At 42.6% G+C, this 144,179-nt stretch overlaps 2 pseudogenes; both read right to left on the bottom strand.

The window, feature by feature from the left end:
• Positions 1-10,812: 10,812 nt before the first annotated feature.
• Positions 10,813-11,580, bottom strand: LOC138087754 (large ribosomal subunit protein eL18 pseudogene; annotated as a pseudogene).
• Positions 11,581-67,557: 55,977 nt separating this feature from the next.
• LOC138087752 (small ribosomal subunit protein uS2-like) lies at positions 67,558-134,314 on the bottom strand (annotated as a pseudogene).
• Between the last annotated feature and the right edge of the window lie 9,865 nt (positions 134,315-144,179).

The raw sequence follows: 144,179 nt of genomic DNA, 5'->3' as shown, positions 1-144,179 counted from the left end.
ACCCTGAGGGGATGGAATAGGGAGGGAGGTTGCAGGGGGGTTCAGGATGGGGGACAGATATACACCTATGGCTCATTCATGTCAATGTATGGCAAAAACCACTACAACAGTGTAAAATAATCAGCCTCCAATTAAAATAACTAAATTAACTTTTTTTTAAAAATCAAAGTACCTTAAACCCTCCAAATTAGGAACCCTCTCTTCACTGAACACTCCTATGCACCACACTCAGGAGTAATTAAATAAGGAAAAAAATGGTATGAGTGTAAATCATGAAAACCATTTCCACACCTGTTAAAGAAGTTGTGGTACATATACATAATGGAATACTACACAGCTATGAAAAAGAATGAAATAATGTCATTTGGAGAAACATGGATGGGCCTGGAGATGATCATACTAAATGAAAGACAGACATCATATGATCTAACTTACACGTGGAATCTAAAAATTGATACAAATGAACCTACCTATAAAACAGAAATGGATTCATGAACACAAAGATCAGATTTGTGGCTGATTAAGAGTTTATATACACATTTTCTTTTATATTCTTTTCCATTATGGTTTATTACAGGATACTGAATATAGTTGCCTGTGTTATATGCAGTAGGATCTTGTTGTTTATCCATCCTATATATAATAGTTTGCATCAGGTAATCCCAAACTCCTAATCTACCCCTCCCCTCAGCCCCAATTTGGCAGCCATAAATCTGATCTCTGTGTTCATATTCTATTTCTATTTCATAGGTGGGTTCATTTGTATCCATCTATATATAGACAGGGAGAAGGCAGTGGCACCCTACTCCAGTACTCTTGCCTGGAGAATCCCATGGCCGGAGGAGCCTGGTGGGCTGCAGTCCATGGGGTCGCTGGGAGTCGGACACGACTGAAGTGACTTAGCAGCAGCAGCATATATAGACAGAGAGAGAGAGAGGCTTCCCCGGTTGCTCAGACAGTAAAGAATCTGCCTGCAATGTGAGAGACGTGGGTTCAATTCCTGGGTTGGGAAGATCCCCTGGAGTAGGGCATGGCAATCCACTCCCGTATTCTTGCCTGGAGAATCCCCAGGGACAGAGGAGCCTGGCAGGCTACAGTCCATGGGGTCGGAAAGAGTAAGACATGACTGGGCAACTAAGCACAGCACAGCATATATATTACTGAATCACTCTGCTATACAGTAGAAATTAACACAACATTGTAAATCAACTATTGCTATTGTTCAGTCACTCAGTTGTGCCCGCTCTTTGTGACCCCGTGGACTGCAGCACGCCAGGCTTCCCTGTTTCACCATCTCTCAGAGTTTGCTCAAACTCATGTCCATTGAGTCGCTGATGCCATCCAACCACCTCATCCTCTGTCGTCCCCTCCTCCTCCTGCCTTCAATCTTTCCCAGCATCAGAGTCTTTTCCAATGAGTTGGTTCTTCTCATCAGGTGGCCAAAATATTGGACCTTCAGCTTCAGCATCAGTCCTTCCAATGAATATTTAGGGTTCATTTCCTAAAGGATTTTCCTAAAGGATTGACTGGTTTGATCTTGCTGTCCAAGGGACCTCTAGAGTCTTCTCCAGCACATTTTGAAGGCATCAGTTTTCTGGCACTCAGCTCACACATCCATACATGACTACAGGAAAAACCATAACTTTGACTATATTTCAATCCAAAAAAAACACATAAAACTATTTTCACATTCTTGACTTTGAAATTGTGTCTCCCTTGCCATGGCTTGAATCTAGTAACATATTCCTGATTCAGTTCATGAGTAGTGCATCACTGGAATTTAGTTTTATCTCTTAGATCCATGTTAGCAAAACATAGGCCATAGGCCCAATCTGACTCACTTTTGTTTTTGTAAGTAAAGTTTTATTGAAACTCCACCATGATTATTTACTTTCATATTATCTATGGCTTCTTCCTTGCTACAACAGCTGAGCTGAGTAGTTGTGACAGTTGTGACAGAGACTATATGGCTCACAGTATTGAAGACATTTTTACTGCATGGCCTTTTACAGAAAGAGTTTGCCAACCCCTGACTCAGGTTAAGTATGGGTCCTTCCCTCTCCCATTGCCACCATGGTTATGCTTCAGTCTCTCAGACTCGTAAGGACAATTTAAAGAGCCTGGTAGATGCATCCAACAGTAACAGCTCATGAATGTACACAGAAATACCTGACTGATTTTTTTGATGATAGTTTTGATTTACCCAATGATTTAGTTCAAAGAAACTCAATATTCTTTGAACATTATCTCATTTTTTCTGACAGTTTTTATCAGCAAAAAATAATGGGGATAACCAATACATTAAAAACATGATTTTAATCATGTAAGATATTATCAGTTCCCTAGTGCTTTCTCCCACTGTCAGTGTTTTGAAAATTAATTGCTCATTTGTGCATAACACTGTACAATGCAATCTAAAAAGACATGCATTTGTCTTCTGAGAGCTTACACAATCTAAGGCAGACAAGGATGGCAGAAAAACAGTGCTCCTCAGGTAAGATGCCAAACAATCGGTAGACAAACAAATAATCCGTAGTGTGATGCACTCACAAAACTTGAGTTCAGATTTAATGGAAAGCCAATAAACAAATGTTCATAAAGTGACCCAACTCTCCTAACTAACTCTTCAGTTATTTGAAGGAAGGTTTCTTGGAGATGAAGTTGCAGATGGAGCGATCAAGGTGACCTCAGAAATAATTCTAGTAATATGGCTTGAAAGAAAGTGAAAGTGAAAATGTTAATTGCTCAGTCATGTCTGACTCTTTGTGACCCCATGGACTGTAGCCCACAAGAGCTCCAGGCCTGCCTCCCTCTTAGGCCCCCAAATGTTTACAGGACACACCTATGCAGTCTTGACCCCACCAAAGTGAAAGTCGCTCAGTCATGTCCAACTCTTTACAACTCCACGGATGTAGCCCACCAGGCTCCTCTGTCCATCGGATTCTCCAGGCAAGAATACTGAAGTGGGTTGCCATTCTCTTCTTCAGGGGATCTTCCCAACCCAGGTATCAAACCTGGGTCTCCTGCATTGCAGGCAGACTCTTTACCATCTGACTACCAGGGAAGCCTAGTAATATGGCTTAATTACACTTAAAAGGGATAATCTGATGTAAGCATGGGCAGAGAAATTCACCCAGGAAGAGTGAGAGTCAAAAGCATGCTAACACCCACCACTGGAAAAAAAGACCAGGCTCTACACATGGGATGGAAAACACGGTTCCTGAGGGTGCCTCCCCAACCCCCGACCCCGCCAAGTGTCTAATCTCACATGGCAACTGTCTCCAACTGACCACAGCCTCTTCCAGGCCAGGCACAGATACAGTCTTAAATTCTTTTCATCTCAGAACTCTAAGGAGACTTCATACTGACAAATGATCAGAAGCAGTCTTTAAATTTAAAAAGGAAAGATATCATCTCTACTTTAAGTCTTTGTTCACTGGACAATAAGAGACAAATAATCAGTTGCCCTGTTCTCTCTCCCCCAACCCAAGAAAGAAAGAAAAGAAAGAAAGTGAAGTCACTCAGTCATGTCCGACTCTTTGCAACCCCATGGACTGTAGCCTATCAGGCTTCTCCATCCAAGGGATTCTCCAGGCAGGAATACTGGAGTGGGTCGCCATTTCCTTCTCCAGGAGATCTTCCAAACCCAGGTTTTGAACCCGGGTCTCCTACACTGTAGGCAGACACTTTACCATCTGAGCCACCAGGGAAAGGGTTGACCAATAATAAATGGTAACTATACAGAGTCCTTAGACACCAACTCAGAAGGCACATCATAGGGATTATGGGTCCCCAGAGGATAAAGGGGCTGCTAATCAGAGTGAAACCCAGTGCTGTTGAGAGAGTCATTTCCTAGGCAGGTTGATAAGAAGTCTAGGGGTCCCCAAGGAGAGAGGGGTCTGGAATTCTCAAGCAGGAATAAAGGACAAACTTTTTTTCACTCTACATTCCTTAGGATTATATAACAATAATATATCCTGCCTGAAGACAGTCTCTGGATTAAACCTTCCACTAATCCTGTTATCTTAAAATGTAAATTATGGGAGTAGGTCTGGTGAGGTCTTTACAACCTCCAGACATTCTTTTGATTCATTGGAGAGTACTCATTTTGCAGATGAGTACAAAAGAAACTCAGAAAAGCTAAGTGATTGTCCCTGGTCACAGACCTAACTGAAGAATTCAGTATTAATGGAACATTACTCAGCCATAAAAAAGAATGAAATCATGCCACTGGCAGCAACATGAATGGACTCAGAAATGAGCATACTTAGTGAAGTCAGTCAGGCAGAGAAAGAGAAATATCACAAGATATCACTTATATGTGGAATCTATCCAGAGAGATGATATGGGGTGGGAGGTGAGAGGGGGGTTCAGGATTGGGAACTCATGTACACCCGTGGCTGATTCATGTCAATGTATAGCAAAACCAATACAGTATTGTAAAGCAAAATAAAGTAAAAATAAAAATTAAAAAAAAAATAAAAAGTGATACAAATGAACTTATTTAAAAAATGAACTAGACATAGAAAATAAAGTTATGGTTACCAAGGAAAAGTGGGGAGGAATTTTTTAAAGTCAGTGTTAAAACCCAGGTCCGTCTCAGTGTCCAGCCCATCATGTTTCTCCAACCCCAGAAAAAGTTAGTTCTAGTGGAATTCTATGGATCTCATATTTATAATAGCATATTTATAATGTATTTTGAACACTTATAAACCAGTTATTTTCTGCCTCTTAAATCTTTGCAAAATTTTTAGGAGATAGATACCATTATTATTATTTTAATTTTACAAAAGACAAAGAGAGACATGGAAAGACAGAAAAAAAACGTCCCCAAAGTTGCACAGCTAGTAAGAGAAAAAGCAGAATTTAAATCTGGCCATCTGACTCCAGTGTCCTTGGGTCACCCACCAGAAGCTGGGGTAAAGGAATGGGGGTTACATACAGCCCCTTCAAATAAATAATGAATCAAAATTGCTCTTGAGTTTGTAACTTGAAATCTCAGAGGTACAGATGGTGCCATCCACTGGGGTGAAGAAACTGGAATTATGGAAGAATTGTGGATGGAGATGAAATAAGTACTTTTGCCCAGGTAATTTTGAGTAGATGATAAAAATAGTGTTACGTTTCATATTAAGGTGGTGTTTAATATTTTCAAAGGATTTCTCCTATGTTACAGAATTTCTGTTTTATATGATCATATACATGATTCATACCTGACTGGGTTAAGCCAGTCATTTAGGATTGGCCAGGAGACGGGCAAAAGAAGAAGACGGTGACAGAGAATGAGACGGTTAGACGGCATCACTGACTCCACGGACATGAATCTGAGAAAACTCCAGGCGGTGATGAAGGACAGAAGAGCATATATGCTGTAGCCCAAGTGGTCGCAGAGAGTCAGACACGACTTCGCGACTGAATAACAACCAGGAGATACGGGCATCACAGAAGCACGATCAATAGGCAAACCCAGAGGAGCAGATATGGGGAGTGATGGATGTCCCTCCAACCACGGGACAGCAGATGGGACAGAGGAGCCCCCCTCCGGCTGGTGGGGGAGGCAGCTGCTAGAAGACATTTCGCCTGCACCTGGAATATCCACTGATAAACAACATTCTCCATAAATATTCAGAAGCAGTTCTCACTTATTCCTTCAAAGGCTTTCTTCCAAGACAAGTCTGGGGTTGTTCCCCTCCCAAGCCTGTACCTTCATCACCACAAAGGAATACCAGTTGGGAGCTGCAACTGAACTTGCCCTAGGCCGCCCTTCAAGCTGCTCTGGGACCTGCTTTCTTTGTCGCAGAGACTCTGAGCAGGTGGCCCTCTGTCTGGCCTCTGACACTTCAGTGGAAACAAAAGCGGGGACACCCCATGAGAAGCTGCGTTGTCACTGGCTCCCTCGGTTCAGCATCAGTGCGTTCTCCTTCTCTCTCAGAGATTCTTTACTCTGGGGCTACAAACTGTCTCCTCTTCTTGCCCTCCTCGGGGTGGGGGCCTCAAGCCCAGGACTCTCCCCCTAACAACTGCTGCTCTTCCTCTGCACTGGGACTGGTCTTCTCACCCTCACTTTATGGCCCTTCAGCACTAGCCCTTCCCTTAGACTCACAGGCCCCAGCTTAACCCATCCTTTGGTCCAGAAAGATAACAGACACCTCAGCTTCACCCAGATCCTACCATCCTGAGAGCTGGAGAAAAACCTCCGTCACGTTTACCGTGAGACCTGACTCGGAGGAGTCCAGTGACTCGCTGCCCTATCACCAGTGCTGCAATGGCCCAGACAGCCCGGCTCCTGCTCCATCAGCCGCTGGACCAAGGCCCACTTCCCCTTAAGGGTGGCAGTAAATACGTTCTCATCTTTATTCAGGACATCCTCTCTAGGAGCAAACAGCTTTACCTGCTTAAGCAGTGGCATTTGGTAAGATCTCTCTATGTGCACATCCACAGCACAAATCCATTATCAAGCACTGCTGGCAAAGAAGCACCAGTGCCTTCTGTGCCCTGTTTCTGCTGAGTCACCCATGACGAAGGAGACAGGCTTCTTGGGTCTGGTTTTGAAGATGAAGTCACCAAGTGGTTAGAGGCATCTCTGGCTCTGGTTGTCTCTGGTCTCTGTGCCATACCAAGTTCAGGCACTTACTCAAACTGCATAGGAGCAGCTGCCTGCTCACTGGGCGGTCCATCCGCCCAGTCCCAGTCCTTCACAGCTGTTCAGATGAAGACGGACTATAATGGGAGACAGGCTGGTCCCAAGGTCCCTGCTGATGGGAAGAATAGGGATCAACCTGGGGTCACCTTTCAGAACTAGTGTTTCAGAGGAAATTGCCAAATAATGAGCTTCCTATTAGATTAGAAAAGGGATATGTGTATGCATGCTCAGTTGCTAAGCCATGTTCAATTCTTTGTGAAACCATGGACTATAGCCCTCCAGAGACAGACTATAGCCTGTCCATGAGATTTCCCAGCAAGAATAATGGAGTGGGTTGCCATTTCCTTCTCCAAGGGATCTTCCCGATCCAGAAATCAAACTCACATCTCCTGCACTGGCAGGTGGATTCTTTACCCCTGAGCCACCTGCGAAGTCCATAGGAAAGGGATGGGAAGTCTCAAAATATGGAAGTTGAGGGTTAGGGGAATCTTCAAAGAGAAAATTATAATAAGACAAAAATCATTGTCTTTGAGGTGAGTGACCACGACTTGGTTTGGCCACTGATTTACTCTGAAAACTAGGTAAAGTAGTCACAAAGTGTACCTTCTGCTGAAAGGCCTAGAGGCTAACTTACAAAAAAAAAAAAATTTACCATTCTACTGTAAATTATATTGAAGAGAAAATAGACCCTAGCCTTAACCACTCTCTTTCCACACTCCCAGGGACCCCACCACTCACACACACTCCCACCACATGTCCAGAAAAGCCCCTGGATCCTCAGCTGAAGTGTGGAGGAGAGCAAACAGCAGAATGGATGAGCAGGTACCCAAAGGAATCAGGACAAAACCAGTATCTGGGAACCAAATCAAACAGGTCCAGCACCTCCTGCATCTTAAATCACCCCAGCATTTAGGTTAACATCAGCCAGCACACTGGGGCCTTGTTGAGTTGAAACAAAAATCAATGTGTTTTGCAGAACATTTTCCAGAAAACAGTGAATCTGTAACAACAATCACTCATGGGAGAGATGATGAGGGGACGTGAGAAGTCTTTGGCTCTGCAGAGAGAAACCAAACGAACATGGAATTAGTCTCACGTTTAATATTTACGAGAAGCTGAAGAAACTAAACTTGCTTATTCTTTATAAAACAGTGCTCCAGTATATGGGGCATGATAGATAGCCCCATATAAATCCCGGAAAGTAAACAATGCTGAAGAAAGAAAAGACTCCCTCTACCAATACTGGCTTTAAGACAAGAAAACGGCTGAGGCAGACAAAAGATTCTCCCTGCAGAACCACTCATATTCCTGCTCCTTCCACGAAAACCAAACAAGGCTGTCGGTCATAGGGGTAGGCGTGTGGCTCCCCATCCAGGAAATCAGGAGGCCTCGGAGGTCTCAGATCTGCTTTACCCCCCGCCCCCGACAAGGCTGATGTTCAGGTAATCGACAATCACCCCGACCCAGTAGACACCAGAATGTGAAAGTGAAAGTGTTAGCCATTCAGTCATGTCCGACTCTTTGTGACCCTATGAATAGCAGCCCACCAGACTCCACTGTTCATGGGGTTCTCCTGGCAAGAAAACTGAAGTGAACTGCCACGCCCTTCTAGACGCTAACAGCAGGACTTCCCTGGTGGCTCAGTGGCTGAGAATCCGCTGCCAGGGCAGGGGGCACGGGTTCGATCCCCAGGTCAGAAAGAGTCCACGTGCCCCAGCACAGCTGAGTCCATGTGCCCCAGCTAGTGAGCCCGTGCTCTACAGTCAGAGAGACCAGCCTGTGTGCCGCAGCGAGAGAGCAGCCCTGACGCGCTGCAACTGCAGATACATGCAGCAGTGAAGACCCAGCACAGGCAAGAAAAATAAATTAAAAATTAAAAACAGTGAAAAAAATAATAAACAATAATAATTGCTAACAGCAGCCACATCTGCGCCCTCCAAGAGCCTGCTTCAGGCTTAAGGCCAGGATGGTTAGGGCAAGTGGTCCCCATGCCTTACCACTTAGTGAATATTAGCATCTCTCCAATCTCTTTCCTCTCCTTGTGGTTCTCAAGCAAGAGGGTTTACTTCAGGGTTACTTCTTCCCAGGCAAAACCATCAGTGCCCATCCCCATATCAGCCCTGCAAAGAGATAGTTTCCAAAGCACCCTTTGAAGCAGCGCCTTTCCTTTCTCCCTGAGAAGGCAATACATAGCACTTCAAGAGTGCAGAAAGCTTGGACTTGGCCTCAGAGAAAGCTGGGTTTAAACAAAGCTCTTCCTCTAGTTCCATGGCCATTGTGCAGCCAAGCTCCCGAGCCTCAGTTTTTCCACCTATAACACTAAAGTTCGACCACGGACTCTGCGGGGATTGGGGGGATTGAGGGTAATGTGCACACAGTGCCAGGCATAGCACTGGGCATCTGCTAGGAACTTAATGAAATGTTCTAAGGCAATGCTCACCCTAGGACAGGCAGCAGGTAGGACCCCTGGAGTGAATATTCGTGTCTGTCTCTGCACTCAAGATATGCTCCTTTCAATTCCTGAAATTTCTGTCTACTTTCTATTTTATGCAATAATGATCACCATCCTGCTCTCAGAGCCCACTTGGGTCCAGTCCAGGGGTCGCCAGTGCACCCATATCTCGTCTCCATGACAGGACAACCCCAGGACCTCAACAACTACGGACCATCCATAACTACCTTCTCACATGTGAAAAAGGACTAAAGTAACACCCAGGACACACTCAGCTGACTTTGGCTTTAGAATTCCTGATCCCGGGACTCCACTGAATTAACATCTTGCCCCGAGAATGGGCAGCCACGAAACACCAAGGTCGAGCAAGACCCCCACCCCTGAAGCAGAGGGCCTGGGGCTCACTGGGTCCTGCTGGCAAGGCCAGCCTCGTGGCTCTGGCTCCCAGGCCCTCCACAATGCCGCCGTCAGGGCCAACGCCCTGAAATGTCTCTAAGAGGCCAGGGTATGATGAAGTGCTGACAGCTTCCCCTTGTCTAGACAAGCTCAAGGCCAGGCCAACACATACTGAATTTTGAAATACAGTTAAGTTTGAGAGTCAGGATATGCACTGATATAAAAACGTCCTCAATGAGAGCAGCTACTGCGCACTAAGCGCGTTTGGGGCACCATGCACTGTGCTCAAGATTCTCCACGCCATCTACAACCATCCCGAAACAAAGGCACTCCCTCAGTTATATATCTGGGGCCACTCAGGCCCAGAGAAGTAAAATCATTTGCCCTGAGTCACACAGCTAAGAGAAAAGCAGGACGCAAACAGGTCTGCTTTTCCTCCAAAGCCCCGGTATCCTTCAGGGTGCCATGCCTCCTATGCATATTTAATTCTGACAGTAAGGTGGAAATCATCACCTCCATTTTGCAAGTGAGGAACCGGAAATGCAGAAAGATCTACACTAGGGTAGAGACAGTATAAAAATCCAGTCACACTGTTTCCCTTCGTCTAAAATGCACACAAGTGTCCAGACACTAAAAGTAGAAGTCAGCATTTATTTCTTTAAAAAAAAAAAAAAAAAAGCAATTGGGGGGACTTTCCTGGTGGTCCAGTGGTTAAGACTTTGCCTTCCAATGCAGGGGATGCGGGTTCAATCCTTGCAGGGAAATAAGATCCCACATGTTTTGTGGTCAGAAAACCAAAACATAAAACAGAAACAATATTGTAACAAATTCAAAAAAGACTTTAAAAATGGTCCACATCAAAAAGTCAAAAATAAAAACAAAAAAATGTGAGGCAGTCTTGGGGATGGGTGGAGAGAGAAAATGAGTGAAGACCATTCAGGATTGAAGATGAGCCAGGCCGCCTGCATGAGGTCTATCAGCTCCATCTTCCCTGGAGACTGTCTCCATCTCCAGGGAAATAGTAACCTGGACCTGTGTGCTAAGTCCCTTCAGTCATGTCCGACTCTGGGGGACCCCATGGACTGTAGCCTGCCAGGCTCCTCTTCCTGGAGAATTCCATGGGATTCTCCAGGCAAGAATACAGGAGTGGGTTGCCATTCCCTTTTCCAGGGAATCTTCCCAACTCAGGGATCGAACCCATGTCTTTTACATCTCCATCTTGTGCATTGGCAGGAGGGTTCTTTACCACAAGTGCCACCTGGGAAGCTCAAGTAACCCATGGGTTTCCCCAAAATCAAGTTTGCCCTGTCTTTTTTTTTTTTTAAGCATCCAAAATCTTTTTCATAGCAAGGTAGAACCTAGGGTTAGTTTTGTAGCCCCAGCTGGCTCCTAGGCATCTGGTGAACTTGAACTGCTGGCCCTTGGAGCTTACACAGTATTTGGTGTGGCTCTTCGGGGTTCATGTACAAAATGCCTATACACCTCTCAGCCTTCAAGAGGACCAGAAAGGACAGTGCCAAAGTCCTTGGGGAAGTCCGGAGACAGCTGGTCGAAGGTGAGGACCTTGCCCCCAGCCTTGAGGATGCAGCTCTGGGTGCAGCTGCTCACTCACAGGGCGCACACCTTCAATTTGGGTTCCTCCTGGACACACACTTGGCCTCCCTGGTGGCCCAGATGATAAAGAATCTGCTTTCAATGCAGGAGACTCAGGTTCAATACCTGATTGGGGAGATTTCCTGGAGAAGGAAATGGCAACCCACTCCAGTATGCTTACCTGGAAAATTCCATAGACAGAGAAGCCTGGTGGGCTACTCTGGGGTCGCAAAGAGTCAGACAGGACTGAGCAACTAACACTTTCATTTTCTGGACACATGCGCATCATTGGTTACCATCCCCACAACTGCAGCTGTTTTGCCTTCCCCTGCAGGAATCTTCATCTTCAGCATCATCCGGGAAAGGGTGGAGGCAGCCAGTTGGTGCCACTCCTGAACAATCTCTTCAGAACAACTTGACTGAAGGTGTAGTTGGTTTGTCTGACCAGAAACCTGCACAGCTTGACCAACAGCCTTAGGCAGACGTCAACTCCCATGACGGTGCCTCCTTCTTAGCCAGGTCCAGAAACAGCTTGCCCTCAGTCTTTTTTTTTTTAAGCAGGCCTCACATTCCCAGCTCAACAGTGTGGTGGAATAAGTGTATCTGTCACCTCCCAGCAGGGCTGCCCAACTTCAGATCATCTCCTGTTCTCCTGCCTTCAGGGACTTGAACCCAGATCTTGTGATTTATTTTAATCATGCTAAGTGCTCTCTTCCCTTGCTTTCTCGTCTGATGAGTTCAACGAGTTTCCTCTGGTCAGCCCAAAAGGTGATCTGTCTCATCTGATAGGAACTGTTGATATTTGGCAAAAGGCGAACATGTGACCTGAACAGTCAAGGAGAAGCTGAAACTGCAGTTAGCAAGTGCTGCCTGCTACAGGTGCCCCGCAGAGAGCTCACCGGGGCTCGAGTTCAATGCCTTTGTTTCAAGCAAGCAGCACAAGCGCCACTGCTGGAGAATATTAAGAGAGTAAATGATGACACCTTTACAAACTTGGCAGGCTCTTGCACCAAGGGGCTTTAGCATAACCACTGTGAAACCATCCCAGGCAGAGCGAAAGGAAACAAAACCCCTGCTCTGACCAGCAAAACACATCTGCAGGCAGTCCTCCCAGGGCATTTCAGCAGAAGCTAATATGATGTAAAATTTAAAAAAGGGAAAAAAGCACAAGACAAAACTTCCTTCAAGTTTAAAAATTTCACCTACAGAGAAGGTGCTGGAGCAGCTCCGCTGGTTCACATGGTTGAGGACTTCTCTGTCTGGGCTGAGATGGGAGACACAGGCTCTGGGCCCACATGACCTTGGCATTCCAGCTCTCACCCACAAGGGCAAGTGTACAGAACACAGCTCAGAGCTTTGCCACCCCTTAGATGTTGTAGCCCTTCTGAGCCCCTCTTAAGAGTGGCTGCCTTAACTAAATGGGGCTCTGAGAGCAATTTCTAGAAAAAGTGTATAATCTTATACCTTCAGAGATGATCAAGTTCATCTGACTCTGTGCTTCAAATAGAAAAACAGGTAGGCACGTGTGGGGAACAACTTGCAAAGGTGCTCTTGGAAAGTTTTAAAAGATCAGTTTAATAACTATGAGGGAGCTCAGAGTGAACCAGAGTGTTCAGAGAAAAAACCAATTAGATTTTCCCCCATCTTCTTAATGAAAGAAGCCTTCCTCAATTAGGGAGATCTTTAATAGGCCTTGATAAATATTAAAATGAACTTCTGCCTAATTAGAAAGTGAAAGTATTAGTTGCTCAGTTGTGTTTGACTCTCTTGTGACCCCAGGGACCACAGCTGGCCAGGCTCCTCTGTCCACAGGATCCCCCAGGCAAGACTGGAGTGGGTTGCCATTTCCTCCTCCAGGGGATCTTCCCAACCCAGAGGCTGAATCCAGGTCACCTGCATTACAGGCAGATATTTTACCATCTGAGCACCAGGGAAGCCCATCCACCTAACTAGGGACTTGATGGTTTTCAAATTGCACCGCAATACCCACTTTCACCAATATTCATCTCAAAAAGCACAGACCCCTACTGGGCCCCTACACTCTCCCGTTTCGAGGGACTGGAGACATGGGAGACACTGTCTTTCCCGTTCCTTCAATGGAAGTGCATGACCAGGGCCTTCCCAACCATCCCGTGTGGCTGACTGGTGGTCTCTGGGCCAGGCGCCGTCCTCCTCCCCGCAGTCTATCCGGCCTTCACTCGGCCTTCCTTGTCACAGAAGGGGCCCACCATCATCCCAGCTGTTCAGTCAGGAACAGCAGCAACACGTCCACTCCCCATCCTTCCAGTAACATGCTTCCAATTACCTCCGACCCAAAAAAACAGATCAAAAATCTGTTAGTACCAGTTGCAGCCTGTGTATATATGCTTTGAATGAAGACTGACATAAGTAGCTTGTGTTTTGGGCTATAATTTTATGCTCATTTAGTTGCTCTGGACACTGTACCCGCTCCCATCATACTTATAAGTGTGCTGTATGGAGCTTGCTAAAAGGAAAACCACCTCTGGAAAAGAAGTCTAGTGGTAGTAGTGGTACTAATAAATTTAATAATAATTCATAATCATATCAATTCATATTTATTGAGCTCACTAATTGCAAAGTACTTTCCTAATTGCTTTATATATTTTAATTCACTCAGTCTTAACAATGATCTTATGAGGAAAGCACTACTCTTACTGTGCTAATTATGCAGATGCATAAACTGAGGCACAGAGAGGTTAAAACAGTAAACTGTCAGAGTGAAACAGTTAATTAAAAATTAAATTAAATGCTGTTAAAAACAATGATGCCTTAAAATAATTTATGACCAACGACATATAAGTCCATCAATTACACTCTGTGACTTGTAGAAATATTTAGAATGACAGCAAAAAAAAAAAAGAATAAAAGGACAGATTTTAAAAAAGTGAAAAAGCCAATGGCAGAAGCAAGAAGAAGGTTGAAATAGCATTTGTACACATACAGTCATGAGCTAGAAGAAGCATGACTTAGAAGAAATACTTTTGTTGTTCAAGATGGAAAAATATCACCACAATACTATTTTTTGAAAAAATCTTCACCTCATATAATTAATGGCAAAATTAATTTAAATGTTAAAACTGTTGGTGGCCTGCATACCATGTGTCCTTGATGTGCATGGGTGCACAGGGAAGGGTTGCTATGTGGATGACTCAGAACAGAGCCTCCTGGGGGTCTAGGAGATGGGTGCTCCCTTTAGCACATTCTTGGGGACACCCTGAAGGGAGATGACAGTGGAGCCTGTTTTTGCCTGAATTTCCAGGAATTTGCATGGTTCAGAGAGACCTGGGAGTGAGAGCCCCAGGGAACGTGGCAGGAAGGAGGCAGGGCCAGCACAGCAGCCACCAGGTGCCACCAAATCAATACCACTCAGACTGCGCCCGGGCATGGAGCAAAAACACATCTCCAGGCTTCAGTCTCCCTCTGCGCAAAGCTATTCCCACAGGGCAGGGCGCGCCCACGATCCCAGGCTGAACATGTGGTCCTCAGGGCAGCCCCTGCCTCTGTGTCAACAAGGAGGTCTTGGGACAGGCCAGGCACAGTCGGGGGGCCACCTGGGTAGAGCCAGGAGAGTCCACACCAAGGAGGTCACAGCAGCAGTAGCTGGAGGAAAAGCTGAAGCCCAGAGGGTGTGACACACATGCGGGGTTCTGGGGAAGGCGTGGCAGGGTGTGCGTGTCGTTGGCTGAATCCTGGGGCCCAGAGGGGACTGAGGAGCAGGCCCCCTGCAGCCTGGAGGCATGCATGCTCCAGGAGGCTTCCCACGGCTTGCCTGTATCACCTACTCAGATGAAACACGGAAAGTGAGCTCGGGGCCATTCAGACATCACAAAACTGGGAAAGATAACTCACAGACTGAATGAGTGAGCCAAAGTTCTAAAGATCTGGACAGGCTAGAATGATGGCTGACAATGAGTCAGATGAAATTTAATAAAGGAAGGAGATGGCTTGATGGGGCTCCTTGGCCAGATGAATCACCAGGAGGAACGAACATTTATCCGAAGGAAAAAAATCATGACAAGAGAATTTTCTAATTCTTTCTCCTGAGGGGCTGGGCAGAGGCACCAGAGCACACACAGCACAGCATCATCAACCAATGTCCACAAGCCAGGCTGTTCCTCCTCCAGACACCAATTCCCTGGTCTCTGCACTCCATCCAGGACGTGAACAGGAATGGCTTGTTGGGCTTGCTTTCCATGTTTTTATTTTGAAAGTGTTCAAACATAGAAACGAGGGCTTCCCTGGTGGCTCAGCAATAAAGAACCTGCCTGCAACGCAGAAGATGGGGGTTCGATCCCTGGGCTGAGAAGATCCCCTGGAGGAGAGCATGGCAACCCACTCCAATGTTCTTGCCTAGAGAATCCCACGGACAGAGGAGCTTGGCAGGATCTAGTCCAAGGGGTTGCAAACAGTCGGACATGACTGAAGCAGAAAAATTAAAAGAAGACTACAATGAACTCCCACAGCCCTGTCACCTAGATTTGAATTATTAACCTATTGCCATGTTTTATGTATGTGTTTGTGTGTGTGCTTATCCCAAGCATTTGAAAGTAATTCAAAACACATTAGCATACATCATGTGACCATATGTCATGATCACATTGCCAACTAGCAACAATTCTCTCATAATACCCAATGTCCAGCCTAGATTCAAACTGTCCCAACCTGCTCCTAACATCTTTTATAGGTTTCCTTGTTCACACCAAACTCAGTCAAGGTTCCCAGGTTAAATACGGTTGTCCTAATAATCCAGAAGAATCTCGCCATGTTGCTGGTTTTTACATTCATCTGGTTGCTTATTCTTTGTGTCATTCTTGTTCCTGTATTCTCAGTATTTCCTGTAAACTGGAAGTCACATCTATGTCATAATTAATTTCACTTGTGCATCTCCAACAAGAAGGTTTCATAGATGGTGGTTTTCCAAAGCCTTGCACCATCTTATGAGGCACCCCGCACCCACCTGTCTCACTTTTACTGATAAATCTGACTACACGGATAAGCAGTTATCACAGTATCTCTCCCTTATGAACACTGTATGTTTCTTTTTACAATTAGTAAGTAATTTGTGGCATCATGTTTTCACGATGCATGAGTATACTCTTCCCCACCAACACTTTCCATAAACACTTTAATATCCATTCATGATCCTTGTCTGGGTTGGTAGTTTCACAGGAACTGTCAAAATGGGGATTTTCTAATTCTGTCATTACTTCTTTATTAGCTGCCATTCTTCATGAAAGAATTCATCCCTCAACAACTGCACATAAACTACAGTTCCTCCTAAAACTTCACGCTGGATGTGTACATCCTCCTCGTATATGAGAATTCCAACCAAGCAGTGCATGCTCTGTAACAAGGACTGGCAAACTTTCCTGGAAAGAGTTCGCAATTTTATGCTTTATAGGCCATGTGGTCTTTGTGGCAAACAGTCAGCTCTGCCATCACATGGAAGCAGCCATGGATCCGCAGGGGGCACTGGCGACCCCACTCCAGCACTCTAGCCGGGAGAATCCCGGGGATGGGGAAGCCTGGGGGGCTGCAGGCCATGGGCTCGCACAGAGTCGGACACGACTGAGCGACTTCACTTTCACTTTGCACTTTCATGCATTGGAGAAGGCAATGGCATCCCACACCAGTGTTCTTGCCGGGAGAATCCCAGGGACGGGGGAGCCTGGTGGGCTGCCGTCTATAGGGTCGCACAGAGTCGGACACGACTGACGTGACTCAGCAGCAGCAGCCGCAGCCGTGGACCATCCATAAATAACTGAATGCAGCTGTCATCTGACAAAACTTTATTTACAAAAGCAAGTAGAGAGCTGGTTTACCCTTAGGCCATCAATTGCTTACCCTGAGCTACACAGTATCATCTACTTTTGCTGCCTTTTCTTTGCTCCACTGAGTGGCTTTCAAGGACTTCCCAGGAGGTGCTAGCAGTAAAGAACCGCCTGCCAATGCAGGAGACATAAGAGGCATGGCTTTGATTCCTGATTCTGGAAGATCCCCTGGAAAAGGGAATGGCAACCCACTCCAGTGTTCATGTCTAGAGAACCCCATGGACAGAGGAGCATAGTGGGCTATAGTCCATAAGGTTGCAAAGAGTCGGACGTGACTGATGCAAATTAGCACACACGTGCACAGTTGGCTTTTATAGCCCTTCTGCATCTGTTACGCAGTATGTCCCTCACAGCAACCCTGGAGCCTGGAAGAACCACACACACAATTGCTACAGGCAGAGGACGGGAGGCTCAGGAAGATTCCCATGGGGCTTGAGTCTAGTGTCCCAGCTCCACGCCTGATGTTCTCATCTCTACTGTCTTTCATTCGGTGATGGAAGTGAAAGTGAGTCACTCAGTCGTGTCTGACTTTTTGCAATCCCATGGACTATATAGTCCATGGAATTCTCCAGGCCAGAATACTGGAGTGGGTAGCCTTTCCCTTCTCCAAGGGCTTTTCCCAACCCAGGCATCAAACCCAGGTCTCCCGAACTGCAGGTGGATTCTTTACCACCTGAGCCACAGGGGAAGTCCAAGAATACTGGAGGGGGTAGCCTATCCCTTCTGCAGTGAATCTTCCTGACCCAGGAATCAAACTGGGTCTCCTGCATTGTGGGCAGATTCTTTACCAACTGCACTATCAGGGAAGCTCCCTGTGGATGGACACAGACCCCAAACCCACCATCAGGAACAACAAATGCAATGCCCCAAAGACTTCTAAAAAATGACAGGTCAAACATGCTAATCACCAAAGTATGCCTTCCCCAGGAAGTCAGCCACTTATTTGCTAGGATGAAAAATAAACCATTACAGCATAAATATACTCTGAAGACTAACAGTTATATTTTCATTTCCATGGAAAGAAAACAAAATTTTAAATGTTCTGAAATGCATAACCCAGATGTAAATTAATATCTGGGCTTATGTTTGTTAATAGAATATCAAAGTACACAGAAGTGAGAAGCCTTCATCTTGCAACTAAATCTATGAAAATATCAGAAGCCACAGTAGTGAAATACGCACAAGCACATGTGCACACACACACACACACTGAAAATTATAAGGTTAATATACCCCCTAGTAAGCTAATACCATTGTTGTCACTGCTACTGTTACAGACAGAAATGATCCTTTAATGATTAGGTAAATGCCTATTTTTGCCTAACCATGTAGCTTGCATCTAAGCTGGGAAAAGAAGATGAGTTAAATTCACAGGAACAATCTCCAAATCTGTCAGCACACAATCTCACCAGCACACAATCTTAGTGAAAACAGAACACCGAAGGAATCAAATTCCTTTTTTTCTTTAATGCAGAACATGCCTTGAACTCCATGGGGAAAGACCAGATGCTTAAAGCTGGAAAAATCGTAGCCATCATTTTTCAGTCCCTCCTTCGTAGAAAGCTGACAAAGTTTCAGAGACACAGCTGTCCTTTCACCGTGAAAGACAAACAGGTCAAGGAAGAGGAAGGAAGCTGGGTTTTAACAGGCAGCTTGTACAACCCGAGAGTTACATTAAAGGTCTAACCCTAACATTTTCAGGGAGAGGAATATATGCCCTAGGTTTAATATCTTAAAGTGAGATATAAAGCTAATACATAGTTAAGTATAATATACTCTGTTCTCTGACCTTGAAGACTACTTCATAAAGTTTTCAAATGTGTGTAAAGTCATGGTTTTTATATAACTGAAAGTCAGCAAACTACCGAAGACAAGTGAATTTGCTGTTGTGCACACCTGGCGTCCTGCGGATGAGCAGTGATGAGCTACCACCAGGAGCCCACTGAGCCCCCAACTACGAAGAGAAGCAAGACAATGGATGCTCAGCGCTACTCAAAGTAACACCTTCCTATATAAACTGTTGCACCCTTGCTGAGAGGAGGGCTTTACAATTCAATTAGTCTCTTGTTTTCCCTAAGTGCTTCTGCTGCTCAATCCTCCCTACTCCAGAGAGGCACCTGATCCTCGGGGCCCAGCCCACAAACCCTCCCGGCATCGGATGCAGGCATCTCATCCTTTGTTGGTGACACTGGGCAGGAGACAGGAGACAACCTGTTCCTGGGGGCCGAGCAGTACTGGCAGTCGGGATGGTGGGTGTTCAACTGCTCTGTAGAGTGCTGAATGTTGAGAAGGAGGAAGGATGGGTGAGATGAATAAATACAACTTAAATAGGACATTGACATTTCAAGACCTGTAAAAACTTTAAGTGGGATTGTTTCATTAGAAAAAAGAAAGTGGGTTTTGAGAGAGCAAATTGGTGGCAGTTGTTGAACAAAACAAAGGCACTTCAGGCTGATGCTCAAGCATTCCAACAACAGAAATTTTTAAACACGTTCCTCAAGCCACAATTGGTGGAAAGGTGCTAAGACTACATCATCACACACAGAGCAGTCAGGTGCGCCCCTAGAGGGTCCCCTTATAGTCAGCCCAGGGACGGCAGGCCTGTTTGCCCCCTCCCCCAGCTGCCTGGATTACAACAGGTAGCAATGCTGTCTGATGGGCAAAAGGCATTTATGGTCAGCAGAAAGTCTGATGGATTGTTTGCAAATTATCCTCATTGGCAGCTGGGATCTCCTTCCCCCCAGACTGCAGAGAACAGACGACTGCAGTCTGAACTTTTCTCTTTGAACCTTCTTCTTGCTTCTCAACCTCGTGGCTGCCCATTAACAGTGATCACCTTTGGAAGGGAGATCAGAAATCTTGCAGGAGGGGTCTGTTCTTCCAAATGAGACCGTAAAGATGGGGGTGTTTTTTCATAAAGCTGTTTTTCTTCTGATCTCTTCATTTTGCAGCTAAAATCTTTCAACCTCCTTGGGATGAAAGAAGGACTGCAGAATATTGATTTTTTTTTCCTTGCCCCTATAAATTAATGACAAATGGGGAACAAAAGCTTACCTGGAAGTGTGGATGTCTAATTAAAATTTTATTCTCAAGTGAAAACTTCTCTAGAAAAGGCGGGGGAGGAATGCTCCACTTCCACAGTCCTCCTGCATCTCCATCCTCCTGGAGACATGTCCCAGGGGGCTCAAGAAACTAATCATGAAAATAACTTAAGTGTGTGTGTACGTGCAAATGCACGAGTGCTAAAAGTGAGACTCTGTTCCTATGGGTCAAACAGGAAATAATGTGGCACCTGCTGGGAGGATGGTGGGGTTGTGCCGATTTGGTAGTGATGGGGGTCCAGTCCTGTGGAGGGCCAGGTGAGGCCTAGAAAGGTGTGAGCTCTGCATGAATGAAAGAAGTCAGAAAACACCTGGAGAATGAATTGGAGCCACCCTCAACTAGGCCCATTTCATAAAGGTCTAGTGTTTATTGTTTTCTTTATGTGGACCATTTTTAAGGTTTTTATTGAATTTGTTACAATATTGCTTCTGTTTTTTGTCTGGTTTTTTGGCTGCAAGGCATGTGGAATCTTAGCTCCCCAACCAGGGATCAAACCCACAACCCCTGCACTGGAAACAAAGTCTTAACCACTAGACCTCCAAGCAAGTCCCAAGGCTTAGTGTTTAAATTAGTTCTTTGCTCACTTTTTGGTCCTTGCCTCCGATTCTCTCTTCCAGTCTCATAGCATCCCTGCCCACAACTGTGCTGGATGAGTTTTCTCCACTACTCTCTCTGCGCCCCTTCTCCAGTCACCACTTGAAACTATTGCTGGAAAGGTTTTTAAAAAATCAGTAATAATAAACACTGCTAATTATGGAAACTGGTAATGAAATATTGGCATGATGAGTGATGCTGCACCCCAAAACAGAAAGATAACCACCTAGATACACACAGATATATAGACATTCACACTCATGTACCTGTGTGCACAGCACCTATACATACACATGCTTGAGGCTCTCACGCACGTGCATGTGTGCACACACAGGTGCACACACCTAGGTGTGTACACGTGCATACACATGGTTCTAAAAGAGCCTGCCATCCTGCACCTCCCAGGGCTCACTGTGTTGCCCTAAACCCTACCGCACTGTTCCACTGAATAACTGCAGCAGCACTCTAAAGATCGTCCAGCGTTAACCTGGTCACCCTTTGTTGGGAGAGCCAAAGAATGCCTTGGAGTGATGATTTGGAGGCATAAACATAAAGCCAAATCCTAACTTCCTCATCCAGGTTCAGCTCCGGAAGACCCACAGGCTTCTCAGGTTCCATGCTTCCTGTCTTCCCCACATGTCATGCTAAACGAAAAGGAAGGCATCTAACATCCCACAAAATTATCTCTAAAGGGATCCTGGTATTTTGAGCCAAATACATGATTCTCAAAACTCTGGCTTTACTGTGAATGTGTGCTAAGTTGCTTCAGTCATGTCCGAGTCTTTGCAACCCTGTGGACCATAGCCTGCCAGACTCCTTGGTCCATGAGATTCTAGAGGCAAGAATACTGGAGTTCATTGCCATGCCCTCCTCCAGGGGATTTTCCTGACCCAGGGACTGAACCCTTGTCTCATGTCTCCTGCACTGGCAGGTGGGTTCTTCACCACTAGCGTCAGCTGGGAAGCCTTTTACTGTGGATGAAGACCTATAACACAAGGATGTATAGCTCAGCTCCCCATGTCACAGACATGGTTTTATTAATTCCAGAATCAAAATGCCTGAGAAGGGAGTTTTAATAGACACATATTTTGAACTTATCTGACCAAGCAGATAAAGTGGGTGGGGGTGCTGATTGGCTCCTCAGCACAAATTTCAAAAATGGACTTTGAATATGTTCACTGACAGGTAAATCAGTTTACAAGGCCTTAGAAAAATGCTACATGGGAGGTACTCTTTTTCCTGCTCTCCTAAGCTTTCCCAGCAAGCCCCAAGCATTCTAAAACCTCCTTCACTCATTCATCCCTCCACTGATCCATCTAACAAATGTTTACCAAGTGACTATCCTGTGCCAGGCACTGCTGTGTATCAGGGACTCAGCATATACCAAAACAGATAGAGCCCCTTACTTCATGGACTTTACACACCAAGAGAAGGTAACATTCTGTCATGAAATTATCCTTCAATTAAAATAGAAATTTAAAATAAAACAAAAAGAGAAGATAACAGTTATTCAAAAAGGAGAAACACAAATGAATATCACAAAATATTCTGCTAAAGACTATAAAGGGAAAAAAAAAATCTCTGCAAGAGAATAAGCAAGAACACAACCCCTGTGCAGTCAGGCAGGGCTTCTCTGAAGAAGTGACAATGTTGTTGAAAACAAAAGGATGTACAGGTACTAACTGGTGAGGATAGAAGAGAAAGAGGAAGGGTCCCAGGAGAGTGAGCAGAGACCGTGTGAGCCGGAGGCAAGAGAGAGTAGGAAGTGTGGTCAGGTACCGAAGGAGGCAGGTGAGACGGCAGGATGGTGAGGGACGCATGGATGGGGCTGGGACGGCCAGGCTCCCACATCCGGCAGCCTTGTGAGCCCGAATGTGCAGGGCCCCCAGTCTGGGGAGAACTTGGGGTACCAAGAGGGGAGTGACACCATCTAACTCAGTTTTTAAGAGACCACTCCAGCATCCTCCCGGATATGGTAAAGAGACTGTTTAGGATACAGGTTCCCAACGTGAGGTCTGAGGACCAGTGCCACCAGCATCACCTGGGAGCTTAGCACATTCAGGCTTACTAAGCCAGGAACTCTGCGATGGGGCCCAGCAATCTGTGTTTTAACAAGCCCTCCATCAAAGCCTGCAACCACTAGTTTAGGAGGTTACCATATGGTCCTGGCAAGAAACTGCAGTGACTTATAACAGACTAGTGGTGGTAGAGATGAAGACTAGTAGTGGTAGAGATGAAGACTAGTTAGTATCCAGGAAAAATTCTTAGGTGTTAAAGAGTGTTCCTTACCAAATTGGCAGAGGTGAATAAACAGAACTTCTGTGCAGCTGAGATCAGCCAAGCACACCAACAGCCTGCATTCAAAAAGAAGCACCAATCGTATGCATGTGCTTTCTTCTTTAATGATAAGTTTAGAAGGGAAACTGAACTGTTAAGAGAGAGAATTTTGTGAAAGGAGGTCCCAGATGCCTGGATGCAGAATGTTACACTGTGGCGAGGACACTTGTGGCCGCCAAACGTAACCTGTGCTGAGGATGCCCGGGCTCCTCTGAGGTCCACCAGCCACAGCACCCGACACTGGGGGCCCGGCCAACTCTCCTAGGTCTCTGCTCCCCCAACACCCCTTCCAAAGACTCATTATGCTGGGTGCTGCTCATTTATACAAAAATGTAACATAAATTTCATTTAATGACTGTGAAATAGCATGTAGTAGAATCTCCCAGCTAAGAGTCAGTCTGTTCAAATAGCTCTCAAATGTTCCAGCTAAGACTCTATTCCATGTCCTCAGCCAGAATCCTCCTATCAGTGCAGATGTGCTCACAGGCTGTGAACAAAATCATTAGAGGGATTAGAGACACTTCCAAGCGCAGGAGAGGGGCAGAGTGACCAGGAGAGGTCCCCTCCTTAGCAACATCAATCAGGCACGCCAAACTGCCCAGTAAAGCAACGTCTTGCTCCAGATAGAATGGAGATGGAACAAACACACGGCAAACATCAGGAAAGAAGCAGTAGCTCCAGTAATATCTTCATCCGAAAACAAACCCCAAACCTTACCATCAGTCAATGTTCTTTTCTTTTATTATTTTCTCAAATAAACCTGAGAGAGTGGGAGTTTTGCTGGGGACAAATGATTTCTTTGATTTTGTTCTTTAAAGTTTATTTGTTCTGGTCATTTTCTCTCATTTGTTCTTAACAGATCAATAGCTGCCTTCACTTCCTCCCCCACAATTTAGCAATCTGGAAGGGAATGAGTTTCTGCAGAAAAACAGTGACTCAGTGAAGGGTTTGGATTAGGGCATCCACACAGATTTCAGTTTGGGGAAACCTTTCTGTTCAGAATTGATGTCAGCACCTCAGCTGGGTTTAAGATCAAATATTTAGTTAGGGGAAAATATAATTACTTTTTAATTAAGGAACCTTAGACATGAATAAAATAACAATTAAAAAATGATGCTTTCTATTCAGTCCCTAAAATAATCTATGACGGGAAACAACTTTCCATGAAGATGGGGAGCTCACAGTCACTCACCTCGGTCACTCCAGGAGTGGCAGGTGACCCAGATGGGCTATGCTACGGCTCTGAGGGGGCTGAGGGAATGTGGCTGCAGGGGAACCTCTTTAACACACAGGCTTTCGGTAACAGCTTTGCCCAGAGACACAAAGAGACACAGTGAGAGATCATGTAAAGAAACGGACATACAGAGTTAGAACAGAGAGAGGTGCGCAAAGATGCAGTGAACACACACCCGCTTCAGCTCCGTGGTCTCCGCGCCCCAACCTTGGAATTCTCATAATCCACTTGTGTCCTTAAAGTCAGGCCTCCCACAGCCAGGGCACACTGGAGGAGAATAACCCCTCGTTCCGGTGACTTTGGAGGCACAGACTTCCTCTGTTAATCAGTCAACAACTACGCTAACCTACATGAAGCGTGCATACATGCTAAGTCACTTCAGTCGTGTCCAACTCTTTACGACTCCACGGACTGTAGCCCACCAGGATCCTCTGTCCGTGGGATTCTCCAGGCAAGAATACTGGAGAGGGTTGCCATGCCCTCCTCCAGGGGATCTTCCCGACCCAGGGATCAGACCTGCATCTCTCATGTCTCCTGCATTGGCAGGCAGGTCCTTTACCACTAGCGCCACCTGGGAAGCCCAATCTACATGATAAGTACTCATCATTCAATTTACAGATATTCAACCCACAAAGTGAGCAAATGCAGTCACATGACTCTCTCCCTAAAGCCCACTGGTGCCCTCCACTTCTCTGAGGGCACAGGTCAGTTTCTCCAACCTGCTTCACCTTCCTGGCACTTGCTCTCACCTCACCCGCCTCACAGCCTGTGCTCAAGTCAGAACCAGAGACATTTACACAAACCCACCAGGGCCCCCTCTCTTCTCCAAGCCCCTTCTTGAGACCTCTACCTTCCCTGCAAGTTCCCACACTGCCTTTTACGATGGTTCCTTTACAAGTCTAAGCCCTGGGTCTCAGCATTCACAGGGCTGCTGCTGCTGCCGCTGCTGCTAAGTCGCTTCAGTCGTGTCCGACTTTGTGCGACCCCATAGACGGCAGCCCACCAGGCTCTGCCATCCCTGGGATTCTCCAGGCAAGAACACTGGAGTGGGTTGCCATTTCCTTCTCCAGACATCTCTAAAGCCTCTCCTCTCTGTGTGTCCCCACAGGACAGTGCAGCCACCCCACGCACAGCGTGTCTGGACTCTTCCTCTGCCTTCAGGACCTGGTTGTACTTTGCATGCTCACTGATATATCCCCACCTCCCAACACAGAGGACAGTGTTTCAAGACTGCCAATTTAGGGTCTCTGTGGGCCAAAACAGTCTTCATTTTCTTTGAGCATAACAAAAAGGAATTTTCACTAAGAGCTATCAGTGAAAGAACCGCATCCTGCCAGGACTCCTTATGCAGGTCCAGGCTAAGCAAACCTGCAGTCATGAGCACAGCCTCAACTCACTGCCAGATGTGGGATTTTAAGATTCAGCACAGCCCTGGGCCAGTATGGCTTGTTGGTAATGCAGATGAGTGCTGAGGAATTTTGCCTCAATTTTCAGCCAGCCCACTGCACAGATGAGCAGACTATTTGTCTGAGGTTGGGTTCCCTGGGAAGCAGACTCTGAAATGTCTGTGCAGGCTTACCGTGGGTGCTCTCGGGATCCAGCCTGGAGGGACGGGAATGAACAAGATGAGACAGAGGGAGGGGCTGACCCCTGATGTACCTCTGATATCCAGGGGAGGTGGAGGCCTGAATGCCTCTTAGAGACTGTCCTGAATTGAGGCAAGGGGGCCAAGCACTTGAGCTCTAGAGGGTAAGTCACTGGATGCTGGGATGGATCACGACCCTGGGCAGCAAGCAGTTGGCATAGAGAATGAGATCTGGGAGCTCTCCACACTCGCTGCAGCTGGAGAACAGGGCCTGAGTTCAAGCCACACTAGATCTTAGACGGGGGGTAAAGAGGTTCTGATGTTTCATCACTTTCCATTGGTCAGAACCCATGGGCCCAGGACAGCTGAAACTACAACTTGACTTCAATCAATTGAAAATATGACAGGACAGATTTCTCCCCAACATTCTTACAAGAATATAGCTAAAGAACTAGAAAGTGCTTTTCATATGAAAACACAGCTCTCTCAAGAGACTTGTGGTAGTACAGGTGTGCAGCTTTGGGTGAAGAGGGGAAACACGGAAATCTTGAGGGGACCTCAACTGAGAACAAGAAGCAGTAGCTACACTTTATTCCTTCCACAGGCTTCCCATGAGATGGGCACGGAATCAGAATCAATCTAGATCAATCATGAAGGTCCGGACCCTCAATGGGAATTTTCCTGAGGACCTACGAGAGCATAGATAGAAACTGGATGCCTATTTGTTTAACTGAACTGAAGGAAATCTTACACAAAATCATAGCACTCAGACTTTTATTCTGAAACAGAGAAGGTTTTAGTTCTAAAATATGCTAAGTCAGTCTTTCAAAGGTAAATTAATAAAGATGTCCCAGGGCTTGGGGATGATAATAGGAAGCAAAAGGAATAACAAAAAAGGAAAGGGGTTCTTATAGGAAGAGAGAGGGAAGTAAAATGGAACCTTCTACTGAATTCTGGCCATGTCTGAACAAAGGAAGAAATCACAAAGGTGTCTACGGGGGCTGACAGATGTGGGCCCCAGAAAGGCAGAAATCAGTAATTCTGAGTCACAAACCAAAAAGGCACTGAACATTTAGATGGTGAAACACATACAGGAGAAAACAAATCTTGGGTTATGAACAATATCTGCAAAAATAAACAAGCTACTTGTCACAACTATTGAGAACAGAGGCTTGACCTGGCTACCCACTAAAAATATGTAAACGCTCACTAATATTACCCAAGTGTACTGAACATAAAATTTTATAAGCTTTCATAAACTCATTTGGATTTGCTATTGCCTACCCTTATTTCAAGTGTGATGTCCTGGGATGTGAATTTTAATGCCTAATCTCTGTGGTTAGACAGAAATTACTTTATCTACACACACATTTTATTAATTGACACATGTGTCTAGTTGCAGTTTACCGAATGTCCACAAACTCAAGGAACTTAACAAGGAGGATGTGGTCCCAGTAGCCTCAAGATCTTGGAAATCCTCTTAAGACATGGCTTTCTCATCTCTTAAATAATGTAAGGATGAATATGAACCAGGCCCTATGGATCTTGCAAGAATATCTGATTCAAATGAGATTTTACATTAAAATAACTTGTAAACTTTAAGATACAAAACAAACATAAGAAATCATATGACACATCAGGAGTATAGGAGTCTATTACAGAAACAGCACGGAAAATATCTAGTAAGATTGGTAGAAAAGATACTTTAGATATGTTCATTTATATTTAGCCATTTTTCACCTTAGTGATAAAAGCTACCACAGCATGAAACAGAGAAGTTAATTTCTTCATAGTTACTGTAGCAATGCATTACAAAATAGCTACATCCAGTATGATTTTTAAAAAATGTCAATATTTACCAAGCACACTTAATATGGGCTGCCACTGTTCTAAGGCTTTTATATGTATGAACTCATTTATACCCCATCACAACCATCAGAGGAAGGTACTTTTATTACATCCACTTTCAGTTCAGTTCAGCTCAGTCTCTCAGTCGTGTCCGACTCTTTGCAACCCCAAGAATCGCAGCACGCCAGGCCTCCCTGTCCATCACCAACTCCCGGAGTTCACTCAGACTCACTCCCATCAAGTCAGTGATGCCATCCAGCCATCTCATCCTCGGTCGTCCCCTTCTTCTCCTGCCCCCAATCCCTCCCAGCATCAGAGTCTTTTCCAATGAGTCAACTCTTCGCATGAGGTGGCCAAAGTACTGGAATTTCAGCTTTAGCATCATTCCTTCCAAAGAACACCCAAGACTGATCTCCTTCAGAATGGACTGGTTGGATCTCCTTGCAGTCCTAGGGACTCTCAAGAGTCTTCTCCAACACCACAGTTCAAAAGCATCAATTCTTCGGTGCTCAGCCTTCTTCACAGTCCAACTCTCACATCCATACATGACCACTGGAAAAGCCATAGCCTTGACTAGATGGACCTTAGTCAGCAAAGTAATCTCTCTACTTTTGAATATGCTTTCTAGGTTGGTCATAACTTTTCTTCCAAGGAGTAAGCATCTTTTAATTTCATGGCTGCAATCACCATCTGCAGTGATTTTGGAGGTCAAAAAAATAAAGTCTGACACTGTTTCCACTGTTTCTCCATCTATTTCCCATGGAGTGATGGGACCAGATGCCATGATCTTTGTTTTCTGAATGTTGAGCTTTAAGCCAACTTTTTCACTCTCCTCTTTCACTTGCATCAAGAGGCTTTTTAGTTCCTCTTCACTTTCTGCCATAAGGGTGGTGTCATCTGCATATCTGAGGTTACTGATATTTCTCCTGGCAATCTTGATTCCAGCTTGTGTTTCTTCCAGTCCAGCGTTTCTCATGATGTACTCTGCATGTAAGTTAAATAATCAGGGTGACAATATACAGCCTTGATGGACTCCTTTTCCTATTTGGAACCAGTCTGTTGTTCCATGTCCAGTTCTAACTGTTGCTTCCTGACCTGCATACAGATTTCTCAAGAGCCAGGCTAGGTGGTCTGGTATTCCCATCTCTTTCAGAATTTTCCACAGTTTATTGTGATCCACACAGTCAAAGGCTTTGGCATAGTCAATAAAGCAGAAATAGATGTTGAGAAATCTGAGGCTCTGAGTAGTTAAGTTACTAACCTCAACCCCAAATCCCAGATATAGGAAGTGGGAATCCTGAGAGGCAGTCCACCAGTCTGGCTCCTAAGCAAAACCAGTGACCCACCAGGTGACAGAGAATATCAACATTAACCTTGAAAAGTCATAACCATATGGAAGGAGGAAGACCAGATCAGGGGAAATGGCATTTTTTAAATGTTATTATATTTAATGTTTTTACTTCTAAGTATATAAAATGATGTGATTAAAATCAAAACCCTAGCCCACAACAATCTATTTCTCATTGTCCACAATATTTCACATTGTCCACGTTGTCTCTGGCCTGATCTCATGCTGACCTACCCCATTCCCAATCTTTAATGATCAACAATCAACAATTCAACTTGAACCAGGGTAAACTGACATGCCTTCAGTCATGCCTTCAGTCTGCTACCAAAACTTCTGTGGTAACTACGCTAGAAAAAGGAAGTGACCTTGTAGCTTGGATCATCTCCTATCGTACAGAAAAAGAGTGCTAGAAAGCACCAACGGGCCACACTTTGGGCCAGAGATCTGTAAGACTAGCCCTGTTCTCCCACAGGTGAGGGCACAATGCCCCACCATTCAGAGCAGACTGGGCAGATCAGAGGTCCTTTGAGCTGATGTGACCACAGGAAAGCATGGTCATTTTGAATTGCATGGTTTCTGCCAGGAAAGCTCCATTCACTTCTCAAACACAAGCACATTTCTAATTTAGGGGAGTTTGGGGGAGAATGGATACATGTATATGTATGGCTGAGTCCCTTTGCTATCCACATGAAACTATCATAATATTATGAATCAGCTATACTCAAATATAACATAAAAGTTTTAAAATATATATTTACTTATTAATCATTTATTCACATCTATCTTAATATAGGTTTTACTACAATCTTTAACACAGACTTGGTAATAGACCTCAATAAAATACTACATTTCAATCTTACCTTTGTAGCTCAACTGGCTCAAAGACTAACCCCCTACAATACGCATTACCATCTATCCTTACTTCCTTGTTTAATATCATCTAATACTTCCAAACAAACAAACTGAAAAACCAGAAGCACCTTCTCAGGGCCAGGTACTGAGTCAGACTCCAGGACACAGAGTAAAAATGACCCAGTCCCAGCCCTGAGGAGTTCAGAACACTGGAGGGCAAGGTAGATACATAAATCACCACCAGTGATTAGAGATTAGGCTACAAGAGAGACGGGAAGAGAGGATAACAAGAACACAGAGGAAGGTGAGAACAGAAGGGGATGCGTATATGGGAATCATTTTTGAATAGGATGGACGGGGTCACGGGGTGTCCAACCAGGTGAGGTGGAAGAGAAAGATGGCGAGCTCCCAGACCAGCTCAGATCAGCATAAAGGGATTCGTTCTAAACAGCTGCCACGTCTGCTCAGTTGCGTCTGACTTTGTGACCCCGTGGACTGTAGCCCGCCAGGCTCCTCTGTCCATAGAATTCTCCAGGCAAGAATACTGGAGTGGGTAGCCAGGCCCTTCTCCAGGGGATCTTGCCCACCCAGGGACTGAACCCGGGTCTCCTGCATGGCGGGCACATTCTGCACTGTCTGAGCCACTGGGGAAGCCCAGGAAGCTGTACGCAAGTCATTTTTTAAAAAGCCCACAGTCTTAACCTTGCTATTAGTGCTGCCCGTCGGCCAGAGCAGAAGCTGGCATGAAGTGGGCAGGCATTAAGCTTTACCTAATAAACTCTGAAAGTTTCAAAGTGGAATACCATCTGAATATGATGACATCCTTAACCTTGAAGAGCAGAAAGGACAATGGTTAAAAGGATCCAAGCTCTGCACAGACACAGAGAACAGATTCATGGTGGCCAGAGGGAAATAGGGGCAGGGAGGGAAGGACTGGGAGTTCGGGGTTAGCAGATGAAAATTATTACACATAGGATAGATTAAACAGAAAGGTCTTACTGTATAGCACAGGGAACTACCGTCAGTACTCTGTGGTAAAACATAATGGAAAAGAATATTAAAAAGAATGTACATGTGTGTACATATATATTTATAACTGAATCACTTTACTGTACTCTGAAACTAACACAGTATTGTAAATCAACTAATGTTGTAGTTCAGCCGCTAAGTCATATCTGACTCTTTGCGACCCCAAGGATTGTAACCCACCAGGCTCTTCTGTCCATGGGATTTCCCAGGCAAGAATACTGGAGTGGGTTGCCATTTCCTTCCCCAGGGGATCTTCCCAACCCAGATCAAACCCACATCTCCTGCACTGGCAGACGGTCTCTTTACCACTGAGCTACTATACTTCAATAAAATAAGCTAATCCAGTAACAATGTATGAGTTCAGCAATTAGGCTGTAAAAAGAAATACAAGGCATACAAATTGGAAAGGAAGAAGTAAATCTGTCACTGTTTGTAAATAACATAATTTTATCAATTTTATGAATATAAAACACTAAAGACCCACAAAAAACTACTAGAAATGATAAACGAATATAATCAACTTACAGGATACTAAATCAACATACAAAATTCTGTTGCATTTCTATAGGCTAACAATGAGCTAACAGAAAGAGAAATTAAGAGAACAATCCCATTTATAATCACACACACACAAAATCTAAGAATAAATGTAACCAAGGGGGTAAGAGACCTGTACACGGAAAATGAAAAGATGCTGAAACAAGTGAAGAAAACACAAATAAGCGGAAAGATACTCTGTGCTCATGGACTGGAAGAATTAACATTGTTAGAAGGTCCATGTTGCCTAAAAGAATCTACAGATTCAATGCAATCCCTATCAAAGTATAAAGGATCTTTTCCACAGAATTAGAACAAAAAATTCTAAAATTTATATGGAACCCAAAAAGACCGTGAATAGCCAAAGCAATCTTGACAAAGAATAACAAAGCTGAAGGTTTCACCTCCCCTGATATCAAAATACATTACAAAACTATGAAGTAACCAAAACAGCATGGAATTGGTAGAAAGACACGTGGATCAATGGAACACAACTAGAACCCAGAAATAAACCCACACATATATGGACAATTAATTTACAACAAAAGAGCAAAGAACACATAATGGAGAAATGATAGTTTCTTTAATAAATGGTGTTCAGAACACTGGACACCCACACGCAAAAAATGAGACCAGACCACTGGCTCACACCATACAGCAAAAACCAACTCAAAGTGGATTAAAGGCTTGAACGTAAAGTCTTACGTTCAAGATCTGAAACCATAAAATTCCTGAAAGAAAACATAGGCAGTACATTCTTTGACATCGATCTCAGCAATACCTTTCTGGACCTCCCCAGGCAAGGGAAACAAGAGCAGAAATAAATGAGCTGGACTATATCAAACTAAAATACTTCTGCAAAGCAAAGAAAGTCAACCAAACAAAAAGACAACCTACTGAGTGGGAGACTATATTTTCAAATCATATACTTGATAAAAGGATAATATTCAAAATACATAAAGAACTCATACAACACAATGATGACAATAACCCAATTTAAAAAATAAGCACAGAAACCAAACAGATGTTTTCCCAAAGAAGACATACAATGGCCAACAGTCACATGAAAAGATGCTCAGTATCACTAATCATCAAGAAAATGCAAATCAAAACCAAAATAAGATACCACCATGCCTGTTAGAATGGCTATTATCATTAAGGCAAGAAATACTTATTAGAGAGGATGTGGAGCAAAGGGCACCCTTGTGCACTGTTGGTGGTAATGTAAGTTGGTGCAGCCACCTTCGAAAAGGATGTGAAGATTTCTCAATAAATTAAAAGTAGAAATGCTGTACGTTCCAGCTATTCCACTTCTGGTTATTTATCTGAAGAATCCTACAATAATGGTTGAAAAAGATATGCATACCCCTATGTTCATAGCAACATTATTCACAAGAGCCAGTTGGACTTCCTATATGGCACTAGTGGTAAAGAATCCACCTGCTAATGCAGGAAATACTAGAGTCACAGGTTCAATCCCTGGGTCAGGAAGATCCCCTTGAGTAGGAAATGGCAACCTGCTCCAGTATTCTTGCCTAGAAAATTTCATGGACAGAGGAACCTGGTTGGCTACAGCCCATGGGGTCACAAAGAGTTGGACACAAATAAGCCTGAGTGTGCATGCACACACACACACACGATGTGGAAGCAACCTAAGTGCCCACCAGCAGAAATGGACAGGAAAGATGTGGTATACACACACACACACCCAATGGAATACTACACAGCCATAGCAAACATGAAACCTTGCTGTCTGCAACACCATGGATGGGATGGGAGGGTGTCATCTAGATGAAACGTCAGACAAAGACAAGCATTGCGTGATTTCAGTCACACATGGAATCCAGAAAACAAACAAAAGCACCAGAAATGAACTAACCAAGTCAAATAAAAGCAAACATGTAAATATCAAGAACAGAGTAGCGGTTATGACGGGAAGGAGTTTGGGGGCAGAGTATGGTTGGAAACAAAATTTTTGGTGATGAGGACTCTACACTGTATACAGAATTAGAAATATAAAGTTGTACACACGAAACTTATATAATGTTATAAACCAATGTCCACCACAATAAAGAAGACAATAAAAACAAAACAAAACAAAATTTAATAAGTATATGAGTTCTAAGGCCAGACTGCCTTGGGAGTAAATCAGTGGTACATGATCTTTGTCAGGTCGTTTATCTTATCTAACACTCAGATTTATTCAAATCTAAACTAAAAATAAAATGGTAACTGTGTCAGAGAGCTGTTTTGTGGATTATAATGTGTACAGCATGAACAAGAGCTCCAATACATTGCGTGTGGAATACAAACTGACAGCACCATTTTTGAAAATTGACTGTCAGCATCTGTTAGTGCTGAACACACATACGTTTTACGCTGCAGCAGCCTCACTCTCAGGAATTCATCCAACAGAAGTGTGTACACGTGGGCTCTGAATGATGCATTGGAGAGCTGCATAGTTTTTCTACGTGTAATAACAAAAAACTGAAAATATTCAATAATACAGATTTCCAGCCACAGGAAAATGGATACATAAATTGTGGTGTTCATATGATGAAAAACTATACAGTAATAAGCACAAGTAATAACAACAACATACAAAGAGATGAATGAATCTCACAAACATAATACTGAGAAAAGACGCCAGACGCCAAACAGTACATATTATATGACTCCACTTAAATTACCTAGAGAAATAGGCTAAACTAACAAATGTTGTTTAGTTAAAATAATGACCGTCCTTGGGCAGAGGGTTAGTCATTGGAAGGAGCACTAAGAAAGTACAAAAGATGCTGCTGATTTGGTTTGGGTGCTGCTAACCCTGAATGTATTCATTTTATAAAAATTTACAAGGCTATACAGTATCACTTGAGCATTTTTCTATATTTATACTATGCGTCACTAAAAATTTACTTAAAATACAATTTTAAGAGTGATACTATCCCTGTAAAACTCTCACACGTCACCCAGTTTCAAGGTTTACTACAAAGCTATAGTAATGGAGACAGCGTGGGAGCAAAGTATAGACACAGTTCCGCGGAAGAGCCCAGAAGGTCCAGAAAGACCCACACAAATACGGTCACTGAGCTTTTGCAAATGGCCAGAGGTGATTACATGGAGAAACAGTGGTCTTTTCAACAAACAACTCTGCAATAACTGGATATCCATGTGAGAAAAAACAAAAAGGCCTAGGCACACAGACACATACCTACACCTTTCCAAAAATAAAGTCAAAATGGATCCTAGACCTATGTGTAAAATGCAAAATTATAAAACTTTTAGAAGAAAGCTTAAAAGCATGATCCAAGAAAGATAAACATGCTAAGTTTAACTTTATTAAAACTAAAAATTTATCTGCCAAAGATGCTGCTAGTAGAATGAAAAGACAAGCTATATACTGAAAGATTATTTATAAAATACATATTAAAGAAAAGGTCTTTTATGTAAAATATGTGAAGAACTCTTAAAATTCAACAATTAAAAATGAACAACTCACTTTAACAAGTGGGCAAAGGTTTAAACAGACACCTCACCTAAGAACACATACAGTTGGCAAATGTGTTGCTCCACATCACACATCCTTAAGGAATCACAGGTTTAAAAAAACTGAGATACAACTGCATATCTACCAGAATCACTAAAACCCATAAATCTGTTACTAGTAATCCTTGTGAGGATGCTGAGCAACAGGAACTCTTCTCATTGCTGATGGGGTGCAAAATGGTACAACCACTCTGGAAGACAGTTTGTCAGTAATTTTTTTTTTCATATTCAGCACTCCCATTTCATTTAGTTTATGTTCTCCAATTTCTCCATCTCTTTTAAAAATTAATTTATTTTTCAATTGAAGAGTAATTGCTTTACAGAATTTTGTTGTTTTCTGTCAAACCTCAGTTTGACAATTTATCAGTTCTTTACAAATGTATTGCTGTTGATCAGTTGTTCAGTCACGTCTGACTCTGCAGCCCCATGGACTGCAGCATGCCAGGTCTCCCTGTTGCTTACTCTCCCTGTTGGGGTTTGCCAAATGAAGTTCTTTTCTATTGAGTCAGTGATGCTATCCAACCATCTCACCCTCTGCTGCCTACTTCTCCTTTTGCCTTCAATCTTTGCCAGCATCAGGGTCTTTGCCAATGAGTCAGCTCTTCGAATCAGGCAGCCAAAGTACTGGAGCTTCAGCTTCAGCCTCAGTCCTTTCAATAGGTATTCAGGGTTGATTTCCCTTAGGGTTGACTGGCTTGACCTCTTTGCTGTCCAAGCGACTCTCAAGAGTCTTCTCCAGCATCACAACTTGAAAGCATCAATTCTCTGACACTCGGCCTTTCCTTGATACTCCGCTGACATCCGTACATGACTACTGGAAAAGCTATAGCTTTGACTACATGGACCTTTGTTGGCAAAGTGATTTCTTTCCTTTTTAACACCCTGTCTTGGTTTGTCCTAGCTTTCCTTCCAAGAAGCAAGCGTCTTCTAATTTCACAGCTACAGTTACCATCCGCAGTGATTCTGGAGCCCAAGATGAGAATATCTGCCACTGCTTCCATTTTTCCCCCTCTATTTGCCAGGAAGTAATGGGAACGAATGGCATGATCTTGGTTTTGGGGATGTTGAGCTTTAAGTCAGCTTTTCCACTCTCTTCCTTTACCCTCATCAATAGGCTCTTTAGTTCCTCTTCATTTTCTGTCTTTAGAGTGGTATCATCTGCCTGTATGAGGTTGTTGATATTTTGCCCAGCAATCTTGATTGCACCCTGTAACTCATCCAAGCTGGCATTTCACATGATGTACTCTGCATTTAAGTTAAATAAGCAGAGTGACAATATACAGCCTTGTACTCCTTTCGCAGTTTTGAACCAGTCATTTTTTCCATGTAAGGTTCTAACTGTTGCTTCTTGACCTGCACACAGGTTTCTCAGAAGGCAAGTAAGGTGGCCTGGTACTCCCATCTCTTTAAAAATTTTCCACAGTTTGTTGTGATCCACACAGTTAAAGACTTTCACATAGTCAATGAGGCAGAAATAGATGTTTTACTGGAATTCACTTGCTTTCTCTATGATCCAACAAATGTCAAAAGTTGGCAAATTGATCTCTGGTTCCTCTGCCATTTCTAAACCCAAGTTATTCATCTGGAAATTCTCAATTCAAGGACTGCTGAAGCCTAGCTTGAAGGATTTTGAGCATAGCCTTACTAGCATGGGAAATCAGCAAAATTGCCCAGTAGTTTGAACATTCTTTGGCATGGCCCTTCTTTGAGATTAGGATGAAAACTGACCTTTTCCAGTCTGTGGCCACTGCTGGGTTTTCCAAATTTGCTGACATACTGAGCGCAGCACTTCAACAGCATCGTATTTTAGGATCTGAAATAGCTCAGCTGGAATTCCATCACCTCCACTAGCTTTGTTGGTAGTAATGTTTTCTAAAGCCCATTTGACTTCACACTCCAGGATGTCTGGCTGTAGGTGAATGACCACATCATTGTGGTTACCCTGGTCATTAAGACCTTTTTTATTATAGTTCTTCTGTGAATTCTTACCACCTCTTCTAAATCACTTCTGCCTCTGTTAGGTCCATAGCATTTCTGTCTTTTAGCATGCCTGTCCTTGCATGAGTTATTCCTTTGATATCTCCAATTTTCTTGAAGAGATCTTTAGTCTTTCCCTAGACAATTCTATTGTTTTCCTCTATTTCTTTGCATGGTTCATTGAAGAAGGCCTTCTTATCTCTCCTTGCTATTCTCTGGAATTCTGCATTCAGTCAGGTATATACATCATTTCCTTTCTCCTGTGCTTATCACATCTCTTCTTCCCTCAGCTATTTGCACAGCCTCCTCAGACAACCACTTTGCCTTCTTGCATTTCTTTTTCTTTGTGGTGGTTTTGGTCACTGCCTCTTGTACAATGTAACAAACCTCTGTCCATAGTTCTTCAGACACTCTGTCTACCAGATCTAATCCCTTGAATCTATTCATCACCTCCACTGCATAATGATAAGAGATTTGACTTAGGTCATACAGATGGCCTAGTGGTTTTCCCCACTTTCTTTAGTTTAAGCCTGAATTTTGCAATAAGGAGCTGATGATCTGAGTCACAGTCAGCTTCAGGTCTTGTTTTTGTTAACTGTATAGAGCTTCTCCATCTTTGGCTGCAGAGAATGTAATTAATCTGATTTCAGTATCAAACATTAGGTGATGTCCATGTGTAGAATCATCTCTTGTGTTGTTGGAAAAGGGTGTTTGCTATGACCAGTGTGTTCTCTTGGCAAAACTTTGCTAGCCTTTGCCCTGCTTCATTTCATTACAAAGTTAAATATAGCCTTATTATATGATTCACCAATTGTGCCCCTAGGTATTCACCTGATTTCAAAATTATATCCATAAGTACAAACACCTGCACAAGAATGTTTGTAGCATCTTTATTCAGAATTGGAGAGAACTACAAGCAACCAAAATGTCCTTTATTAGGTGAATGAATAAACTGTGGTATATCCACACAGTGACATATTATAAAACAATAAAAAAATAAACTCTCAAGGCATAGATGGAAATATACATAGATCTATATGTGAATATATATAGATATAGAATGATATATATCAAGGCATAGATAAATGTGTATTATTAATGAAAAAACAAAAGCCAACCTGAGAAGGCTACATACTAAGACTCAAGTTATATGACATTCTTGAAAAGTCAAAAGTATGGCAACAGTAAAAAGATATGTGGTTACCAGGGTGATGGAAAGGGCATATTGAGTAGAAAAAGCACAAAGGAATTTTTATCCTAGTAAATCTACTCTGTACAGGAATGTAGTAGTAGATACATGTCACTATGCCTTTGTCAAAACCCATACAACTTTACAGAACATAGTATTCCTTTAACGCATAGAAATCGTTAACAGACTATTTAGGGGGTTGGGAGATCCCAAGATGGCCTGCTAAAAGTGATAAAGCAATCCACCTGTCTTACAAATGTTCGAAACAGTCTCACTGCAGGTGGGGAAAGGCAGTGCTAATCTAAGTCTTCTTGGAAAGAGCTAGGAACTGTAAGACTAAAGACTCAACTGTACATACACACTATACTCGAGTTGACAACGAGGGTCCCATAGGGTACAGATTAACAACTTTGATAGCACTATAAATCTTCACTGACACTGAAAAATTAAGAAAATGAAGGGCAGAGGGTGGGACCAGGTTTCTAACTGTTGAAGTAGGAGGTTAGTTAGCAAGAGAAGCAAAAATGACCCACATATGAAGGAATTGCAGTCGGAGACATCAGTGTGAACTTCTGTTTAATTTATATACAAACAGTTACACACAGAGATATTTAGGTATACTCGGGTTTGTATACAAACATACATCCCTGCTCTGTCAGCTGGGATATATGCATACATACAACTGATTCACTTCACTGTTCAGCAGAAACTAAGGCAACATTGTAAAGTAATTATACCCCAACAAAAAAAGAAATGAGACCCCAGTAGCAAAGACCACATCCAGCCCCCGACACTGGTTTCTAACACCATCCTCCACTAAAAGGAACCTCTGCTTCTCAGAGAAATGGCTGGTTTTAAGACTGTGGTTCAGTTCACTTCAGTTCAGTCGCTCAGTTGTGTCCGACTCTTTGCGACCCCATGAACCGCAGCGAGACAGGCCTCCATGTCCATCACCAACTCCTGGAGTTCACTCAAAGTCATGTCCATCGAGTCGGTGATGCCATCCAGCCAATCTCATCCTCTGTCGTCCCCTTCTCCTCCTGCCCTTAATCTTTCCCAGCATCAGAGTCTTTTCAAATGAGTTAGCTCTTCACATCAGGTGGCCAAAGTACTGGAGTTTCAGCCTCAGCATCAGTCCTTCCAATGAATACCCAGGACTGATCTCCTTTAGGATAGACTGGTTGGATCTTCTTGCAGTCCAAGGGACTCTCAAGAGCCTTGTCCAATACCACAGTTCAAAAGCATCAATTCTTCAGCACTCAGCTTTCTTCACAGTCCAACTCTCACATCCATACATGACCACTGGAAAAACCATAGCCTTGATTAGATGGACCTTTGTTGGCAAAGTGATGTTTCTCCTTTTTAATATGCTGTCTAGGTTGGTCATAATTTTCCTTCCAAAGAGTAAGTGTCTTTTAATTTCATGGTTGCAATCACCATCTGCAGTGATTTTGGAGGCTCCAAAAAATAAAGTCAGCCACTGTTCCCACTGTTTCCGCATCTATTTGCCATGAAAGACTGTGGTAGGAAATATATATGAGCATGGAGCATTTTGTACTACTAGAAACTAAGGAGGTGCTCCAAAAAGAGTTTTTAAAAACATAGAGTCATGGGAGTGTCAAAGGGCAACAGGAGCCAACTGCAAGCTGGAACAATCTGAGCACAAAATAAAGTAGCATTGGATTATAACCAGGGGCTTCCCTGGTAGCTCAAATGGTAAAGCCTGCCTACAATGCAGGAGACCTGGATTCAATCCCTGGGTTGGGAAGATCCCCTGGAGAAGAGAATGGCAACCCACTCCGGTATTTTTGCCTGGAGAATCTCATGGACAGAGTAGTCTGGTGGGCTATAGTCCATGGGGTCGCAAAGATAAGATAAGTAACCATGAGTCCATACTGATGTAACTAAATGGTTGGATAATAAAATAGGAGAGAAAAGCTGTATCTCCTTTGTGAAAGATTGCAAATAATTTATGTAGATACTTCATGCTCCAGAAGATGGAGCATAACACCCCACTCATGAAGAAGTGACTTCCTTCCAAAGGGCACAGTATGGAAAGAGGGAAAAGGGTGACTTTACAGTGGAGAATCCTGACAAACACCCCCTCAGCCAGGTGGCCAAAGTTAACATCAACAACGCATCATGCTAATAATACGCACCTTCAATACGAGGTGAGGAATGGGATTTGCTTCTGTGGTCTTCCTCTCCAAAACCCAAAATGAGGAAAATATCATACAAGCCCCACCTGAGGGGCTCTCTACAGAATACCTGACCAGCATTCCTCAAGGGTGTCCAAACCAAGCAAGGGCTAAAAAACCGCCACAGCTCTGAGGAGCCTAAGGAGACATGACTAACAAATGTAATGTGGTATCCCAGGTGAAACCTTGAAACAGGAAAAGGTAAAAACTAAGGAAATGAATCTTTTAAAAAATGATATCCTGCTTTTACAGCTCTCAGCACAGAACCTGGTTTGTAACAAGTGAACTGAAAGTGTTAGTCGTTCAGTCGTGTTCGACTCTTTGCAGCCCCACAGATTGTAGCTCGTCAGGCTCCTCTGTCCATGAGATTCTCCAGCCAAGAAGACTGGAGTGGGTTGCCATTCTCTTCTCCGGATCTTCCTGACTCAGGGATTGAACCCAGGCCTCCTGCATTGCAGGCAGACTCTTTACCGTCTGAGCCACCAGGGAGGATACCCCTGTAGCAAGTATCCTCTGTATAGGAATTAGAACATCACATGCATGGAGAAGAGGAGGAAGAACTGAGTAGAAGAGCAGCTGTGGGAGAGGGCTGGGGTTGTAAACTGTGCTTCACTCAGAGAGTTATCAGGCCAACAGACAGTTACTGAGGTCATAGTGCGGTATACAATTACTAAAGACAGCTCCTAAGTACAGAAACTGGGAAACAAAGAAGGCAGACACAAGGCAGACAGGGAGGGAATAATTTGGAAAAGAGACTTATTGGGAGAGGGGATGAGAAGCAAAACTAGGAGCATGGTTCAAAAGTGAAGGAAATAGAGTCTCCCGGGAAGGATAATGTCAAGAGTTTTAAGGCTACGTAAGATTGGGACAGATTAAAAATGTACAGAGATTTGTCTGTGACCCCAGCTAGGAGTTTTGGAAGATTTGAACTGAGAATAGAACTTGAAGGTGTAAAAACAGTGAAACAAGAACCCGTGGGGCATTGAAGGTACGGAAAGAAATGTGACACTGTGTCAAGATGCAGTAGATAATGGCAGTGTCATTATTACAGTATTTAAGATGAGTACTTTGGAAGGAAAACAATAGAAGATACAGGAAAGATGGGGTAACTGGCAGAGCAAAGTCTGCGAGGGGGCATGAGAGGAAATGATCCAGTTCCCAACTGAGGCAGTGAGCCTTAGAGAAAAGAGTGACCTATCTCCCTCTAAGAAAGAAACAAGGATGAGTACGAATGTAGCCTGCTGATGACTACTTTGACGATGGCAACGACAATGGCGATGGTGGTAGTGATAGCGATGGCAGGGGTGATAACGGCAATGATGATTTTGATAATGGTAAGAATGGTGATGGTAATGATGATGATGGTGGTGGTGACGACGATGCCAGTGGTGACAGTAACTGTGGCTCCATTTATTGATCTATTCTTGTGTGCTTTGTACTGGATGTCTCACTCATAACATCACCCCAGGAGGCATGTACTATTGTTACTTTCACTGGATTTAGCTAAATTAAATAACTTGCCAAAACTGGTAAGTGGCAGAACTTTGTGACTCCTTCAAACAACTCTCCTCAAAATATTTCAGATCTTGTCCCCCTCTTGATGGCAAGCAACGTTTTACATTCTCTCCCAGCACGCAAACTTGGGTATGGGAAGTAAAGGGCACTCTGGACCACCTCTATAGAGCTGTGGAGTCTGCTTTAGGCACATGTTGTCTCTGAGACTCGGTCTCTCATCTGTAGAATGAATGACTGGAACGAGATGAATTGGTTCCGACTGTTTCTACCTCTAACATTCTTTGATCCCTTTTAGAGACCTCGAAAGACTGAAAGAGTGAATGTATCACCTAGATAGAAAATTGTTCATAGTTTTTAAAGTGAAGAATGTGGCTCATTCAACTCAGGGGTCAGGAAACTTTTTATTTGAAGAGCCGGAGAGTGAATATCTTAGCTCTCTCTGGCCAAGTAGTATCTGCCATCTCAACTCAGTCCTGCAATCAGGGGAGTGAAAGAAGTCACAGACGATACACAAATAAATGAATGTGCTGTGTTCCAATAAAGTTTTATTTACAAAAACAGGCTGTGAGCTAGATTTGGGCCATGAGCTGCAGTTTGCCAATTTCTACAATTTGGGGGCCACCTTAATACCATGAATACCCCCCCTCCTGTTACTCAGAGTGTAACTTCAGATAAGTCAGTCAAACTTGCCTCAAATGTGTAAGCTACAGACCGCAGACAGAAAAACAAAACAAGCGCATTTACCTCTCAGTGACGTCAGACAGCAAAGTTGCTCAAAGTGTCAGTAAAATGATGGGAAAGACTTAGGGATGTCACACAGGATGGCAAGGCCAACCATTCTTCCCTTCCAGTGACTATCAAATAAGTGGAATGAAACTGCAACAAGAGTTATTGAAGAAAGAATGAAAACAATGAACAATTTTGCCTATGAAACACCATGCTGTCCTCTGAAGTGGAAGATTTGACTTCCCTGTGTATCTTCAAGAATTGAATAGATAATGATGTGTTGACAATCAGTAGAAACAAGTCCAAACAGGAACCGATGGAAGGAAGCAAATGTGGAGCCCTCTTTCCTCAGCCTATGAAGCTGACGTGGCCCTTCACTGCAGCGCATCTGCAACACATCCAGAGTGTCCATTCAGCCCCTCTGACACCCCTCCTTACATAGGGGGACGTTGATTTGGGGTTTGCTAGGTGGTTCAGTGGGTAAAGAATCCGCCTGCAATGCAGGAGGTCCAGGGGACATGAGTTTGACCCCTGGGTCAAGAAGATCTCCTGGAGGAAGAAATGGCAAGCCACTCCAGTTTTCTTGCCTGGAGAATTCTATGGACAGAGGAAACTGGTGGGTACAGTCCATAGGGTCGCAGACCCCGACATGACTGAAGGGACTGAGCAAAACCAAGCAAAGCTGATTTTATTCTTACTGCTGGGGAAACTGTGATCTGGTCTAAGCTAGTCAAACAAGATGATCAGAATGAATCTTGGGCTGATCCGGGAATGAAGCTGATCCAGGAATGAAGAAACACGGGCACAGGTGCCCTCTCTGGACAGGGCCAGGAGCGGACAGGGTGCCTGGAGCCACTGCAACCATTTGAGAGAGGCCAGGCCAAAGGGCATGGAAGCACCAGGGTGGGTGTGCGGCCCAGGATAGTCATATGCAGCAAAATCAAGGTCCCCGTGACACCATGGCTTCCAGATCAAGTAAGCCCGCTCTACCTTTGGCCTGGGAGAGTTACATGGCTGGTATCCCCTCTGTTGTCTGAGCCAGTCCGAGCTGATTTCACTGTTATTTTCCAAGATTCCATTCTGTTACATATTCTCTCCCTGATTCGTATTTACAATATGCCTAAGGCAAGGAGATGAAATGAATGTTTAAAATGGTCCTAACACTTTTATCTGCTTCTAAAGTACTTTCCCAAACTTTAAATTGTTTTGTAAGCACAACAGCCAAATGATCACCTTCTTGTCACTGTGGTTCCAACTTGTCAGCAACTCATTTCTTCCAGTTTCCAAAAGCAAAACACAGACTAGCTTGAAGTCCCCTACCCTTTCATCTGATCAGAAAAGAATGATCATAATTCAGAGTCCTGTCCTCATGAGAGAATTGCCTCTTGCAAATCAGTCCTGTCTTCCAGTCTCTAAGCTCCCACTTCAGAGAGCCTCTGAGCGGAAACATGGTGTCTAGTCCCCAGAGAACCCCATCCATCAGGAAGAAACAGGACACTAGGAATCCTTATGTCTTAGGGTATCAAAAAAAGACCTGTGATGTAGAATGAGAGGAAAAAGCTAGAAAATGCCTGGTTGTGCTATATTTTGTTTATTCCCTGCCTTCTATTTTTAGTTTCCCCCAGGAACTGAAAGACCACAGGCAACAATTAGTGTTCTGCATACTGGCTACTTTACATGAACCTAAAAACAAGCACAGGACAGCCTACTGGCCATCATAACATTTCTCCCTTGCTGGCCAGAAGCAAAACAAAGCTACTGTATGAACCAGCCTCTTCAATCCATTCATCTTCTCGAGATACGCCAGATTTTCAACCTGGAAAGATGCACGATGGTAAACATCCGTCTTTTAAATGTCACTGAAACAAGTCGCCTACTTGAAACACAAAGTCATTTTTCCCTTTGCTATTACTAAGAAAAACTTTTTCCAAATGGCATGCCCTCCTGAAAACTCAAATATAGACAGAACAGGCCCACTACAAAAATACACATGTCTGTACATGCCCAGAATATAAAGGGAATCAAGTGGGCCGAGCGGAAAGCACACAGGAAGCCAATGGAAGCAGACACGGGGACCTCAAAGATGAACCCGGCTTCTTCAGTTCTGTTTCACATGAGCTTTCTCAAGACTCTGTGCTAGTGAGAGAATGTAAGACACTGGAAAAGGGGGTCAAATAGTCTCGAAGCATAAAATGGTCCCCAGTAGGTCTCTCAGACTCTGACTGTAGCTTCTGCTTCTACCTGTTCTGATTGATCCATCTTCCTCCCATCATACTACCTTTCCTTCACCTCCGCCAGGCTCATCTGCAAACAGCCCCGTCCTCTGGTGCCCGTGGGGCCTGAAACTTCCTTAACACTATGTTTTTAGGGAATTTTTACTGGAGTATAGTTATTTTACACTATACACACTGAAACCATACTCACAGAAAACTAGTCAATCTAATCACACTAGGACCACAGCCTTGTCTAACTCAATGAAACCAAGCCATGCCTACGGGGCAACCCAAGATGGGCGGGTCATGGTAGAGAGGCCTGACAGAATGTGGTCCACTGGAGAAGGGAATGGCAAGCCACTTCAGTATTCTTGCCGTGAGAACCCCATGAACAATGTGAAAAGGCAAAATGATAGGATACCAAAAGAGGAACTCCCCAGGTCATTAGGTGCCCAATATGCTACTGGAGATCAGTGGAGAAATAACTCCAGAAAGAATGAAGGGATGGAGCCAAAACAAAAACAATACCCAGCTGTGCATGTGACTGGTGATAGAAGCAAGATCCGATGCTGTAAACAGCAATATTGCATAGGAACCTGGAATGTCAGGTCCATGAATCAAGGCAAATTGGAAGCGGTCAAATAAGAGATGGCAAGGGTGAATGTCGACATTCTAGGAATCAGCGAACTAAAATGGACTGGAATGGGTGAATTTAACTCAGATGACCATTATATCTACCACTGCGGGCAGGAATCCCTCAGAAGAAATGGAGTAGCCATCATGGTCAACAAAAGAGTCTGAAATGCAGTACGTGGATGCAATCTAAAAAACGACAGAATGATCTCTGTTTGTCTCCAAGGCAAACCATTCAATATCACAGTTATCCTAGTCTATGCCCCAACCAGTAATGCTGAAGAAGCTGAAGTTGAACGGTTTTATGAAGACCGACAAGTGCTTTTAGAACTAACACCCAAAAAAGATGTCCTTTTCATTCTAGGGGACTGGAATGCAAAAGTAGGAAGTCAAGAAACACCTGGAGTAACGGCAAATTTGGCCTTGGAATACGGAATGAAGCAGGGCAAAGACTAATAGAGTTTTGCCAAGAGAATGCACTGGTCATAGCAAATATCCTCTTCCAACAACACAAGAGAAGACTCTACACATGGACATCACCAGATGGTCAACACCAAAATCAGATGGATTATATTCTCTGCAGCCAAAGATGGAGAAGCTCTATACAGTCAACAAAAACAAGACCAGGAGCTGACTGTGGCTCAGATCGTGAACTCCTTATTACCAAATTCAGACTCAAACTGAAGAAAGTAGGGAAAACGGCTAGACCATTCAGGTATGACCTAAACCAAATTCCTTACGATTATACAGTGGAAGTGAGAAATAGATTTAAGGGCCTAGATCTGATAGATAGAGTGCCTGATGAACTATGGAATGAGGTTCATGACATTGTACAGGAGACAGGGATCAAGACCATCTCCATGGAAAAGAAATGCAAAAAAGCAAAATGGCTGTCTGGGGAGGCCTTACAAATAGCTGTGAAAAGGAGAGAGGCAAAAAGCAAAGGAGAAAAGGAAAGATATAGGCATCTGAATGCAGAGTTCCAAAGAATAGCAAGAAGAGATAAGAAAGCCTTCTTCAGCGATCAATGCAAAGAAATAGAGGAAAACAACAGAATGGGAAAGACTAGAGATCTCTTCAAGAAAATCAGAGACACCAAGGGAACATTTCATGCAAAGATGGATAAAGGACAGAAATGGTATGGACCTAACAGAAGCAGAAGATATTAAGAAGAGGTGGCAAGAATACACAGCAGAACTGTACAAAAAAGATCTTCACGACCCAGATAATCATGATCATGTGATCACTCATCTGGAGTCAGACATCCTGGAATGTGAAGTCAAGTGGGCCTTAGAAAGCATCACTACGAACAAAGCTAGTGGAGGTGATGGAATTCCAGTAGAGCTATTTCAAATCCTGAAAGCTGATGCTGTGAAAGTGCTGCACTCAATATGCCAACAAATTTGGAAAACTCAGCAGTGGCCACAGGACTGGAAAAGGTCAGTTTTCATTCCAATCCCAAAGAAAGGCAACGCCAAAGAATGCTCTAACTACCGCACAATTGCACTCATCTCACATGCTAGTAAAGTGATGCTCAAAATTCTCCAAGCCAGGCTTCAGCAATACGTGAACCGTGAACTTCCTGATGTTCAAGCTGGTTTTAGAAAAGGCAGAGGAACCGGAGATCAAATTGCCAACATCTGCTGGATCATGGAAAAAGCAAGAGAGTTCCAGAAAAACACTATTTATGCTTTATTGACTATGCCAAAGCCTTTGACTGTGTGGATCACAATCAACTGTGGACAATTCTTAAAGAGATGGGAATACCAGACCACCTAACTTGCCTCTTGAGAAATCTGTATGCAGGTCAGGAAGCAACAGTTAGAACTGGACATGGAACAACAGACTAGTTCCAAATAGGAAAAGGAGTACGTCAATTTTGTATATAGTCACCCTGCTTATTTAACTTATATGCAGAGTACATCATGAGAAATGCTGGACTGGAAGAAACACAAGCTGGAATCAAGATTGCTGGGAGAAATATCAATAACCTCAGATATGCAGATGACACCACCCTTATGGCAGAAAGTGAAGAGGAGGTAAAAAGCCTCTTGATGAAAGTGAAAGAGGAAAGTGAAAAAGTTGGCTTAAAGCTCAACATTCAGAAAGCGAAGATCATGGCATCTGGTCCCATCACTTCATGGGAAAGAGACGGGGAAACAGTGGAAACAGTGTCAGACTTTATTTTTTTGGGCTCCAAAATCACAGCAGATGGTGACTGTAGCCATGAAATTAAAAGATGCTTACTCCTTGGAAGAAAAGTTATGACCAACCTAGATAGCATATTCAAAAGCAGGGACATTACTTTGCCGACTAAGGTCCGTCTAGTCAAGGCTATGGTTTTTCCAGTGGTCATGTATAGATGTGAGAGTTGGACTGTAAAGAAAACTGAGCACCGAAGAATTGATGCTTTTGAACTGTGGTGCTGGAGAAGACTCTTGAGAGTCCCTTGGACTGCAAGGAGATCCAACCAGTCCATTCTGAAGGAGATCAACCCTGGGATTTCTTTGGAGGGAATGATGCTGAAGCTGAAATTCCGAAGAATTGACTCATTGGCAAAGACTCTGATGCTGGGAGGGATTGGGGGCAGGAGGAGAAGGGGACGACAGAGGATGAGATGGCTGGATGGCATCACTGACTCGATGGACATGAGTCTGAGTGAACTCCGGAGTTGGTGATGGACAGGGAGGCCTGGCGTGCTGCGATTCATGGGGTCGCAAAGAGTCGGACACGACTGAGCGACTGAACTGAACTGAATAGTTATTTTATAATGTTGCTTTCTGCTCTACAGTAAAGTGAATACGTATATACATAGCCACTTTTTTTTAGATTTACTTTCCATTTAGGTCACCACAAATTATTGAGTAGAGTTCCCTGTGCTAAACAGTAGGTTCTCATTAGTTATCTGCTTTATACATGGTGATGTATATATGTCAACCCCAATCTACCAGTTTGTCCCATCACCACCCTTCCTTTATCAGTAACCACATATAAATTTGTTCCCTATGTCTGTGACTCTATTTCTTATGTGCCAATAAGTTCATCTGTGCCATTTTTCTAGATTCCACATATAAGAGATATTATACTAGCTGCTAGGAAAATTGGACAGCCACAAGTAAAAGAATGAAATTATAATACTCTGTAATACCATAGACAAAAATAAATGCAAAATGGATTAAAGACTGAAATGTAAGGCTGGACACTAAAAAACTCTTAGAAGAAAACATAGGCAAAATTCTCCTTGATGTAAATCACAGCAAGATCTTTTCTGATCTACCTACTAGAGTAATAAAAATAAAAACAAAAATAAACAAATAGGATCTAATTAAACTTATAAGCTTTTGTACAGCAAAGGAAACAACAGACAAAACAAAAAGACAACCCTCAGAATGGAAGAAAATATTTGCTAATGAAGCAACCCACAAGGAATTAATCTCCAACAAGGGATTAATCTTTGTGCATACAAACAGCTCATGTAGCTCAATATCAAAAAATATAAATAACCCAGCCAAAAAACGGGTAGAAGACCTAACTGGACGTTTCTCTAAAGAAGACATACAGATGACCAACAAGCACATGAAAAGATGCCCAACATCACTAATTATCAAGAGATGCAAATCAAAACTACAATAAGGTATTACATGGTCAGAATGGCCATCATCCTAAAGTTTACAAACAATAAATGCTAGAGAGGGTAGGGAGAAGAGGGAATCCTCCTACACTGTTGGTGAGAATGTAAACTGATACAGCCACTATCAGAACAGCATAGACATTCTTTAAAAAAAACCAAATACATGGAACTACCATATGACCCAGCAATCCCACCATGGGGCATGGATCTAGAGAAAACCATAATTGCAAAAGATACATGCAGCCCAGTGTTCACTGCAGCACTACTTACAATAGCCAAGACGTGGAAACAACCATTAGCATTATTCTTCTATTGCTTTTTCTTTCCTATTGGACCACAGGGAAGTAATGTTATAGTGAATATTCTAAGCAGGGAAGGCCAAAGGTCATGGTCCCTTTTGTTCAATGTATCAGCATGCTTGCTTTAAGAAAGAAGAAATGATATTTGCAAATATCCTGCTGGAAATTCTTTGTATAAGAATCCCTCATGCTTTATCTTTATTTCTTCCTAAACAGTTTAGAGAAGAAATATCCCTGCCAGAAAAAAAAAAAAAAATCATTCGAGGACATCATGGGTCAAACTCACAATTCGATTATGGTTAAAATTATTTCCAAGAGCCCATAAATCTGACACCAAAAATAAAAATATAAAAGGTCCCTTGGAATTATTGAAAAGACCCACCTACAGAAGAAAGCTAAAAGAATTTGGAGGATTAAACAAATACTTTGTATTATCCTCAGCTGTGAATAAAGGACCATGTGAAATTGTTCACAGCCCTGAAACTTTCATTCACCCTGAAATGAAGAGAATCAAACAATGTTCTGGTTCAGCAAGTGATGCCAAATCTGGATTGGCTTGTAACTCATCAGGCTAACGCCTCTCTGATTACCAGGTCTCTAGCTCCAGCTCTGCTAATGATCACACATTTATACTTCTGTAGAGTCTACAGCGGTCTGGGACAGAGAACAAAGCCTGTTTATCCACTCCAATCTGTGTCTGTGCCTAGTTTTAGAAACTCTTCGTAAGATCAAATTAACGATTACACTAATCCTTTCTCAATGGAAAAAAATAATATGCAATAAAACAACTACACACTTTAGAATCTTCTTACAAGCAACAGTTAATGAAAATGATGAAAACAGAGATAATGATCACGTTAAATTCTATTAGCCTTACCTTGAAACCTGCAGGACCAGCCCACCTTAAACTCTAAATAGATTAATACTATAATACAGTTATGCCTCTGGTCCCATCACTTCATGGGAAATAGTTTGGGAAAGAGTGGAAATAGTGTCAGACTTTATTTTCGGGGGCTTCAAAATCACTGCAGATGGTGATTGCCGCCATGAAATTAAAAGACACTTACTCCTTGGAAGAAAAGTTATGACCAACATAGATAGCATATTCAAAAGCAGAGACATTACTTTGCCAACAAAGGGCCATCTAGTCAAGGCTATGGTTTTTCCAGTGGTCATGTATGGATGTGAGAGTTGGACTGTGAAGAAAGCTGAGCGCTGAAGAATTGATGCTTTTGAAGTATGGTGTTGGAGAAGACTCTTAAGAGTCCCTTGGACTGCAAGGAGATCCAACCAGTCTGTTCTAAAGGAGATCAGCCCTGGGATTCTTTGGAAGGAATGATGCTAAAGCTGAAACTCCAATACAATGGCCACCTCATGCGAAGAGTTGACTCATTGGAAAAGACTCATGCTGGGAAGGATTGGGGGCAGAAGGAAAAGGGTATGACAGAGGATGAGATGGTTGGATAGCATCACCGACTCGATGGACGTGAGTTTGAGTGAACTCCGGGAGTTGGTGATGGACAGGGAGGCCTGGCATGCTGAGATTCATGGGGTCGCAAAGAGTCAGACACGACTGAGTGACTGGACTGGACTGGACTGAACTGAACTGATGCACCACTAAGCAAACTCTGATCCTCACAGTCGAAGGTTTTGGTATAGTCAATAAAGCAGAAATAGATGTTTTTCTGGAACTCTCTTGATTTTTCGATGATCTAGTGGATGTTGGCAATTTGATCTCTGGTTCTTCTGCCTTTTCTAAAACCAGCTTGTACATCTGGAAGTTCATGGTTCACGTATTGCTGAAGCCTGGCTTGGAGAATTTTGAGCATCACTTTACTAGCATGTGAGATGAGTGCAACTGTGTGGTAGTTTGAGCATTCTTTGGCATCACCTTTCTTTGGGATTGGAATGAAAACTGATCCTTTCCAGTCCTGAGGCCACTGCTGAGTTTTCCGAATTTGATGGCATGTTGACTGCAGCTCTTTCACAGCATCATCTTTTAGGATCTGAAATGGTTCAACTGAAATTGTATCATCTGCACTAGCTTTGTTCATAGTGATGCTTCCTACGGCCCACTTTACTTCACATTCCAGGATGTCTGGCTCTAGGTGAGTGATCACACCATCATGATTATCTGGGTCATGAAGATCTTTTTTGTACAGTTCTTCTGTGTATTCTTGCCACCTCTTCTTAATATCTTCTGCTTCTGTTAGGTCCATACCATTTCTGTCCTTTATTGTGCCCATTATTGCATGAAATGTTCACTTGGGATCTCTAATTTTCTTGAAGAGATCTCTAGTCTTTCCCATTCTATTGTTTTCCTCTATTTCTTTGCACTGATCACTGAGGAAGGCTTTCCTATCCCTCCTTGCTATTCTTTGGAACTCTGCATTCAAATGGGTATATCTTTCCTTTTCTCCTTTGCTTTTTGCTTTTCTTCTTTTCACAGCTATTTGTAAGGCCTCCTCAGACAGCCATTTTGCTTTTTTGCAATTCTTTTTCTTGGGGATGGTCTTGATCCCTGTCTCCTGTATAATGTCATGAACCTCATTCCATAGTTCATCAGGTACTCTGTCTATCAGATCTAATCCCTTAAATTTATTTCTCACTTCCATTGTATAATCATAAGGGATTTCATTTAGGTCATACCTGAATGGTCTCATGGTTTTCCCTACTTTCTTCAATTTAAGTCTGAATTTGACAATATGGAATTCATGATCTGAGCCACAGCCAGTTCCTGGTCTTATTCTTGCTGACTGTATAGAGCTTTTCCATCTTTGGCTGCAGAGAATATAATCAATCTGGTTTTGGTGTTGACCATCTGGTGATGTCCATGTGTAGAGTCTTCTCTTGTGTTGTTTGAAGAGGGTGTTTGCTATGACCAGTGCATTCTCTTGGCAAAACTCTATTAGCCTTTGCCCTGCTTCATTCTGTACTCCAAGGTCAAATTTGCCTGTTATTCCAGGTGTTTCTTGACTTCCTACTTTTGCATTCCAGTCCCCTGTAATGAAAAAGACATCTTTTTGGTGTTAGTTCTAGAAGGTCTTGTAAGTCTTCATAGAACTGTTCAACTTCAGCTTCTTCAGCATTACCAATCATGGCACAGACTTGGAATACTGTGATATTGAATGATTTCCCTTAGAAATGAACAGAGATCATTCTGTTGTTTTTGAGATTGCATTCAAGTATTGCATTTCAGACTGTTTTGTTAACTATTATGGCTACTCCATTTCTTCTAAGGGATTCTTGCCCACAGTAGTAGATATAATGGTCATCTGGGTTAAATTCACCCATTCCAGTCCATTTTGGTTCGCTGATTCCTAAAATGTCAATGTTTATACTCTTTGACTGTGTGGATCACAATAAACTGAGGAAAATTCTTAAACAGATGGGAATACCAGACCACCTGACCTGCCCCTTGAGAAATCTGTATGCAGGTCAGGAAGCAAAGTTAGAACTGGACATGGAACAACAGACTGGTTCCAAATAGGAAAAGGAGTCCATCAAGGCTGTATATTGTCACCCTGCTTATTTAACTCATATGCAGAGTACATCATGAGAAATTCTCACTGGATAAGCACAAGCTGGAATCAAGATTTCTGGGAGAAACATCAATAGCCTCAGATATGCAGATGACACCACCCTATGGCAGAAAGTGACGAGGAACTAAAAAGCCTCTTGATGAAAATGAAAGAGGAGAGTGAGAAAGTTGGCTAAAAGCTCAACATTCAGAAAATTAAGATCATGGCATCTGGTCCCATCACTTCATGGGAAATAGATAGGGAAACAGTGGAAACAGTGTCAGACTTTATCTTTTTGGGCTCCAAAGTCCCTGCAGATGGTGACTGCAGCCATGAAATTAAAAGACGCTTACTCCTGAGAAGAAAAGTTATGACCAAGCTAGACAACACAATAAAAAGCAGAGACATTACTTTGCCAACAAAGGTCCATCTAGTCAAGGTTATGGTTTTTCCAGAAGTCATGTATGGATGTGAAAGTTGGACTGTGAAGAAAGCTGAGCACCAAAGAATTGATGTTTTTGAAGTGTGGTGTTGGAGAAGACTCTTGAGAGTCCCTAGGACTGCAAGGAGATCCAACCAGTCAATCCTAAAGGAAATCAGTTCTGAATATTCATTCGAAGGACTGACTTTGAAGCTAAACTCCAATACTTTGGCTACCTGATGCCAAGAGCTGACTCATTTGAAAAGACCCTGATGCTGAGAAAGATTGAAGGTGGAAGAAAAGGGGACGACAGAGGATGAGAAGGTTAGATGGCATCACCAACTCAATGGACATGAGTTTGAATAAACTCTGGGAGTTGGTGATTGTTAGGACCAAACTGGAGCCAGGACAGGCTCTAAGGGGCAGGCTAGGCCTGAGGTTTAGTCTCTAGGAAAGCTGAGGCACTGGGAACTCCCACAGGCAGTGTAGCTAGACCAATCAGAAAAATCCCCTAGCCCCCCGCCCACGCCAGACCCGAGCCAACCCAGATAGGGATGAGAGGTTTAAAAGTCCCGCACACGTATGGTTTACCCAATCAGCTATGCTGTTACAGAAACAAAGAACCGTCTGTACAAAAAGTAGATGTGATTCAGAGCTCGGGGCTCTTGTCGGACTCCACTGTGCTGGATGAGACCTGGGCCCTAACTCGAGCTAGCAATAAACCCCTTTATGCTTTTGCATTGCTGTAGACATCTTATTCTCTCAGTTTCGGGGACTCGGATTCTGGGCACAACAGTGATGGACAGGGAGGCCTGGCGTGCTGCAGTCCATGGGGTTCGCAAAGAGTCAGACACAACTGAGCGATTGAACTGAACTGAACTGAAGCAAACTGTGCTAGTGGCATGACTGACTGTATAGACTTGGAAGGTTCCTCTTGCAGTTGGATGGCTAATTTCCCAAAGATCTGCAAAGAACCATCAAAACCATAAATTGAGGAAGGGATCTGTAGACAGGCTCTGAAATGGAGCCACATTGAATATTAAGCAAGGATACAAACAACATTATTTGGAGCGTTACCCTGCTGGGCAGCAGGGAAAAATGGGACAGGACTTTCCATTACTATGAAAACCACATGGATCAGAGAGAAGAGACACATTCCAGATGGGGAATCACCTCGAATGACGATCTTGGACACAGTTGAGAGAGGCCAGTTTCTTAGACAATAAGATTTGATCTGAACTTCAAATAGCAAGACGGAAGATGAGAAAAGAACTCCTTCTTAGTCTCTACCATTTACCCATTTCCCTCTAAAACAGTCTTTATCATCTCTGCTCAGATAGCTGGAAATTAAACATTTAACTGTCAAGTACAATGACTTTTATTTTTTTGTAGTTCTTTCATAATTTATTTCAATTTATCTCTGGTTTTATATTCCAAACACATCTCTTAAAGATTATACATAGCTTTATCCTTCTCCTGTTCTCCCTAGTCTGATAATCTCTATCTTTTATTTAGAGGGCATGGTTCACTTACATTTAATGTAATTACAGAGATTACGTTTTTCCACCATATTGCTCAAGTTGAAAATCCCCCTTCTATTCCTAATTAACAGTGGGTTTTTTTTTCATATCATGAATACCTTTTGAACTTTGTCAAATGCTTTTTCTGCCCCTATTGATCTAATCATATGTTTTTTGTTCTTTATTCTACTGATATCGTGTATCACATTAATTGGCTTTCACATATTTAACCAGTTTTGTACCACTGGGGGTGCTTCCCTGATAGCTCAGTTGGTAAAGAATCTTCCTGCAATACAGGAGAACCCGGTTCAATTCCTGGGTCAGGAAGATCCCCCAGAGAAGGGATAGGCTACCCACTCCAGTATTCTTGGGCTTCCCTTGTGGCTCGGCTGGTAAAGAATCTGCCCGCAATGCGGGAGACCTGGGTTCGATCCCTGGGTTGGGAAGATCCCCTGAAGAAGGGATGCTACTTCCTTTTTCCACTGGGATGTTACTTAGCTACAGTGTTAGATTCTTTTTTTTTTTTGGTATATTGCTAGATTCAATTTGCTAGTATTTTTCTTGAAGATTTTTACATTTCTATTCACAAAAGCTACTGGCCTATGAGGTATTTTTTTCTTGTGATATCTTCATCCAGTTTTTAAAAATTAATTTATTGTTTTATTGAAGGATAATTGCTTTACAGAATTTTGTTGTTTTCTGTAAAATCTCACCATGAATCAGCCATAGGTATACATATAATCCCTCCCTTTAGAACTACTCTTATTTTAAGCCTTTAAAATAACAAACTCTAAGTGATTTCAGACAAGCACATGTGAATCACGTCAATGGTATCTTCAATTCTTTTTCCTTGGCCCTTTTTTATCACTGGACACAGCTTTACTAAACATTTACACATACGTTTCCATATAAATATTCCATTAATATATCTGCCATTCTACAACTTTCTATCCTTAAAGACACAGAGATTATGCATGGCAACCATCCCATGTACACACAAAAACAGAAAGACTTATCTGCATATGCAATATAACCCTTCTCCTTACAAGGAACAAAGCAACTTTAAATTGAAAGCTGAAGGTAATGCGAAACGATGACTTTTTCTCTTCCCAGTCTGCATCTCTGCATCCTCAAATAAACAAAGCATCGAAGTTGGTTTCTTTACTTGCTCTCAAGTAAGAAAGACAAAATGGTATAAGTGCAGAGCTCCAATGTTAGAACCTCTAAGAAGATCTTCTAAAGAATATTAATAGCTGTGTCGCACTCCAGATTCTGATGTAACTGGTTGAGTAGAAGGGGCCTTAAATTTAGAGACAGACGGGCCTGTATTTGAGCCCCTTTTCAATCACTGTTTACAAACTGACACCACTTCTTCAATTTATGGTTTTGATGGCTCTTTGTAAATCTTTGGGAAATTAGCTATCCAACTGCAAGAGAAGCCTCCCAGATCTCAAATGGTCAGGCATGCCACTAGCACAGTTTGCTTAGAGGTGTTCTACACTATGAGCCCCTTCTCGATCACTATGAGTTCTACGCTAAATCACTGAAATTCTCTGCCTCAGTCTTCTAACCTGTACAATGGGAATGATATTGCCGAGAGAAGCAGAGCTATTACACACAAAATCCCCAGCTCACTCTGGCAAATGGTACCTCTCCAAGAAGGGCAGCTTATTGTTATTAGTATTCGCTATTCTTCAGGTTTCTGATAGTAAAACAGAAACCAAAGTGAGAGAGAAGGCTATGCAGGCTTCAGGGATTCAAACATGCTTTAAATGTCATGCTGTTTAGCAACTATGTCCATGAAACATTGCACAGGATCTCAAAATACTATGGGACATTTTAAAAAGGCAACAAAATGCCATACTAGGCAATAATGTATTCTGACTTTTATCACACACTCCTTTTTATTAAGTGATATAATTTAACACAAATATATTAACTGCCTGGGTTTTTATATGACCAATGTTTTTAAACTACAACTGAGTATAATAGAAGGCTCTTTAATGTTTATTTAACAGTAGAGCATTACTTGTGTGTAAATGAAGCCTGAAATTAGCGGTCTGCCGTATAATGGTGCTGTTCCTTATTTTTATTTTCTAAGTCACGTATGAATTTATGCTGAAACGAATCTGAGTAGATACAAGCTGGACACACTACCGAGATGTTATTAAGTTGTCACGGCCTGATAGTTCTCAGTGCCATGTCCTTTGTGCAATGCCTTACTACCAAATGCCACCAATGCAAAATGTGCAACTATAAAAATCAAGTGCAAACAGGAAGAAAACAAACATGTGCACACGTAGGGGCAAGTCATTTCCTTTTGTACACTGACTTGAATCACAAACTGAGGTTTTCACTAAAGCAACCCCACATGTCTATAAATACACCAGAAGAACACCAGAGAAAACCACGCAAGCAGAGGTGCCCGGGCTGCACCATGGCTCCTGACTTTCACACATCCTTCCCCCATTCACAAAAAGTCCCAGCCCTGTTGCTAAAAACAAAGATGAACAGGCCATGAGGAGAGTGGGTGTAGGACCTGAGGCACAGCCCCAAACACTTTCAATCACTATTCTGAACATTCATGAATGTCAAAAATATGCTATGCTGAACACTTTTCAATAGGTATCAACCAAAAGCACATTTCCCCCCCCCCCACAAATGAACAGGGAAAAAAGTCCCAACTCTGGCATCTTTGTGTCTCCTGGTTCTTTTCTCTGGGAAAATATATCACTTTTAATTCATGTTTGTTCTTGTAATGGACTTGAGTCTTTGAGGTCTTTCCTGCTTAGAGTGCTCTTAATGTACAGTCAATATACATGGAAAGTTCACACTAATTATATACAGCTCAAAGGATTTCAAAATGTCTCCCTGAAAGCTTTGCCTTTCTCCTCAAAATTCCCAGATGAGTTGCCTGGAGGGTGATTTTTCAACAGATCAAAACAGCCTCCTCTCGGAAATGGATTTCCCACAAAAGTGGGCAACGTGAAAGGATGTGAGGTGATGGCTCTGGTTCCACAGATGCCGTGCGGGGAACACAAGCAGTCTCTGCCTCGAGGCACGAGGGACCACCCTCCCTCTACCCTGTGCTTCCCTGACCGCCTTTTCCTCTGCTTTTACTGTTTGTGTTGGCTGTGCTTATTTCAGAGGTCCTAGGCCTTCTCATTTGGAATTTCTACTGAAGTCAGTAGATGCACTTGGCATACAGCTCTCTTGTACCTCTTCAGTGTTTAATGGAGTTCACTCTTTCTTTTGCAGAGCCTTTATTGCTACTTTATTTTTTTAATTAAATTTTTGCTTTAGGTTATAGTACAGTTGATTTACAATGCTGTGTTAGTTTCAGGTGTACAGAGAAGTGATTCAGTTACACATACACATATATCTTTTCTTTTTTCAGATTCTTTTCTCATTTACGTTATTGTAGAATATTGAGTAGGGTTCCCTGTGCTATACAGGAGGTCCTTGTTGATTATCTGTTTTACATATGGTAGTGAGGGTATGTTATGATGGGATTAATTCTTAAATGTGTGCTCACACCAACTCAATGCCACACGTGTCTCAGCCTCTCTGGGGTCTTTTCCTTACACCCTCACATGTGGGGTCTGCCCCAGCCTTCTCCCATCTCAACCAACATGAAGAATGACTAAAATGCAGCATCAGGGATGCAGGAAAAGTGGCCAAAACTGGAGGAGCAGGAAGCCCCGGAGCTCACCTCCTCCCTCAGGCCCCAAAACCACACCTACCTACAGAGCAACTGTTGTTGGGACTTACCTGAATCCTCCCTCAGGCCCCAAAACCACACCTACCTACAGAGCAACTGTTGCTGGGACTTACCTGAAGACCAGCAGAAAAGAGTTTCCACAGCAAAAACAGGAGGCAGGGCCTCGCAGCCAACCAGCCAAGGACAAGCAACCTACCACATGTCTACAGTAGCTGCCCACCATCAGAGAAGGACCCGTGCAGCCCACACAGATGTCACTCTCTGTCACGTCACTCTGATGACAAGAGGGGCATTTGCTGCTGGATCCCCACAAAATGTATCCTACATGAGGCTACTTCTCCAAGACTGGGAAATGTGACTAACCTAGACACAAAGAATTAGGCAAAATGAGGTGACAAAGGAATATGTCCTAAATAAAGAAACAACATAAAACCCTAGAGGAAGAACTAAGTGAAAGGAAGTTAAGCAATCTACCCAATAAAAAATTTAAGGTAAAGATTGTAGAGATGCTCTAAGAACTTGGGAAGAAGAATGAATGAACACAGTCAAAAGTTTAACAAAAGGTTATAAAATATAAAGAAGAACCAAAGAGATCCGAAGAAATAAAATTGAAATAAAAAATACACTAGAAGAAAACAATAATAGATTGGATAAAATAGAAGAATAGATCTGCAAACTAGAAGAAAACTAATGGAAATTAACCAAACTGAATTGAAATTCTCTTTCTTTATTTTAATTAGGACAGTTGAAGAGGATCTCTGAGACAACATCAACCATACTAACATTTTGTATTATAGGGGTCCCAGAAGAAAATGTAAGGAAAGGGCAGAGAATGTATTTGAAGCAATAGTAGCTGAAAACTTCCCTAACTCAGAAAATGAAATAGACATCCAGGTCCAGGAAGCATTAGCATCAGTATCAGTTCAGTCACTCACTCATGTCCGACTCTGTGACCCCATGGACTGTAGCACCTCAGGCTTCCCTGTCCATCACCAATTCCCAGAGCTTGTTCAAACTCATATCCATCGAGTTGGTGATGCCATCCAACCATCTCATCCTCTGTCATCCCCTTCTCCTCCTGCCTTCAATCTTTCCCAACATAAGGGTTTTTTTTCAAATGAGTCATCTCTTCGCATCAGGTGGCCAAAGTATTGGAGCTTCTACTTCAACATCAATCCTTCCAATGAATTCAGGACTGATTTCCTTTAGGATGGACTGGTTGGATCTCTTTGCTGTCCAAGGGACTCTCAAGAGTCTTCTCCAACACCACAGTTCAAAAGCATCAATTCTTCAGTGTTCAGCTTTCTTTATGGTCCAACTCTCACATCCATAAATGACTGCTGGAAAAACCATAGCTTTGATTAGACAGACCTTTGCTGGCAAAGTAATGTCTCTGCTTTTGAATATACTGTCTAGGTTTATCATAGTTTTTCTTACAAGGAGCAAGCATTTTCTAATTTCATGGCTGCAGTCACCATCTGCAGTGATTTTGGAGCCCAAAAAACTAAAGTCTTTCACTATTTCCATTGTTTCCTCATTTATTTGCCATGAAGTGATGGGACCGGATGCCATGATCTTCATTTTATGAATGTTGAGTTTTAAGCCAGCGTTTTGACTCTCCTGTTTCACTTTCATCAAGAGGCTCTTTAGTTCCTCTTCACTCTCTGCCATAAGGGTGATGTCATCTGCATATCTGAGGTTATTGGTATTTCTCCTGGCAATCTTGCTTCCAGCTAATGATTCATCCAGCCCATCATTTCATATGATGTGCTCTGCATATAAGGTAAATAAGCAGGGTGACAGTATACAGCCTTGACATACTCCTTTTCCTATTTGTAACCAGTCTATTGTTCCATGTCTGGTTCTATCTATTGCTTCTTTACCTGCATACAGATTTCTCAGGAGGCAGGTAAGGTGATCTGGTATAGAAATCATAGAGGAAGCATAGAGAGTCCCAAACAAGATCAACCAAAAAAGATATACATGAAGACGCATTATAATTAAAACAGCCACAATGAAAGATGAAGAGAATATTAAAAGCAGCAAGTGAAAAGCAACAAGTTACATACAAAGGAACTCCTGTAAGATCATCAGGTTGCTTTGGCAGAAATTTTGCAGGCCAGAAGGAAATGTCACAATATATTTAAAATGATGAGAGGAAAAATAAACTAAAAGAAGAATACTCCGTAAGGCTACCATTCAGATTTGAAGGACAGATAAAGAAATTTACAGAAAAGCAAAAGCTAAGAGTTCAGCAGAACTAAGCCAGCTCTATAAGAAATGTTAAACGGATTTATCTAGGTGAAAAGGAAAAGACCACAACTAAAATAAGAAAATTATGAAAGAAAAATTCTGATTGGTAAAAGCAAACCTCATTTTTGAGGCAAATCTCAAAAGTAAAACTAGCAGATCGACCACTTATAGAGCTGGTAGGAAGGTTACAAGACAAAAGTAGTAAAATCATCCATATCCACAGTATGTAGTTAAGGGCTACCCTGACAATGGCACCAACTGCCTCATTAGGGATGTGTGTTGTCATGGTGATGCAAGGTAACAGCATGGAGATGGGAGGTGCAATAGCTGTACCGCTTGGAAATGTTTACTTCTTCAAGATGGATTTAAGACACTGTGTAGCCTACAACCATGGGACAGCAGTCTGCTCCACCTTGAAGTTAGTACGTGATGTTCAAGTTTTGCAAACCAGACTATCATCCCTAGAGAAACCACAGGGAGGGCTCAAGGCCCACAAGTGGGGATGAGGCCAGAGTAGAGCTGCAATCCAGGGGAGTGAGGGTCAGAATGGACTCGATCTGGCTTTCAGTCCAAGCCACGTTGATTCTGGTGGTGAAAAGCTGGAAGATGGACCTCAGTTCTTATCTTCTTTGAAGAAAGAATTCAGCAAAGACACCAAGATTGTGAAAGAGATAAAATAAATCATTTATTAGAAGCACATAACCTGTGAAAAATCATATGGCCAACTTGAAGTGAGTTCAGCACTGTAAGGACAACTTAGGTTGTTTATATAGGGGCAATTCTCTGTTTGTTTTTTTCCCCCTAGCCAGTCATCTCTATGGGTGTGCATCTCTCAACCAACATGGATTCTAGTTGGCCTCCTCTCCCTCCTTTTGCCCTTGCCCTGGGCTGAGGGCCTTCTCTGTGTGTGTCTGGCAGGGACATCCACAAGAACACAGGCAGTCTCATCCCAGTGCTCCTGTCAGTATCCCATCTCGAAGCATCAGCAGGAGGTCAACCAGCTGCAACTGACCAGCCTGGAGCCTGTCTACCTCCCACCTCAGTGTCGTGGGCCACACTGCCTCCTGTGCTCAGTAAGAGCCATACTGCTCTTCATTTACTGCCCGCCCTATCTCGGAACTCATCACTTTGTTTGACATGTTTTTGAGAATGCCTCCCAGGGACACAGCATTGTGCCAGGTGCCACAGGAGAGAGTAGAGAATCAGGTACCTGCCTTAAAAAACTGAGTTAGTCTGTGGAACGTTGAGATTGCTGGCTTGTATGAGCCTCTGAGTTGTATCTGGGTCAGGAGATCTATGGTGAAGCCCTGACTAGAGAACTGTGCCTTTCATATCAGCCTTCACTGGTCCTTTTTAAATCTTTATCTATAGTCGCATGCCCAGAAATGCTTTAGAGATGCCTAGTTCATCATTATTTCGTTATAAGAAAACTGTATACCAGAATCAGATCAAGTCTTACTGGCTTTTTGTGACCCCAGGCCTTCCAGAAAATTAATAAAATCTCGCTCGTGAATCTCCAAAATGTGAATCTTTATATTCACTAAGGAACTTGATACAGAATCTGCAGTTTTAAAGGAAGGTGCCATGACCATTATCATCCCCAAAAGAAGTCTACCCACCAAGACATCCCTGGTAGTCCAGGGGCTAAGACTCCAGGCTCCCGATGCAGGGGCCCAGGCTGGATCCCTGGTCAAGGAGCCAGATCCCACGTGCAGCAGCTAAGAGTTGCATGCTGCAGATCCCACGGGCGGTAACTAAGAACTGTTGTAGCCAAATAAATAAATATGTTTAAAAGATTACCCACCAAGTAAATGAGGTCACATTTGAAGGGAGTAGTTATTAGAACATTCCAAACCAATACGTAAAAGATGGAGAAATGTTAGCTAAAAACCATTTTGAACCAGACAGAGTAGCGTGGGTGAAACATGAGTGGTAACACATCAAATCGGAACTTTGTGGAGTGATCGCCCAGTCCAAGGCCAGCATCTGGACATCTGTAATGGGTCAGCACCATGCTGCCATTTACATGAAATGTACTGCTCAGGGATCAGATCAGTACACCCAAATCTCCTTAGGAGGTGGTGTGTAGTTCAGAGCTCTCTCTCATGAACATGTCCAGAGATGGGGCACAACAGAAGGCAAAGGTGCAAGATGTGGCTATGATGCCCAGAGAAAAGGGTAAAATAATACTCATCAATTAAAGAAATGAGAAGAGTCTGCAGTGAGGGCTACGTCTACAGAGAAACTATGCAAAGCAAGAGTCTGAGGAGGTTAGTATTCTCATTTAACAGCTACTAAGTCCACCCATCAGAGACGAGGTTTCTCCTTCAAAAGAGAAAAAAAAAAAAAAAACCACTAGCAGCATGTTGTGGACATGGCAGATCTGAGTGCCAGACAACAGAGACTCTTCCTGAAGGGACATGCTGGCAGAGAGGAGACCTGGGATCTCCTGGGTGGAACCGCCACCAAGAGGTTATGTGAACCCCTAGGGAGAGTGAGAGAGAAGAAAATTCTGAATGGTCCCTACTTGTCATCTTGTTTTGAGATGCAGAGGGAGAGTAAAACAAACAAATCCAATTTCCAATAATGGTTTTGAATGATGACATCACAGCCTTACGTTTGAAATGCTAAGTAGTTGCTCCCAGCATGCCAATAGAGAATTGATACCATTTTTCAAGTTAACTCACAAAACAGAAAAATTGACCATTTCCTAAAAGATACAGAAAGAAATACTAGGAAGAAAAACTTACTTTCAATGTGTTTGTATATTAAAGTAATTAAATAAAAACTATGGGGCAGGGACAAAAGGATTCAAGGACTAAAAACTGCCTTCTCAGAAAGCTCACCAGGCAGTATCATACAATGGGGAACTTAAAGGGACTTAACCTTTCTGCTTGACCCGTGGCAGAATTAAATTATATCTTCCCAACCTGATTTCTCCCATGAAATCTATTCTGTTTAGGATGAAGGTCAAGTACCAAGTGAGAATGATTTAGCGCTGCCCTTCAAATCCAATTCCATAGTCACACTCTTGTCTCAAAATACCAGCCGGACATCAAAGATGAAAAGAAAAAAAATTGATACCAAAAAATGCAGCCACACTCTCAAGAAAGCTAGAGAAGGACCATTTCAAATTCTATCATCTTCACGTACAAACAGCATTTTCATTCATCAAATACTAAGCAAATACAGATTCCCTAGCTGGTCCCACTGTTTGCAGCGTCTCACCTTTCACACCGAGCAGCAGAACCTGACTTCTTTTGAAAAGCCACAGTGCTTACATTAAATTCTTTTCTTTCCCTTTCTGCCCATGCATAATAGCCACTTGACTCCACAGAAAGGAAAATTCGACAACCAGGGCATTACTGAAAATTCTTCAAAAACAGGCAGGACCAAAATAGCACAGAGGAGAAGCATAGCACTCTTTGGTCTATAATACAAACCTATAAGAAGCGTGGAATGGAGAAAATAGTCTTTATCATCACCTGTGCAATAATGAACCAGGAGAGTTTTTGAGGAAGAGGATGTCATTTAAATAGAAGTCGTAAAACAAGTGAGCTGGCAAGACAGCTGTATGTTAAAGGAATTCTTCCCCTGCTCTTTCTTCTAAAGCACTGTTGAGGCATGCCAGAGATTAAAATTATTCTTCATGGATAAAAAAAGGGTTTTAATTACATAGTCTTATAAAGATGAATTAACCAATATAAGTTAATTGAGTACCAATTATGTGCTCTGCTTTCTACTACATCTTTACAAAGTAATAGAGGAAGTGTTGTTCAATTTCAGAAAGCTACAGTCTGATTAGAGTCATCAGACACCTTGGCGTCAAAAGCTAAATTTCAGGGCAAAACAGAAAAATGTAAGTTGTCTCCAGTAGTACACGACGTAACTCATGGTTGTGTAATCAGACATGGTATGAACTTAAGGGGACAGGATGGCACCATGAACTTGGCAGACTGAAATGGGCCTTGACATGAGGTTACAATTTCTTGCATCTTTGCAGGAGAAGAAAGAACAGAAGAACCGGAGAAGTCACAGGTATGGAGGCTGAAGGCAGAAAGGCTCGAATCCTCCAGGGAAGCAGACAAGAGCAGCGGGCTCAGCAGCTCCCTGAGGCCAGTTCACAGCTGCTCAGGTCTAGGCCCAGGACTTTTTATATATTAGGATGATTGTATCTATGGTCACATTATACATCTATGGGAACATCTGCCTAATGCCCTTCTTCTCAGGCTCGTGGCAATGGACAAGTTTACCCACCTCTTCTCCTTTTTTTTTCTTTTCTTTTTGCTGCTTACAATGGACCCTCCCAGTCATTTTTAAGTGTACATGTCAGTGGTATTAAGTACATTCATATTATTGTGCAAACACCACCACCATTCATCTCCAGATTCCTTTCATCTTGCAAAACTGAAATTTTGTTCCATTCAGCAATAACTCTCACCCCCCTCCACCCAGCCACTGGCAACCACCGTTCCACTTTCTTTCTCCTTTACAACAAAACGTCTACCATTTTTCCCCTGTGCCCCAGCCTCTAGGAACCACCATTCTACTCTCTGTTACTGTGACTTTGGCCTTTCTTTCCTTTTTTCGGTAAAACTTTACTTATAAGATCATGCAATATTTGTCTTTCTCTGTCTGGTTTATTTCACTGGGTATAATGTCCTCCAGGTTCATCCATGTTGTCACTAATGGAACAATTTTCTTCTGCTGCTAAGTCACTTCAGTCGTGTCCAACTCTGTGCGACCCCATAGACGGCAGCCCACCAGGCTCCCCTGCCCCTGGGATTCTCCAGGCAAGAACACTGGAGTGGGTTGCCATTTCCTTCTCCAAATTTTCTTCTAAGACTACAATATCCCACTGTGTGTGTGTCTGTGTGTAATACCATATTGTCTTTATATGTTCATCCATCGACTGACAGATTGTTTCCATATCTTGGCTACTGTCAATAGTGCTGCAATGGACATGTGAGAGCAGACATTTCTTTGAGGTAGTGATTTTATTTCCTCTGGATATAGACCCAGAAGTAGAATTGCTAGATTGTATGGCAGTTCTTTTAATTTAAAAGACACTTACTGCATGGAAGGAAAGTTATGACCAACCTAGACAGCATATTCAAAAGCAGAGATATTACTTTGCCAACAAAGGTCCGTCTAGTCAAGGCTACGGTTTTTCCAGTGGTCATGTACGGATGTGAGAGTTGGACTGTGAAGAAGGCAGAGCGCCGAAGAATTGATGCTTTTGAACTGTGGTGTTGGAGAAGATGAGAGTCCCTTGGACTGCAAGGAGATCCAACCAGTCCATTCTGAACACATGTAAGAATTAAAGATTTTAAAATTAAAAAAATAAAAAATTAAAAAATTAAAAAAAAATAAATAAATAAAGGAGATAAGCCCTGGGTGTTCTTTGGAAGGAATGATGCTGAAGCTGAAGCTCCAGTACTTTGGCCACCTCATGTGAAGAGTTGACTCATTGGAAAAGACTCTGATGCTGGGAGGGACTGGGGACAGGAGGAAGAGGGGACAACCGAGGATGAGATGGCTGGATGGCATCACTGACTCAATGGACGTGAGTCTGAGTGAACTCCGGGAGTTGGTGATGGACAGGGAGGCCTGGCATGCTGCGATTCAAGGAGTCACAAAGAGTCGGACACAACTGAGCGACTGATCTCATCTGATGGCAGTTCTTTTAAAAAAATTCTTTTTTGCAGAACCTCCATACTGTTTCTCATTGGTAACCAATTCACACTGCTTGTACCAATTCACATTCTCATCAACACTGCAAAAGGGATTCCTTTTTCTATCCTTGCCAAGACTTGTTATTTCTAGTCTTTTTGATAAATGCCATCCTAAAAGGTGTGATTTGTATTTCCTTGATGATTAATGGTGTTGAGCACCGTTTTTTGTATCTGTTAGCCAACTGTATCTCTTCTTTGGGAAAAGTCTAATCACATCCTTTGCCAATTTTTTAATTGAGTTTTGGTTTTTGTTTGTTTTTGCTATTTAGGTGTAAGAGTAATATTAACATTTTATCAGATACATGGTTTCAAACCCATTCCATAGGTTGCCTTTTCATCTTGACTGATTCTTTTGCTATGTAGAAACATTTCCATTTCATGTAGTCCCACTTGTTTATTTTTGCTTTTGTTGCCTGTGTTTTGGGTGTTACACCTAAATAAATCATTGCCAAGACCAATGTCAAGGAGATTTTCCCCAATGTTTTCTTCCAAGTGTTTTATAAATTCAGAGCCTACATTTAAGTCTTTTAATCCATTTTGAGTTGACTTTTGTGTACGGTGTGAAATGAAGGTCCAATTTTATTTTTTTACCTGTGGATATTCAGCTTTCCAACACTATTTATTGAAGAGATTATTTTTCATATTGTGTACTCCTGATAATTTTGTTGAAAGTCAGTTGATTGTATCTGCATGGGTATACATCTGGGCTCTTGATTCTGTTTCCATGATCTATGTGTCTGTTTTTGTGACAGTACCATACTGTCTCGATTACTACAGCCCTCTAATACAGTTTGAAATCAGGACATGTGATACTCCAGCATTGTTCTTAATCAAGATTGCTTTAGCTATTTGGAGTATTTTTGTGGTTCTGTATAAATCTTAAAACCATTTTCCTATTTCTGTGAAAAATGCAATTAGAATTTTCAAAGAGGTTGAGTTGAATCTGCAAATCACTCTGGGTAGTATGGACATTTTAACAATATTAATTCTTCCAAACCATGAGTATGTGATAGCTTTTTCTTTCTTTGTGCTTTCTTATTGTGGTTTTTTTTTTCTGTCAACATTTTGCTTTCTTCAGGCACAGAGAGCACTGCATGCCTTCAGACCAATCTGCTACCTCAGACTGAGTACACCTCAGAGCTGGAGCGGTGCATTAACTCTGAAATTCCTCATCGGTCACTGCCTTCTCAGCTGCCGTCTGCTCTTCCCTTTCAATCTCTTCAGGATCTCCGTAGAAGCAGGGATCAGGCATGACCTTCCGTGGGTGCTCATGAGAGATGGTGCCATACATGTGCAGAACTTCCCAGGCGAGCATCCACCACATCAGCCCCACTGAGGGCGCTCCCTTGTTGCTGCACGGGATGGCCATGTCCAGGGAGTGCCGAGGAAAGTCAGAGTTACACAGTAGTAGGTAGGCAGGCTAACATGGAGGTTTCTGTGAGAGGCTGGTGGACAGCCCTGGGATCAGTAAGGCTGGGATCAGAAGTCTTGGCTCCTGGTAGGCTGTCTGAATCTGGTTAGTGAAGGTTCTGGGAGTGAAGCAGCCAGCAAAAGGAGTAGCTCCAGCGGCAGCAGCATCCTGGAGGATATGACACGGCATCAGCTGGACTTTCAGCGGCAAAAATGGCACAAGCTGCCAACAGAAGCTTCCCCCAGGTTCTCTTTGGATTCATGATGGAGAGGCCACCATGCTCCCTTTTATAGATGCACTGTTCCCTTTGGGAGTCAAGGTAGGTGCCACATAAGTGGGTTCCTGCTGCAAGGAATCTGAGGACATCCTGTTCCTTCATTTGCAAGACATCAAGGACTCCTCCCCTTTAAGTTACGAGGGGAATCCAGAATAATTCTGTATGGACCCCTGTCTGGATAGCATGGAAAGGTGGGAATGACTATTACTTTAGCTAATTAATAATGTCTTTTCAGCAGCACATCAAAAGATCATATATCATAATCAAATGGGATTTATCCCTGGGATGCAAGGATGTTTCAACATATACAAATGAATAAATGTTGATACAATACATTAACAAAGTGAAGGATAAAAATCACATAATCGTAATCGGTGCAGAGAAAGTATTTGGCAAAATTGAGCATCATTTTGTAGTAAAAATTCTCAATGAATTAGATAAAAAGGGATTGTACCACAGCTTAATAAAAGAAATGTAATGATAGGCCCACGTGTAACTCACTCGATGGTGAAAAGCTCAAAGCTTTTCCTTTAAGATCATAACTTGATCTCAGGGTGCCTGCTCTCTTTATTTCTATTCACTATGGTAGAGAAAGTTGTAGACAGAACAATTAGGCAAGAAAAATAAATAAAAAGGTATTCATTTCAGAAAGGAAGAATTACAATTGTCTCTTGGCTGTAGAATACATGATCTCATATATAGAAAACCCTGAAGACACCACTAAATATTGGTTAAAACTAATAAACTCAGTCAAGTTGCAGGATGCAAAATCAACATATAGAAATCAGTTGTGTTTCTATACACTGAAAACAAGCTATCTGAAAAAGAAATTAAGAAAGCAATCCCATTTATAGTAATATCAAAAAGAATAAAATATTTAGGAATAAATTTAACCAAGTAGGTGAAAGAGATAGGAGAAAGAAGCAACTCTGCTAACCACACAAACACATCTCTTCTTGTCTTGAATACGTACATGAACCTTGGACTTTGTTGGCAGCAATCTTATGACGAAGAGAAAACAAGCAAGAATATGAAAAGCCCATATAGGGAAGACAGAATGAGAAGACAGAAGGCCACTAATGCTGTCTTTGAAATAAAGGTTCAACCCTAACTCCACATTTTTGTTGTAATAGTAAGTGCGAAGCCTCCATTAGTTTATATTACTGTCACCTGCAGCCAAAAGCATTCCTAACTAACTCACCTGCCTCCATAACACCAAGTCTATAAGGATGCCTCAGGAAAAGCTATGTTCTTCATGCCTTGACCCTCAGGCTACTGTTAACTGTTCAAATTCCTTCCTGGGATTTTTTAAACTGAATCTAGAAAGGAAAATCAGTCCTCTCACATGGCTAAAGTCTTACAAATGTTAAAGCTGGGTCACCAACAGCATTGATTTTTGCACTGAGTCGTGTCTAGAGTCAGAACCGTAACTGTCAATGTGCAAAGAGAGGAAGCATGGAGGTAAGTTCCGGGGGCCCCAGTTCCCTGGTGCCAGCAGCTCCTGAGCCCAGATGCATGGCTGCCCTTCCGACAGTTTGCGGGGCTAACCATTCCTCAAAAGTGAAAGTGAGAGTCATTCAGTCGTATCCAACTTTTGGGGACCCCATGGACTGTAGTCTGCCAGGTTCCTCTGTCCATGGGATTCTCCAGGCAGGAATGCTGAAGTGGGTTTTCATTCCCTTCTCCAGGGAATCTTCCCGACCCCAGGATCAAACCCAGATCTCCTGCACTGCAGGCAGATTCTTTACTGTCTGAGCCACTCTTTAAGTTCCCATAAATCCCTCCTTTGACTAAATTAGTTTTAAGTTAGTCCCAGAATGCAAGCTATGTTCTTTCCAGAAGAACTTTCTCATAAGTTTTCCATTATGCTAATATGAGAAGTAAGTACAAATTTTCCACAGTTTTCCATAAGAAAAAGATAGAGCTCATCTTTTCCCTTAAATCAGCCTGGGAAATGCGATGATTATTTTGCATTCAAATTCTAGCTCTAATCTTAGCAGTGTAGTGACCTAGGGTAAGTTATATAACCTCTCCGGGCCTCATTTTACTTATCTATAAAGTAAGGATGACATGGACTTCCCTAGGGGACCAGTGGCTAAGACTCCATACTCCCAATGCAAGGGACCTGGGTTTGATCCCTGGTTGGGAAATTAGATCCCACGTGCTCCAACCAAGAATTTGCATGTTGCAACTTAAAAAAAAAAAAAAAATCCCGTATACTGCAACTAAGACCCACCCAGTCCTGCCAAATAAATAAATAATGAATATTTTAAAAGTTGTTCATTGAAACAAATAAGGATAATAAACTGTAACTAACTCAGTGTTTCTGAGAATTAAACAAATCAACACCTATAAAAATTTAGAATGATATAAAGGAACAAATGTGAACTAATACTCTTGGGCCTACATCAAAATCCTGAAAATAATGAGATACACGATCCATGAAAAATAATAAGTGACCTTTCAGCTATAGGCCCAACAAATTAATCTTTTAAGAATCTACTGTTTTTGTAGCACTTCACAGTGCTTAAGTAGCTTATAACTGTAATCAGAGGCTTCCCTGGTGGCCCAGATGGTAAAGAATCTGCTTGCAATGTGGGAGACCTGGGTTCAATCCCTGGGTCAGGAAGATCCAACTGTAAACAACCTGTGCTGTGCTATGCTTAGTTGCTCAGTTGTTTCCAACTCTTTGTGATGCCATGGAGCCCACCAGGCTACTCTGTCCATGAGGATTCTCCAGGTAAGAATACTGGAGTGGGTTGCCTTGGCCTCCTCCAGGGTATCTTCCCCAACCCAGGGATCAAACCCAGGTCTCCCACATTGCAGGCAGGTTCTTTACCATCTGAGCCACCAAGGATGCCATGCTGCTGCTGCTACGTTGCTTCAGTCGTGTCCGACTCCATGTGACCCCATAGACGGCAGCCAACCAGGCTCCCTGTCCCTGGGATTCTCCAGCCAAGAACACTGGAGGGGGGTGCCATTGCCTTCTCCAATGCATGCTAAGTTGCTTCAGTCGTGTCTGACTCCGTGTGACCCCACAGACGGCAGCCCACCAGGCTCCCCTGTCCCTGGGATTCTCCAGGCAGGAATACTGGAGTGGGGTGCCATTTCCATAGAGGCAAGTAAATCAAAGATTCAGGAAATTTGTATCATCTGTCCACTAGGGTATAATTAGAACTTGAACCCAAGGTTGTATGAATTACAAGACTCAACTTCTTTCATAATACCATACAGCCACAGAATAAGGAAACATTCAATCTTTTGGCTCTGGGTAGTAAACTAAGATGATTACAGTAGACAAATAAGGCCTAAGATGATATTTTAAAACAAAAATTAAGCCCAGACAAAATGACCCTTGAAGAATCTCTTAACTCATCTATAAATTTCTTGCACTTATTTCCTTGAAAACACAAAAGCCAAGAATTGATTCTTTTAGGTTTCATTTTGCTTTGTGTTTTAAAAATCTTTGAAGGAGGGCATACATGGAACCCCACGGGGCAAAGGGACATTTTTTGTAAGTTCTTCTTCTGCTCAATTGGTATAACTGAATTTGTACCAGAATGACATGTAATATTACTTCATGGCGACCACTGCTTACGACGGCACTGACTTCACTGAAGAGGCTGGCTGCCCACTCAGGATACAATCATTCAGCTTCCCTCCAACCTTCAGGAAGGACGAAACAGCCAGCTCAAGGTCAAAGACAGAACAAAAGAGAAAAGTACAAATGTTCAAATATTTCTGTTTCCGAAAAAGTTAAGTAATTACATATTTGCCTTCTCACCCAATGGACTGCCTTCACACACCTTTATATTTGAATAAATTTTGAGATTCTAGCTAATACTGCCTATAGAACACATAGGTTTTTTAATCCCCACTCTGGCTCAAAATCCCACAAATAGTAACAGGAGAAAAAGATTTAAGGCAAACAAAACCAAAGAAGAGAAGAACAACAATTAAATTTTGAAAGCTGGAGAGGAACAGAAATGAGCAGACCAGAGGAAATGTTTCAGCAGTGAGGAAACCTTCTCCAAGAGGATTGTATCATGAGCTCCCAAGTGACTCAGGATGGGGGACAATGGTTATGAATGAAAGATGTTGGTAGGCAGAGAACAAGGAAATGGCTGAAATCCAAAAAACAACCAGATCACCCAGGCTCCCTCCATCAAATCCTTTATGCTTTCACCTTATCTCATACACCCAAGGGCATTTTCTTAGCAGGAGTAACAAGAGCTCCAGGCCTGCCTACCTCTTGGAGCCCCAAATGTTCACAGAACACAGCTATGCAGTCTTAACCCTACCAAAGTGAAAGTCGGCCAGTCGTGTCCAACTCCTTACGACCCCATAGACTGTAGGCCACCAGGCTCCTCTGTCCATGGGATTTTTCAGGCAAGAATACTGAAGTGGGTTGCCATTCACTTCTCCAGGGGATTTTTCTGACCCAGGGATCAAACCCAGATCTCCAACACTGAGGGCAGATTTTACACCATCTGAGCCACCAGGGAAGTCCAGACGCCATCAAACCTGGGCTTTATCCTCCCATTTAATTGGATCTTTACTTTCTCACTGCAGCATCCCCTGGAAACATTTTATTCTTCACTGCCCTGCACAGCTGGTCTGCAGACACTCATTTCAGTCTTATAGCTGATATAGAATTTCCTGTCTTTTGCTACCTAGCAACTTGGGTGAAACAGAATTTAATATCCTATCACACTTACATAATCAAATATTATAAGGCTAAATACTGGTTCTTAGAAACATCATGACACACCTGTAATAGGGGAAGTGTCTGACTTGGGGTGAAGGAAAGAGCTAAATCCTTATTTTCCAAGGGAGAACATCAATAGATAATGAAAGTGTTACTCACTCAGTCACGTCTGGCTCTTTGTGACCCTATGGATTGTAGCCCTCTAGGCTCCTCTGTCCATGGGATTCTTCAGGCAAGAATATTGGAGTGGGTTGTCATTTCCTTCTCCAGAGGATCTTTCCACCCCAGAGAGCAAACTTGAGTCTCCTGCATTGCAGGAAGATTCTTTATTGTCTAAGCCACCAGGGAAGTCCAAATATATATTTATTTGGCTGCAACAGGTCCTGGGTGCAGTATGTGGGATCTAGTTCCCTGACCAGGGATCAAACTCAGGCTGCCTGCATTGGGAGCTCGGAATCTCAGCCACTGGACCAACAGGAAATCCCTCAATCAATAATACCTGAAACTAAAAAATACATCAAGAGATGGGAGTGTACACCGAAAGATGAATGGATAAAGATGTGGTATACACACACACACACACACATATACACACACACACACAAACACACATACATATACACACACACACAATGGAATACTATTCAGCCATAAAAAGAAAGAATGCCATTTGCAGCAACATAGATGGACCTATGATCATATTAAATGAAGTAAGTTAGAGAAAGACAAATACCATATGATATCACTTACATGTGGAATCTAGAATGTGACACAAACCCATCAGTGCCCAGAAACAGATACACAGGCACAGAGAACAGAGTTGTGGTCGCCAGTGGGGAGGAGAGTGGGGAAGGGAAGGACTGGGAGTTTGGGATTAGCAGATGCAAACTGTTATGCATAGGATGGATAAACAACAAGGTCCTACTCTATAGCACAGGGAACTAAATTCAACATTCTGTGATAAGCCATAACAGAAAAGAATATTTTGACAAGAAGGCACATATATGTATATATGCATGTTTGCATGCATGCTAAGTTGCTTCAGTTCTATCTGAAATAAACACAATGTTGAAAATCAACTCTACTTCAGTGGTATTTTAAAAAAGAAATGGGAGTACAAACTTGATTTTTGGAAATATAGAGGTAAAACAGAAGAAACAGCTCCAAAAGCTGGACGCAGTTGCTCTGGAGTTTGGGAATGGAGTGGAGAGGGCTACTGTTTGCACAATGAGTTCTATACAACTGAGTGACTTTAAAATTACATGTAACCTTGAAAAAATAAAAAATCAGACAAAAATAAAATACATAGGGAGGAATCTGTTCCCTCTCCTAAACTGCTAACTCCATGTTCAGTTTTGCTTTCACTTTACAAGGGTAAGTCACGTCATGATGTCAGAGTTCAGTTCAGTTCAGTTCGGTCACTCAGTCATATCCAACTCTTTGCGACCCCATGAATCGCACCACGCCAGGCCTCCCTGTCCACCACCAACTCCCAGAGTTCACTCAGACTCACGTCCATTGAGTCCGTGATGCCACCCAGCCATCTCATCCTCTGTCGTCCCCTTCTCCTCCTGCCCCCAATCCCGCCCAGCATCAGAGTCTTTTCCAATCAGTCAACTCTTCGCATGAGATGGCCAATGTATTGGAGTTTCAGCTTCAGCATCAGTCCTTCCAATGAACACCCAGGACTGATCTCCATTAGGATGGACTGGTTGGATCTCCTTGCAGTCCAAGGGACTCAAGAGTCTTCTCCAACATCACAGATCAAAAGCATCAATTCTTCGGCGCTCAGTTTTCTTTACAGTCCAACTCTCACATCCATACATGACCACTGGAAAAACCATAGCCTTGACTAGATGGACCTTTGTTGGCAAAGTGATATCTCTGCTTTTCAATATGCTATCTAGGTTAGTCATAACTTTTCTTCCAAGGAATAAGCATTTTTTAATTTCATGGCTGCAGTCACCATCTGCAGCGATTTTGGAGCCCCCCAAAATAAAGTCTGACACTGTTTCCACTGTTTCCCCATCTATTTCCCATGAAGTGATGGGACTGGATGCCATGATCTTAGTTTTCTGAATGTTGAGCTTTAAGCCAACTTTTTCACTCTCCTCTTTCACTTTCATCAAAAGGCTCTTTAGTTCCTCTTCACTTTCTGCCATAAGGGTGGTGTCCTCTGCACATCTGAGGTTATTGATATTTCTCCCAGCAGTCTTGACTCCAGCTTGTGCTTCTTCCAGCCCAGCGTTTTTCATGATGTACTCTGCATAAGTTAAACAAGCATTTCTGCTTTATTGACTATGCCAAAGCCTTTGACTGTGTGGATCACAATAAACTGTGGAAAATTCTGAAAGAGATGGGAATACCAGACCACCTGACCTGCCTCTTGAGAAACCTATATGCAAGTCACGAAGCAACAGTTAGAACTGGACATGGAAAAACAGACTGCTTCCAAATAGGAAAAGGAGTACGTCAAGGCTGTTTATTGTCACCCTGCTTATTTAACTTATATGCAGAGATGTCAGAGTGGTTAACCACAAATGCACATTTTAAACAAGTTTGAGAAATCCACACAGAAACATTATAAACTAGGAGATGACACGTCAGTCCATAAAGTCTTTCCCAAATGGATTCTTTCACACAGTGAGATCCTCTAATAGATCTAAACCGATTCAACCAATTCGTGGTTTATACACTGCTTTATAGTGATATATTCATCGAAGGTAGAAAAGGAGGTGTTCGAACTGCAGCTCCCACACTATCACACTGGAGAGGATGAAATTATGTGAGATAACCACCTTAAGAAACTTGAAACAGTCACTGCTTATACTTCAATCAATATACACTTTTCAGTATTTTTTTGAATGAGGCGATCAATCCATTATGACACCCCTTAAAGCTTATGAGTTAAAATGAGTACTTTGTGAATGGTTTCTCACCTTTAGAGCAGTTCTGAAACACAGATTCACAAGCATTATCAGAAGTGTGATCAAACTCCCTGAGGACTATGGCAAATAAAGGGCTTTAGTGAAGCTGACTGTTGAAACCTGTGTTCACTGTCAACATTCAGCTATTTCCCCCACGTCCACAGAGAATGTCCTCAGATCACGCCTTGTTTGATCACTTCCACCGCCCGGGATGTGCTGGAGTTGTTCCAAACACTCAGATTTGTTTTTCATTACATCACAGTGGTTTTGGCTTCCTGTGTTTAACTGTTTAATGCATCATAGGTTTCAAATGATATTTTTTTTCATCACAAAAGAACACGTGTCTACAAGTTCACTGCATGCACCCACAAGATTTCCCATGTACATCTTCATAGATTTATGGAGATGCCTGGAACTACTGAAATCTCTGGGTATATGTCAACCATGGACACCAAATTTCTACTATGAACTCAGCTTAAAATTCAGAACTGCACACAGACTAGTTTACAGAAAGTTCTAAATCCTGTCATCCAATTTTATTCTTTTTATACTTCTAAGAAGGTAAATCATGTAATATTTAAATCTAGTTTTCATAAAATTATATCCAGCCTCAGATAGTGATTGAAATAGAAATTACCATTTTTAAATTTAACTGTAATTAACCTTTTTCAGATAGTGCCAGTATGGATTAGCATGACAGCACATTCATTGTCATGTACCAATGGCTCTATTCAGATACCCTGTGTGTGTGCTCAGTCGGTCAGTCGTGTCCAACTCTGTGACCCCATGGAACATGGCCCACCAGGCTCTTCTGTACATGGAATTTTTCAGACAAGAATACTACAGTGGGTTGCCATTTCCTACCCTAGGGGAATCTCCCCAACCCCAGGGATCAAACTCACATCTCTTACATCTCTTGCATTGGAAGGTGGATTTTTAACCACTGTGCCACCTGGAAAGCCCCCATTCAGATATATTACAATTTTATCTCCTTATCAGTGAATTCTAAACACTAACAACAGAAATAGTTTTCTAAGGCTTTTGCATTATCCCATACATGTTTGAGACTGTACAAGAAACATACTATTTTTTTTCCTTATATCTTTATCCATGTGTACTGCACTGTCCCACACATACATATAGGCTTATAAAATCACTCTCCTAATCAGTGATGAAAATTAATAAAATCAATTAATACAACACTGTGAATCAATTACACTTCAATAAAAAATAAATGAATAACAACAAAAAAAGAAAAGGAGCAAAATCAAATCAAATCAACAATGAATGATACATCATCATCATCAACAACACTGAACCCAGGCACTGGTCCCACGTTTCCAGCATAAACCTGAAGCCACGTGTGTCAGTCGTGTCTGACTCTGTGCAAGCCCATGGACTGTAGCCCTCCAGGCTCCTCTGTCCATGGAATTCTCTAGGCAAGAATACTGCAGTGGGTTGCCATTCCCTTCTCCAGAGGAACGTCCCAATCCAGGGATTGAATCCTGGTCTCCTGCCTCACAGGCAGATTCTTTACCGTTTGAGCTACAGGTAAGTCCCAGTACCATAAATGATCTTCTTGGAGCTAAAAGAAGATAGCAACATTGGTCATGAACTTAGCTTCCGAGGAAGGGGTGCAGTGTAACCAGAATTTGAGGAAGTGCTAAAATGTGTCACCAGCATCTCTCAAGTATAAGGCTCTAGTGAGAAAGTGAGTAAGGAAGTCCCAAGAAAGATAGGAAACCCCACTTGGAATCAAGTCATCCCTCCTTCCATCCACAGCATTCGGGCCATAGATCCTTAATCAGGAAACACACTCCAGGTGCCATCAATGAACCTGGGGACAATGAGCTTCGCGAACAGCCAGCGGGGCAAGGATGCAGTGCGTGGTCCCTCTTCCATAAGTCCCAAGCCTAGAGCATCGCTGCACCTCCCTTCTCACACACAGGAGGCCTATACCCTCCAAATGAGGAGAAGCCTTGGAAATCCAAAGCGCAAGGAAGGCAAGGATGACTCATGAACAGGATCCCTCAGGTGCATAAATCAAGTGATAGAAATGATATGATAACACAAACAGATGCCCCAAAGGCACCTGATAAAATTCAGCAGTCATTCTCAATTAAAAGACTTTTCAAATTGTAATAGTTGCTACTTCTTAATACTGAGAGTTTAAAGAAACCTGATTGAAAGGAAGATTGGGAAAAAAAGAAAGATGAAGGTTAGAAGTGTTAGGCAATTCAGAATAAGAAAATGAAGTAAGTGGCAAACATGTTTTGGAGGTTGTTGGCAACACATATCAAAAGGCCTTTAACTAAGCATTTCCATGTCTAAGATTTTATCCTCTGAGATAAGCCACCAGGGGTGTGCACATACATCTAAGGGCCTATCAAAATGGTAGATGAGACAGGTGTAAACACAGAACAAAAGCAACTGTAAAGGAATGTATGTGTGTGTGCCAGCTATGTGTTAACAGTAAGCAGCCATTAAAAATGCCACCCAATGCAAAAGAAATTGACTGCAAAGGGGCAGAGTATATTTCAATGATGGAAAAGTTCTACATCTTGATTGTGGTGGTAGTTATACAATTGTGTACATTAAACACACTGATAAGCTATACATTCTTAAATGAGTGAATTTCATTGTATATAAATTATGACTTTATAAAGCCGATTTTTCAAAAGGACTCTAGGTATAGATAGGGCTTCCCATTAGAGTGACAAGTGGAAAGTTGCATGGAAAATTTTGTAGATGCAGGTAAAGGTGAAGAATTGGAGTAATTAATGAAATCAACCTACTGTATTAGGTTTGATTATAATAGAACCTACCCACTGCTGGAGCTTTAAAAATTGCCATTAATAAATAATCTGTTGCTTCAAAATAAATGTCACCCAAACTACATAAGGATATGAATTAATGATTACTATACTTTAAGTAAAATAAACTGAATAATACTATGCTCTTTATTCTGGTTAAAAAAAAAAATCCATCTATGCACAGACATGCATAAAACAATGTGCCTAACTTTTCACTTTCATGCCTTGGAGAAGGAAATGGCAACCCACTCCAATGTTCTTGCCTGGAGAATCCCAGGGACGGGGGAGCCTGGTGGGCTGCCGTCTATGGGGTCGCACAGAGTCAGACATGACTGAAGTGACTTGGCAGCAGTGGCAGCAGTATAAAATTATAAGTAATTTCCAACCTTTATATTACATATGTATTGTCCAATATTTATCTAGAATAAACACATATTCCTCCTAAATTTTAAAGAAATAATAAATTTGAAGTGTTTTGGAAGTGTCCCAGTAGGGGATCTGTCCCAAGCTCAAGAGGCATGCTAGAATCTGGTCAAGTGTCAATGAAAAGGCTTCCTCCAAGTGACACAACTGATACAGGGGCAAAAATCAGATTGTATTGAGGACCAAGTGCTTGGAAATTCTTGGTAAACCAGGAGAGAATCATTGGAAAACACACAAATACAGAATAACAGCTAGATCATGTTGCCAGCAAAGAAAGACTGTTACGGTATCTATCAAAAAGGGAGTGGGAAGCAACCTGAAAGTACACCACCAGATAAATGGATAAAGATGTGGTACATATATACAATGGAATATTACCCAGACATAAACAAAGAATGAAACAATGCCATTTGCAGCAACATGGATGCAGCCAGAGATGATCAGACCACGCGAAGTAAGTGAGGCAGAAAGACAAGCATCACATATCATGTATATGTGGAATCTAACAAAATAATGCAAGTGAGCTTATTTAGACAAAGGAAACAGACTCACAGAAACAAATTTATGGCTACCAAAGGGGAAAGTGGAAGGAGGGATAAATTAGTGAGTTGGGATTAATGTATACACACCACTAGAGATAATCAGCAAGAAAGAAGTACGTCAAGGCTGTATACTGTCATCCTCTATATACGTCAAGGCTGTATATTGCCCCATATATTTAACTTATATGCAGAGTATATCATGAAAAATGCTGAGCTGGATGAAGCACAAGCTGGAATCTAGACTGCTGGGAGAAATATCAGTAACCTCAGATATGTAGATGACACCACCCTAATGGGAGAAAGTGAAGAAGAACTAAAGAGCCTCTTGATGAAAGTGAAAGAGGAATGTGAAAAAGTTGACTTAAAGCTCAACATTCAGAAAACTAAGATCATGGCATCCGGTCCCATCACCTCATGGCAAATAGATGGGGAAACAATGGAAACAGTGACACACTTTATTTTGGGCTCCAAAATCCCTGCAGATGGTGACTGCAGCCATGAAATTAAAAGATGCTTGCCTCTTGAAAGAAAAGTTATGACCAACCAAGATAGCATATTAAAAATCAGAGACATTGCTTGGTTAACAAAGCTCCATCTAATCAAGGCTATGGTTTTTCCAGTAGTCATGTATGGATGTGAAATTGGACTATAAAGAAAGCTGAGCACCAAAGAATTGATGCTTTTGAACCGTGGTGTTGAAGAAGACTCTAGAGAGTCCCTTGGACAGCAAGGAGATCCAACCAGTCCATCATAAAGTAAATCAGACCTGAATATTCATTGGAAGGACTGATGCTGAAGCCGAAACTCTAATACAAAGGACTCATTTGAAAAGACCCTGGGATGCTAGGAAAGACTGAAGGCAGGAGAAGGAGGAGACGACAGAGGATGAGATGGTTGGATGGCATCACCAACTCAATGGACATGAGTTTTTGCAAGCTCCAAGAGTTGCTGATGGACAGGGAAGCCTGGCATGCTGCAGTCCATGGGGTCGCAAAGAGACAGACACAACTGAGCAACTGAACTGAACTGAACTGCAGCATACAGAGAACACTGTACTCTGTAACAGCCTATTCATTTTTAAATGGGTGACTTTTATTGTATATAAATGATAACTCTATAAAGCTGATTTTTCAAAAGAAGTCTAGGTATAGATAGGGTGACAAGTAGAAAGTTGCATGGAAGATTGTGTAGATGCAGGCAAAGGTGAAGAATTGGAATAATTAATGAAATCAACCTACTGCATTAGGTTTGATTATAATAGAACCTACCCATTGCTAGAGCTTAGAAAATTAACATTAATAAAGATCTGTTGTTTCAAAATAAGTGTTACCCAAACTACCTAAGGATATGAATTAATGATTACTATATTTTTAGTAAAATAAGCTGAATAACACTATGCTGTTTATTCTGGTAAAAAAAAAACCCACATCCATCTATGCACAAATATGCATAAAACGAGCTTAAATTTTTAACAGGCAGAAGTTTTAATGGGCAAAAGAATCTGAAAAAAAACAGATGTATCTATACATATAACTGACTCACTTGGTGTATATCTGAGACTAACACAACACTGTACATCAGTTATACTCTAATAAAAAATTAAATGTAAAGAAAGAGGGTGTGATGGTCATCCCAGATTCAACAGTTTCCAAAAACCAGAAGGAAGGATGGCTTGGCAGACCATCCCACACCTTATCCTATTGACCAGGGCCACCTCACTGGTCCAAACACGCTCAGCACAGACAAGATGGTGAAGGGCAAGGCCCCAAGAGGCAGGCACCAGATGCAGGGCAGTGGTGGTGTCTTCTGCACTCACACATCCGGCTGCAGGCCTTGGCAGAACTACAGCTAGAAACCTAGTGGTAGGGGCCCGAACAAGGGCATGTCCAAATGATCCTTGATCACCTTCAGAAAGCAAAGCATGGCCATCCACGGTAAAGTTCAACACTCACACATCATGAGCCAGAATCCTACAGATTATAAGCCTTACCTATTGGGAGAAAAAAAAGATGCTTCCAGTGGGCATGCCTCTCTGTGTACAGAGAACAAGGCACTCCAGGCAGAGGAGACACGTAAGAAAGTGCGTTCTTAGAGGCTAGACAGTGCAGTGTGAGAAAAAATTAAGAGAGAGGTTTAAATAAAAGGTGCAAACTGCTCCCAAAGGCCTCTTGTCCAGAAGACAGACTGGATTGTTCAGAAAGGCTCCTAGGAATTTTATGAAGATCTAAAGGGTAAGACATTTACTGACTCAGCAAAAAATATATGTGTACTTTAAAACTTCCTAGTCCCCAGTTCATCTCTTGTTCATGAGTTCTAAGAGTAGCGTTCCAAGAATAGAGGTGAAACTCTTGAGATCAAAAAACTGGGGCCAAAAGTCTAACATGATTTCAAACAAGTGAGTTATATTTTTTAGTTTATAAAAAGGAAGTGATCGTTTTTTTTTTGCATGCTGATGTACAGTTATCAGCTTCACAGGTGGCCCAGTGGTAAAAAATCTGCCTGTCAAGCAGGAGACGCGGGTTTGACGCCTGGGTTGGAAAGGTCCCCTGGAGGAGGACAGGGCAACCCTCTCCAGTATTCTTGCCTGGAGAATCGCATGGACAGAGGAGCCTCACCAACCACAGTTCATGGGGTTGCAAGAAGACACAACCGGGTGACAGAGTACACAGGCATGCGTCTCAAAAGCAAGTTTCAGCTTGCATGAGTAAGTTAACCTTTTTCTACATATTCCTCCCTCCATTCAATGCTGAAGTCCTCATATATTTACATTGCCCATCAGAGCGCTTTCTTTTGCAATGATCTAGGACAGACATAGAGGAAAACAACAGAATGGGAAAGACTAGAGATCTCTTCAAGACAATTAGAGACACCAAGGGAACATTTCATGCAAAGGTGGGCTGGATAAAGGACAGAAATGGTATGGACCTAACAGGAGCACAAGATATTAAGAAGAGGTGGCAAGAATACACAGAAGAACTGTACAAAAAAGATCTTCACAACCCAGATAATCATGATGGTGTGATCACTCACCTGGAGCCAGACATCCTGGAATGTGAAATCAAGTGGGCCTTAGGAAGCATCACTACGAACAAAGCTAGTGGAGGTGATGGAATTCCAGTTGAGCTGTTTCAAATCCTGAAAGATGATGCTGTGAAAGTGCTGCAGTCAATATGCCAGCAAATTTGGAAAACTCAGCAGTGGCCACAGGACTAGAAAAGATCACTTTTCATTTCAATCCCAAAGAAAGGCAATGCCAAAGAATGCTCAAACTACCACACAACTGCACTCATCTCACACGCTAGTAAAGGAATGCTCAAAATTCTCTAACCCAGGCTTCAGCAGTACATGAACCATGAACTTCCAGATGTTCAAGCTTGTTTTAGTTAAGGCAGAGGAACCAGAGATCAAATTGCCAACATCTGCTGGATCATGGAAAAAGCAAGAGAGTTCCAGAAAAACATCTATTTCTGCTTTGACTATGCCAAAGCCTTTGACTGTGTGGATCACAATAAACTGGAAAATTCTGAAAGAGATGGGAATACCAGACCACCTGACTGCCTCTTGAGAAACCTATATGCACGTCAGGAAGCAACAGTTAGAACTGGACATGGAACAAAAGAGCGGTTCCAAATAGGAAAAGGAGTACATCAAGGCTGTATATTGTCACCCTGCTTATTTAACTTATATGCAGAGTATATCATGAGAAATGTTGGGCTGGAAGAAGCACAAGCTGGAATCAAGATTGCCGGGAGAAATATCAATAACCTCAGATATGCAGATGACACCACCCTTATGGCAGAAAGTGAAGAGGAACTAAAGAGCTTCTTGATGAAAGTGAAAGAAGAGAGCAAAAAAGTTGGCTTAAAGCTCAACATTCAGAAAACTAAGCTCATGGCATCTGGTCCCATCACTTCATGGGAAATAGATAAGAAAACAGTGGAAACTGTCAGACTTTATTTTTGGGGGCTCCAAAATCACTGCAGATGGTGATTGCAGCCATGAAATTAAAAGACGCTTATTCCTTGGAAGGACAGTTATGACTAACCTAGACAGCATATTGAAAAGCAGAGATATCACTTTGCCAACAAAGGTCCATCTAGTCAAGGCTATGGTTTTTCCAGTGGTTGTGAGATGTTCTAGTGTTATGGATGTGAGAGTTGGACTGTGAAGAAGGCTGAGAGCTGAAGAATTGACGCTTTTGAACTGTGGTGTTGGAAAAGACTCTTGAGAGTCCCTTGGACTGCAAGGAGATACAACCAGTCCATCCTAATGGAGATCAGTCCTGGGTGTTCATTGGAAGGACTGATGCTAAAGCTGAAACTCCAATACTTTGGCCATCTCATGGGAAGAGTTGACTCATTGGAGAAGACTCTGATGCTGGGAGGGATTGGAGACAGGAGGAAAAGGGGATGACAGAGGATGAGATGGCTGGATGGCATTACTGACTCGATGGACATGAGTGTGAGTGAACTCCGGGAGTTGGTGATGGACAGGGAGGCCTGGTGTGCTGCGATTCAAGGGGTCACAAAGAGTCGGACACGACTGAGCGACTGAACTGAGCTGAACTGAACTGAACTGAGCAGGACAGACAGGCTTCTCCACCCTGGCACTGTGGCATTTGGGCTCACTAACTCATTGTTGTGGGCAATGTTCCTGTCCATCATATGACGTTTACTAGCATCCCAGGCCCTACCTTCTACATTCCACCAGCAGCCTCCCGTCCTGCGGCTATGGCCACCAGAAATGTGTAAGGACGAGGGCAAACCACCCCACCCACATTTGAGAACCACACACTTTGCAGCATTTTGACCACACATGGATATTTCAAAGTCTGGATATTATAGACTGTCACTGGGGACTTCATAAACCTCAGTGAACTTGCTTAGAATTGAATTTAAAGAGAATAACGACATGCTTTTTAGTTGTCTGCTGTGATTTAACCTAATTTGAGGAAAATGTAAAATTTACCAGAGGGTGTGTTGAAGGGTAAGTCTTTTATCATAAAAATAAGACCACCTCATAAATTTTACAGAAAGTTTCAGTCATTCCTTTGTGTTTCCACAGCTGGCAAGAAAAATAGGACTAGGCTAGAAGGCAGAAGTATAAAATCCTGTTACCAACACAAACCACTGCATAATTAGTAGATGTAGGTTATGTTAGAATGAGCGTACCTATATATCATCAATGGATTCTCCATTATAAGCACATAAGAGTGCTCTGTTTGGTGAAAACAGCCACTAAGTGTGAATAAAAGGGTTACTGCCCCAAAATTATTCCATGGAAATATATTTAAATCTTGATTCTCTTGCTCTAATCTCTATCCATCTCTCTTTTATTTTTTTTAGATAATTTTTTCAGCTCTAATATACACTTTAGACCCTAAGCACCTTCTGAGACTTTTGCCTTCAGACCTTTACATCATTCCAGGGCATCTTTCAAGATGCTAAAAAATTGTATTCCTTCACAAATCATGTTCCCTTGATTTTTATATGCTAAACATCTAATCCTCACCTATCAAAACTTTTCAGTTTAAATTATTATAATATTCATCATCAGTTATTATTAATTACTATTGATTCAGAGAAACGTTGGAGAAGGCAATGGCAACCCACTCCAGTACTCTTGCCTGGAAAATCCAATGGACGGAGGAGCCTGGTAGGCTGCAGTCCATGAGGTTGCTAAGAGTTGGACACAACTGAGCAACTTCACTTTCACTTTTCACTTTCATGCACTGGAGAAGGAAATGGCAACCCACTCCAGTGTTCTTGCCTAGAGAATCCCAGGAACGGGGGAGCCTGGTGGGCTGCCGTCTATGGGGTCGCATAGAGTTGGACACGACTGAAGCGACTTAGCAGCAGCAGCAGCAGCAGCAGAGAAACTTTTAGCTATTTGGGTTACTTGTCAAATTTTTTTCTCTCCCTCTTTCTAAAGCCTGAATTTTTATTTTCCACCCTGTACTCTTCTTTTTTTTAAGTTTATTTGACTTTTTCAAATTTATTATCTTTTCATTTATTTTAAAAATTTATTGGAGGGTTTATTTTTTTATAAATTAACTAATAAAGTAATAAATGTAATTTATTTTAACCGGAGGATAATTACTTTACACTATTGTGATGGCCTCTGCCATACATCACCATGAACCCGCCACAGGCATACTTGCGTCCTCCCCTCCTGAAACCACCTCCCACCGCCCTCCCAACTCCCTCACTGCAGGTGGCCACAGAGCGCGGCTTATCTTTTAAAGGAAGCATAACTGATTGACAATCTTGTGTCCGTTTCGGCTGCACAACAATGCAAATCAGCTGTACGTATGCATATATGCCCTCCCTTGGGAGGAGTCCCCTCTCACTGCCCCTATCCCACCCCTCGAGGTCATCGCAGAGCACTCAGCTGAGCCCCCGTGCTGGCAGCCACCTCCCCCTAGCTTCTAGTTTACACACGGGCGTTTGTATGTGAGTGCTACTCTCCCAACTCACCCCCCACCCCCATATCCACAAACCTGTTCTCTGTGTCTGCGTCTCTATTCCTGCTCTGCAAGGGAATTTCGTCACACCCTGTGCTCCTCTTTTTCCACACGTTCCTCTCTCAGAAAACTTAGACATACTCGCAAGTAAAAGCACTCCTCAAGCAAACATTTTTTATGGAGTCCATCCTGAGAGCACAGCCCCATACCAGGTGCTGTGATGCAGGAGGTGAGCAGATACGGAGGTTCTGCCCTAAAGCCTGGAACGTAGGTTCATTCAAAATGTTAAGATGCTGGAAATAAGCACAGGGGTACCTTAGTGGAGCCATCCCCATGCTCCACACAGAGCCTCTCCTCTGAGCAGGAGCGTCCAGACAGCTCGACCCTAGGCAGGGTGTGTGGGCTCCTGGTCCAGACCTTGGCTCCATCATTGACTATGGAGCACGTTGGGTGTGTTACCACATGTCTCTTAGACTAAGCCTTATTAAACAGCCGGTTTATGGCTACTCTGACCTACAGCAATCATTACAGCAACCTCACATTTAATAAATAATGGGGACATGGTCATATCAACATTTCCAGGATCACTGGAAGGTTCAAATGAATTAATGAAAGTCAAACACTTAAATCATGCAATACAAATTTATTATCATCATGAACATTTTCTGATACTCATGTCCCTCCATGAATTTGAACTTCCTATGGAGAGGCCTCTTTCTCAGTCACTTCTGAGTTTACCCATTTCTCTAACTCCTGGAACAGTTCTGGGTGCCTAGTAAATAATTCATACATGTGTGTAGATGAATGAACAAACGAAGTGTAGCTGCAGAGTGAGCCTGAAGGTTGGAAGGATTTGCACAAAGCAGATGGCCCATGAAATCAGCAAGACTCAAATGTGTAGAAAGGACCAGGGATGAGCATGTTAAATGATGTGAGGGAGGGACTTGTACAAAGAATGGGAAGAATTCCATGCAGACCAGCCAGGGCCCCAGCCCTACAGGATGACCTGTGAGTGGGGAAAAAAGGCTCCTCTCTGGGCCTCTGTAGACAACAGCCTTCCCTTGCTTAGGATCAAGAGCCTTGGGCAGTTCACACCCTACACAGCCATCCAGAGTGGCCCTGAGGTGGATCCCTGAGAGGCAGAAGAGGATTTCATCTTCCCAGCAGGGAAGACTCAGGACCTGAGTCTCCCTGGTAAATTGCCTGCTGCCATCAGCAAATACTCTCCTCAAGGTTCCAGGCTTCCTCTCTGCCTCCAGACCCCAGCTAACAGAGCAGTCAGTACCCCAGAGGGTTTGAATCTCAACTGTGCTGCTTATGTGACCTGGAGTAAGTGAAACCTAACCTCTCTGTGCTTTGGTTCCTTCACCTGGAAAAATGGAATGCTGACACACACCACACTGCTGCCACAAGGAGCAGGCTGAGATACAGGCTGTGAGACCCTCAGCCCAGGCCAGGCCCCGCAACACCCAGGGAGGGGCTTTGAGTACCACAGACACGGCTAGACGATGTTCCCTGCATTTCCGATATGAGGCATTTGGAAAGCTAGCTGTTTGAAATGAAAATAGCTCTTTATGCTCCTTGGAGATGGAGAATTGTACATTCTCACACTTTAAATGACCTGTTTTATCAAGTACAGGAAGTTGGTGTTACATTTTTAGCTAATAGACACTAATATTAGAACATTTTTGAGGAGCAGAAACTAGGAGAAAGCATTTCAATCTTTTGTATGTTCACAATGGCACAGCCTCTTATCCTTGAGAAGGATTCCAGAAGATGGTTAGGATTCCTTTGCTCAACTTACAAATGGAGCAACTGAGGCTCAGAAAGACAGAGAGGCTGGCTGCAGGGCACGCAGAAATAGTAGTAGACCCGACTGAAGCAAGTCAGGTATTGAGGAATCTGGAGCTCATATAGTAAGTGACAACCAAGAACAAGAATTCAATGTTTCGAACACAGAAGGAGGTATAGTATGTTGGAAGGACAGGACTCTTGCATGTGAGCAGATTTGAAGCTTTAACTTTATTCCCTGTAAGACTGCTCCTCCTTTGGCTGGGATTAGATGTGACCTACTGCATTCAAGGGCTTTCCACGTGGTACAGTGGTAAAGGATGCTCCTGCCAAAGCAGGAGATGCAAGAGACGCAAGTTCGATTCCTGAGTAAGGAAGATTCTCTGGAAATGGCAACCCATTCCAGGATTCTTGCCTGGAAAATTCAATGGACAGAGGAGCGTGGTGGGCTATAGTCCATGGAATCACAAAAGAGTGGGACATGACTGAGTGAGCACAGCACACAGCATTCAAATACCATGTTATGAAGTGTGTGTGGCCTGTGCTCCATGCTTACAGACCGTAATTCCGGAAATATCCACCCACCATCATGCTCCCCAGTCTCCCAACACCAGGAGCCCTGATGGTCAGTTTTATTTGTCAACTTGTCTGCACTGCCGTACTCAGTCACTGAATCAAACTGTACTTTATTTTGGTGTTGCTGGGGAGGTATTAAGTAGATGTGGTGAGCTTAGAGGGTATCACCCTTGATGTGTGTGTGTTAGTCACCCAGTCGTGTCCAACTTTTTGCGACCCTGTGAACTATAGCCCACCAGCTTCCTTTGTCCAAGGAATTCTCCAGGCAAGAATGCTGGAGTGGGTTGCCATTCCCTTCTCCAGAGGATCTTCCCAACCCAGGGATCGAACTTGGGTCTCCTGCATTGTAGGTGGATTCTTTACCGTCTGACCCACCAGGGAAGCCCCATGATGCAGATGGACCTCATCCAATCAGTTGAAGGACTTAGGAGCAGAAATGGGGACTCTCTAGACATCAATTCTGCCTCAAAACTGTAACACAGAAATCCTGCCTGAATTTGCAACCTGCAGGCCTGCTCTATGGATTTCACACTTACCAGCCCCACAACTGCATGACCCAATTCCTTAAAATAAATCATATATCTGTGTATTTATACATGTGTGTGTATATAATCTTTCCCATATGCACAAATGTATGTACTTATAAATGTTACATAAATATTCAGTGTAAGCCATTAAAAAGAATACATTTGAATCAGTTCTAATGAGGTGGATGAAACTGGAGCCTATTATACAGAGTGAAGTAAGCCAGAAAGAAAAACACCAGTATAGTATACTAACACATATATATGGAATTTAGAAAGATGGTAACGATAACCCTGTATGAGAGACAGCAAAAGAGACACAGATGTATAGAACAGTCTTTTGGACTCTGTGGGAAGGGAGAGGGTGGGATGATTTGGGAGAATGGCATTGAAACATGTATAATATCATGTATGAAATGAATCTCCAGTCCAGGTTCAATGCATGATACAGGATGCTCGGGGCTGGTGCACTGAGATGACCCAGAGGGATGGTACGGGGAGGGAGGAGGGAGGGGGGTTCAGGATGGGCAACACATGTACACCCGTGGCAGATTCATGTTGATGTATGGCAAACCAATACAATATTGTAAAGTAATTAGCCTCCAATTAAAATAAATACATTTAAATTTAAAAAGATAATAATAATAAAAAACATTCAGTATACACACACATACACGTGCGCATACATATGTACACCTCCTTGCCCCTGTCTCCCTGGAGAACCCTGCCTCTTACCCTGGGTCCCTCCTCCTCATGGGGTGGGTCTAGTCAACTCTTCACTGCTCTGCAGTTTGGGGTGATACACAGCACAGCATGGGGCCAGCTCCTGGAAGAGATTCTGGGATTCTGTTCTATGAGCAAGTATCCCTGGTCCTTTCTCATTACACCTTTTCTCATGGGAGAGTCCCCTCCATCAACCCTTAGCCTTATGATTCCCAGTCTCCCAAGACTATGACTGCACTCACCCAACAGAGCGTATGCGGAGGGCCTGGTGGGACTTATCGTAAAATACAATGATCTGGGTCATTGCCTTGCACACCTTCCAGTAATCCAGAGGTCTGGAACTCTCAGCGGGAGCTGGATCTCATTGTGAAAGTGCTTTATTTGTCCTATATTTCTTTAAAGGAATTCAAGCCAACATTTAGGAGCTTCCCTGGTGGCTCAGACAGTAAAGAATCTGCCTTCAATGCAGGAGACAAAAGTTCAATTCCTGGGTCAGGAAGATTCCCCTGGAGGAGGGCCTGGCTACCTACTCCAGCATTCTTGCCTGGGGAATTCCTAGGACAGAAGAGCCTGGTAGGCTACAGACCATGGGGTTGCAAAGAGTCAGACTCGACTGAGCAGCTAATACTTTCACATTCACATGACAACATTTAAAAATTCATTACATTCCACATCAAAAACTAGCTCTTCCAGTTTCCTCTGAAAATACTGAAATATCCAGAAACACCCCAGAGGTATTGGAGAAGGAAATGGCAACCTACTCCAGTGTTCTTTCCTGGAGAATTCCAGGGACGGAGGAGCCTGGGCTGCCATCTGTGGGGTCGCACAGAGTTGGACATGACTAAGCGACCCAGCAGCAGCAGCAGCACCCCACAAGCGGGGCTGGCTACTGCTTCTTTTAGGAGCGAGTGTCCACCTGTCCTCATCTCCACCACATCCTTTATTGCACCAGCTTCCTTCTTGTGTTAAGGGATTTTAAAAGTGGCTTTGAAATCCCACCACCAGCCACGAGAGAAGTAAGGATAGTTGTGTGAAGCTCTCGGCCACAGGCTGGGTGGGCCCTGAGGAGGCAGGAGCTGACCGAGGGCCTGGCCGATGTTCACCCTCCTGCTCTCCAGCCCAGACATTGGTCACTAAAGCCAAAGCGGAGTTACAGGGAAAAAATACAAACAAACTCTTCGTGTTTTCTAATCAGCAGTTCTCAAAACAGATTCCATGGCTCAGGAATTGAAAGATCTTGGCAATTCAGGATTATGTGAGGCCTTCACTTTTCAATTTCTTCCAGCTCACCTATGTACAGTAGGAGCTAATAAATTCATCATTAGTAGGAGATGCTTTAAAGTTAATATTCTGGTAGAGAGGAAAGGACTGTCATGAGTTATCTAAATGATTATGAAGCCACTTGAAAATAACAGCCAACCACTCTGAAAGGTAGACTGCACTGGGGGGTGGGTGACAAGAGGAAGCTGCTATTTGTACTATGACAGATCGTTATTTGGGACAACAGGCTTAATGAAACAAGGAATTCATTTGTTCTTCTTACACTGCTTCAGCTGTTGGTAGTCACGAGACAGGGTGATGAAATCCTGAATTTACTACCATGGCCACTAGCAGACTATGTGGTGCCTGTTCACAAATTAGACACAGCATCCCCCCACAACTGGCCCCTGAGCAGAAAAGTGAGGAGCGAGGAACCTGTTGGCGGGGTGAGGGGGCTGCTGGGGGTTCATACACAGGGGAGAAAAGCCCCACAGACACTGGGAGTGACCAGAAAAGGCAGCCCCACCTCCGATTAAACAGAGCTCCCTGCCATGGCTTAGTGAGTCAGACTGAAACTCGGGGCCAAGCCGTCCTCATCTGGACGAATCTATGCAAAATTTGCAAAAGTAAACCTGCACCCGTGTCTTCAGCAGTCATGCCTGGGGGATCAAATGTTATAGTTTTTTGTCTACAAATAAAATACAGGAAAAGGAAGGAGAGGGAGATGTCAGTTCTTCTTAATTTTTTTCTTAATTGCATTGAAGTACAAATTGATTTACAAAGTTGTGTTTCTTTCTGCTGTACAGCAATGTGACTCAGCTATACAAATAAATATTCTTTTCCGTCATGGTTTAATCACAGGATGTGGAATATAGTTCCCTGTGCTATACAGTAGGACCTTGTTGTTTATCCATCCTATATATACTAGTTTGCCTCCGCTAATCCCAAACTCCCGATCCACCCCTCCCCTATACTCCTCCCCCTGGGCAGTCACAAGTCTGCTCCCTACGTTTGTGAGTCTGCTTCTGTGTGGTGGACATGTTCACTTTGTGTCTTATTTTAGGCTCCACACATATATGACACAAATGGTGTCTGTCTTTCTCTTTCTGACTTCGCTTAGTACGATCATCTCCAGTTGCATTCTTGTTGCTTCACATAGCATTCTTTCGTTCTTTTTCATGGCTGAGTAGTATTCCATGGTATATATGTTTGTAACATCTTCTTTATCCACTCATCTGTTGATTGACATTTAGGTTGTTTCCATGTCTTGGCAATTCTAAATAGTGCTGCTATGCACATAGGGGTGCATGTATCTTTTTGAATTATAGTTTTGTCTGGGAGTGGGATTGCAGGATCATATGTAACTCTGTAGTTTTTTGAGGAACCTCAATACTGTTTTATTGAGTGGCTGCACCAATTTATATTCCCACCAACAGGGTAAGAAGGTTCCCTTTTCTCCACACCCTCTCCAACATTTATGATTTGTAGACTTTTTAATGATGACCAGTCTGACCAGTGTGAGGTTGTACTTCATTGGAGTTTTGATTTGCATTCCTCTAATAATTAGCAATCTTGAATATCTTTTCATATGCTTATTGGTCATCTATATGTCTTCTTTGGAGAAATGTCTGTTTAGGTCTTCTGCCCCTTTTTTGACTAGATTGTTGGGTTTTCTGTTACTGAGTTGTATGAAATGTTCGTGTATTTTGGAGACTAAGCCCTTGTTAGCTGTATCATTTGCAACATTTTCTCCCAGTCCATAGGTCGTCCTTTCACTTTGTTTATGGTTTTCTTTACTGTGCAAAAGCTTATAAGTTTGATTAGGTCCCATTTGTTTATTTTTGCTTTTATTTTTATTGCTTTGGGAGATTGACCTAAGAAAACATTGGTGCAATTTATGTCAGAGAGAGAAATCAGTGCTTAAGTGAGTAGAAGTTAAATGTATTTTATGACAGACTCAGACACTAAAGTCATTTACTCATTTGTTTATTCAAAAATGATTGAGCAGTTAATATGTGCCAGTTAATGAGGATTCAAGGGCATCTCAGAAAACAGTGCCTCAAGGTGCCAAGGAGAAGGATGTGCCAACAAGCACTTAGCAGGTGAAATGATTTCAGAAGAATGCCAGAAGGTTGAGATTACTGGTGGGTGGGAAGGCTACTGATAGCTAGGCCTATGAATTCTTGACCTCATACTCACAGGCATGTCTGAAGGCCCTATCTATATTTTACCCTTGGAAGGAGCAACACTGAAAAACGGGAATTAAAATAAACGGACCCACTTTTGCAGTCACCCATTTCCTTAGAAAGCCCAGAGGAAGAAAAGTGATGGGCATCAGAGTCCAAATTTGCATGATGAAAAATGTTCCCTACAATTAGTGCAAGTGGCTCTATTAATAAACAGAAAAGGTTCATTTCTTCATGCAACATAGCAAGCCAGGTAAGGATGGCTTGACTTGAAAGTGTGAATGCAAGGTAGAAACATTTTGCAAGGATATCTCTGAGTATAACTGAAAGTGCTGTATTTCTACTTACTGAAGGTAATCTCAAGAGCAAGAAACCGGCTTCCTGTTAACTGCTTTGAAAAATCCTTCAGTTTTCAAGTGGTCACCAGCCCAAATTAAGTTCTATACTCCTTTTCAAAGTATAATCCTGTGAGGATTCTGAGGGATATTATTAACAATGTGTGTGTGCTTAGTCACTCAGTCATGCCCAACTCTCTGCAACCCCACAGACTGCAACCTGCTGGGCTCCTCTGTCCATGGGATTCTCCAGAAAAGAATACTGGAATTGGTAGCCATTCCCTTTTTCAAGGGATCTTCCCAACCCAGGGATCGAACCCAGGTCTCCCACATTGCAGGCAGCTTCTTTACAAACTGAGCCACCAGGAAAGCCCCTTAATAACAATATACAATAGTTGTCCCTTACTATATGCCCGGCACTCTTATGGCTGTTTGGACATATTAACTCTCCTAACCCTTGCAACATTTCATTTTCCCTGATAAGGAAAATAAGATACAAACTGTGTAAGTAATTTGCCCAGAGACACAAAGATAATTAGCAGTGTGCCTGGGATATGAGCCAAGGCTGTCCGGCTCCAGCATCTGGACTGTCGACCACTGTGCTTCACTCCTCCTGTGATAGCCGCCACCTCTCTATTTCACTTGCCATACTGAATTATAAAGACCAGCTGAGATGCGTAAGCTCCCCAGGGCACCATGTGTTCCTTGAAGACAAAGACTCTCCACTCACTTGCACAGGGCCTGCCAGCAAATGTTTGCTAAGTAAATCAATGACACATACATATGCTTATGGTTCTATCTTAAACTCTGCACAGCCCCTACCAAAAGAACTTAACCACATATATCGTGGGAAACAGGCAAACCTAAACGAAACACAGAAGCTGGGAAAAAGGAAATCCGAAATACACAAAGGCAGGTGGGTGAAGAGTTCTGTCAAGATTTTCTGAGCAGCCAAAAACATCTCCTAGGACACTGGGAATGAGACCATAAGAGGCGAGAAAGGATCTGACTTTACAACTGCTTTGAGAGAGAGAGAGAAACAGAGAGCGAGAGAGAGAGAGCGAGAGAGAGAGAGCGAGAGAGACAGAGAGAGAGAGAGAGAGAGAGAGAGAGAGAGAGAGAGAGAGAGAGAGTATGTGTGTGTTTAGAGGTGGGGAGGTGGAGGCAGGGAAAATGAATATCAGCCTTTATAAAATGTGGGCTGTAAATGAATACGGCTGAAACACTACAAATAGAACATGAAAGTTACCCATGGTGCCTGGACCAAGAAACCCAAAGGAACAATCCAGAGCCATGCAGAGAACACAGTCAACAGCAATTAGCCAGTCACAGCGCGATCACAAGCTGCTTAGGCTTATGCCTGATTTTCCCTGTTCAAATCTCTTAGAAGCCCGATAGAAAAATACACCCCCAAACTAGGGTTTATCCTTGACTGTCTGAAGAGAGGGTAGACTATAGCTTTTAAAACTGTAGAAAGTTTAAAATGCAGAAAATGAGACATTAACCCCTAAAGAAATGCAATGTGCTCTTGGTGTCAAATCCAGCTGATACACCAGAGGTTTCATGAAACCTAATTCCAATCTTCATGGGCTCCCCTGCCAACTCTAGCATGGCTTCAAACCAGACCTGAGTCCAGTGACTTCCTCAGAGTTCCACTGGAAAATACCAGAACAGCACTCAGCCACAGTTTTCTGTTTGAGGACCTGCCCATCACTGCAATACCCACTGCCAAACTACTCCCTCTCCAAACAATGGCCAGAGTGATTTTTTTAAATCACACATTAGATTACAGCATCCTTGTTTAAACATTCCTGTTGCATCTGTAATGAAACCATTACCACGTGTCTACAAGGCCACATATAAACCCCTCACCTTAATCCCTGCCAGTCAGCCTGCAAGGGGCCCTTCTGTGATGCAAACACTGGTGCACAGGAAGTTTGCACCAGCTTACTCTTCCTCACAAAAAGGCATTTCCCTGCATCATTTCCTTGTTCTTTTCTTCTTAGCATTCAAACTTCTCCTCCAATCTGTTATCAACTGACTGTTTTCTTTTTAGTATTTTATTTTCACCATCTATTGCTTTCTTTGTTTTATCCATTTGGGTCCAAGCAGGAGACAGATACTACAAAACAAATCAGGCAGCTGAAGCGTCAGTTACTAAAGGGGCTTCTTCCACAGGTAGAGGCAGAGTATGGGAAACCGCAGCATGGTGCGGTCCCCAGGCCAAAGGACAGGAGGGTGTGAAGCCTGGGTGACAGGGGGGCACAGATGGTGGCTCTTGGAAGAGAAAAGGGTTTTGCATTCTGAGGACCACCTGGCAGGAGCTGTGACCTTCAGAAGCTGGTTCAGCCTACCCACAGAGATTCAAGGAGGGACAGGAAGGGAGTAATGCCCCAAAGCCCACCCTCCTCTGCCCCTGACCTCCAGCAGCTGCTCCCCATTGGCCATGCTCAACAAGAACAAGAGGGCAAGGAATCTTGGGGTGAAAGCGAGGGATCAGCCTTTTTTTTCAATAATGGGTCAGATAGTAGATGCTACAGGTTTTTTGGGCCAAAGGGTTTCTCTCAGTTCTGCTGTCTCAGGGTAGAAAGCAGCCATGGCCAAAAGTATATAGATGAGACTTTACCTACAGACACGGAAATGTTAGTCTCACGTCACTTTCACATATCATAACAATATTCTTTAGATTTTTTTCATGCATTTTTTTCATGCTGCTGGGACCCCACAAGGACTTGACACAGAAGGACTAGCTGTTTGAGTGGGTCCATGCCAGAGCCCTGTCTGACCAGTAAGCTGCTAACAGCCTCCTCCAAACTGCACTCAAGGTCCTGATTTTTCCTCTGATGGCACTGGCCAGTTACACCACTGTCCTATAGAGATGGAAAAGTCTGAGCTGTAGACCCTAAGTTAACGATCCAATGCTGTTCTGTTGTGGCATCCACGTCTTGTTCCAGATTTTAGGAAAAATGCTTTCAGCTTTTCTCCACCAACTATGATGCTAGCTGTGGGTTTGTCATAGATGAGTATTTAATTTTGTTAAACGTTCTGTGTCTTTTGAGATAATCACATGATTTTTATTTTTCCATTTATTGATGTGCTGTCTTATGTGGGTTGGTTTGAGAATACTGAACCATCCTTGCATCACTGGAATAGAAAAATCCTTCTTGATCATGGTGTATGATCCTTCTATATACTGTTGAGTTTGATTTGCTAATATTCTGTTGAGGAATTTTTGCATATATAGTCATCAGAGATATTGGTCTCTAGTTTTTGTAGTGTCTTTGTCTGGCTTTGGTATCAGGGAGATAGCAGTCTCCTAAAACAAATCTTTCCCCCCTCTTCAATTATTTGGAATAGTTTGCGAAGAATAGGTATTAGCTCTTCTTTAAATCTTTGGTAAAATTCCCCTGTGAAACTGGTCTTGGACAGAATTATTTTTTTTTTAATTACTAATACAAGTGCACTACTAGTGACTGGTCTGTTTGGGTTGCCTACTTCTTCCTAATTCAGTCTTAAAAGGTTATTTTTTCCCAGACATTTTCCCATTTCTTTGGGGCTGTACAATCTGTTGGCATAAAATGGTTAACAGTATTCTCTGATGATTGTCTTTCTGTGATATCGATTGTAATTTCTTCTTATTTCTTATTTATTTGGGTCTCTCTTTTTTTTCTCTTAAGAAGCCTAGCTAAAGGCTTATCAACTTTTAAAAATATTTCCAACAAAAAAGCTCTTGGTTTCTTTGATCTCTATTGTTTGTTTGCTGACCTGTAAATTTATCTATGTTTTAAATAGGGAGTCCTTTAAGTTCAAGCAAATTCCAAAAGATCTACATTTTTACTCCCTTCCCACATAATTTGTGTTTTTGATGTCATGTTTTACATCTTCATGTTTACCCTTTTACAGATTATTTTAGTTATACTTGATTTATAAATTTTTTGTCTTTTAAACTTCATATTATCTTCTTTTAAGTAGTTGATCTTCAGGCTTTACATACTTTTATATATTTATAAAATATTTTATATATATTTATGTATTTTTCCTTTACTGGTATGATTTTTCCTTTTCTTTCCACTTAGAGAAGACCCTTCAGTTTTTCTTTTAGGATTTATTTAGCATTGATGAACTCTTAGTTTTTGTCTGCCTGAGAAGTTCTTTCTCTTTCCTTCTATTCTAAGTGATAACCTTGCTGGGTAGAGTATCCTAGGTTGAAAGTGTTTCCCTTTCAGCACTTTAAATATATCATATCACTACTCCCTTCTGGCCTTCAGAGTTTCTGCAAAGAAGTCAGCTGATAGCTTTATAAGGGGTGCCCTTGTATATGCCTCTGTTTTTCTACTGCTGCCTTTAGAATCCTCTTTAACTTTTGCTGTGTTAATTATAATATGTCTTGGTGTGGGTCTGTTTGGGTTCATCTTGTCTGGGGTTCTCTGTACTTCCTGTAACTGCATGTCTATCTCCTTCTTCAGGTTTAGGATTTTTTTCAGTCATAATTTCATTAAATACATTTTCCACCTCTTCTCTCTCTCCTCTACCTCTAGAATCCCTATGAGTGTTGGTATATACAATGCTACCCTAGAGAATCCTTAAATTTCTTTTTTTTTCTTTCTGCTGTTCTGATTGGGTGATTTCCACTACTCTATCTTCCATATCATGTATGCATTCTTCTGCTTCACTTAATCTGCTGTTCACTTCTTCTAGTGTATTTTTCATTTTAGTTATTGCATTATTCAGTTCTGACTGGCTCTTTTTTATATTTTCTAGCTCCTTGCTAATATTCTCACTGTGTTCATCTATTCTTTGACCTAACTAGGTTGGCATCCTTATTATTAATTCTTTAAATTCTTTAGCTAGTAAATTGTTGGCTTTTGTTTCATTAGTTGTTTATTCAGAAGTTTTCTCTTGCCCTTTCAATTGGGGCAAATTCCTCTGTCTCCTCATTTGCTTATCTTTCCCTGTCTCTATAAAATTAAGGGAAAACAGACAGCTTCTGGTTGTTAAGGTACGCCCTTGTGTGGGAGCATCTCTATGCAGTCTGCATGAACCCAGTGGCTTTGGTGGGAGGGCTGGATCTAACGTGAACACAAGTCATATCAGGTGTGCTCCTACCTCAGTAGCAGGTGGAACTGGAGACAGAGGGGCTGGAGCCAGGTGTAAGTCAGGGCTTCCTCTGTGTTCAGTTCAGTTCAATCACTCAGTTGTGTCCGACTCTTTGTGACCCCATGGACTGCAGCAAGTCAGGCTTCCCTGTCTATCACCAACACCTGGAGCTTGCTCAAACTCATGTCCATCAAGTCGGTGATGCCGTCCAACCATCTCATTCTCTGTCAACTCCTTCTCCTCCTGCTTTCAATCTTTCCCAGGATCAGGGTCTTTTCAAATGAGTCAGTCCTTCACATCAGGTTGCCAAAGGATTGGAGTTTCAGCGTAAGCATCAGTCCTTTCAATGAATACTCAGGACTGACTTCCTTTAGGATGGACTGGTTGGATCTCCTTGCAGTCCAAGGGACTCTTAAGAGTCTTCTCCAACACCACAATTCAAAAGCATCAATTCTTCGGTGCTCAGCTTTCACTTCTTTCACATCTGTACATGACCACTGGAAAAGCCACAGGTTTGACTATATGGACCTTTGTTGGCAAAGTAATGTCTCTGCTTTTAAATATGCTATCTAGGTTGGTCATAGCTTTTCTTCCAAGGAGCAAGCATCTTTTAATCTCCTGTGTTCAGTAGCCAGCATCACTCTACTGAAGGCAGGGGCAGGTGTCAAATTGCTAGAATAGAAGCCCTGAGGGTTGGGTGCAAGCTGGCACAGTTCTCTTTAAGTGTGTGCTCTTCCCCTCCCAGCACCCTTACTCTCATTCGCAGAGGGGAGTGGTGCTGGCGTGGGTATTTGGTGAGGGTCAAGCTACTGGATGTGGCAAAGTGTCCACAGTCAGAGAGGCAATCCACCTCTGATGCACTGTCTGTGAAATCCTCAGTAACGGTTGCCCCCTCTCTGCTCAGACACCCATTAGGGTTTGAGCCACCATGGTGGCTCACGTCCACACTCTTTCCCTGGCAGCCCTCGCTCCTATGTGGAACTGTGACGTGAAACAAGGAGTCAGAGTTAAGAATGCCCACTTGGTTCAGGCCGGGGTGCACACCAGGGTGGCTGTAGGAAACCAGCGAACCACCCTTCTGGTCAGTCCACCATCTCCATTCTGCTGCAGCAGTGAACCAGCATTTGTGGGGTCCTCTCAGTAGAATTCAGGCTTCCCACAGCCCTCCTGTCAGTCCTGTCAGCCAAGGGGGACTCGTCTTCCCTGTGTCAGACCCAAGACTGGGATGCCTGATATGTGACTCAAACCACTCACTCCTAAGGGAAGGTCTCTACCTGTATCATCTCCCTTCTCCTCTCAGTCCCCTCCTGGGGGCACAGGTCCTGACCCAACTGCTCTTTGTCCCTTTCTAACTGATTACACGTGTATCTTTTCACAGCCTCGGTTGTGCAGGAGTCCCTCTGCCTGTCTCCAGTTAGTTTTCAGTGAGAACTGTTCTTCACGTAGATGTATTTTTGGTGCATTTGTGGAGGGAGGTGAGCTTTGTGTCCTCCTACTCCACCATCTTGATCCAAGTCCAGGATACATACTTATTTTAACAAAAAAAAAAAAAGCAGATTTGCATTTAGTTTAATATATAAATAAATGTGGCATAGTCATTTTTGTACTAGGGACATATCCTGTTTCTTCTTAACATGACAAGCCTAAGACATTTAGGAAAAATATATATATAGATAGCTGAAGTTCCATATTAATAGGAATTTGTTCTTTGTATCGCTTCTGCAAAATTCACTTGTATAATTATTTTGGAAAGCTTCCTGTCACTGAGGTCAGGCCTCCATTCTAGAATAAGCTTCTTTCTGTAGTGCTCTGCCTCCTTGAGTTTCCTAAAACAGTGCCCCTTGACCCCAGCTCTCAGGGGTCTCTGATAACAGCAGCCCCTGAAGAGTCTGGATTTGTGGCAACTCTTCCTCATCAACCCAGTCAGATGGATGACTCCCTTTGAGACTTTTTAAATGTAGCAGGCAGCTTTAAAAACAAAGTCAACCATGACATATCCTAAGAGTGAAAAATATCTTCCCACCCAAATGATCACATCTTCTTCCCTTCTCCACCCAAAGATTCTCCCTTCATTATCGTGCTTTGTTCCACCTCTTAACTGCCCTCTTATTCACCATGCTGCTCCAATAACAAGTACTTAAATGTCCTGAGTATTGTACTGGGGTTACAGAAATTATGACAATTCTGACTCACAAGGAGAAAACAAAGAAATGAATGTTGTTACTGACGGGCAGAGATATATATTGTGTGTGTGTCAGTCGCCCAGTCGTGTCCGACTCTTTGCCACCCCATGGACTGTAGCCCACCCAGCTCCTTTGTCCATGGGATTCTCCAGGCAAGAATAGTGGAGTGGGTTGTCATTTTCTTCTCCAAAAGATATACATTAATATACATTAAATAATTTTGACCCAAATAATGCATTTTGTGGCATTTTTATTAAGTGCTTATAACAAGCAATCTTTCATTATAATACAGTGACTTTCTTTTCATAAGCATATAGCACCTTATGCCAAATAAAAAATAATTTGAGAATTAGCAGAATCCAAAGTGTTTTCACTGTTCCCACTTGAAACAATAGGAGAGCAAGAAGAAAATTCAACATGGAGGTAACAACCATGGTAGCATGGCTGAGCCCCAAAACAAAGAAGAGTGGTATATTTATAAAATAATTTTAACAGCCCTATACACTGACTCATCTTCAGGTTCATAACTATGAAGCCCACTTGGTCCATGACCATGAATTCACTCCAGTGTTTTATCTAAGATCTGAAATTTCCAGTTCCTCTGGGGCGTCAGCATCTGATTTTATCACAAAGACTCAAACTAAATATGACAACTGACTTTATGTATACAATTTACAAAGAGTTCTGAGATTTGGCATTGGGAATTTTGCTTTTTAGCATGGGAAACACAGTTCCCTAAAAGAGAAACAAAGTTGTGAATCAACAGGCTTGAGACCAGATTATCAATTAAAGAGACTCTAAAAACATCCAAATCAACGCTAAACATATCTACACAGATGGTCTCATTCAGTCCAAAACTCTCAAGAGAGAAAACTCAAGCCCATTCAGGAAATTGTGTCTCCTACCAAGGGATGGGGACATGGCACTGAATGCAGCCGGGCTTTTAAAAGGAGCAGCACCGATATTCGTGTGAATGCAGCTGCGGCAGTAAGATTTTGAAATATACAAAATTCTACAATCTTTTATTGGCAAAATCATAGTATTCTTGACTTGTGTGAGTACAAAATATCCATCATTATCTCTGAAAATGTAATCTTTCCCAAGCAAGACTCCCATTGACTTCCATGGAACTTCTAAATTTGAAATAACCTCAGGGATGCATTCATGTATGATTTTAACAAACTCACCAAAAGACAATCATGCCTTTAAAAAATTTTCCCTGAACAGCAGCATATATTCATTGCAATTTTCTCTCAGGGATCACTATTATGGGAGATGCTAGGAAAGTTTCTTTTCAATCATTCATACAATTTCATATCTGTATCATATTTAAATCTTTCATTTTAAGACTATATAAAAACCTGTGCCAACTGACAGTTGTTGAAACATAAAATTTTATTGGTAAAATTAAAACAGGTACTCTGCAAATATATGTACGATTAAAACACATTTCCAGTAAATGTCTTGTTTATGCACAAATGAGGGCCACTTTGTACAATAATGAATATTTCCCTCGGAAATATTCTCTGTCTGTAAAGTTTGCCATGTGGGACAAGAAGTGAATTTGGCTGGGCTGTTTGCTGATTATTCCAGAGGGCTTGCAAATAACTTCTCATGTTTGATTAGCCAAGTCTTCCTACATTAACAGGTGTGACAGTAGGAGAGATTTGGGAAAGAAAAACAACAGGACTGTCACATGATTATAGAGCTTTCATTTTTGGAAATGGTATGCCTCCAAGAACCATGTAGCTCTCCACGCAGGAGCATTTGCTTTCTTTCCTGTTCTCCTAGTCTTCACATTCTCTTTCTACCTCTATTACCCACGTGCAGTTAGCTGACAAATTAACAACAGAAAATTTGCCTAGAAGAAATTTGGCAAGGATGTCTTTTTTTTTTTAAGCACAAGAAAACAAACCTTCCAAATCAATGGAGAAGAAATTAAAATTTCAACCAACATTGTCTAAAAATTCATTAATTTGGTAAAAGAAAATCAAATTAGAACCTCACCTTATACCATAGGCCCAAAGAAATTCCAAACAGATTGAAGAAATAATGTATAAATGATAGAGCATAGGCAAATATTTAACTTATTTCAGAGAAAGATTTTCTAAGAAAATATACAAAGGAAAAGGTAGGAGGAAAAAGATCTTAAATTATTTTCTTAAAGAATGTAGTTCTAAAGTTCTTTTATGACTCAGGTATAAATGCAATTATGATAATTTTTCTACTTATAAAAATTTTACACCCTCACATCTAAAAATTCAGAAGCCACAAAAGGAGTAAAAACAAAAGAAAAAATGCTGAAATCACTTACAATACCAGTGCCAGAGATGGCCATCATTCATGCTTTCTTATGTCCTTTTATTTATCTATTTAATATTTTATATTAAAAAGAGAGGGACAAATTAAGGGTATAAGATTAAGAGATACAAACTGCCATATGCAAAATAGATAAGCAACAAGGATATACTATATAGCACAAAGAATTATACCCATGATCTTCTAATAACCTTTAATGGAATATAATCTGCAAAAAATGCTACATCACTTTGCTATACTTCCTGAAACAAGCACATTATTATATATCAAATATACTTCAATAAAAAATAAATCAAAACAACTATCTTTTTTTAAAAAAAGAATACTGTCTGTACACTGGGCCAATAGGAATATGCTTTGGGTAGTCTGGGAGTGAATACACCTCCAGACCCCAGGCATGAGGCACACAACCTAGATCCAAGCCAATTAATCTGACCTGCTCGGTGGCCACAGCGAATCACCCAGGGAAGGGCACATGGCCCATGCAGAGCCAGTTAGACTGCCGGGACTTCCAAAAACGGAAGCTCACTCCTCCTGACTGGCTCAGGGCCACACTTGGCAGCCATCCGTGGCCAGGAAGGGAGATTCTGTGAGAACAGAGCAGAGGCGCTAGAAGCAGAGCCAAGAAATAAGGAGAAACTCAATTCTAATTTGAGCCTGAAGCCAATCGAGCCTGAAGCCAGTCTTGCCCCAGAAGTGCCGAGCTACGTGAGCCAATGTACTTCATTCCTCTTGAATTGATCATGTTGGGTTTTCCAACATTAGCATCTGAAAGCACTTCCAGATTCGTTTGCGGGCAAGGGATGAAAATAACCTTCATAAAGAAAAGGGAACCCTCCTACAGGGCTGGTGGGAAAGTAAATTGGTAACAGCCACTATGGAGAACAGTTTGGATGTTCCTTAAAAACTAAAAATAGAGCTACCACACGATCCAGCAATCCCACTCCTGGGCATATACGTGGATAAAACCATAATTTGATAAGATACATGCACCCCAGCGTTCACAGCAGCACTATTCACAATAACCAAGACATGGAAGCAACCTAAATGCACATCAACAGATGAATGGATAAAGATGTGGTACAGATATACAATGGAATATCACTCAGCCATAAAAAGAATGAAATAATGCCATTTGCAGGACTTGGAGATGATCATACTGAGTGAAGGAAGTTAGAAAGAGAAAGACAAATGTTGTATGATACCACATATGTGGAATCTAAAACTGATTAAAATCAACTTATTTTTAAAACATAAACAGAGTCACAGACTTCAAAAACAAACATGTTACCAAAGGGGACAGTGAGGTAGAGATAAATTAGGAATTGGGGATTATAAAGTAGATAAACAACAAGGTCCTACTGTATAGCACAGGAAACTATACTCAATGTCTTATAATAACCTATATGGGAAAAGAATCTGAAGAAGGTTATATATACATATAAAAGATTCAGTTCAGTTCAGTCACTCAGTCGTATCCGACTCTTTGCGACCCCATGAATCACAGTACACCAGGCCTCCCTGTCCATCACCAACTCTTGGAGTTTACCCAAATTCATGTCCATCGAGCCGGTGATGCCATCCAGCCATCTCATCCTCTGTCGTCCCCTTCTTCTCCTGCCCCCAATCCCTCCCAGCATCAGGGTCTTTGCCAATGAGTCAACTCTTCGCATGATGGCCAAAGTATCGGAGTTTCAGCTTCAGCATCAGTCCTTCCAATGAACACCCAGGACTGATCTCCTTTAGGATGGACTGGTTGGATCTCCTTGCAGTCCAAGGGACTCTCTATTAATAAGATTATATTTATATAAGATTATATATGTGTATAATCATATATAATTATAATTCTACATCACTTATTAGTATATTAATTATATTAATAATTGATCAAAATTATTAATCACTTTGCTGTATACCTGAAACTGACACAAGATGGTAAGTCAACTCCACTTCAATAAAAATAGATTTTAAAAAATTAAAAATAACCTCTATGCAGTTAGTTTTCCAGTAATCAGTATCTCTTTTTCACTAGTAGTTTCCATTTTCTTAGCTTGAACCTATGAGGGACCCATTTCTGGAGATGTGGATTCACACAGTATTGCCTGAAAATTAGCACAAGAGTTCCTGAAGAAAAATCATGAGGAAAGGTAAACAGCTGATGGACTAGAAAACCACAGTAATGCTCCACAGTTCCTAACCGAAGTCTGGGAATGTGCGCAGGAATTCCTGCTGTAGTGGAGGGTCTGGCCTGTTTTCCTTGGACGGTGGTACTGTTTGGACCTGACCGTGTAACAGAACCTGTGTCAGAAGACACAGGTTTGCCTCATATTCTCCTCAGACTCTCCTATGCGCACGGCTCTGGCTAAATGAGTCTAAAAACGGCACTCTCTTCCAGAGGAAAAGAAACAAAGGAACAGCTCTCACCACATTAAGGGATTTCAAAGCTCCTGTGACCAACTGGAGCCCAATCACTGCCTTGAAGGATGAATAATTATACTCTAAGGCGCCTTACCCATCCATTGGCAACACAGATTTACTGACCTTCTAGTTTATGCCTAGCATCATGCAAAGTGCTCTCTGAATTATCAAGTGTATTGACACTGTACTGAAATGTCAAAGCTATCTCTGCAGCCCAAAATGACATGTGGGAAACCATGCCAGGCTCCACCGTGTCCGCAGACCGCACAGTTGTGTGCAACGCCAGCCATGGGCACTGACTTACACAGGCAGCAATCAGATTTCGTTGCTAGAAAGAAAAAAAAACACCTCCATGACAGCTTTACAGTCAAAGCTATGGTTCTTCCAGTAGTCATGTATGGATGTGGGAGTTGGACCATAAAGCTGAGCGTGGAAGAACTGATGCCTTCAAATTGTGGTGCTGGAGAGGACTCTTGGGAGTCCCTTGGACTGCAAGGAGATCCAACCAGTCCATCCTAAAGGAAATCAACCTTGAATATTCATTGGAAGGACTGATGCTGAAGCTTCAATACTTTGGCCAGCTGATGCAAAGAGTTGATTGACTGGAAAAGACTCTGGTGCTGGGAAATATTGAGGGCAGAAGGAGAAGGGGATGACAGAGGATGAGGTGGTTGGATAGAATCACCAACTCAATGGACATTAACTTGGGTAAATTCCAGGGGATAGTGAAGGACAGGGAAGCCTGGTATGCTGCTGTCCATAGGGTCTCAAAGAGTGGAACACGACTTTGTGACTGAATAACAGTGACAGTTTTATAATTGTGTCACTGTATATATATGTGTGTCTGTATTAAAGGTAACTGTCAAATGCAAAAAATAAGAAAAGAGGGCTAAGATTAAGGTACTAACAGTGCATACAGATCATTATGAACCATGTTTTATTCTGTTTTACAGATTTAGACTTAAACTGCAGCATCCTCCATACCCAATGGCTCTGCATCTGCAGATTCAACCAAGTACAGATTGAAAATATTTGAAAAGAATAATTCCAGGAAGTTTCAAAAAGCAAAACTTGACTAAGCTGTGCACCAGCAACTGTTTACATTACACTTACATTATGCTAGGTGTTATAAGTAACCTGTAGATGATTTAACACATTTAAGCAGATGTGTATAGGTTGTATGCAAATACCTAACCATTTAACATGACACTTGAGCATCTTTGGATGTTAGTACCCACCCAGGGTCCCTGGAGGTTAGTATTGGCCCTGCAGATACCTAGGAATGACTGTAATTTGTTCTTTCTTGTCTTCTTGCTTTGGGGGCATATAAGAGGCAGAGAACAGAAACACTATAAGGAAAAAGATCACCATTCCACTGAGAAATTTTCAACAGCTGCTGAGATTATAGCCCACCATAAGGAGGTCAAGCTTTGGAACACCAAAGCACCAGAGACATGGCAGTTGGCTATGCCACTGAGGAAGTTCCAACTCCATGGAAGGAAGCACACTGAATGAGACTATCAGGATTATTGAGAATCCAAAGAAAATCAGGACAACTGGAAGCAGCTGTTAGCAGCTGTTGTTTCTAAGTGAAAACTGCATCTGCAGTAGATACTTTGGCTACTGAGCACCCAGATGTACTCTTCCATCTTGGTAGAATGACAAAGCCAGGCACACCCCAACTCATCCCAAAAGCCAGTCACATAATCAAGCTTCAGCTATTGCAGGGTGTTCCCAACCCTGAGGCCATGAGCCGGTCCTGGGACGCGGCCTGTTAGGAAACATCCTGCACAGCAGGGATGAGAGGGACCAAGCAAAGCGTCATCTGTATTTACAGCCGCTCCCCATCGTGCTCACACTCCTGCCTAAGCTCTGCCTCCTGTCAGGTCAGCAGCAGTGTTAGATTCTCACAGAGCTCAAACCCTACTGCACTTGAATCATTCCCAAACCATCACCTACCTCCAACCGTGGAAAAACTGTCTTGTACGAAACTGGCTCCTGGTGCCAAGAAAGGCTGGGGACTGCTGAGCTACTGTACATTTTACTGTGACTCAATCTCAGCAACGTGGCCCAAGATGGTAAATGACAGATCAGTGAGGTAGACCCTGCCACTGGATGCCCACAACTGCCTGTTCCTCACCTGTCACCAAGCATCATCCCTCAAGTCTACCATCCATTCTGCCATCCATTCAGTATCCCGCCCCTAAATGCCCTTTTCAAACTTTACCTTGGACAGGATCGGAATCTGTTGCTCACTGAGAAGTTTCTTAACTGAAGAAGTGTCCATCTGCACCTCAGTGTTTGCATTTCTTTGACTCTTACTCTAAGATGTGAAGCATTCTTTTAAAGGTAATTGGTAGCCAAACCGAACAGTTCCTACCAGCTCAATAACAGATATGATCAAAATTAGGAGCATTTGTAGGGTATGGACCCATTATCCAGATCTTGGTGGCTCAGAGTAATTGGTTTTTTGACTAAAAATATTCCCATAGCCATGATCCACACATATCACCATGATCTGTGAGTTACTTTTATAATCACAAAACCTCAAGCCCAAACCTCCAACCAACCTAACCCATTTCCTTCTAAGAAGGAAAGACAAATGAAGGAAGGTTAAGAGAGGGAAGGGAAGGGAAAAAGAGCAGAAAAGGGAGAGGAGGAGGGAAGAAACAAAAGAAGGAAGAAAGGAAAGGGATCATTGTATCTTTTAATACTACTTTGCAGAGACAATGTATACATGTTCTTGATTATTTTTAGCAATCTTTCAGTCCTGTGATATCAAAAAGTTCTACTTTTTATCTAAATAATTCTACTAATTAGTGTCCCCTTTATCTTTATTTATCCTGGTAACTTCTCAATTCATTTTTTTTTTTTCTGGGAAAGACACTATTAGGTTCCTAATGGCACAAACTATATAGTAAGATCATGACTATGAATATTAAAAGAGAGGTTTTGTTAACGGGCTTTCCTGGTGGCTCAGACAGTAAAGAATCTGCTTGCAAAGCAGAAGACTACCGTTCAATCCTGAGTCAGGAAGATCCCCTGGAGAAGGAAATGGAAACCCACCCCAGTATTCCCGCCTGGAAAATCCCATGGACAGAGGAGCCTAGCAGGCTACAGTCCAGGGGGTCGCAAGGAGTCTGACACAACTGAGTGACCAACACTTTTCACTGTTTGTCAGGGAGTTTAAGAGGGCAGCCCTAGTTCTGGCAGCTTCCCAGGTGGCTCAGTGGTAAAGAATCCTCCTGCCAATGCAGGAGACACATGTCAGGCAGGTTCGATCACCGGATCAGAAAGATCCTCTGGAGGAGGGCATGACAACCTGCTCCAGTATTCTTGCCTGGAGAATTCCATGGACAGAGGAGCCTGGAAGGCTACAGTTCCACGGGGACGCAAAGAATCAGACATGACTGAGCAACCAACAGTCATGTTAATTTTTGTTAACATTAAACCATAAATGTTAATAGCTATATTCTGATAGAGGAAAAAAAAAAAGTAGACCCAACTCAAAGAGATATGCCAACACATTCTATCTCTAATGCTGATGGCTGCAATGTATGTGAGTTACTTTTAATATAAATTTATTTATTTTAATTGGAGGTTAATTACTTTACAATATCGTATTTGTTTTGCCACGCATCAACATGAATCCGTCACAGATGTACACGTGTTCCCCATCCTGACACCCCCTCCCTCCTCCCTCCCCATACCATCCCTCTGGGTCATCCCAGTGCACCAGCCCCGAGCATCCTGTATCATGCATTGAACCTGGCCTGGAGATTCATTTCATATATGATATTATACATGTTTCAATGCCATTCTCCCAAATCATCCCACACTCTCCCTCTCCCACAGAATCCAAAAGACTGTTCTATACATCTGTGTCTCTTTTGCTGCCTCGCATACAGGGTTAATGTTACCATCTTTCTCAACTCCATATATATGTGTTAGTATACTGTATTGGTGTTTTTCTTTCTGGCTTACTTCACTCTGTATAATAGGCTCCAGTTTCATCCACCTCATTAGAACTGATTCAAATGTATTCTTTGTAATGGCTGAGTAATACTCCATTGTGTATATGTACCACAGCTTTCTTATCCCTTCATCTGCTGATGGACATCTAGGTTGCTTCCATGTCCTGGCTATTATAAACAGTGCTGTGATGAACATGGGTACACGTGTCTCTTTTAATTCTGGTTTCCTTGGTGTGTATGCCCAGCAGTAGGATTGCTGGGTCATAGGCAGTTCTATTCCCAGTTTTTTAAGGAATCTCCACACTGTTCTCCATGGTGGCTGTACTAGTTTGCATTCCCACCAACAGTGTAAGAGGGTTCCCTTTTCTACACACCCTCTCCAGCATTTATTGCTTGTAGACTTTTGGATAGCAGCCATTTGGACTGGCGTGAAATGGTATCTCATTGTGGTTTTGATTTGCATTTCTCTAATAATGAGTGATGTTGAGCATCTTTTCATGTGTTTGTTAGCCATCTGTATGTCTTCTCTGGAGAAATGTCTGTTTAGTTCTTTGGCCCATTTTTTGATTGGGTCATTCATTTTTCTGGACTTGACCTGCAGGAGCTGTTTATATATTTTTGAGGTTAATTCATTGTCAGTTGCTTCATTTGCTGTTATTTTCTCCCATTCTGAAGGCTGTCTTTTCACCTTGCTTAGAGTTTCCTTTGTTGTGCAGAAGATTTTAATTAGGTCCCATTTGTTTATTTTTGCTTTTATTTCCAGAATTCTGGGAGGTGGATCATAGAGGATCCTGCTGTGATGTATGTCGGAGAGTGTTTTGCCTATGTTCGCCTCTAGGAGTTTTATAGTTTCTGGTCTTACGTTTAGATCTTTAATCCATTTTGAGTTTATTTTTGTGAATGGTGTTAGAAAGTATTCTAGTTTCATTCTTTTACAAGTGGTTGACCAGTTTTCCCAGCACCACTTGTTAAAGAGATTGTCTTTTCTACATTGTATATTCTTGCCTCCTTTGTTGAAGATAAGGTGTCCATAGGTGTGTGGATTTATCTCTGGGCTTTCTATTTTGTTCCATTGATCTATATGTCTGTCTTTGTGCCAGTACCATACTGTCTTGATGACTGTGACTTTGTAGTAGAGCCTGAAGTCAGGCAGGTGGATTCCTCCAGTTCCATTCTTCTTTCTCAAGATTGCTTTGGCTATTCGAAGTTTTTTTTTTTTCCATACAAATTGTGAAATTATTTGTTCTAGCTCTGTAAAAAATACCGCTGGTAGCTTGATAGGGATTGCATTGAATCTATAGATTGCTTTGGGTAGTATACTCGTTTTCACTATATTGATTCTTCCGATCCATGAACATGGTATATTTCTCCATCTATTAGTGTCCTCTTTGATTTCTTTCACCAGTGTTTTATAATTTTCTATATATAGGTCTTTAGTTTCTTTAGGTAGATATATTCCTAAGTATTTTATTCTTTTCATTACAATGGTGAATGGAATTGTTTCCTTAATTTCTCTTTCTATTTTCTCATTATTAGTGTATAGGAATGCAAGGGATTTCTGTGTGGTGATTTTATATCCTGCAACTTTACTATATTCATTGATTAGCTCTAGTAATTTTCTGGTGGAGTCTTTAGGGTTTTCTATGTAGAGGATCATGTCATCTGCAAACAGTGAGAGTTTTACTTCTTCTTTTCCAATTTGGACTCCTTTTATTTCTTTTTCTGCTCTGACTGTTGTGGCCAGAACTTCCAAAACTATGTTGAATAGTAGTGGTGAAAATGGGCACCATTGTCTTGTTCCTGACTTTAGGGGAAATGCTTTAACAATTTTTCACCATTGAGGATAATGTCTGCTGTGGGTTTGTCATATATAGCTTTTATTATGTTGAGGAATATTCCTTCTGTTCCTGCTTTCTGGAGCGTTTTTATCATAAATGAATGTTGAATTTTGTCAAAGGCTTTCTCTGCATCTATTGAGATAATCATATGGCTTTTATTTTTCAATTTGTTAATGTGGTGTATTACATTGATTGATATGTGGATACTGAAGAATCCTTGCATCCCTGGGATAAAGCCCACTCACTTGGTCATGGTTCAAACATATGGTGGCTGAACAACATGCTGCTGAATAACCAACAAATAACAGAAGAAATCAAAAAAGAAATCAAAATATGCATAGAAATGAATGAAAATGAAAAGATAACAACCCAAAACCTGTGGGACACTGTAAAAGCAGTGCTAAGGGGAAGGTTCACAGCAATACAGGCACACCTCAAGAAACAAGAAAAAAGTCAAATAAACAACCTAACTGTACACCTAAAGCAACTAGAAAAGGAAGAAATGGAGAACCCCAGGGTTAGTAGAAAGAAATAACTCTTAAAAATTAGGGCAGAAATACAGTCTATGTCCAATGCAGGATACAGCATGCTTGGGGCTGGTGCACAGGGATGACCCAGAGAGATGTTATGGGGAGGGAGGTGGGAGGGGGGTTCATGTTTGGGAATGCATGTACACCTGTGATGGATTCATGTCAATGTATGGCAAAACCAATACAGTATTGTAAAGTAAAATAAAGTAAAAATAAAAATTAAAAAAAAAAATTAGGGCAGAAATAAATGCAAAAGAAACAAAAGAGACCACAGTAAAAATCCACAAAGCCAAAAGCTGGTTCTTTGAGAGGATAAATAAAATTGACAAACCATTAGCCAGTCTCATCAAGAAACAAAGGGAGAAAAATCAAATCAATAAAATTAGAAATGAAAATGGAAAGATCACAACAGACAACACAGAAATACAAAGGATCATAAGAGAATACTATCAGCCATTATATGCCAATAAAATGGACAACTTAGAAGAAATGGACAAATTCTTAGAAAAGTACAACTTTCCAAAATGGAACCAGGAAGAAATAGAAAATCTTAACAGACCCATCACAAGCATGGAAATTGAAACTGTAATCAGAACTCTTCCAGCAAACAAAAGCCCAGGTCCAGATGGCTTCACAGCTGAATTCCACCAAAAATTTAGAGAAGATCTAACACCTATCCTACTCAAACTCTTCCAGAAAATTGCAGAGGAAGTCAAACTTCCAAACTCATTCTATGAGGCGACCATCACCCTAATACCAAAACCTGACAAAGATGCCACAAAAAAAGAAAACTACAGGCCAATATCACTGATGAACATAGACGCAAAAATCCTTAACAAAATTCTAGCAATCAGAATCCAATAACACATTAAAAAGATCATACACCATGACCAAGTGTGAGTTACTTTTATAATCACAAAACCTCAAGCCCAAACCTCCAACCAACCTAATCCATTTCCTTCTAAGAAGGAAAGACAAATGAGGAGAGGAAAGACCCTCTCCTTTCTGCCAGGCAGAAAGCAGGCTGCTTCACCCAGGCTGTCAGCAGTTCCCATGATGATCACAGAGAGCAGAGGCCACTCGCCAAAGTTACTGATGAGAAAACTAAGAGAAATCAGAGCTAAAGAGGGCCTGTCTTCTTCCCCAAATACGGTACCACTCACATCTGCCCGGCTCCAAGGAAACCATACCACACCCCCCAAGCAGAATTACATGGCAGGTTGCCCAGATGGCAATTGTCATAATCAGCTGGTAATTAAAGCTCTACAAACCCTTTCAAGTGATGTCATCACTTCCCGGAGAGTTTCAAAAGAACCTTGAATGTTCTCCAAAACGATACGACCAGTTATAGACTGATGACATTCAGTGTGATTCATACCTTATTACCAAAAAGAATGAAGTGGATTATTTAAGAAAAACTTATATAAATTAAATTGAATTCATTAACGCATGCTAACAGGCACTGCAAGAAGATGAGAAACTGGGCTCAGCCTGTGTTTTTGTGCCTCTGGTAACTTGGTTTATAGCATAAACATTATTGAAAGGCCTTGAACCAGTCACCCACAAATGTCTCTAAGCTTCTGGACTGCATGACTCTTATCCAGAACTGATGAGAAGTTTAAAATGTATTTGGTTTGCAGGAGTTCTCTGGTGGTCCAGTGGTTAAGAATCTGCCTTCTAACACAGGGGCCATAGATTCGGTCCCTAGAAGGGGAACTAAGATCCCACATGACGTGGAGCAACCAAGCCTGTGTGCTGAGAAGTCTGCATGCTGCATCCAAGATCTCACGTGCTGCAGCTAAGACCCAGCGCAACCAGACAAAGAAGCTGTTTCTAAAAGCTCTTTGGGTCTTATTGCCTCTCGAGGTCTTTGTCCACGCTTGGCTGAAATTCTAAGGACAGAAGCAACAACAGTGAAAAGACAACTAAATAATCCACAGAACTTGGTAATCTATTAATATACACATTCAGGCTCTGCATCACCAAAGGCGGCTATATCAGTAATCATGCTGACGTGCCCTTTGTATGCAGAAGTGAAGCTTTCATAATTACTCTGAGAGCAGCCAGACAGAACCATGTTTGGAATTTCTAATCCACCTGATTGTTTCCAGTGAGGTTTTCTTAATCAAGGATGATCTGAGAGAATTCAGTCTACCCTTTCAGAACCCATACAGGGGGAGGTGGTTATGAACTGGGACTCTAGAACTGCACTGTCCAAACCACAAGGAATGTGTGGTCACTGAGGACTTAAACCATGGCCAAGTCCAAGTTAGAAGTAGCAGGAGTGTCAGATGCTTAGCGGATCTCAAGGATTAGATAACAAAAAATTCAAAGAATGTAAAATAGCTCAATAATGTTGCTACTGATTACATGTTAAAATAATTTTTGGATTTATCAGGTTAAATAAACTGCATTCTTAAAAATGTTTTTGCCTGTTTCTTTTTAAGCATAGCCACCAGGAAAGTTAAAATTGCATTGTATTTCCTTCAGAAAGCACTGCTCCATTGCCACAGAAGATCTGTCATTCACCAGCCGGGTGCCGCACAGCCTGCGTGGACTGTGTGAAATGCAAGGACTCCTGGCAGGGAACCTAAGCAGAGGCCGAAATACATGCTGTGTCCTGGAGCCAAGCCATCGCAAGAATGGGAGCCTTTCACTGATTTGTGCCCAGAGTCACACAGGCGGGGGCAGCCCAGCTTATCAGATGCCCGTCTCTGGGTGAGTTAATTCACTTTCTTTCCATTTCCCTCATCTGCATCATAGGGCAACCCTCTGGACCTTACAGGATTTTTTCAAAAGTTAAATGAGTTCATTAATGTCCAAGACCTGGGCCCTGGTTTGGCACATAGTAAGTATTTAATAAATATTAGTTACTATTGGCTGTTCTATATAAATTGTTCAGAATTTTGAGTCTTCCACAGAGGTGTTTTCATTCTAACACCATCCTTCAGGTAGGTAACAGTTGTCTAGCTCAGTCAACCATGATTTAAAGGAAAGTCAGAAAGAGTGGCCAGGCATGGCTTCCCAACAGTTGACCAATGACATGGAATCAGCCCAAGAAACTTCAAACACTGGGTTTCACCTGAAGAAATTTCACCATCACTATTGGGAAAGAAGTGTTTAAGTAGAAAATTTAAGAATCAAATGGAAATCTGAGGAAAGACAAGAAATGCCAAATAAATCATTTCTCATCAACTCACCATGACTATATCTTTTCCCCTCAAAATGAATGTCAGGTATATAAGAAGGGTAAAATTTCAATTAAGCTGCTGCGTGAATATTAAATGACCTTTAAAACAATGAGTAGACTTGAAAAGGCTATTTCTCATCATTAGTGTCTGTGTCAACCACGATCCAAAACTCTAAGGCCTCACAAGGGGCACAGCATCTCAAAGGTGGTGCTGTTTCCCAAGGGCAAGGTAAGGAGGGCACCTGAGCGGGAGGAGCATTCCCATGGCGGGGTCGGGGCGGGGATGGTCCAGCTATGGGGAAATGAGTCACCGACATGAAGTTCATTAAGCTGTAAGCCCAATTATCACCCTGTGGCACCAACTGTGTTGCAATTACAGCTCTTCCGAGAGGCAGCCGGCCACCGTTTTCAGTAGAGAAACACTGGTTTGGACAAGGTTTATAAATGATTTTCATTAACTATCATTTACCATTAGTGCCAATCAAAGCACTAAATGCCCACTTTGCTGTGGAGGTGACCTTTGACCCAGTTCCCTCTCTAACCGATGAGGGCTAAATGTATTGTGACAACTCCTAATCACATTCAGTGCAGCTGAGATTTGACGGCACTGGCCGTCCCATCGACTACAGACAGCCCTGGCAAGGCCATCCTATTCCACTTCTTTCTAGAGATAGGTATGTCAGCATCCCAGGGACTCGAGAAAGAGACACCCTTCCTGATCATCCAGGGCATATTTCAATAGCTTAAAAACTCACCCAGGTACACCATCACCAACAAAGAACTGCTGGCAATGAGAACACATTTCTCTTCTTTATAATTCAGGTTTATAAGCCTAAAACACATAATCCGATCAGCCCAACTCTAGGAAAGTAGATAAAAAGCCGGTCATCAGAACCCACCCATCAGAAACAATCCTCTCCAAATCCATGCATGATGATTTTCAGCTCAGCTTCAGCTCATAAAAAGGGAATACAGCTGTGTGATATTTAATACCAAGGCACCGGAGCCTGACTCTGTACTAATCCAGGATAACAGGTTTCCAGAAACGTCCTGTGAAACACTGGGAAGTCTAGACACATAACAGGAAAATTATTTCCTTTGAAACTCAAATGCCTCGATTTGAATGAAAACGAGGAAATGATGGCCAACGGTTCGGAAACTAAAATTCTAAACTCTGAGTCTAACTCCACAGCAGGGTAGGTAACAGCTTTTCTGTTCCTCAAAGAGATGAGATCACAGCCTTCTCCAGCTAACATCTGACCCCAAATAGGGGATCAGGGATGCTAAGGCAGAGACCACGAGGGAAAAGAGGAAGAAGATCTACAGAGAGATGCAAAGGATGTTTTCTAATAAAAAGCTAAAGCCAAGAGGCAGCTGCTTTAAACAGCACCTGTGGGGGGACCTTCTCAGGCAGGTGTGGTTATCATGCATCGGTGTTCCTGTGTCACCAAGGCCAGCTGCCCCCACACTGTGTGTGCCTGCTCATCAGTGACTCAGTCATGTCTGACTCTCTGCGACCCCATGGACTGTCGCCCGCCAGGCTCCTCTGTCCACGGGGATTCTCCAGGCAAGAATACTGGAGTGGATTGCCATGCCCTCCTGCAGGGGATCTTCCTGACCTGGTGATCGAACCTGCATCCCCTGCATCTTCTGCATTGGCAGGAGGATTCTTTACCACTGAGCCACCTGGGAAGCTCCCCCTCCTGTGTTCCCTGATATTTACGTTGGAGGAGCAGCCAGCTGGTCCTATCCTCCCTTCCATAGGAAACTGACATCTATTTGTGGCAGACTCAAGGAAAGGTGATGTTTACGGTTTTTATCTTCATACAAATATTTAAGGAAAAGAAAAATCAACCCCACAATGTCAGAGGCTACTCCAGTGTTGTGGAAGTTAAACAGATGGTTTACATTCACAGGGCCCCTTTCTACAGTCATTGGCAAAATGCTGTATGCTTTATCAACATGAACAGAGTTGAAATTATTTGAAACTGGGCTACACAGACATCTTTAAAAACAAATAAAAGAGTCCCATTATCATTGCTTGCTCTACTTGGAACCAGCGAGAACTTAGAAATCGAGGAGAATGTTTTCCTCAGCAAGTAAAACTGAAAACCAGAGATGAGTGAGATCACGTTAAAGGAACAGGATGACTTTTCTGTGAAGAAGCAAACTCCTGGACAACTGAAGCCTGGATAGTACGAATGGCAAGGGCTTCGCACAGGCCAGCAGCTTTGCTAAGCCATCCACTCATCCTTTTTCATTTGTAGGGAATGTGGAGTACAGCGAGGCAAGCGCGGGGTCACAAGGAGCAATCCCAGCAGGCAGCGCCCACACAAGCACCATGTAAGGTATCCGGTCCTGGCGGCAGGTCCCACTCTTTTGTGGAATTGATGTAATCAACTGAATATTTAAATCATGCAGTTCATTCATTTTGGCTGGTGCAGTTTCCTGGGCAACCAGCTGACTACAGTTTGCTGTCCGCTCCTTCAGGGATTTGGTGGGCTGGTGGTTGGCATGCTTCAACCCCTCTGACAGGTGGGGCTCACTGTCCATTCATCAGCTGGTGCTGTGGTTTTACATATTAGGGTCCGAGTCTGTGAAAGCCTAGCCCAGAGAAGAAACAGACAATGTCCGGACAAATGGATGTGCTGAGCCACTGGGAGCGGGTCCAGAAGGTGCCAAATTCACAAAATTCATGCCCTCCTGCAATGAGCTCTTCAGCAGGTCTGGGGCTGGAAACTGGGACACTGCTACTGGACAAGCTAGATTCTTTCCTCTGAGTTAAGTGCACACAATTACACAGCTCAAGGTCCTGAAAGCCCATGGTTTTCCACCACATTTTTTTAAGTGCAAATAATATAAGCCTAAGGTGATACAGTTAACCTATAATGAGCTCATTACATCACGTTTTAATTGTATCTTACAAAGAGATTCCCCTGAAGCTACCAAGTCAAGACCCACTTTATGTGTGCCTTTATGCTACTCGGCACTTTGGATATAGATTACGGCACTGTCTGTGCTGCTTTAATTTCAAAGTCAATAAAACTAAAAGCTCTGCTCCCCTCTTTAAAGTTACACATTTACAAACAAGCCACCATTAGGAAGAAAATATTCTACACGCTCCTTCAAATAGACTGTGTTTTAGCAAAACAGGGCAGTTCCACTTAATCCAGTTTCCTTTGAAGGCAAAGGGCTTTGGAATTCAGTCTTTTAAAATGGGTCACTGGCAACTGTGTCAACTTTCTAATTTATTCATTGTCTTAACCTTCACCTGCCCAGGCACTCCAGGCAACCTGTTGACAAACAGTCCAAGCTGAAGTTGAACTTAGGGGGAAAAGCTCCCTGAACAACATTTAGAAACAGAGCCATGAGCCTGAACCCCAGGGAGAGTGTTACAGTGGAGGCTGAAGACCAAAGATGGAAACATACAGAGATTAAAATCCCAGCTCCACTACAGACGTACTGCTCCCCCGGTAAGTTATTTAACTTCTCAGAGAAGTTACCAGAATCTCAGAGAGGTAATCGCAATCACTTAGCGACTGGAATAACTGGAATAATTTTAGACGTTAACATTTAAGCAGTGAGTAGTTCCAGACATATTCCGATTCGCAACTTCAGCGTCACCACTTAATGACGGTGGTTTACTGTTGCCATTTTACAGATGGGAAACTTGAGTTTCAGTGAAATTAAAAGTCTTGCCAAGTACACCCAGACAGTCAACAACAGGGTTGGGACTGAGACCCAGCCTGTCGGAAGCTGACTTGTCTCCTTAATCATTTTACTTAATACAACCCAAGGTAGATAACAAAATTTAGTGAGATGATACATGTAAAGCACATTACCTAGCCTTCATTAAGTACTCAGAAATTACGGGGCTTATTTTCATTTTTATTTATTAGTTTATTTTGTTGATGTGAAAAAGAAACAGATCCTTCCTCCTTGTCTGGGTAAAATTCCTGTTTATGGAATGGAAAATTTACTTATACTATTATAACAGCAGCAGCAATAACACATAATAGTAACAGAGGAATTCAGGGCATGGCACCAAGCTCAAAAGATCTGGGTTCGAAACCAACTGTAATGGACTGAGTGCTTGTGTTTCCCAAATCTGTGTGCTGAAGTCCTAACTCTCACTGTGGTGGGCCTGTGGGAGGTGATTAGAGTTGGACAAGGTCATGAGGGTGGGGCCCTTGTAAGGAGATTAGTGTCCTTATAATGAAGAGGAAGAGAGAAACCTCTTCCTTTGTGCACACACTGAGGACGGTAGTGTGAGCACACAGCAAGAAGGCAGCTGTCCAGAAGTCAGGATGGAGACCCCACTAGGGACCTTGATCTTGGACGTCTCAGCTCCAGAACTGAGACATAAACGTCTATAGTTCACGCTGCTCAGTCTGTGGTGTCTGCAGACAGCACACACCAAGTCTGCTTCTTACTGGTGGGATCACAGGCAAATTGATGAACCTCTTAAAGGTAACATCTGTACCACCTCCCCTACTTCATAAGACTGTAGTGAGAATTACGAGATGATACATCAAAAAGCACTGAACAAGTGCCTGGCAGAGAGTAAGGAGTCTGTAAATGTCAGCCATTGTTTTGGGAATGGCTCCTTCTCTCATAGACTCCAACTCTTCTTGTGTAAAATCAAATGTGCCTGTTGATATGTCTGTCATTTGGGGGCTCACACACTAACAGGTTTCCAGCACTGCTGGGAGGCATCATTCATCCAACCTCCAGGATGTTTTTGCTTCTGCTCCCATTCACCATCATGGCCCCAGCAGTACTAAAACTACACACAGGAGCAAGGAAGGCTTTCTGTCTTCCCATGTTCCTTCCTATATCCATTCAGCATTTTTTCTTTTTAACGAGCTCCTTTCTAGAAGTAGGTTCCTGAGGCATTCTCTTTTTTAATACCCTGATTTCTAGCACATGTTCTGTGCTGCTTCCTCCTGTACTAATCTAACCACAGCCACACCTGCAGGTGGCAGCCAGTGGTCCCTCAATGGGTCTGGGGACACTCAGTGTCTGCTCTGAGCATCAGAGCTCCACGATCTCCAGTTCCACACACGAACATGACCCCATTCCTTCTCTTTTGTCCAACTGTGGCCTGCAGTGAAGTCCATCTCATGTCCTAGAGATTTCAGATTTCCTCTCCCCGATAATGAATTTCCAGACACTGACAGAGGTTTGTGACATTGTACAGGAGACAGGGATCAAGACCATCCCCATGGAAAAGAAATCCAAAAAAGCAAAATGGCTGTCTGAGGAGGCCTTACGAATAGCTGTGAAAAGAAGAGAAGTGAAGAGCAAAGGACAAAAGGAAAGATATAAGCATCTGAATGCACAGTTCCAAAGATTAGCAAGGAGAGATAAGAAAGCCTTCCTCAGTGATCAATGCAAAGAAATAGAGGAAAACAACAGAATGGGAAAGACTAGAGATCTCTTCAAGACAATTAGAGATACCAAGGGAACATTTCATGCAAAGATGGGCTCGATAAAGGACAGAAATGGTATGGACCTAACACAAGCAGAAGATATTAAGAAGAGGTGGCAAGAATACACGGAAGAACTGTACAAAAAAGAGCTTCATGACCCAGATAATCACGATGGTGTGATCACTCACCTAGAGCCAGACATCCTGGAATGTGAAGTCAAGTGGGCCTTAGAAAGCATCACTCTGAACAAAGCTAGTGGAGGTGATGGAATTCCAGTGGAGCTGTTTCAAATCCTGAAAGATGATGCTGTGAAAGTGCTGCACTCAATATGCCAACAAATTTGGAAAACTCAGCAGTGGCCACAGGACTGGAAAAGGTCAGTTTTCATTCCAATCCCAAAGAAAGGCAATGCCAAAGAATGCTCAAACTACCACACAATTGCACTCCTCTCACACACTAGTAAAGCAATACTCAAAATTCTCCAAGCCAGGCTTCAGCAATACATGAACCGTGAACTTCCTGATGTTCAAGCTGGTTTTAGAAAAGGCAGAAGAACCAGAGATCAAATTGCCAACATCCACTGGATAATCAAAAAGGCAAGAGAGTTCCAGAAAAACATCTATTTCTGCTATATTGACTATTCCAAAGCCTTTGACTGTGTGGATCACAATAAACTGTGGAAAATTCTGAAAGAGATGGAATACCAGACCACCTGACCTGCCTTTTGAGAAATCTATATGCAGGTCAGGAAGCAACAGTTAGAACTGGACACAGAACCACAGTTCCAAATAGGAAAAGGAGTACATCAAGCCCATATACTGTCACCCTACTTATTTAACTTCTATGCAAAGTATATCATGAGGAATGCTGAGCTGGATGAAGCACAAGCTGGAATCAAGACTGCCAGGAGAAATATCAATAAACTCAGATATGCAGATGACACCACCCTTATGGCAGAAAGTGAAGAGGAACTAAAAAGCCTCTTGATGAAAGTGAAAGAGAGTGAAAAAGTTGGCTTAAAGCTCAACATTCAGAAAACGAAGATCATGGCATCCAGTCCCATCACTTCATGGGAAATAGATGGGGAAACAGTGGAAACAGTGTCAGACTTTATTTTGGGGGGCTCCAAAATCCCTGTAGATGGTAATTGTAGCCATGAAATTAAAAGACGCTTACTCCTTGGAAGGAAAGTTATGACCAACTTAGATAACATATTCAAAAGCAGATATGTTACTTTGCCAACAAATGTCTGTCTAGTCAAGGCTATGGTTTTTCCAGTGGTCATGTATGAATGTGAGAGCTGGACTGTGAAGAAAGCTGAGTGCCAAAGAATTGATGCTTTTGAACTGTGGTGTTGGAGAAGACTCTTGAGAGTCCCTTGGACTGCAAGGAGATGGGTCCTGGGTGTTCATTGGAAGGACTGATGCTGAAGCTGAAACTCCAATACTTTGGCCACCTCATGCGAAGAGCTGACTCACTGGAAAAGACCCTGAAGCTGGGAGGGATTGGAGGCAGGAGAAGAAGGGGATGACAGAGGATGAGATGGCTGGATGGCATCACCAACTCAATGGACATGAGTTTGAGTGAACTCCGGGAGTTGGTGATGGACAGGGAGGCCTGGCGTGCTGCGATTCATGGGGTCGCAAAAAGTCGGACACGACTGAGCGACTGAACTGAACTGAACTGAAACTACAGCTGTATACTGAATGTTGAGCAGAAAAACATCATTTAAAGAAAGTTATTTGCTCTGGAGCAGAAAGAACAATCTAACATTTAGGCTGAATTTTTCATTCTTCAACCAGTGGAGTCAGCATGGCATACGTCAAGCCTTAAAACCATCTTTGTTTCTCCCCAGCTACTGTGGATTATTAAAAAGTCTTCACTAGTCCATTTCCTTTTTGCCCTGTAGTCTTTGAACTTCATTAGAAATGTTGACTCTTGAGAATGTAAGCTTTTGCCATATAGCCAAAAGATATTGAACTTCTCTCCTGGAATCATCAATTAGCATTTTTTTGGTTTCTCTCCTCTGTTGTTTATGTATTTTGTGAGTTAAATTTATTGCTCTGAAATGAGGCCAAGCCTTTCCCACCGATTTTTAATTATAAAAAAGTGGAACATTTTGGTTTTCTCCCTCCCTTTTCTTTTTAAATATGTAAGACACAAGCACTAGTCCACTAAAAAGGCATCTTTTTACCCTTCCTAGAAATGAGAGTATATCATGCACCTTCTAACCAGAACCACCTCAACAATGAGAGTGCATATTCAGTTCTGGGTAACATCTGTTCTTAGAAGCAAGGAAGCTCTAATGGACTGAATGCTCTTCTGGAGCACAAACGCTGGCTGCAGCTAGGCGACTTGCCCCACTCAGCCTGTCTCCCAAGGGTGCTGTCTGAGCAAAAACTAAGCTCCCAACTGCTCTTATCCCATCTTTCCTCCCCCATTTCCCTTCCTTAATTTTACTAGAGTTGATTTACAACATTGTGGTAATTTCTGTTGTACAGCAAAGTGACTCAGTTACACATATATATACACATTTTTTTCATATTCTTTTCCATTATGGTTTATCACAGGACACTGAATAGAGTTAGTGGGGCCTTGTTTATCCATTCTATATGTTACAGCTTATACGTGATAACCCTACGCTCCCACCCCATCCCTCCCCAAGTCCCTCTCCCTTTGTTAAGCACAAGTCTGTTCTCCATGTCCTTGAGTCTGTGTTTCATAGGCAGGTTCATTTGTGCCATAGATTAGGTTCCACATACAAGTGATATCATATGGTATTCGTCTTTCTCCTTCTGATCTATTTCACTAAGTTTGATCATCTCCACATCCATCCATGTTGCTGCAAAGGGCATTATTTCATTCTTTTTATGGCTGAGTAATATTCCATTATATATATATATATATATATATATATATATATATGTCCCAAATCTTCTTTATACAGTCATCTGTTGATAGACATTTAGGTCGATTCCATGTCTTGGCTATTATGAATCATGTTCCAGTGAACACAGGAGTGCATATACCTTTTTTAATTAGAATTTTTGTCTGGGTATATGCCAGGATCGCATGGTAGTTCTATTTTTTAATTTTTTGAGGAACCTCCATTCTGGTCTTCATAGTGGCTGCACCAATCTCCACTCCCACCAGTTTACATTCTTCACCCTATTTCTAGAGTGCACTTACAGTCATTGTTGCATTCATATGCCAACTCCGCCAGGTTTTGCTCAGAAGAGTGATATTCACCTCATCGTTATTTGAAGCCAATCACTGTGCCCCCAGTTCCAACAACTGCATTATAAAACAAACACATTTTGCCTTTAGACTATAAAGTTAGACTTCTGGGCTTTGGCCTGCTAGATCAATTTCAGGAACAGAAAACCAACAGAGTATCTGTCGTTTTCATAAATGTGCAGGTATCACTCACTTTAGAACAAACAAGAATGATACATAAGAAATGGGAAACATAAATCCCTTCCAACTGGAGATGTTTCCAGGCACCACCAGCTGACCTCTGCCTTCTATCCAACTTCTGTTCTCCTGACTCATCCCTCATTTATGCTGCTGATATACTTATTACAGTCTTTTCATGAACTGACTAAATTTTACTCATCCAAAAATATTTTTATTTTGCGTTCATACTTGTAGATTGGTAACGTGACTGAATTCTAGCTTCAAAACCTCCCCTGTTCAGAACTTCCCTGGTGGTCCACTGGTTAAGACTTCACACTTCTGCTCAGGAGGTGTGGGTTCAATCACTGGTTGGGGAACTAAGATCCCATATGCTTCGTGGAGTGGCCAAAAAAATATCATTTGATTGTCTCAATAAAAGCAGAAAATTATTTAAAATAACAACAACAAAAGACTCACTTGTTAGGTAACTAGTCAGACATGAGCAGGTCCCTCCCCAACCTGGAAGGGGTCATCCTTCCCTCTGTCACCTGGACACTTGTGATCAGACACCTCCAGAGACCCTCCCCTTTGTGGTTAAGGACTGCTCAGTTTCCAGACTTATCAGGACCAAACCAGATATCAAAAACCCAATGGGCTTTCCAAACTGCCAGTACCAGTTGGCAGGCAAGGACCCAACAGATGACTCAGAGTAACCCAGAGTTCACTATGCCCTTTTAAAAATAAATTCACATTTACAGTTGTCAACAGTCTCATCAATCAAACAATGTAGAACACGGAGAGGGACTTTACGTCACTGAGAAACCAACCCTACCCCAGTTGCGGGACCGCTTCTGGTTCTGAGACAGCCCACTTGCCTACTTTTCTGGAGGGCATACTTTCACTTCGCTTAATAAAACTCCTGGTGCTTGAAGCCGCTCTGTGTCTCAAGTGACTTCTTTCCTTCGGGAGAACGAAAACTGAGGAACTGCCATCCACAGTCGATACCCTTGCCCTGCAGACTGAAGACCCTGCTTCCTTATCTTCTGTGGAGACAGGCAGGATATCACTCTAATTCAAATGCCTGGGTATATAATTAGCTTCCTCCCCTCTCTAGAAGCTTCTGGGATCCTCTCTCTATCCACAGAATATTGGAATTCCCTTAGGATATATTAACTATATTACCATGACTTTTGAGACAGAAACCCTCGTCAGACTCTTCTGTACTTGGTAGGAAGCCCAAGGGGTAGTGTAAAATCAGCTACGGCCACGGGGCTGCTGTTATCAATGTTATCAGTTTGAGTCTTTTCCCCCCATCTCACAGAGGTGGTCTCCTATGTGTTGGATTTTCTCTGGTTGAAGTGGTCCTACACAACAGCCACTTCTGGTTTCACAATTAACAAATCTGTAAGCGCTGGGAACCTCAGGAAAGGCAGGAGCCGGTCTCTCGGTTTCTGCATAGCTCCCTGAAGAAACAGTAATTGGGCAGTTCTAGAACACAGCAGAGGAGCTCTTGGTTACCAAGAGGGAAAAAGCGAGCAGACAACACAAGTCCACCAAGCGAGCAGTTGGGCTTCCTTTTCCCTCATCCTGCTTGGCACTTGCTGGAACCGTTCCCCATCTAAGAACTTGTATTTCTTCCACTAAAGAAAAGTTCCGTCTATTATTTCTTAGCTAGGTTCTCCCTTCCTTTTATTCTTTTTCTGGATTCTGTTAGAATCAAGCTGGATGTCTAGACCTCTGCTTCCTGCCTCAGTGCTCTTTCCCAGTCTCCCAACCCCGTCATCCTCGCTGGTCAGTGTCAGGGGTTTCCTGGGCTGTGTCTTCAAAACATCTCAGCCCCATTCAGCTCCTTACCTAGCCATGATATCTGTAATATCAGCAATCTATGTTTTGATTTTCAGAAACTCTTGCCCATTTTCTGGATGAAAGCTATTTACTCTGAGAACACTGGTGTAAACTGTTTTCCATTATTTGAATCATTTCTATTTCATTTAGATGAGTCATTCTGTTCACCTTTGTGCTCTTGTTCTTTTCCTGATGATTTTCACCAAATACCTGTTTACCCGTTCCTATTTTTTAATTACATGTCGACTGAAAAAAAAAAAATTGCACAACCTAAAAGTTGAGAACTATGTTTTATTTGGCAGACATTCTAAGGACTTAAGTCCAGGACACAGCATATCAGATTACTCTAAGAGGCAGCTCCGCAGAGGTAAAGAAGGAGCCAGGATATATAGGAGTGTTTGCAACAAAGATCAGGTAATTGGAACATCAAAAGATTACTATTAAAGAAAACCAGACATCACAAGTTAAGGAATTTAGTGCTTCTCTGTGTGGGGGAAGATGCAAGAGGCTGGACTCACTGCAATAATTTCTTCGATATGAACCTCAGCTCTGCAGACCAGCATCCTGTGCTTTCTCATCCTGAGTGTCCTCCGGGTTCACCCGTGGGGGTGGCTGCAGTGGCTGATAGCTTGCTGGCAGGCATTCTGCTCCCATCCTGAGTCCCTGGGGGCAGCTGTACTGTGACAGCGCATCCTTTGTTTACTGATGTGGCAGGCCATATTTTTCAGTCGCATATGGTTTAGGAGAGTCAGTGTGGATCTTCTTTCAAGCTGTAAAAGTTTTTTACCAGTACCTGAGCCTTGAGGAGAGGCTGAGTGCAGGTTCCAGACTGGACAGTCGAGCATGGAGGGTGTCAGTGGGCACACACCCCCAAAACACCCAGGCACGGACATGTCACAGACAGGGAGCGGCATAGCCACTGCAGCGACAGGCTAGACACTTCCTTCCTGGGCACGGCCCTGTCTTCTGTTTTCCTCATCGTGCCTGTCGTGGAGATGGGGATTTCCTGCACACACACCCCCACCTCACTCACAGACTCCAGCAGCCTCACTGGGGTGTGGCCCAGGATGGATCACTTTCTTAGGGAAGTCCTTTTGCCTTAGCTCAGGGACAAAGCCCGCTCTGACAAGCTGTTTGGATTCATAAGGGATGGGCCATCAGCACTGTCTACACAGTGAACAGCTCTGGTGGTTGCTCCGTGGCCCCTCCACCCTGGTGCTGATGTCGACTCCAGGCTGGAAGATGCTCTGGATTTCTGTTTCTACCTGAGCTTCCCTCATCAGGCCAATCCCCCCCTCCTCCCTGTTTTCCACCTTCCACACACTTGGCAAAAGTTCTGCCCACCAACAGTACCTTCACTTGTTCTCCTTATACTTTAAATCTTTAACAAAAAAAATTTTTTTGTAATTTTAATGGAAGGGAGAAGAGTGAGATGCATATCATCAGACTACCATTTTGAGTCAGAAGCCTCTGGGCACCAATTAAATCCTACTGGATTGACAAAAATTTAAATGGCTGGTAACACTGCAAGATGGCAAATGTGTGAGAAATGGTGAGAAATGGTCGCATTTCCCGCAGAGCAAAGGAGGCTGGGATAGCCTTCTTGGAGGGAATGTGACAGTCACCATCAACATATTAAATGTCCATAATTCCTGATTTTTTATAATAGCATATTTATAATCTACTCTACAGAAACACTAGCATGACTGTCAATGATATATTGTGGGATTATGTTTACCAGAGCACTCTACCCAAAAGCAAATATGTAGTTGAAGGCATACACAGGGCAATGAGGGAACAAGACTGCACATCCTAAGATGGGTAAAGAAGGAGTGTAATCTATTCGTGATGGCTTAGAAAGATGCCCAGGATATACGATTAACAGCAGCAAGTTGCACAAACGTGTATTTTTGATGATGCATCTCAATATAATAAAATGAAACAGTGCATATTTAAGATGTGCCTTGCACATCCTGATATATTATAAAATGCTTCTAATGTATTTCTTTTCCCTGTTTCTCCTTTTTTATTTGCAATCTCTGTGTATACCAGGCCCACAGTTAATGGCTACTGTCAATTAAAATCAAGCAAAAAGAATGCACGAAATGCAAGATTTCTCTGAAAAAATAAAGTACTCATACAATATACTGACCAAAAAAGTGTTGTAAATCATAAATAAAACAGGTGAGTGTTTAGAAACATTTAATTGCCTATAATTTTCATATTCACACCTCCCAAATTTTAGGTATGCAAATTCTGTAGCTAATGTCAGCATCCTTCATGCTAAAATCTGAATGCATCTTCATTAAGGTGAAAATATTTTCACCAGACAATGTCTGTGTGACAACTTGCTGGGTCAGTTTCCAGTGGTGTGCCACATCCAGAGGCCCTGTGTACTGTTCTCTTCCCTTTCTCTTTCTCCACAAACTCTCTTTCCCCTTCCTTGAACATGTCAGAGTAAAGTACAGCAGAGCCAGGACTGGAATTTTTAGGTGAAAAGCAAAATTTTTCATAGAAACAATAGAGCTTAGGCTTGTTTTATAATTTCAAATGTGACATATGAATACACCCACTGCATCTAGAGGTGCTTAAGCAAGTTTTACTAATAAGCCCATCAAAGTCATTCTGCATTTCTGTCACAGTGGTTCTGATTTAGAGCACTTTTAAAATTCTTTCTTAGAATCTGCATCTTTCTGCTTATATTGCCCATTTGCTCTTGCATGTTGTCTACATTATTCATTAGAGTGCTTAGAGGGTTACTCACTCTGATCATTCCAACGTCCCCACCATATTTAAGTCTAATTCTGATGCTCACTCTGTCTCTGCAAACTGGCTCTGCAAAGTGCCTTATAGCATGCCTTGTAATTTTTTTGTTGAAAGGTGGACATGATGGACTGGGTAAAAGGCACTCCAGTATAGTAAGCAGGCCCTTAGTGACGGTGAGCGTGGGGGAGGGGAAGCAGTCCACGGGGTCCGGCAACTGCATCTCCCCTGAGCCTGTGCCCCAGGCTGTGACCTTTGCACATGCTTATCAGTCCCTACCTCACCTGTCTCTGGTGAGATAGGATGGCAGGAGGGGGTCTTCCTCAAGGTAGGTTCCGATAAAACACCAGTCCATTGGGCTCTGGTGAGCTAGTCTACCTTGAAAGCCAGCCTTGTTAAGAAGAACAGAACGCTCTGGCATATTTTCAGACTGCTTACCTTACCCCTCTCCATGTTGGAAGCACATGGCGATTTCTCTCCCATCTTCACTGTGAGAACCTGGTGCTCCTGGAGGTAAAACGGAAGTGCAGGGACCCCCAAAGACCAGGCCCCACTACCGCTCTCAACCCTCAAGCTTGCCCAAACTGAGTCTCCAGTGATTCACCCGAGTTATGGGCCAGGCTTTCCCACGCTGGCACTGGTTCCTGCAGAGATGTCTGCTCCAGGTAAGTTATGACACTGTGTTTGCTTGCCTCTCCTGTTTGAGGGGCAGCAGTTTGCCCTGTGATCTGCGTTCTCTGCTGGATCTAAGAGGAGTTGTTGGTTTTCCATTTGTCCATCTTTTTTCTTATTATGCAGATGGCAGAGAAGACATCCAAGCTCCTTACTTGTCAGAACAGGAAAAAAGGGAAATTTTGTAACTCAGTACAGGCTGCTTATTTGAAATGTGCCTGTGTTTGGAAGTATCTTTTTTGCCTTTTCATACTATTCATGCTTTTGAACTGCAGTGTTGGAAAAGACTCTTGAGAGTCCCTTGGAATGCAAGGAGATCCAACTAGTCCATCCTAAAGGAAATCAGTCCTGAATATTCATTGGAAGAACTGATGCTGAAGCTCCAATACTCTGGCCACCTGATGTGAAGAACTAAATCATTGATGAAGACCTTGATGCTGGGAAAGCTCAAGGGCAGGAGGAAAAGGAGATGACAGGGGATGAGGTGGTTGGATGGCATCACTGACTTGATGGACATGAGTTTTGAGCAAGCTCCGGGAGTTGGTGATAGACAGGGAGACCTGGTGTGCTTCAGTCCATGGGGTTGCAAAAAGTCGGACATGACTGAGCGACTAAACTGTTGGAAGTATCTACTCCTATTAATTTTTTAAATTACAAAATGAAGGGAGAAGTCTTAGACTTATTCAGTAAATTAGCAGCAGGTCGTATGAGAGTTTAGAGTCTCTGACTATCAGACTACACTTCTACTAATAGGGTCATACTTACCTCCAATGCAATGTCTGAAACTTTTCCTGTTAGAAACTGGTGGTTACGAAGCCTTTAACTCTAGCTGGTGTGGGTGGGGATGGAGAAGAGAGATCCTACTAATCCTTTGCCTTTACTAAGTTACTAAATGAGATTAACAGTTGATGCCTTCAGATACAAGGAAGCTATTAAGAATAGGGCAGCTTTAAATCAAAACTACATGATATCACCTCACACCAGTCAGAATGGCCATCGTCAAGAAATCTACAAACAATAAATGCTGGAGACAGTGTAGTGAAAAGGGAACCCTCTAATACTGTTGGTGGAAGTGTAAATTGGTACAGGCATTTTGGAGAACAGTATGGAGGTTTCTTAAAAAAAAAAATTACAAATAGAGTTACCATATGATCCTGCAATTCCACTCTTAGGCATATATCTGGAGAAAACCATAATTTGAAAAACTTCATGCACCCCAGTGTTCACTGCAGCACTGTTTACAACAGCCAAGACACGGAAGCAATCTAAATGTCCATCAGCAGAGGACTGGATAAAGAAGACGTGGTGCATACACACAGTGAGAGAATAGTCAGCCATAATAAAGAAGGAAACAAGGCCATTTGTAGCAACACTGGATGAACCTAGAGATTATCATACTAAGTGGAGTAAGTCAGAAAGAGAAATACAGTTACCACATGCTATCACTTATATGTGGAGTCTAAAACACGACACGAGGGAGAGGGGATACATGTATACATACGGCTGCAGAACTAACACTGTAAAGCAATTATACTTCAATTAAAAAAACCCATGCCATAATTGAGCCTATGAAATGGAAACAGAACCAGGGACATAGAGAACACCAGTGGTCGCCAAGCAGGGGGTAGTTAGGGGATGCGTGGAGAAGGATGTTGGGGTTAACAGACGTAAGCCTTTATATATAGAATCGATAAATAACAAGATCCTACTGTACAGCACAGAGAACTATATTCAACTTCCATGATAAACCATAATGAAAAAGAATATTTAAAAAGGCCTGTACATATGTATAACAGTCATTTTGAGCTACAGCAGAAAATAACACAACATCGTAAATCAACTGTATTTCAAACTTTTTTTAAGTGACACTTCATTACACTCAGAGCATTTATAATGCTTGATACTAAATGCTTATTTGAATGTGTCTAATCTGGGAGCATGTATTCCTACTGTTATATCATATGTATGAGAAAATTTTGCTTATGTTACACAAATAAGTCCGCTAAATTAGCAGCAGGTTGTACATCAAAAGTCAGCAGCCTTGCCTCTCAGACTAGCTCCTCCGCTAACAGGGCAAAGCCCAGGTTGCCAAGTGCTGCCCAGAGCCTCTGTGCTAGTTCCAGAGTCATGAGTCTCTGAAGTCCAGGGTCCAGGAGCTTTCTCTCTTCACTGTGCACATCTGCATTGATTCCAACTGATTAGGTGCTGCCCACAACGCTCTCTACCTGGTGAAACCAATATATTTTGAAGGAAGGATGTATAGCTCTTTGATGCCTACTGCTAACTGTCAAGGAGAGATGACCACAAACTCACATACCAGTGCTGGATAAAGACAGTCAAGGGTACCAAACAATCAGGGAGCACTGAGGGTAGAGGGCAGCTCCATACGTTCATATTTTTCATATGAAATCCAAAAAGCAGAACTTGGTTTCCTTTTAAATATTTTCCCACAGTTGAATAAAAGCTTCATGCTGAAAAACCCAACATGATACAGTCATATTCCCCTGAATCAAAACCCCTACATTCTTCATTTATTAATCACATTCTGCCATCATGGTAGCTTTAGAAAATTAAATTAGTTTTCACTGACAAAATACTTAAAGGGAAGAAAGAAGAGGCTCAAACCACTCCCCAAAATGTAAAATAGTCCCAGAAGACTGAATTAAAGCCCTCATTTTAGTTTTCCCGGGGTCCAGATCTCCTCGGGCATCTTCTGTGATCTTTTATTTAGAGGGAAAAATTATTCAGCTGTCTGCCTGTACTTTCTCCTTAAGGCATTTAGCCCCAAAGAAAGAGGAAACAGGAAAATATATTTAAAGAAAGTCCAAAATATAAGAAATGAGGAAATAGATTAGAATTGAAGCAATTTCTGCAGGAGGTAGACCATGGTGTCATTTGGAGCAAGCCTGGATACACAGGTGACATGTGACTCACTCCGATTTTTCATAAAGAAGTGGAATTTGTATTGATAGAAAGAGCTCCCAGCTCTAAGAAAACAAAAGTAGCAACAATCAACAACACTGATGTCTTTTCTCACCGAAGCGCTATTCGTGGACAAAGGAACTGAAGCGGAAAAATAACTTCAGATTTCAATCTACTCCATGGAGTGATTCACACAAATATACACAGAAAATGGCTTTAAATGGTAATCACCTGAACACCGTACAATAAACTTTCATAGTAGACCACTCTGGGGTTGAAGAGTGAATTCGTACACTTATCAACAGCCTGGAGGTCACTGGGAGGAACCTCTCATTCTAACACAAGCTCACTTAACCACTCCTGCTGAAGGAGAATCTGTGCCGGGTCACAGCCAAAGCTTAACAGCCTCCACTAACAGGAAATGATCTTGGGCAGTGAGCTGAAATTTCCCACCTCAGCAATTCCACCTGTCTCTTCCCTTGATGCAGACATGGATGCTCCTCCAGTGATGAACTGGTCCCTTACTGGAAATGTATTGTCAGCTTGTCCCTCTGTCCTGTGACCTCTGCTTCTGTTTCTCCCTTCACAACACTCCAAACCACTTGGAGGCTCCCAAGGAAATCCTCTGGCTCAGGAAAATAGGCCAAGTGCAGAAAAGAGGTCCTTCATGTAGGAGGAGACATCCACAGTCAGGTCTCCAAGATGCCACTGTGGGGTGGGGAGGTCAAGGACAACTCTGCAAAGGATGTGGGGAGACAAATCATTCCTTTCTAAACCTTCATCCCAGACACTTCCTAACGCTGACGCGTGCGTGTGTGCGTGAGTGTGCGTGTGTGTGTGTGATTTCCGAGGCAAGAACTGAAGCAGGTTGCCATTTCCTTTCTGGGGCAATCTTCCTGACCCAGGGATTGAACACACATCTCTTGCATTGGCAGGTGGATTCTTCACCAAAAACATTTCCCTGCCAACATTTATCTACAAGTGAGTTCACCACAGCCCTGTTCATAATAGGGGGAAACTAGAAGCAACCCAATTTCCAACATTAAGTAAACAGCTGCTTACACTTAGATGGACACTGAGAAGAACAGTCATCCATGAAAAGTGCTGCTGCTAGGTGTGCATTAACACAGAGATACTTTACATTGTGGTACTCGAGAAAGTACGCTGCAATACTGCACATGCAGAGCATTCTGTTTGTCTCGCTGTATCTGTGTTTGTGTGTGTGTGTCTAAAAATACTGGCCTAGAAAAATACACCCCAGGACACTGGCAGCTGTGATTGCTGGGTTGGTAGGGTTATGAGGGTTTGCTCTTCTTGTTCTTACCTATGAGAATGTTCTGATTTTTCTTACAATGAGCATATTGCTTTTTGGAAAATCCCATGGACAGAGGAGCCTGGTGGGCTGCAGTCCATGGGATTGCTAAGAGTCGGACACGACTGGGCGACTTCCCTTTCACTTTTCACTATCAAGCACTGGAGAAGGAAATGGCAACCCACTCCAGTGTTCTTGCCTGGAGAATCCCAGGGACGGGGGAGCCTGGTGGGCTGCCGTCTATGGGGTCACACAGAGTCAGACACGACTGGAGCGACTTAGCAGCAGCAGCAGCAGCAGCAGAAAAAATCTAGTAGTTCTTTTATATCTGAAAACCTTTCATAGGGAAGATGACTTGCTACTTTGCACAAACCTAAGTAGAAAAGTAGAACAGTTCAGATAAATAAATTAGATAAATCTATTAACATCAGATGAATAAATCAGGGTCTAGCAACTCCTCTGGAGGATCAGTGCTTAGGACCCTGCCTTCCTGTGCAGGGAATGTGGGTTTGATCCCTGGTCAGGGACCTAAGATCCCACATGCCTCGCACCCAGAAAACCAAAACAGAAGAACAGAAATAATGTTGTGACAAATTTAATAAAGACTTTAAAAATGGTCCACATCAAAAATAAATACAAACAAACAAATAAATAAATTAGGGGTCTAGATAAAGGTACCTTTCAAAAAGGGGGACACGTTAGAGAAAGAGCAAATGAGAAGTTAGAAGGGGGAGAACCAGTGGGTCCCCCAGCCCGAAGCTCCTGGGGATGCCCCGCCCCCCCGCCTGCCCCGTCTAAGCTGCCCCTGCATTCTGGGTCCACACCTCCGTCCGTGGCCCTGGGCTGATCTCAGCTAGTGTGCTGTACCGGTACCTTCACCACACTCTCTCATGACCTGCGGACTGAGACCCAACCTCCAGAAGTCCTGACCCACGCAGTTCTGTGTATCTAAAACCACAGCCATCACTCCCTCCCCACCAGCCTGCTCCTTCCCAGGATTCCTTCTCTATGCAATGGCATCACCAGCACCCAAGCCGACATATCAGGCTTCCTTTAAACTTTTCCCTGTCTGTTACTCTTCAAGCAGCTCAGGACACAGGATGCCAGGCTCACTACCTGAATGTCTCTCGTCTCCTCTTAACCTCCTCCCGGCCTCGGCCCCACCCTCCATTATCTGTGACCTGCAGCTGACACGTCTTCCCTCCAGGTCAACACCTAAGTGCACTCTTCCCTGAGCAGAGCCACCTGGTACCGACTCACCTGCAAGATCAAGTCCAAATGGCTTTCTACCAAGCATGAGGCCCTTTAAAATGGATCTTTCCAGACTCAACACTCTTGACTGCCACCAACGACATCATGCCCCACCACAGACAAACCCATGCGGGGCCCACCGAGTCCCAAACATCATTCACTGCATCCACTTCTACTGCCTGAAACCCCTGTCCCTTCACTCTTAGCGCTGCTCTTCAGCGTCTTTCTCAGACACTGAGTCTCCTCTGATCGCTAAGCCACAGACCCGCTCTGTGCAGTTATTTCCCCCCACTGTGCATCGACAACACCAGCGCCGCCCACTTTATGCTTCCCATACCCTCACTCCCATGCTGCTCTCGTCCCCAACCGCTGGGGAAACTCTGCATGATTTTTCTGTTTTCCTGGTAATGGAAAGCAGCTGAGACCTCCTCTTGCTCTCACCCGGCACATAAATGTGACACCTTGGACTTCAGAATGTATGCCACCAACGTGAGGGAAAAGCCCAGAGCATCACAGAATCTGCAGCCTGACCGCCTGGAGCCCCTGAACAATACTTACAGCCACCAATCTGCAGACTTAAAAGGTGAGAAAAGTCAACTCTAGCTTTATAGCTATTTTGCACATTGTCTGATGCTTGCTGCATCCCTAACTGATATTTTTATGAGCAAATTAATGCAGCAATAACTACTGGGGATCTACCAGTCTCCTGACACTACACTGAGTATTTTTGTTTGCTTTATTTAGCCTTTAGGTAGCACCACTTCTATATGCAGAGTTGGAGGCTCCTGTACTGAAAATGTAAGTAATTTCTCAACCAGCACACACAGCCATGGAGTTTCTGAGCCAGGATTCCAACTCAGTGTGGCCTGATTTAAAAGCTTGTTCTTTCTGGCACTTTTGAAGACTGATTTAATGAGGCGAGACCAAGAAGAGGGCCTTGTTGAAGACTGACGTGGGTTTGTAAGCCCAGCAAATGAGAAAACCCGTGTCGGCTGAACCCATTTACCAGTTTACCAAGGAGTCAGTATTGGAGGGCAGAATAGAGTTGGCAGTGGACGCATTCCTTCTAAACTGCCTTCACAAGAATTATCAGTCCTACTTCTCTTTGTTACAAGAGACTGGATTCTCCTCTGTAAAACTAAGATGGTCACTTACTGTCCAGAGATCCATTCTTTGAGATATTTGTGAATTCAATCTCAAAGGAGACCCATGTTCAGAGAAAGGCTGGGCATTTATGTGCATGCAAAGGCATTACAGGACAGGAAATGTCTGTGTCCAGAAGTGAGGAGGCCATGTCTGGGTTTAAGAATGATTTTTAAAGCAGCAGAAAAACACCTCCATAGCATGATGTAAGAGTCAAGAAACACATGATTTAATTTAACCTGGAGATATGAGACCAAAAGCCAAAGATATTCATTCTTCTGCTCTCAATCTGATGGACCCCGTACTTCGGAAGAAAGGGGAGGGCTTTACAGTGGTTAGAATGTATTTCAATCTCAGTTCCACCACAAACTGTCTTAGCCTCTGAAACTCAATTAGCTGAATGGGCAAATGAGGTGATACCTTATAAGATTTTGTGAGGATAATTAAATGAGATAACAGAGAAGCAAAACATTCAGGTCAATGCCTGGCCCCAGTAAGTGCTGGATAAGTGGTATAATAGTAAGAAATGACAACAACAATGCCTGAGAAGTACCTCAACTGAAGGATGACCATGTCCACACAGGGGACAAAAGAGGTGGTTTAGGTATGCAAGTTGGAGTACTACTGGTGGCGAAACAAGAATGACTGCTTCCTAGGGAGGGGCGAGTGTGTCTTGTTGCTTCCTAGGGAGGGGCGAGTGTGTCTTGTTGCTTCCTAGGGAGGGGTGTGTCTTGTTGCTTCCTAGGGAGGGGTGAGTGTGTCTTGTTGCTTCCTAGGGAGGGGCGAGTGTGTCTTGAAGACCTTACATATTTTAGAATAATCCTGAAAAAGAACAGTGGGTGTTTATGTTTTTCCAAAGTGGTACCCTCCTACCCCCATCCCATTTACCAACAGTATAAACAGTTTACAATGCACTTAGCCCCCAAACTTGAAACTGTCATTCTTGCTAAAATTTTTACTATGGGATGGGGTTCACACTGTTTTAAATTTTACTCATCAAGTAAAGCAATAATAACTTGTATCACAAAATTTCACATCCGCATGATTTCATAAAATGGGAGCGTTTCTAGGCAAGCCAAGTTCTGAAGTCTGGGACCTCGGGTAGGGCGGCTTATCTTTCTATCAAAATCCACCCTCAACTCCAACCTCTACCCCTTCCAGATAAAACGGACCCAGCGGCTGCATTTCTCCCTGCAGTCCTAGTTGACATCTGACCACGCAGATGAACTGCCTAACTTCCTGACCTCTGGAAATTGTGTGCAATAAGAGGCTTGTATTGTTTGTTAAGCTGTTAAGTTTGCGAGTGATTTTTTTATGCAGCAATAGGTAAGTAGCTCACTAGCCTCTTTTACAGATAAATAGAGAGCTGGCTCTACTGCAGCTGAAAAGTTTTATCTGTCTTTAATTCTTTTTAATGCTTTCTGGAAATAGAGGAGTAGGCCATGCCAGACATCATGTAAGTATTACACTGAGTTTTCTTCAATCTAGTCCCATGATGAAATCAGTTCTGTACATATAACAGGCGCTTTTTATCAGGGCAGCAGAGGGTTTACTTGTAAACTCTTTCATATGACCCTTGTTTGTATGAAAGGCAAATGTAAAAGCTTCTTTCTTTGTGTGAATGTGTGTGTGCATGTGTGTTGGTTTTTAGAACTGAAGAAAACATGGCTAATTGATCACAGCAGAAACTTCATGCAGGGAATCTGAGACTCTGTCTTTAGAGCCTCACATGTCCCATGAGATGCGCTCGAGGCACCTTCATTCTTGAGCTCCCCGCGGCATGTGGCCCCTCTCCCATCCCAACTGCGAGCCTGCCCACAGATCTCCTGCAGATTTATCTTTCTTGACTGAGGGCGACTGGCAGGCTGGTGGGAAGGGTCACAGAGTCTGGTCATGCTGGCATGATCCCTAACCGTTTCTCTCTCTCCATCTGCAGGAACCATCACTCATTCTGACCTCATATCAGGCCTAGTAACAGAGCCCTACACTGGAAAACTACAACAGGAAGGCCCAGAACCTACTGAACAAGACCTCGTCAGCTGCTACTGGGGTCAGAGGTTGGAGTATCTGATGACCTTCTGACCAGCAGGCCACCACACAACACTGGGAACCAATCCTCTGAAATGCCTCATTTCTTTTTTTTCCCAATCTAAATTCTTCACCACCAAACCTGAAATCTAGAAAATATTAAAGAGTTACTTGGTATTCTCATAGTAACCTAACAGACCCTATGATATCATTTTCATGAACACTACATCACGTCTTAATACACAGTATACATAGGGTACCCTCTCCCTGTTAGCTTGGTGATGGTCTGTAGACCAGCACGTAAGTGCATCCTGCAATGATTCCCCACCTAGAGTCTTTGAAGATGGTCCTGTTGTTCCATAAATAAACCTCATCATTGCAAAAAAATTTTAAAAAATCACAAGAACTCTGCACTTGCCCATGATAAAGCTGCCTGGAGTAAGTTACATAAAGGTGGGCACATTAGGGTCTGAGGCCAGATTTTGTTTTTTTGAACAAAATTTTATTGGAATACAACCACATCCATTTATCTATAGGTTGTCTATAGCAGCTCCCACACTACAACAGTGTGACTGAGTGACTGAGGCAGAGACTGTATAGCTCACCAGCCAAAGACGTTTACTATCTGGCCCTTTGCAGAAAAAGTCTGTCAACCTTGGAAATAAAGCATGACCCCTCTCACTCTGGGGTCTGAATGTATTAACTGGTGGGGTCCCTTCCCTACACAGACTGAGAGTTAATTTTTTGGCCTAGTAAAGTCAATGTAACAAATGTTATACATCAAATCTTTCAAGATTTTGAGTGAAGTCAGGAGAATCTTCCCTGTTAACCAAGAATTTCCTTACTTGTGTTTCAGTTCAGTTCAGTCACTCCCAAAATTAAAAATGGAATCTGGATTGCTTGTAAGTTTTTAACACTTTTCATATCCATTGAATAAGGTTAAGTACTGTCTTTTTCCCAACATGACTTATTTAGCTGACCACCAATACTTTACAGGGTTAACTGTTCTTAGCCTTCTGGTGTGTTTCTAGAAAGAAACCATGTAAACTATTTGGGATACAATGTTTTTCTTGATTTGAAGTCATAAGCATGGATTAATCCACATTGTACAAGATAGGAAAATGCTTGTAGCAAAATTTAATACAAGTGTAACAGCTATGGGATTTGAATTCACTGGTTTGGAAACAGGAAGCATATATATTTTGTCAGTGAGACAGACAATCTTTGTTACAGTCTAAGAAAATTGTTTTTAGGGGGGACAATTCCCATCATCCACCTTCGAAGCAACAGAAGGAGTCGTAATGGGTATCAGTTTTGTTAACAGCAAAAACAGTGCTTAGAATTTTTGGCTTAAAGAACTTTCTCCTTTGCAGCAGACTTGCTGCTTAGAATTAGATCTGACAAAAGGATAAATTAACAGATTTGGGGTTCCTGACAACTCTGTAACAGGGACAAGTCTTAGACATTCTCTGTTTAAACCTTCCCCTCAAAATATTCTCCACATGAAGTATATACAAAGGCACAGCCCCAAAATCTAGAACATTCTCTGCCAAGGGCTTCCAGCCTTGGCACTGCTGACCTTTGAGGTCTGATGATTTTCAGCTGTGGGAGGCCTGGGCGTCATAGGAAATGCAGCAGGTTCCATGGCTTTTACCCACAAGACGCCAGGACTATCCCATCCCTGACAGAACCACAAATATCTGCAGGTATTGCTGGATATTCCAGGGGCAAAGGGAAGACAGAATAGCCGCTGCTTGAGAATAATTCCTTAAGAGAAGGTTAGACCTTTATTCTTATTATTACATGATTGAGTGATTGACTGATGGATGGCCACGCTGGGTCTTCATTGCTGGGCTCGGACTTCTCCAGCTGCGGCGAGCGGGGATTGTGGCGCCTGAGCTCCTCACTGTGGCGCCTGAGCTGCTCACTGTGGCGGCTTCTCTTGTTGTGGAGCATGGGCTCTAGGTGCACAGGCTTCAGCAGTTGCTGCCTGTGAGCTTAGTTCCCAAGTGGCATGTGGAATCTTCCCTGACCAGGGATTGAATCCATGTCCCCTGTACTGGCAGATTCTTAACCACTGGACCACCAGGAAAAGTCCAAGATTATACCTTTAACTTTCCAAAAGATGGTGATTTGGTTTACCTATACAAACCAACTTATCCATACAGTGAGCAGCAAACCTGTTCCCTCTTAAGAGAAAGTGGCTACATATCTTCTCCAGTTTTCATCATCACTGTGCTAAAAAGAACACTTTGCTCATAAAATTCCTCCAAGTTAGTTTCTCTGGTTGTCATCTTCCACTGCAGCACCCAGATTTCCTCCCAAGTCTGATCAACATGGAGAAGGCATCACAGGCATCTACAGAGACCTTCTTTCAGCTCGGGGTCTTCCCAGCCTGCCCTGACTCCGCAGCAGTGAGGAACAGTCTCTTGTAACTGAGCAGAGCCAAAACTAAGCAGCCTGCATTAGCTGGAGAGCCCACTGCAGAGAAGGGGTGCCTTGCACACTGACATTAACAGAATTTCTTATGACAGCACCAACAGTCCAATGTGGCTGTTCTCCTTACGATCCTTTTAAATCCCCAATTCAATTACCAGGCTCATTTTTCTGATGAATCATCAGCAGAAAGCCAGGCTGTCTTTTAGAGAGCGCCGTGACCCTCAGCTGAAACATCATTTCTGTTCAACTCTGTTTTACCTACTTGGCACTGAACAGACACTTAGTCTGGCCCAGAAGGTTAGCCCTTTCAATAATTTGCAGTGTCTCTTACACAACTGAAAAGAAAATGAAAAGGGAAAAACGCAACTAAACAACAGAGGCAGCTGTGTGGTTAGTACACTGTTGCCTCCACATTCGATGCCTTAGAGATGCAGAGCTCCACTCCAGGCCACAGGAAAACTGATGCATCAAAATAAGAATCCCATAGATATTTTCAAACATCACAGCAGCTGTGAGATGCTGGGTCCTCAGGATCGTTTTTCCCTCTGGAAGCTCCTTTTCTCTTTCCCTCTATCCTCCTCACCAGAGGCATCCACACCAGCAAGGTGACATCTGACATGTTGACAGTGATGCAGAGACCATACCCTGTAGAATTCAAGGCCCATGCCACGAATGAGGGGGTTTCTTGGAATCCCAAAATTGTCTGAAAACTGAAATAGGAGAAAAAATGGACAGGTGCCAGCCCAGCATTTAGGCTGTGACTCCGAGCTGAGGGCCTTTGTTAGAGCAACGCACAGGTAACTCTACACACCTGTGAGTGGTGTGCATGAGAAGTCTCCGTGGTTACAGCAAGGAGGCTCCAGGCACTGAAAACCCAGTCGTGACTTGATTTTCCCCGTTTGTGCACCTTGTTAGGTTCCAAGGGGTTTGAAGCTGTTGACATCACTGCCACCATGATCCCATCTTTGCACCCTCAGCATCCTGGGGGTAAGATGTGAGCCTCTCAATGCTCAGACCTCCGGATTGAGCTGGTCTCCCATCCTCAGTGCAAACAGGAGGAAGAAGGTAACAGCTAACAAGCAATTGTCGTTGCCTTGGCTACAACTCCCAACTTTTGGCAAATGTATCAATCCTCCTATACCTCTGTGATTTTAGTACTTGCTTAAGTAATACCTAAAAATACCAAAAAGGTGCTGTTATTACTGACTGACCTGTGCCTTTTTCTTCCTGCACTTTTGTTCTTAGCTACGTCCTCGCACACTGGCCTCTGGACAGAGGGGAGCACTCACATCCTCACCCTGCTTCTAGCTCTGCCACCTTCTGACTGTGGAGCCCAGGGGCCTCCCAGCGAACTGCATGTGTCAATAAGAAGAGTTCTGCATGTGTCAATAAGAAGAGTTCTAAAAAAAAGAAGAGTTCTAAATCACTTCCAGGGCTCATTCAAATTGTCATCCTAGCTCACAAGGAGCTGAAGCGCCAAGTCCTCTCTTAGGCCGCTTCCCAACTCACTTCCTGCTGATATTCCTGAGATGTGCTAGACAAAGGCACAGAAGCCCAGTGTTTGAGTCTTTAAACAATTCCCCAGTCCTTCCTCCAACCTCAAAAAGACCCCTTTTCTCACTCAAGAATGAAAAAAGAAACAGCAATTCAAAAGCAGCTAAAAAGGTAGCCTTCATCCGAGTTTCATGTCCTCTTTTCCTTATCTGCCCATCCTTAAAGCCACTGGTAATCAAAATGTACTTCGAATTTTGCTGGGTGAGACAGAAGAACAGGACACTGTAAGGGTGTAACTTTGGAACTTCACACTCTTGTGAAGTGAAAGTCACTCAGTTATGTCCAGCTGTTTGTGACCCCATGAGCTATACAGTTCATGGAACTCTCCAGGCCAGAATACTGGAGTGGGTAGCCTTTCCCTTTTCCAGGGGATCTTCCCAACCCAGGGATCGAACCCAGGTCTCCCGCATTGCAGGCAGGTTCTTAACCCGCTGAGCCACAAGGGAAGCAAAGATTAGCACTCTTAATCCATTACATAATTTGGAGATTATTCCCTGAATGGTTGTTGCAAACATAGGAGCTCTGTAGTGACACTGGATTTCTCTGCCTGTGTATTCTGACAAGTACCACTGCAATAACCCCACAGTGTGAGAACAGTCATCAGTAAATGCCAAAAAGGAAGTGTTAGTGTGGTTCAACTGCCCACTAATAATGGCTCTGAACCTGGGTAACAGAAAAGCCATCTCTTAGAGCCAGATACCAGAGACTGTTTTCTATAATGGCTGGGGACAAATACCAAGATTTACTGGAACACCTGAGTAAAAATTGTAAACCGTGAGCCAAAGGTTTCGAATGAGATCTGGCTCTGAGCAGCCTCTATACACAACAATATAAGTAGCTCAGAAACAATTTGCAAGCAATTCACCAAGAACCTAAAGCAAACCCCAGGAAGTTGTACATAAAATCTGCATCCCTGTTGAAAGAGTGCTTTCAGAGCATTTCAGAGGGATTTCAGTCAAACAGGCTGGGTCAGAAGAGGCACAGTCATCCTCTACCACACTGCTGTTCAGTAGATCTTCCTGCAAGGACAGAAATGTCCTCTGTCTTCTCTGCCCAACATTGTAGCCATTAGACTTAGTGCTTTTGAGCATTTGAAGTGTGCTAAACAGATAAAGAACTGAATTTTTTATTCTAGTTACATTCACATGGAAATAGCCACATGTAGTCTAATGACGGCCATATAGGATAACACAGGTCTAGAAAATCAGGGCGAGGGTGCTGTGTTGAGGACTGAGTGTCTGGTAGGGACAATGAGGAGGCTTCTGGAGAAAAGCTGTCAGCCCAGGACAAGGCCCACACCAGCTCCGTCTTGCCAGCCACCATAGCTAGCCATTACTGAGTGCCTGCTCCCAAGGCAAGGCTGACATCATTCAGAAAGTGTACTATGGAATGTACTACGTTAGGGTTGGAGAAATAGCTATGAAAAAGACAGGCCTCATCTATCCCCATAGCTTACATTAAATAGCCAATGATACAACTAAGAATGTATGATCAACATTGCTAATTATTAGAAGTACAAATCAAAACTACAATGAGATCCCACCTCATACCAGTCAGAATGGCTACCATTTAAAGTCTACAAATAATGAAAGCTGGAGGGGCTTGTGGAGTAGAGACCCACCCTACATACTGGTGGGAAGGCAGACTGGCATAGCCACTATGGACTGGCACATCCAAAATACTGGATTGGCAAAAAAAAAAAAAAAATCATTCAAGATTATCATGAGATGTTACGGGAAAACCTGAGTGAACTTTTTGGCCAACCCAACAGTATGGCAATTCCTCAAAAAACTAAAAATAGAGTTGCCATGTGATCCAGCAATCCCACTCCAGGGCATATATCCTGACAAAACTGTAATTTGAAAAGATATATGCCCTCCTATGTTCACAGCACTATTCAAAACAGCCAAGACATGGAAGCAAGCTAAATGCCTGACAGATGAGCGGATAAAGAAGATACGGGAAGCATACACAATAGAATAATACTCAGCCAGCAAAAAGAATGAAGTAACGCCACTTGCAGCTACATGCACACAACTAGAGACCATCATCCTAAGTGAAGTAAGTCAGACAGAGAAAGACAAAAACCGTATCATATCACTTAAATGTGGAGTTTAAAATACAACTCAGGTGAACCTATCTACAAAGCAGACAGAGACTCACAGACACAGAGAGCGGACTGTGACTGCCAGGAGACGGGGCGGGCAGGGGGAGAAAGCACTGGGAGTGTGGGATCGGCAGATGCAAACTGTTATATATAAAATGGATACACAACAAGGTCCTACTGTATAGCGCAAGGAACAATACCCCTATGCGATACAGTAAACCAACCATGGTTTATATCCTGTGATGAGCAATAATAAAAATATGAAGGCTATGAAAAATAAAATAAAATATATATATATGTATAACTG

This window comes from Capricornis sumatraensis, chromosome 10 (genome assembly GCF_032405125.1).
Source record: "Capricornis sumatraensis isolate serow.1 chromosome 10, serow.2, whole genome shotgun sequence".
In the NCBI taxonomy this organism is placed as follows: Eukaryota; Metazoa; Chordata; class Mammalia; order Artiodactyla; family Bovidae; genus Capricornis; species Capricornis sumatraensis.
Note: the sequence above shows the minus strand (reverse complement) of the source record. Positions and strands in the feature narration are given on the sequence as shown.